General features: G+C 33.7%; 9 protein-coding genes and 3 long non-coding RNA genes across 49 annotated transcripts; 9 read left to right on the top strand and 3 right to left on the bottom strand.

Annotated features, from left to right (window-relative positions):
- The first annotated feature begins 1,925 nt into the window (after nucleotides 1-1,925).
- LOC126865580 (uncharacterized) lies at nucleotides 1,926-5,938 on the top strand. 4 transcript variants are annotated; one of them, XM_050618291.1, is made up of 7 exons: nucleotides 1,926-2,069; nucleotides 3,945-4,369; nucleotides 4,585-4,813; nucleotides 4,985-5,127; nucleotides 5,210-5,339; nucleotides 5,423-5,605; nucleotides 5,708-5,938. In XM_050618291.1, exons 2-7 carry the CDS (start codon nucleotides 3,971-3,973, stop codon nucleotides 5,872-5,874), a joined length of 1,251 nt encoding a protein of 416 aa, XP_050474248.1. In that variant the 5' UTR covers nucleotides 1,926-2,069; nucleotides 3,945-3,970; the 3' UTR covers nucleotides 5,875-5,938. The 4 variants fall into 4 exon arrangements, with proteins under 4 accessions (XP_050474248.1, XP_050474249.1, XP_050474247.1 ...); XM_050618292.1 differs by having other exon boundaries at nucleotides 1,939-2,065; XM_050618290.1 differs by having other exon boundaries at nucleotides 2,045-2,186.
- Nucleotides 5,915-11,493, bottom strand: LOC126865570 (mRNA export factor GLE1). 2 transcript variants are annotated; one of them, XM_050618265.1, is made up of 9 exons: nucleotides 11,302-11,493; nucleotides 11,015-11,136; nucleotides 10,647-10,943; nucleotides 7,894-8,319; nucleotides 7,720-7,810; nucleotides 7,322-7,609; nucleotides 6,940-7,244; nucleotides 6,480-6,858; nucleotides 5,915-6,407 (listed from the first exon to the last, which is right to left on the bottom strand). In XM_050618265.1, exons 2-9 carry the CDS (start codon nucleotides 11,045-11,047, stop codon nucleotides 6,145-6,147), a joined length of 2,082 nt encoding a protein of 693 aa, XP_050474222.1. In that variant the 5' UTR covers nucleotides 11,048-11,136; nucleotides 11,302-11,493; the 3' UTR covers nucleotides 5,915-6,144. The 2 variants fall into 2 exon arrangements, with proteins under 2 accessions (XP_050474222.1, XP_050474223.1); XM_050618266.1 differs by lacking the exons at nucleotides 11,015-11,136; nucleotides 11,302-11,493 and adding an exon at nucleotides 9,016-9,168 and having other exon boundaries at nucleotides 10,647-10,792.
- Nucleotides 11,494-11,693: 200 nt separating this feature from the next.
- Nucleotides 11,694-12,867, top strand: LOC126865584 (uncharacterized). Its single transcript, XR_007689592.1, has 3 exons — nucleotides 11,694-11,873; nucleotides 11,945-12,229; nucleotides 12,408-12,867. It is a non-coding gene; the product is annotated as an uncharacterized LOC126865584 (long non-coding RNA).
- Nucleotides 12,868-14,550: 1,683 nt separating this feature from the next.
- LOC126865577 (ubiquitin carboxyl-terminal hydrolase 30 homolog) lies at nucleotides 14,551-17,709 on the bottom strand. The gene is made up of 6 exons (XM_050618280.1): nucleotides 17,180-17,709; nucleotides 16,941-17,099; nucleotides 16,567-16,730; nucleotides 15,966-16,376; nucleotides 15,543-15,878; nucleotides 14,551-15,467 (listed from the first exon to the last, which is right to left on the bottom strand). The coding sequence occupies exons 1-6, from the start codon at nucleotides 17,277-17,279 to the stop codon at nucleotides 15,219-15,221; spliced, it is 1,419 nt and encodes a 472-aa protein (XP_050474237.1). The 5' UTR covers nucleotides 17,280-17,709; the 3' UTR covers nucleotides 14,551-15,218.
- Nucleotides 17,710-18,079: 370 nt separating this feature from the next.
- LOC126865572 (protein deltex) lies at nucleotides 18,080-21,233 on the top strand. The gene is made up of 6 exons (XM_050618268.1): nucleotides 18,080-18,617; nucleotides 18,975-19,167; nucleotides 19,248-19,517; nucleotides 19,601-19,889; nucleotides 19,982-20,300; nucleotides 20,392-21,233. The coding sequence occupies exons 1-6, from the start codon at nucleotides 18,448-18,450 to the stop codon at nucleotides 20,744-20,746; spliced, it is 1,596 nt and encodes a 531-aa protein (XP_050474225.1). The 5' UTR covers nucleotides 18,080-18,447; the 3' UTR covers nucleotides 20,747-21,233.
- A 130-nt stretch (nucleotides 21,234-21,363) lies between these two features.
- On the top strand, nucleotides 21,364-24,857 carry LOC126865581 (zinc finger protein 549-like). Of its 2 annotated transcripts, none has more exons than XM_050618293.1 (6): nucleotides 21,364-21,780; nucleotides 23,206-23,398; nucleotides 23,484-23,623; nucleotides 23,705-23,867; nucleotides 23,951-24,205; nucleotides 24,289-24,857. In XM_050618293.1, exons 1-6 carry the CDS (start codon nucleotides 21,701-21,703, stop codon nucleotides 24,418-24,420), a joined length of 963 nt encoding a protein of 320 aa, XP_050474250.1. In that variant the 5' UTR covers nucleotides 21,364-21,700; the 3' UTR covers nucleotides 24,421-24,857. The 2 variants fall into 2 exon arrangements, with proteins under 2 accessions (XP_050474250.1, XP_050474251.1); XM_050618294.1 differs by lacking the exon at nucleotides 21,364-21,780 and adding an exon at nucleotides 22,709-22,792.
- A 404-nt stretch (nucleotides 24,858-25,261) lies between these two features.
- Nucleotides 25,262-67,444, top strand: LOC126865578 (BUB3-interacting and GLEBS motif-containing protein ZNF207). Of its 4 annotated transcripts, none has more exons than XM_050618284.1 (8): nucleotides 25,262-25,480; nucleotides 26,767-26,893; nucleotides 26,997-27,361; nucleotides 27,592-27,925; nucleotides 28,000-28,399; nucleotides 29,378-29,456; nucleotides 33,256-33,557; nucleotides 37,190-37,859. In XM_050618284.1, exons 1-6 carry the CDS (start codon nucleotides 25,440-25,442, stop codon nucleotides 29,398-29,400), a joined length of 1,290 nt encoding a protein of 429 aa, XP_050474241.1. In that variant the 5' UTR covers nucleotides 25,262-25,439; the 3' UTR covers nucleotides 29,401-29,456; nucleotides 33,256-33,557; nucleotides 37,190-37,859. The 4 variants fall into 4 exon arrangements, with proteins under 4 accessions (XP_050474241.1, XP_050474240.1, XP_050474239.1 ...); XM_050618283.1 differs by having other exon boundaries at nucleotides 29,761-33,557; XM_050618282.1 differs by lacking the exons at nucleotides 29,378-29,456; nucleotides 37,190-37,859 and adding an exon at nucleotides 67,433-67,444 and having other exon boundaries at nucleotides 25,266-25,480.
- On the top strand, nucleotides 33,553-48,376 carry LOC126865573 (protein yellow). 3 transcript variants are annotated; one of them, XM_050618272.1, is made up of 6 exons: nucleotides 33,553-33,791; nucleotides 45,089-45,377; nucleotides 45,651-46,063; nucleotides 46,350-46,527; nucleotides 46,643-46,854; nucleotides 47,598-48,376. In XM_050618272.1, the coding sequence occupies exons 2-6, from the start codon at nucleotides 45,104-45,106 to the stop codon at nucleotides 47,901-47,903; spliced, it is 1,383 nt and encodes a 460-aa protein (XP_050474229.1). In that variant the 5' UTR covers nucleotides 33,553-33,791; nucleotides 45,089-45,103; the 3' UTR covers nucleotides 47,904-48,376. The 3 variants fall into 3 exon arrangements, with proteins under 3 accessions (XP_050474229.1, XP_050474228.1, XP_050474226.1); XM_050618271.1 differs by lacking the exon at nucleotides 33,553-33,791 and adding an exon at nucleotides 38,796-41,785; XM_050618269.1 differs by lacking the exon at nucleotides 33,553-33,791 and adding an exon at nucleotides 41,818-42,604.
- Nucleotides 51,509-58,334, top strand: LOC126865579 (cytochrome b5-related protein). Of its 3 annotated transcripts, none has more exons than XM_050618287.1 (6): nucleotides 51,509-51,583; nucleotides 53,769-54,025; nucleotides 54,169-54,436; nucleotides 54,572-54,863; nucleotides 56,105-56,320; nucleotides 56,687-58,334. In XM_050618287.1, exons 2-6 carry the CDS (start codon nucleotides 53,795-53,797, stop codon nucleotides 56,961-56,963), a joined length of 1,284 nt encoding a protein of 427 aa, XP_050474244.1. In that variant the 5' UTR covers nucleotides 51,509-51,583; nucleotides 53,769-53,794; the 3' UTR covers nucleotides 56,964-58,334. The 3 variants fall into 3 exon arrangements, with proteins under 3 accessions (XP_050474244.1, XP_050474243.1, XP_050474242.1); XM_050618286.1 differs by having other exon boundaries at nucleotides 51,520-51,789; XM_050618285.1 differs by having other exon boundaries at nucleotides 51,520-51,803.
- Nucleotides 58,000-99,286, bottom strand: LOC126865565 (myosin heavy chain, muscle). 25 transcript variants are annotated; one of them, XM_050618253.1, is made up of 27 exons: nucleotides 99,216-99,284; nucleotides 96,013-96,435; nucleotides 94,109-94,252; nucleotides 92,740-92,896; nucleotides 92,389-92,615; nucleotides 92,087-92,150; nucleotides 91,576-91,674; nucleotides 87,890-87,993; nucleotides 86,024-86,161; nucleotides 85,323-85,592; nucleotides 84,447-84,617; nucleotides 77,827-78,006; nucleotides 77,179-77,597; nucleotides 75,575-75,695; nucleotides 72,723-72,986; nucleotides 70,185-70,394; nucleotides 65,956-66,329; nucleotides 65,575-65,803; nucleotides 65,188-65,471; nucleotides 64,921-64,999; nucleotides 63,125-63,854; nucleotides 62,106-62,467; nucleotides 61,576-61,971; nucleotides 61,105-61,449; nucleotides 60,746-60,994; nucleotides 60,104-60,165; nucleotides 58,000-58,912 (listed from the first exon to the last, which is right to left on the bottom strand). In XM_050618253.1, exons 2-26 carry the CDS (start codon nucleotides 96,217-96,219, stop codon nucleotides 60,124-60,126), a joined length of 5,865 nt encoding a protein of 1,954 aa, XP_050474210.1. In that variant the 5' UTR covers nucleotides 96,220-96,435; nucleotides 99,216-99,284; the 3' UTR covers nucleotides 58,000-58,912; nucleotides 60,104-60,123. The 25 variants fall into 25 exon arrangements, with proteins under 25 accessions (XP_050474210.1, XP_050474206.1, XP_050474192.1 ...); XM_050618249.1 differs by lacking the exons at nucleotides 60,104-60,165; nucleotides 64,921-64,999; nucleotides 75,575-75,695; nucleotides 84,447-84,617; nucleotides 87,890-87,993 and adding exons at nucleotides 64,456-64,534; nucleotides 76,591-76,708; nucleotides 82,462-82,632; nucleotides 90,882-90,985 and having other exon boundaries at nucleotides 99,216-99,286; XM_050618235.1 differs by lacking the exons at nucleotides 60,104-60,165; nucleotides 64,921-64,999; nucleotides 84,447-84,617; nucleotides 87,890-87,993 and adding exons at nucleotides 64,456-64,534; nucleotides 82,462-82,632; nucleotides 90,882-90,985 and having other exon boundaries at nucleotides 99,216-99,286.
- LOC126865587 (uncharacterized) lies at nucleotides 79,356-80,321 on the top strand. Its single transcript, XR_007689596.1, has 2 exons — nucleotides 79,356-79,474; nucleotides 79,575-80,321. It is a non-coding gene; the product is annotated as an uncharacterized LOC126865587 (long non-coding RNA).
- A 1,394-nt stretch (nucleotides 99,287-100,680) lies between the features above and the next one.
- Nucleotides 100,681-104,467, top strand: LOC126865586 (uncharacterized). 2 transcript variants are annotated; one of them, XR_007689595.1, is made up of 3 exons: nucleotides 100,681-102,529; nucleotides 102,616-102,808; nucleotides 102,894-104,467. It is a non-coding gene; the product is annotated as an uncharacterized LOC126865586 (long non-coding RNA). The 2 variants fall into 2 exon arrangements; XR_007689594.1 differs by lacking the exon at nucleotides 102,894-104,467 and having other exon boundaries at nucleotides 102,616-102,892.
- The last annotated feature ends 17,429 nt before the right edge of the window (nucleotides 104,468-121,896 follow it).

The raw sequence follows: 121,896 nt of genomic DNA, 5'->3' as shown, positions 1-121,896 counted from the left end.
CACGTGAAATTGCACATTGTATTCGGTCGGATAGTTACAAAACAGCAAAAATTGCTACTCTGCAAATCGAAATAAGTGCTAGCGAATGGACCATTCGTTGCTCTTTAAAGAGAATTAGTTTACGAGCGAAGGAAAAAGAAAGTAAACCAGCTCTTTCAAACAGAAATATTTATTACGAATAGTGGACACCTACAAAGAATAAACGACCGAAGATTGGAAAAGAGTTATATGGAGTGACGAAACAAAAATTAACAGATTCGAATCTGACAGAAGGTCCTGGTATTGAACTTCATCCGAGAATAATGATCAACCAGGTGGTATAAAACAAACTATGAAGTTTGGAGGTGGCTCAATTATGTGTTGGGGTTGCTTTACTCACAGAGGTGTTGGTCCCTTAGTTCGAATCGAAGGTATAATGCGAAAAGAGCATTATTTGACCATTCTACAAAGTAATTTACCTTCTGTAGTTAATTCTTTGGATACAATGAACGTGAAGTAGTATTTCAACAAGACGGGGATCATAAGCATACTGCAAAAATAGTTAAAACCTGGCTAGAAAATCAAAATTTTTCTGTGATGAAGTGGCCAGCACAAAGTCCGGATATGAATCCGATCGAAAATTTGTGGTCCATTTTGAAAAGAAGGCTGGCAAAATATAATAATCCACCTTCAGGTGTTCATGAATTATGGGGAAGAACACAACAGGAATGGTACAATATTGAACCACAAATAATTAAAAATTTAATTGACAGTATGCCTCGTAGATTAAAAGCATTAAAAAAAGTAAAGGAAAGTGGATGAAGTACTAGGTTGAAACCATAATTCGACGAGTATAATTAAAGTGCAAAATTGTAAACATGCAGTAATTTGCATTTCATGACATTATTAATGTTAATGAAAATGAACTATTACATTTCGTTGATCAGACGCAGCTTGTAGTTACTATTACTTAATCTTTACCGATCACTTGAAAAATTAGTCGTATTATTGCCTTTTACATAAAATCAGTGGACCGTGTTTACACCTTTGCTCGTCACTGTATACTATCTTTCGGTATATGTATTTAAATTCAATAGAGCATTTTCTGATATAAAATGCATTATCTCCTAGATAGTTTATTTGGAAAATATTTGTACGTTGTATTAATGAACAATAAAAATATACAATGATACCAATGATTAGACTACAAATTATACATCTATAATATTGTGATTCCATCTAACATGAATGTGAGAATTCAATTGCTTTTAAGCATTTTTCGTTAAGTGAGCGTTAAATTATTACAGTTCCATTGTTTCATTCTTCATTAGTACGTTTTTGGAGGTAAATTAATCATCTTCTGTTATAAGCAAGGCAAAGCACAACGTGAAAGTGTAAAAAAAAATATTGAACTATCACGATATAATAGTCTTACGAAATGATAATCATGATAATGAGTCTTACGAAAAATTAAGATGAATCTGAGAAAAAGTATTTCAAAACTAATAGCGGATGTTAAAAAATACTTAATCTTTTATGACTAATGGCTAAAATGATTAGCATTTATCCCTGCAAGAAGTTATATTAAAAGAATCGAATTTGTGTGAAAGTGAATAAATTGAAACTTATAATTTTTTATTGAAAAATATTGTTAATTATATAGTTTATGGAAAAATACTGCTTATTTTTTATATTATAATAAATATTACGTACCTTTTATAAATGGAATCAAATTAAATATACATACATGCATATATTTGTTTTAAATAAAAAGATTATAGTTTAAAGAAAGTTAAACATTGACTTAAATTTAAGAAAACATACTGGTTGCTTTTTATCGTGAACTATTCTATCTAATACAACCATAGATCGTTTGTGATACAACATGGACGAAAAGTTTGAAGCAGAAATTCGCAAAGTGCGAAACTGTGCAATATCTTTGTTCTCCCATCGGTATCGCTGGAACCTGCACTAAAATGGCATCATTTCTTTGGAACACGCAGCCATCACGCGGCAATCGACTGAAGATTATCTACGAATACATGACGTCTCTCGACACTCGTCGCATGAACATAAACCATTCCAAGTATGTAAGTAACATTCTCATTATTCTGTCATCACTGTGAACATTTCACAGTTTTCGTCTTGAACTATTCTCTCGATACAGTGTATTCCATTTAACTGATTTAATAGTAGCGCAAACGAGAGTAAGTTTCAATTAGTACATATATATATTTATATACCGTATAAGTAATTTTCTATCGAAATACAAAAAAATTTGATCAGTACCTACTATATTGAATCGAATTATTGAACCTTGTCGAGATTAATACGCGCATGACCATCGATGTGTATTTTTATGATACAATCGGAGGGACAGTAATTCTATATAAAAGAAAATAAAAGATATTAATATAGACTGGAGTTTATTCGTATAACGTTTCATTTTCCACGAAATTATTTTCAATACGATTCTAGAATCAATTTTCGTGCCAATTTTACAGTAATTGAAACCTTAAAAGTAACTAATCTTCTGTAACAACAGACATTATTTATTTCTATCATACAGTTGCTTAACAATAACGAGGTGTAATACATATATATATATATATTTAAACTTTAGACCAAAAATTATATTTTTCAAAAGAATTTGATAAAAATTATGCTTTAGAGATTTACATAGAGTTTTATCTCGTCTGTGCTAATACTTCTGTTTATCACTGTATATGGTTCGCCACTTATAATTTTGAAATGTATGAAAATATCAGATACAATGTTGACAAACACTGTTTCAATATATCATGTGTTGTATTATACGTATAATATAAGCAAGCAGGAGGTGATACTTTATGTAAAAATACATACAAATTTTATTATCCGAGATTTTTTTAAACTTCTTTCGTTGTAAATTATTATATGTATACATATAATTAATTAATTATTATATTATATTAAATTATATGTGTATATATATGTATTTTATAATTGGATTATTTTATTTTTCCTATTTCGTTTTAGTTCTCGTTTAAAATTATAGAAGAAATATTTATGGTAATTCAAAAAAGCTTCATGTGTACACTATTTACAAATCTAATATCATTATAATTATTGCTCATAAGGGAAATATACAAATGTGTTCTTCTGACGAATTATATAAAAACAAGTACCATGGAATTTCACCGCCTTATTTTGTATCATAATTAAGAAAAGAAACTAATACCGATAAGATTCCATGTAATCGAAACATGTTTCAATTCGAAACCGTACAATTTAATTACAGTACAGTAAAACAAAAAATGGACTTCTTAATTGTAAACATTATTTTATATGGCATGTATTAATAATTTGTTGGCAATTTTTCTTCAGGAACCTTATCAAATTTATGTACATATTTTATAAATTTTCCCCTACGTGATCGTTATTAAAGAAGCATTAATACATATTTATTTATCACGATTTATTGTTATATTTATTATATTTATAACATCCACTATGTTTTTCTAACTTTGTTTTATATTTGATTCATATTGCTGACAATATACGTATACTTCTTTTTTAAATTATGCGTTATCATAAAATATACATGAATCGGTCACATTGAAAATCATCTGTTCTTAAGACAGAATAACTTTTTTAAAATTGGGCTACACGATTTGAGTTTTTTTAGAAATTAGGTGAATTAGTTTATTAAATGACATATAAAAACAATTTTTAAAAAATTATAATTGGTTAAAATCGCAAAGAAAATAGTAAAAGTCGCCTTTTACAACTTTTTTATTTGAGCCTGTAATAAAAATATATATATACTGAAAGTTTCATCGAAGTCAACGTTGCTGTGAGTTACGCTAAATTCTCATTATTTTGTCATTTCTGTACTTTATTTCACCTTATTTCTTAATTCATATTATTTTTGTTTATTTTGTATTTTGTAGCTTTAATCATTTTTAAAAATTTCCTGTTGCCAGATTAAAATATAAAATCATACGACAAAATGTTTTCTATGACAAAAACATCGAAGGATAGCTTATTTCAGAGTGAAGTTCATTTGGAATCAAAAGATACTTCGATAAATAGGAAAAAATCAATAAATATCGCAACCTTTTCTCTTGAAAATTGTCAAATTATGAATGACAGTTACGAAATCGAAACAAAACAAAAAAATTTGAAAGAAAGTGAAAAACAAGAAAAAATGCAAATAGAAATTAAAAGATCAGAAGTTTCAAAATCAGAATACCAGCAAATGAAGCCTACAATCGCAGAATTAAAAAATATTGAATTTAAAGTAGAAAAACTTAAAACAGAGGACAAAGAGTCAAAAAGTTTTAGTGATATTACTTTACATCAAACCAATGTTCCAGAATACAAAATGATTCCCATTGCCGATAAATTTGTAAGTTTCATATATAATGCATCATAATAATTACTTATCATTTTACTAATAATTGCGACGTTTTCTTTTGAATGGTAAAAGACAATCTAAATTTAAGCCTTTATATAGATTTGTGTTTATCATATTTGTCAATATTTTCGTAATATTTTTATAATATACAGATCTTATACGTACTAAGTCATTTAAGTAACCAAATACTGTTAACGTATTTTCAGGATTTTCAAAAAGCCTCGAATGTTGCTGTTCCTCGAAAATGTCCTCCGCTTTCTAGTCCGCTATTGAGTGAACGTTCACTTGTTTTAACAACGCATCTTGTACCTTCGCTACCAATTGGCTTATTCGAAGTGCTTGTAGAAGCAATCGAAGTTGCTACCGAAAAACCTGTAGTACTGTTGTATGAATCCAGAAGTGACAGACCAGTTGCAAAAGAAGTTGTGGATATTGGTATGTTATTATTATTATCTCAATCTAATTTTTATATGTAATAGTGTATAACGACTTTTTCGTTAATTCTTTTCTTTCCTATCATTCTACCTACATAAATACGTATGGAATGCATGTAAAAACTGATAAGTTGTAATTAATTAAATAATAGAGTAAATTCATATTTTTCAGCTATCTTATCAGCAAGTGCAGACTGGGAAGATGGTGAACTTCTACCTGTGAGTTTCTGTTTCGAACATCATCTTAATAAAGACAATTCATCGTGCATTTATGCTGATGTTGTTGTAGCTACAGACCACGCGCTACACGTACAAGTAAATATCAAATTCAAATATACAATTGTAGTTACAACTAAATAAAAGTATAAGTATATTGATGTGAGAAAGATTTTTATAGGATATTACAGATCTTCGCGGTCATAGATGTTCTCTCCCAGATCGAAAGAAAAATAGTGGAGTAACAGCCTTGTTATTTAATTACTTATACACGAAAGGTGAAAGCCCAGCTTTTTTCGGCAACACGCTTGGTTCGTACATTACATTAAGAGCATGCTTTTTATTTTCAGTATACTATAAAAATGATTAAACGAATTATAAATTCAATTTTCAGATGCTGATACACAGATTGCTGCTTTACAAATGGTTGCAGGAAAACAAGCAGAAGTTGGAATTTTAGAATCTCCTGTTATTAAGTGCCACAAAAACACATTACCAGGAATCAGTTCACTTTATATTTTAACAAGTTTAGGACCTTTACCACCTTATCGCATCATGATAAAGAAAACACTTTCAGGTATAAAAGTTTTAGGCGTAAAAATGTATAGGACGTATTTCATTCATGCTATAATTCTTTTATGCAATGAATTATGATTTTTACTTTTCATTATATTTGTAGACGTCCTCAAAAGAAAAATTACAACTTACTTACTAAACATAAATCAAGACAGAGAATGGATAGATAGATTCGCTCCTTTTGGGATTACTAGATTTGCCACAAATTCTGAAAAATTATACAACCTCGACGGTGTAAAATCTGTAGTTACAAGTGTACCATACTACTAAGATTATGTTATTCGTATTGTATTATTTATAGGCATATGCATAATTATACATACATCACTTATTATTTTTACATTTTTTTGCATTCTTTCCTCACACATTGAAAGTTTAATAAATATGACATTCAAATAATGATCTTTCATATGTACAAATTACTTTAAAATATTTTTGCACGAGAAAATTCTTGCAATATCCGATAATGTTTTACGAGTATCGATAACAGTCAGAAATTTATAATTAGAAATTAAAGAAATTGATTCAGTGGTATTATCATCACCAAAAATTTGGAGGAAGTTGACCATCAGGAGGAGATATAGAACCTTTTGCTAAGCTATTTCTCAAAAATTCTTCAAGCCGTACCAATGGACCACTGCCGATAGATCCTACATTTTTCATGCGTGGATAATATTCTTCCGACAATAAAATTAACAACTTATGGAATTGTTTTGGATAAGCAATCCATAATGTATTTCCAGCAACTTCAAGCATATCCAATAAGAAAGTTGCACAAAGATCTGATATTTCCTTTCGCGGTTCTGAAACAAAATTACAAAATATTACTGAGACTCCAATACAATTTTCTGTAACTTTCTAGATGTCTATATTACCAAAATTTAAAATAGCAGCCAACCATCGCCATGCATTTTGGAGTCCATGTGGATTAGTTTTAGCAGTTCCTTTCCTTTGAGTCGTGATAGTAATAGAAGCATACAGTCTCATTAAACCGGACATTCTTTTCAAAAATTTATCATGCTTTTCAATTGTGCCATCTTCAGCATATTTATAACCCATTAATTTATAATAATCATCATCCGATTGTCCTACCATCCTTGGCATAAAGATAGGAACCGTAAACGGACAAACATTGTAAAAATGTGATAAAAGCAAATCTCCGAAATCGGAATGATCGCTCCAAAGAGCTACGATTATAGCTGCGATGGGAAATGCCATCTTTGGTTTACTTGAAACAAGCGTCTCACCTTGATTCTATTAAAATGGATTATATATGAAATCTGTTACAATTTAAAATACTTGGTACAAATATAAGATTTATATGAAATTACATACAACTAATTTTTTAGCTAGAATATTTTTACAAAAATCTGCCCCATGTGGATGTTCATTAACATTTGGCCAAGATTTCCCCATAAGCAGAATATGTAATCTTTCATATTTATCCGTCAGATGTTGTTGACTAATGCCAGATATTGCATTTACAGGTATATTTATTGCTTTTTGACATTCAAATCTAAATTTTTTCATACTTGGAGATTGTAAAAACTCATCAAATATTTTTACATAATTTTCTAAAAATTTTTTATTATTCACATATATTTCTAACAATTCTTTATCGACATATTTATACAAATGATCTGTAAATGAAATGGTATGTATTTATCACTAATTTATTAAGAACATAAATTACAATTATGGCACAAACCTATTTTACCTTTATCTGATTCGGTCGTTGATACATTTCGTTCTACATTAACAATTAGAGATGTTTCTTGTGAAATATTTGTAGAAATCATGTTCTCTGTTTGCACATTTCCCCTTTTTTCTTCGTCTTCATATTTTTGTACTTCATTATCAGTACTTGTTTGTTCTGAAATAACTGGCTCGTGAACTGCTTGACTGTTGCTAAACGCCTGTTGTGAATCTGACAATGGTGTTGTATGAGAATGTACTGTATTTTCTGCTCCAGTTGAATTTACCTCACACCGAACATTTATTTTATCTAAGGTATATAAAAAACAATATATAAAACACATAATATAAAACAATAAAGAACTGTGTGTTTGCACAAAATCTAACAAGAAAAGACATGATATATAGTACAAAACTTACCTATTTCTGATTTAAATATACTTAACATTTCATCAATTTGTTGAACCAGTTTTACCATAATATTCAAATCGGCGGGTGTTATTTCACCTATCTATGAATAAAATACATATACATATGTATTTTTGTATTTTTCGTATACTGTATTTAATAAAGTTTTATTGTTTTACTTTTTACCTTAATTTTTTCATCTATAAACTTCAATTGGAGGTGCAACTCTTCTAATTTTGTATCATAAGAAGATAATATTATGGCAAAAGAATTTTTGTCTTTACAATGCTCCATACAATTGCAATGTTCCATTGCATATTTCTTAAAATCATTATTTTTTTGGTTGTATATATTTCTTAAAATCATTATTTCTTTGGTCAATTCTTCTTTCTCTTTCATTTCTTTTCTGTATTCTTCAACTTCTTTCTGTCGTTCATGTCTTTTACGTATTTCTTCCTGTTCTGCCATTCTTTCTTCTGCTAGTATATATGCATAGTTCTCCTTATTTTTGCGTTCACGTTCTTTAGCCATATGTGAACGTGACATTGCCATACGTTTCTGTATAACTTTCCCATTTTCTTTCATATGTTGCCAATGACATGCAATTTTTTTCTAAAAGAAATCACATTTTTTATGGTTTTATACATTTGTTATTTATGGAACAATTTATATTACTACTTTATACATATATATCTTTTCATAGATTAATTTTTAAAAATTTTATTTGACTAGCAAAAATTTTCAATTTTCATCAAACATCATTATTTTGACTATTAACAGATGTGTATATAAAAGTTGTGGACAAACTTTGGAAGCATGTAGTATTCATCAAAACTGGTCTTGATAAACATAAGTTCAAAAACAATTAGTTTCAAAGTTGCAAGATATTTATACACTTATGCAAGTGTATAAAAGTATAGTGTATAGTAAACCAGTTGCTTTGTTAAATGAGTTGATACAACAAATTGAAAACTGTTGCTAAGAGATAAGTTAAATGCCAGAGATCTCTCAATGTGTGATATGCTTCTATGAGAAAACATGCCTGAGTGTATATTAAATTGAACATAAGGCATATTAAACATATGCTGTAAAGATAATGTCTTATTAAAAAAACCACTCAGAAATTGATGATTTTTGGATTCATGTTTATTAAAACCGTTTTGTTTGTTTTGATGAGTACTATATGCCTCTAAAGTTTGTCCTCATCTGTTATATACATTCCATATATTTTTTGTTTCCATAGCACAACTTTTTCATTAAGTATATTTTGTATAACTTTTGCACAGTTGAAAAAGAATAATTACTCACATAATTGTCTATAATATTCATTTACAAAATGTTGCTTTTCAAAAATTCCATAGGTAACAAAGGTAATTATTTAGAAGTTTGCTCTGTTCACTGATTTTGATGATTTTTGAATATGTTGTCGGAGGCATGATTCTGAACAACTTTTTCCTATACCTGTAATCACCGCTCGGACTTAGTTTCCCAGATGTTCGCAAAAAACAAAAAGACAATGAATCCTGCATATACAGGGTGGTTGGTAACTGGTGGTACAAGCGGAAAGGGGGTGATTCTACGCGAAAAAAGAAGTCGAAAATATAGAATAAAAATTATTTTTTTATTTTTTTTAATTTTTCCATCGAGACAACGATCTACAGTGAGATCCGTTATAACGTACCGCACGCGTACCGAGCGAAAATTCAAAGTCGATTTTCTCGAAAACAAAGCCTCAAACGAAAAATTTTTATTCTATATTTTCGACTTCTTTTTTCGCGTAGAATCACCCCCTTTCCGCTTGTACCATCAATTATCAACCACCCTGTATAACGATAAAACGTATCAATTTACCATATGAAAGACAATGAGAATGTAAACATAAGAATACTGCTTCGCGTCTTCCTTTGTCTTTCATATGTTAAATTTGATAAATTGAAGTCAAAATATCTGCTTAACCAATAATTCTTCATTAATAGGTTAATACTTTTTTACAAAAAATGCGGCGATGGATTGATTAATACATTAAAAAATATATAGTCCTATTTACAAAGATGAAAATGCCAAATATAATTTGCATCATATCCCTTCGCGAACTACCACCACATATACGCGTTCTGCGTAAACCATCAATTTGGCCGAGAAACTTATATATGAGTTTGAGGAAACCAATTGATAGAGCCAAAACTCATATATGTGTCCCACGTAAACGCGTCGCTATGGTCGAGAAACTCATATATCTCATATATGCGTACATATAAAAAACTCATATGTGTGTCAATTTATTTATCCTGTGGAGAATCTGTGTACATACATATGTTTAGAATTTGACATCTTGGAATGCTATGAACGAAAATCGCGTCTAAGCAGGAATGTGCGCTGACAATTTTAGATGACTATCCAGTGATAGCTCTGTCCCACGGTACGGTTGACTTAGAACCGCTCCGTCCGCAAAGGGATATGATATCCATTTGAACCAAATAACTTTTGTTACATCTTTAATCTCTCGTGATATATTCTAGCGTTTCCACTTACATAAAACACCCTGTATATTATAAACAAAAGGTAAGAGTTAGCCCTAAGTTAGGTTGTATCCGGCCACTGTCATAAGGCGACCGGCAACCAAACTAACGCATACGCTGTTATGGATACACAGTTGTAGGCAGAATTCATTATAGTGGTACCAACAGTTTTTTTTCAAATATGTAGGTTAGAAACTAGAGCCAAGCGGTGGTTATATACATAGAAAAAAGTTGTTCACAGTCATGCTCCTGACAACATATTCAGAAATGATCGAAATTGATGAGAGAAATAAACTTCTAAATAATTAAATGAAACAAAATAATATCTATTGATTAAGTTACATGTTGCATGCAAATTATATTATATAGAAGTTATATTTCTTTGAAAGTAAAATAAAAATAAAAATGTATCTATATTACCTGAACTTCTTCTTTCCTTTGATATTCACTTTCTAAGAGAATCTTTTTAACTGAGAAGGTAATACCACTTTGCATATAAATTTTATGCTGTGGGCAGACAGATTTTTGTGGAACTGTAATATTACAAGAATTCCGTTCATTTTCTATATTTTCTGATCTTTCACTTTCACTTTCATTCACTATTGAATCGGGACCAATTGTAATTTTATCCACTTCACCTGATATACGAGAAGCTTTTTGCAAAGCAGATATTTTAAGGCAAGCAAAATCAGAAGCGATATCCTCCATATTTTGCACCTGCCAAAAGATCAAAATATAATATTATTAAACTGTAAAAGTTTATAATATTATTATTTAGTTATACTTACAATTTCGTCTTTAGTGCTTACAAAATGAGGCATCTCTGCATTTACGTTACAAAAAGTAAAATATGAAGTAATAAATTTCAAAAGAACGGGTATTTACAAAAGGTTGCAGGTGCAAGTATAACCTATAAATTTATACTCGGTCAAATTTATTCCACATACAAACATGTATACGTACTATTACAAAGTATACTAATATAGCATTATATACTAATACCATAACAAAGTTTATATCAACATTATTTTAGAATATTAACATCTTGCATCTTAGTAAAAACGTAGCAACATACCGTTACACACCATTTACTCTTCAATCATACTAAACACTGTACGCCAAAAGTGATAAACTTAAGCTAGCAAGAGCAAAAGCAAGTGACATGCTGGACATGTTCGTATCTCTCGCATGCACTGATATATATTCTATGAATACGCGAGCGAATCTTCACACGAATTCTCATACGCCGAACATGGTGTCACGTTGATCATGGCTATATTGGACTTTGGTACATAGCGCCACCATAGGTTAACCGGTGTATTTTATTCCCCTTTCCCACTGATATCAATTCTCACTATTAGAGACGAGTAGAGAAACAGAGAGAACTAGAAAAGATTGTCAGAACATTACAAAAGTTTACCAGTGCGCAGCGCTCACTATTTTATTACTTGTCAAGTTGTCACTCACTAACGAACATGCGATATATCAGTGTGAAATAAGTTTTATATAAAATGTATTGTTCTGTATTCTCTAAAGATTGTACGAGTATTTTATACAAGTGAAAGTTTACTGTTTAGTTCTAACTAGGGGTAAATATGTAATTTATAATAATTTGAGCAACAATTAAGCAAATGCAACATTGAACAGGTACACAACCTTTATTCAATTTACGATAGCCTTGATATTTTTTGTTTTAATTTGCATATAATTATGTCTAGATTTCCATGAGATAAAGCATCGTGATTACCATTATAAGTAGTGGGTCAAACTAATAAGTCTCCAGAGACTAATAGGAAGGATAGAAACTGAGCAATAGCAGTTTTATGTGTTCTGCTCATTTCCCTAAAAACAGTTTTGCAATCTACCACAATAATATGAAACGTGATTCTTTTCAGATAATAATGAACATGTTTCTGCGTCATCTTCAACAATAGAAAAAATTCCCTAACCTGAATATTTTGCTATAAAATGCAATGACTCCCCTATAAATATCAAGGAAATACGTAAGTTGAAAGAAGTTTCAAATATACTATTTACTTTTGTGAACACTATTGTGAAAAACAGAGTTTTATGGGAGATATTAATGAGTAATCCAACTGAGCATAACTATGTAATATAAAATGTTAATGTTTAAGGATTAAAATCTTTATATATAATATCGAACATTATTTCTTATTGCAGTTGATAAGTATTGGTTCCCATATAATATACCAAAGAGTACACATCCAAGGAAGAAGTAACAATCCAAAACTACGTATGAGATAATTTTCCATGCCCATAACAATAAGAACACTCCACAACATACAAAAAAGAGTTTAACCAATCTCAAAAGAAAACTACTCTCAACAACAAAAGAAAATAAGACATTAAAACAATGAGTTGGATACTTGAAAGCAAGTAGAGTTTTTAAAGGATATAGTGAAAGACCTAAAACAAGAAAAACTTTTACCCGATTCTGCATGCTATTATCTTTCCATGCATGAATATGCTTCATTACAATTGTTCAACTGCATGTAGAGAAACAGAAACAATAGTAACTACAGCTGACTTAGAACTATGTCGATTCCTAAGAGAAGAGTGCAAATAAAATTGTATCAAAATTAAGGTTAGCTATGTATATATAAATTTTATTATTTCATTACATATATATTATTATTTATTTATATATATTGATATAAATATTACTATTTTCTTAATTTGCCTGCAAACTACATGTAAATTAATTGCTCACATCAGTAATGTATTAATTCTGTTTCATTGTACATAAAATATTCTACATTGCTATATTTAATTCTACATTGTACTTCATATATTATAATAACATTGTATTGATCCTGTTCAATTGTACGTAAAATATATGAATTCTATTCTACATATTTCTATTCTTCATATAGTAATATATTGTGAATTATAAAAAAACTAATAAATCTATTTTAATAATATATGACTGAATTTAATTTAATTTAATGCTTCTCTTGAAATGTAAGAAATACATACCTATATCTTCTTTATCCATAAGAATAAAACAAACGACAAAAATGTTTGCAAATATTTTAAATTCACCTTTCCCTTTTTGTGAACTTCATTAATCATTACTTTATATATTCGTATTTTTTCATATTAAACTTGTATATTTATTTCACTAACACTATTATTTTAGTCTATATACATTCGACTTTTTTAACTTCGCGCTATTTTTTCGTAATACATCAACGGCGCTGGCATATAAAGTCTTTTTCAATTTGCTCAGTGTAAAGTTATACATGCACTAAGGAGAGAGAGAAACAGACAGAGGCAACTAGACCCGGACTATATTTACATAATGGCGTTACACAACAAATTCTAACTTCTCGATTGGAGCGCCTTGCTGCGGACAAATCGATCAACATTACCAGGTCACAAAGAGTCTTACCCTACCACGAAAGTTTGCACACCTGTATCTACGACCGAGAGCGTGCTCATGTTGCACGCCGCTGTGTCAATATGTCATAACGCCATACTTCAGCAATACATAACAGATCGATTCTCTTCATACTTATTTAACTCCATTCAACTCTTTAGCATTTCATCTTTATTCGTATTATAGCGAATCGAAAATTCATGTATATACTTATCGTACAAAGTACTATATAATTATTTATATACATATATGTATAGAATTTTTCTATATGCAAATTTTATTAGGCAAAGTTAAAATATTTTTAAAATAGTAATGGTGCACTACATGGTACAGTAGTTGCTCTGGATCTAAGGGCATTTGAAAAATTTCAGAATTATCTGCAATTTTAAAAATTGAACTACATATTTTTATTTATACATCGATCAATGCGTTTTTAAATCTTTAGAGAAAACGATTAGTTTGAAAGCTATTTGAATTTCAATTTTGCAAGACTATTTTTTCTATTTTCTTATAAAATTGAAATCTGAATATTTAAGATTTAGTATCTTTTATTGCTTTATCTTCAACCATATAATAAAAGTTTATATTTTAAAATAAATTTAAAATAAAATAAATATAATCACTCACTGTGGTGGATATTATTGTAATTTTTTTATTTAATCTTGTGGATTCAGAATGGCTACAAGGTACAGGTATTAATTTAAAATCTCCATGGGCAGTTGTACGCCTGTTCCAGAATGGGTTCTCCAAAACATTTGTGCTTCAGATGGAGAAATAAAGAATATTATTAATAAACAAGCATTAACGTAACATTGTAATTTAATTATTATAAAAACTAGATTAGATGTAGAAAACTACATATTAGAGTTAGGTATATTACAAAGGGTTGAGTTAAATGATACAAGGGTATGAAAATTATGATACAAGTTATTGAAAATCTCAACTTATTACTTTTTCATTGCACGAAAATGTATTTCATTTAAAGTACATATCCAGAATTAAACTTTCAAACTCCAGATGTATAAAATAATAGTTTAAGTTTATATATAAAAACGATTGATTAATTTGGCACAATTTGATTTTGTTTCACTATTACAATGCAATTTACCAAGCAAGTAATGCAATCCTCTACAAACTATAACTATAGTATTCTACATACACAATATTCTATGATGCTTCCCTTAAATGTCGACTATTTTGTTTTGTTGCACATAAATTATTAAGTAGGTATAATTTTTAAAAATTTGTTTCAAATTTTGCACTATTTCATTCAGTTAGAAAATCATAATGTCAAAATTATAAGCAAAAAAAATATTTTTTATTTTTGTTTTTTATGTACCATTGTACGAAAATAAAGTGATACAGAAAATGTGAAATCTATTAAATAAAAAATTCACATAAATATAAATATTTGTTCTCTTTGTTTAACGAATAATTTGAAGTAATTTAAACTGTTTTGCAATAGGAACATAAAAGCTATTATTAGACACATTCAGTCTCTTAAATTCCATTATGATCATTACATCATTTCAATATATTGAGTCATCATTCCTAAACTTCCTGCGGTTACTAAAATTGATTACTAACTATCCTTATATGCTATTAATACGCTCGTAAAAGAGAAGATATGGTGTGGCACATAAAACTTCAATCAAGGATATGCTCTCAACTACATTATCCGAAGTATACAACCACTGATTGGCTTTATTTCCTCGTCTATAACAAACAAAATGCCCAGAATCAACAGGTCCGCGATGTTCTACAATCGCACGCAATTGATACTTATGTTTATCTTGTAGCGTTGTTCGATTAGTAAGTAACATTGTTGCTTCAGGATCGCCCTATCAATTCATATTTCATATTAAATTTGTGACTAGCAAACATATATATTTGATACATTATATTGTATATCATACCCGTGCATTTCGCTTTTTTGTTTCTATAAAAGTATAAGGATCTAAAGTTAGTACTTCAGGAAATTTGACTGGATCATCTCTCTTAATTGGTATTCCTGAAGAGCTCCATGTGGTTCTTGATATATGTAAACATAAACATTTAGGGAGTTTGCCTAGAGTTAAGGTTTTAGTAGCTAAACAACGCATTCCGCATCCGTCACATGAAACGTCTTGAACAATTTCACTGGTTACAAAACGCGTTAATAATTCTTCCAATGTGTGATATGATTTAATATGTGGACCCAAAGGAGGCAAAGGTAAAGAAATTGTTTCAAGTTTGTCATAATGTACTGCAGACTACAAAAGATATTCTTATTTATTTTTTTATAATTAAATATGTTGTATTAAAGTAAAGTAAAATTCTAATTAAAATAAAAGACTAACCTTCCATTTACAGCAACTGCATTGTAATTGACTAGTTAATAAGCCAGAAAATGGATGTACTACTATCGATATTGGTGGAGCAATAGAAAATGACATAGCACATAAGGAGTTCCACGGTTTAAGAGATTCTTTATTTTCCTCAACTCCAACATTTTTTGAAAGTAGTTCTGAAGACCTAGCAAGGATTATACCTGGCTTATTATATGCCATAGGAATACTTGATATGGACGTCGTCGAAGATATTACATGACTGTTGCAATTTCTATCAAAACCATTTGGAATGTTAGGACTTTTGTTAGCTGATACAATATCATTACAAGATACACTTCTAAATGATAAAGGATCACCCAATTTCTTTGTATCTGTTATCATTATTGTACTTTGTGGTAAAGCATCAGACAAACAACCTTTCTGAAATCATTTGTTGTAGATATATTTAACTTGTTATTTAGTCTTTTTACTTTAAAGATTTAAAAATATGTCATATAAATTTGAAAGTTTTCTCAAACTACTTAATATATTATGTAGTATACCAAACAATAATGTATTTTTAACAATTCAATATAACTTTAGTTTGATAACTTTTAGTTTGTAAGCATACCCTATTTCCGTGTTGAATTTCTGCTTGTAATGCACTGAGAACTACATGAAATAGCTCATGTACATCCTGATGACCAGGTGCAAATTTCCATTGACTACCAAGTGAAGAAATTATTTCAATTGGTGTTACATCACCATATAAATCTTCCGTATATCCATTGATTTCTAATCCAAAAAAAAATTTATAATATACATTCCATAATAACATATATATTATTTATAGTATTTGAATGAATAAATCTTTAAGTTTAGTAAATTAAATTTAATGAATTAAAAATTCTTACTATAATTTATTTCTTAATAAAATATCAGTCATTATTTTTATAGTAAAGAATTAATAAAATTAAGGACATTTTGTTAAAATTAACAACATACTTTCAAAAACAGATAATGAAGTCGAAATGAAATTAACTTTCCCATTTGCTTCATATTGTTTCTTTAACCATCCAATAAAAATTGGGCAAGCCGCCAAAGCTTGCAAAAGAGAATTCAAGAAGCAAGTGTATCCTAAATTATTGATTCCAATAACTGTTCCTAAAAGGATACATAAATTATAACATATAATATCTTTCTCCTGGACAATTGTAAGAAATTAAATATATTTCGCACTATACCTTTTTTTCGAGGTTTAGGAGATGGACCCCATATAACAAATGCTGCAATGGCTATTGCGAATCCTACACTGGCAAATACAGCAACTTTTTCTACATCCATATTCTTGGAATGTTCGTTGAAATTAGAAATTTCTTGAAAAACTGCAAAAGCTAACCTACACGTTACTTCAGAGAACAAACATATCCATTAACACATATGCATATCTTTCTCAAGTTATTAATCTTTCGTAATACGAATAATTAATTTCTCAGTATTTTCATAGTTCGTTTAAAGTTTATTACAGCAAGTTGTAAGTTGCATTTACGAAAATAATTTAATCATGCTTTGAACAACCTTTACACAATAATAATACAAAGAAATATGATTTATTTATTATATACAAGTTTATGTGTTACTCTCGATTGTATTGATTTGAAATTAATGTCTTCTTCATAAAAAATCACAGTTTTTATAAATCATAAACGATATAATTGTATACACACGATGCTCTGACCAAACATTCATTTGACATCATGAATACACATAATACATATATATGCAAGTAGATATAGATTTTTATGGAGACTATATAAATGTTAACAATAAAAATTTTTGCTAGATTTATAAAAGTAATATTGTATAATAGTTAATAAAGTATTATTATAAGATATTATTAAAGATAAATGAGACAATAAATAATAAAACAGAAAACAAATAATTATATCATATGTATATATATATATATATGTATAAATGTTTCAAACTATTATGATGACTTTAATTAAAAATAGTGAGATATATGATTCAAAGTATCCTAAACCAAATTTTATAACATTTACGTAAATTTAAGTAACAAGAATTTTTAAATACGATTATTCAAAGTCGATCATCGATATTGCGATTATTCGATGCTTAAAATTGCGCGTACTTCAGGTGAAGTTATTCGTCTTATATTCGTTATTCATTAATCGTTAATTTATTACAAACAAGATAATATGAAGTAAGGAATAGAATTTATTTGATATAATTCATTCAGTAGATAAATCGTTATTCATTATTAAATTCATTATTAAAGTTCATTTGTATATTTTGATATTGTAATTTAGATTACAATATGAATGGTGTGATATACATGAATTTATTTGTATGTACACATACGTTGACGCGTGTGTTTGTGTAGTGAGATAAATTAGGCTGAATGCAAAAAAATTGAAAATGTTTTCACGTTTTGACTGCGCAAATATGTGTTGCGCGTGCATGTGAAATTCTTAAGTAAATTTTTAAGAAAATGAACGCCCAGGCGCAAGAACATGGTCATGCTGTTGTTGTGTGGGAGTGGGAAAATCGTCACGGACGTTGGAGACCTTATAGTCCTGCGGTGTCGCAACATCTTGAGAGAGCACATTGTAAAAAATTAACTCGGGTTTTCCTGAATGATGCAGATCCTAGTTTGGATAGGTTTGTATTTAATATATGTAACCAAAGATTCTGATATATCTAAGTCCGCTTGAAAACTTTCTCATTTTTCTACAAATATAAATAAAACATGTTTACGTCAAAGATTGTTTCAGGAAAAGATTATAAAAAACAAAAAGTATAAAGCATAAAAGAAATATAATTTCATTTAGTTTTATATTTCAGGATACTGATAATTGATAATGGTAACATAAATAATATATAATATTATTATATTATATATAAATATAATTTTAGTATATAATATAATACATATAATAAACTTTTACCTTTATTTATATACAGAAAAAAACATTTATTTATATACAAAAAAAAATATATTTCTATTGCTTTAAATAGGTATTATATAAATTTAAAAACTAAAACACAATGTAGTGAGGATGGGAATGAAACGCATAATATTAGAAGAAAATTTTATCTTCCAAGTTCTCCAGCTGGTAAAGGTGCTAAATGGGAGTGGGCTGGTGACACAGATGATTGGCATACATATGATATGGAAGTGCAATGTTTGATAGAAGAAGCATGGGCAAGAGTAAGTAAGAACATTATGAAGAAAAATAAAAGTTATAAATTAATCATAATTATAAAAATTTTATTAATTTTTTATTTTAGGGTGATAAAACTATTGATGTATCTAAGACTTATTTAGGTTTTCCTTATATCATAAATTTTTGTAATTTGACTCAAGTTCGTTGTTGCACTGGATATGTAAGATCGATACGACGTATTCAGCAAGCACCTTATCCTTTAGTCAAAGTAGCTCTAGAAGAATTACAAGCTATTTCTGAAATAAAAGCAACATCTGCAATTGTTAAAAATTTAACTACAAAAATCACACATAAAAAGTCATCTACTGGAAATACAAAAAAGAATAATAAAAAGGTAAAAAAGAGCACTTGTTACTAATATTATAAATATGATATTATATTATCATTATATGATGATAATTCTACATATGTTATTAGAGCAAAAGTGGAGATACCGGTCCATCAAACATAGCTCGTGTTATTTTGAGTAATTTTAATATATTTAGTAATAAACATGGAATAGAAAATAATAATTCAATTACAAGTATCGAATCTGGACAAAAAAGAAAAACTTGGGATAGTGCATTGGATGTAGATTCTAGTAGTACAAAAAGTGGACGAAGGCCAAGCGTTGATACAGTTTCTACATATTTGAGTCATGAAAATCCAATAGATTTATTGGACAGCAGTGTAGGAAGTGATGATGCTTTCAAAGATGCCATTTTGAGTAATTTATCATACTTCCTTTAATTTACTTTTACCCTTATCATACTTTCTCATAGTTTTATATAACATATTACATGAATTTACTTTGTTCAGGTGTAGACACTGAATCTGATGTTATTTCCCAATATGTGAAAGTAGTAGAAAGTGATAATTGCGACTCTTGTCCTGTCTGTCTGGGTATGCCAGAGCCACTAACAGTAGAGTTAACTCGCTGTAAACATAGATTACATTTAGCATGTTTGAATGCAATGCTTAGTTGTCAACAACCTCCTATGTATATACAGTGCCCTGTTTGTCGTTTAATTTATGGTGAAAAAAGAGGAAATCAACCTCCTGGAACTATGAATTGGACAAGAATACTCCGAGCACTGCCTGGTTTTCCAAATACAAATACAATTCAGATAACCTATGAGTAAGTAGATTAGGGATTTCGTCCAGCAATTACAGATCACCCAATATATTTGAGAAATAAATATTTCATTTAAATAAATGCTCAATTTCAGCATTCCATCAGGAATTCAAGGAAATGAACATCCCAATCCTGGTCAAGCTTATTATGCTGTAGGCTTTCCACGTATATGTTACCTTCCAGATAATAATTTAGGTCGTAGAGTTTTAAGATTGCTACAAATTGCATTTGAACGAAAACTTATATTTACAATCGGACGATCGATAACTACTGGAAGAGAAGATGTAGTAACATGGAATGAAATTCATCATAAGACTGAACTGGGACCATCAACAACTGGTCATGGTTACCCTGATAAAAGTTACCTCGAAAGAACATTAGCTGAACTAGCAGCTCAGGGCGTAACAGATGGGCAATCATCACCTACATTGTACCAGGAATTACAATGAAGTAATAACTTCTATTTAATACATTATATGAGATCAAATTTTACAATTAATATTAAATATTCAGTAGACTTATAATTTAATATAATGCCGTAGATTCCGCACTGTGTGTTCAGTTAATGTCACTTTTTTTTAAAGTAATTAAACGATGCAAAGGTAATAGTATTAAAAATTTATAACTTGTCCAAAGCCAATTTTAGTTTCTTATGTGTAACATAATTGTGATGCACATACACTGCGCAACACGACAGACAATTACGTTATATTCATATTTTTAAGTTTACTTGCTAGTTTATTTCTGTTTCATGTAATGATTCAGAAAAGTAGTAAATATTTATATATAAACATTAGTTTTTCTGTAATGTATTAGAGAAAAGAAATTATACGGATATATGAATATAAATCTCTATAAGAGATAAGTGTATTAAAATACGAATATACGGTTCATATGTATTCTAAAATAAGAAAAATACATATATTTTATATGGAATTGAATTGTGTAAAATTATATTATATTAATAATTATATTAATTATTTATCAAAATTTCGTGACCTTTATAATTATATATTCTTATAATTTACTGCTATTCAATTTTAAATTACTATATGTTAACATTCTTTCAAAGAAACAGATCGTTTTGTATCTTTTTGAGTAGTATACGATAGGTGGCGCGACTTTCAATCCAATAAAATGGCCGAAAATTGATTTTTCTACGCGGACGTGAGTTCTATAAAATTTTTTACATTCAAACACGAATGAACGCCGTATATATTGGGAAACGATAATGTTTTAAAAAAAAAAAAAAAAACGAAGATTACATTGTTACGGATCGTGATCAATTGAATATACCTATTACGATAGAATACTAAAACGTGAAGAACTTATATGTTATACTACCTGGCGCAAAGACGTCCGGTAATTTCTAATGTCTTTTTGAAATAAGAATTCGCGCCTAAATGAGTGCTAAAGGCCAATACAATTGCGTTTTGTGTGACTCAAAATTAGAATCCAAGGAAGCTTTGCAGGAGCATTTTAGGTACTAAAAGAAACTATTCTATTTGATATGTTCATAACCAAGCAAGCAATTTCATAAAAGAAAGATATTTTTATACGTACAACCTATTTTTCCATCCTATTCCAATGCACATTCCGAAATAAAAACATTATAATAAATAAAAATATTTTTAAATACGTTAATGATAATATTCAGCTATATTACCGATAGAGTATTGTTCGCGCTATTTTTCCAATTGCTTGCGTTTTCTTTTTTGCTTTCGGTATAAAGGTGTTTCTATTATGATAATAATTATAATAATAACACAAGTTACAATGATGTAATTACAAATAATTATATACAACATAGAATTAAACAAATTTTTACTAACTGTGATGGATTCTATTAGATTATTCATACATTTACTAAAAAGTAACATTTTTCGGAGAAACATTGTATAAATATATATAATTTGCCCTTTGTGTAAATAAAATTTTAATTGGATTAATAGTAAATATTTGGAAAATGTTTTAAATAATTGTTACATTATTTAAAATTTAGCATAGTTATTACTTAATAACTAATAATGTAAGATGAGTCAACAATATATTTTATATGAAAAATATATTTTATTTTGTTAATTATATTTTATATTCACTTCCGTTTTCATCATCTGAAGATTAAAATAATATTTAAGTTTAGAACAATTTTATTATAATAATATTTAAAATTACATTTACTTTAAAATGATATATTTAACTTTAAATTTTGCATTTTCGTTTTTGCAGATTTTAATAGTTTTAGGCCGATAAAATTCATAAATATTTATTTCATTTAAAGATTATCTTGTATTTTATGATCAAATAAATATATAAGCAAAATGTAATACATGAAATATTACTATATTCTATATTTTATTCCATTAAATAGAAGTTAAATATATTTCACACATTAGTTTATGACACATTTACTCCTTCATATCATTTTGTTAGTTGTATTGCAAAACGAATGTTAGCAAGTTAGAAAATTAACAGAAACAGTATTATCAAAGAATGTGAAGCTCCTTAAATCTTTTTTTATTATAAAAAATGATTTATTAAGTATTTTAAATATTGGCTATATATTGGATTTATATATTTTGTTTAACTATATGTTAGCTATTATGATTTTATTACTAACAATTGAAATTTTATATTCATAAGAGAAAGATTTTTTTTAATAGTGCATTATTATAAGATAAATTTATACATGCATGTAGAAGAGGAAGAGAAATTGTTCAGTTTCCCTAAATTCTAGTATATAATTTTGATATAATATGTCAAACTTTGTTTTGTTCATAGATTTCCTAATAACTCATTGCTAAAAAAAGAAGAAAACAAAATTAAAACAAGTTTTATTGAGTTTGTTATTGAAATGATGTTTTAGAAATAAAAAATTTAATTACATGTGAATATACTGTGTACATAGGAAACATGCCAACAAAGAAATAGATACTCGTGGTAAACCCGTCAAAAGAAGCAAAAACGATGATACCCAATGTGATGTATGTGGTCAAGCATTTGATTCAATTAGTGCAACAATACGACATAGATTTAAAGTCCATCCTAATTCTCCAACAAAATTTTATTGTCATTATTGTGGGATGCAATTTCCTCTAAAAGTATGTTTCTATAGAAATAGAAATAGAAATAGAAACATAATATATGTTTCTTCTTTAATTTTATAAACTACTCATTTTTTATTAGACACACAGGGATAATCATCAAGCATCACATGATTCATCTGAAAGTGAGAGAAAAGAACAACATAAGAAATGTGAAGAATGCGATGTATTGTTTTATAATGAAAAAGCTTTAGATTATCATTATCGTTCTATACATAAAAGGTTGTAAATCTTTTCTATAATATTTTTTATGATTTTTATTTTTAAATAATTTTTAATTGTATCTAATAATTTAATTTATAGGATGGTACATTTATTTCAACCAATAGCAACACCACCTCCTAGCAATAAAATCAAAGTAAATTCAATGAATGATGCTCTCAGCGTATATTACTGTCATTTGTGTGGTGCTGAATATATTATAAAATTCAATTTGCAGCGACATTTGGAAAGAGCTCATACTCAAGTAAAGCAATATAAATAAATATTAAATAAGCAAATTTTGTTACAGGTGCATTATGTTTAACATTTTACCTTTATAATTAATAGGAAGAAAGAGAAGCTGTTCCAGAAGATTTAATAAAATGTACAGTATGCGCTGCTCTATTTTGCAGTAAAAGAGCATATGAAACGCATAACAGTTATCATCAACCAGATGATTTATATGTAACATCAGAAGAACAAAGATTGCAAACTGTAACTAAAGTAGATCAAGATTTTGATATTAGGCGTGTCGAAGGAGTTGCTGACAAATATGTTCCAAAAACTAATACTACAAAAAGGCCTGCTAAAAATTGGCCAAAGGTATCAATTAAATTTAGTTTTTCCTCAATCATATATATTGATTGAATTTACCAACACAATTAATGAAATTTATTATTTTATAGCCTAAGAGAACCCAAGAGAATGTAGAAGTAAAACAAAAGGATTATTCTTCTTCAGATGATGAACCTGGTACTACTAATGAATCCAGTGATTCAGAAAGTGATCTTCCATTGAAACAAAGGATTTGCAGCTAACGGAGGTCTCTTATTGTTTATAAAATACTTCTATATTTATATTTTTAACATATTGAAACTATGTTAAAATGATCGTCATTGTAAAATTATCAGATTTTATTCTTTATTTTGACATAAACATAAAATGTGATTATAGATGATAACATCTATATTAATATTTTTTAGATTGATATATATACTTATTTTTTCATTTGTTTAATTTGTCGTTTTAGGATTATTTTGCTTTTCACGATATTAAATTAATAATTATAAATACATATATTATCCGCATTTATGTAGAATGTGTTCATGTTACTATATGAAACATTGATTTGTATATATGTATGTAGTTTGTATATCTTCATAAATATTTGTATATAATTTTATGCATATACATATATATTATAACATATATAACATACTTGATGGAATAAACAGGACAACAATATCAAAACCTACTTAAAAGAAATTGAAATATTATGAAATGATTATTATAAAATAGTATGGATTAAGTTCTACTTAAATAATTGTTTTGACAAATTACATGTTTAAAAATTGTAAATAAGTAATATTTTAAATGAGGAAAAAATTTATTTTTGAATGCAAATATAGTGTTTTTTCAGATCATAATGTGTTTACATAAAACGGTTTTAAATTGTACAAAGAAAAAGCTTTTGCTTATTAACAATGATTTTTCGTGTCTATTTAATGAGGAACATAAATAGTTTAGTACTATAGTATGCTCGTGATTGTTCTTATTCAAGCCAGAAAGAAAATTTCCTCTCTGTTCAAGTATGTTCACCTAGAATATCGTTAGGGAAAATTTAGTCGTATAAACTAGTTATTTTTAAGTAATACTATTGGTTATAGTTCCTTCCGTCAAATACGGAAAAGATGCAGTCGCCATTTTACATCGTCGATTTTTACGTCGTGTGTGTGCACTGCAGTTACTTTGCGAGTTGAATTCTTACTACGTGGGCGTAAAACATTTAGTGGCATATTTTTATTAATTTTTAATTGGTAAAAGTTGATAAGAGAATATGGGACGCAAAAAGAAGAAGCAATCAAGACCGTGGTGCTGGTATCCTTTTTTAAAATATCCTTTATTAGAGGATATTTTACGTAACTATATTTTTAGATCATAAATCAAAATTACAATTACATTATTCTTATAATCGTGTGAATTTAAGTATTCTAACATTCTACTAATGTTTGTATCATATCTTATTGCTAGATCTTAGTTTGAAATTCGAAAGTATCTAATTTATCGTAGAACATTTTTAACCCGCTCAGTAAAAGCCTGTGACGAGTTAAAGTGGCTGAATACGTGAGAAATCGATATTTCGTTAGTAACTATATTTGACTATATCTTTTTCGTAATTATGAAGGTATTTATATATACGAAATATAATAGATTGTTCAATGTCATATTAGTAAAGTATTTGTTGAGAAAAATCTCACAAATGCTCCTTATGATATCTTATTTTGGACGAGTTGCTATATTATTTAGTAAAGTAAAAGAAAAGATATACATTTTTAATTATTACTATGAAATAATGTTCAAATATTTATTTTTATTTTTTAAGAAAATTTGAGTAATAAAAGATTTAAAATTAAAAAGTTATTTTTATATTATTTCGATTATGTTAATCCCATCAAATACAATAAAAAGAATTAATTTAAAAATCAACATTTATATACATATATTTTATTATATATTCCTGTGTTATGTTTGATACATTTCTGGAAGATTATATGTAATAATTATCTATTTATATATATATAAATATCTTTTTTTAATCATTGAAACAAAATTTGGATTTGAAGCTAACTATAATGAATTAACAGTGTTAATTACATCGTTCATTTTTTATATATCCTATATACAATCCTATGTTATATCTTGTTTAAAGAGAATTAACCTTCTAAGATGTTATTATAAAAGTACAAAAAAAATTATTTCTTGATCTTCATTGAATTATTAAATTAAATTGGAGGATTATATGAGAAATAATAAAATTTATAGCTTCATAAATAACTCATATTTACTACATAATTCCATACAAATTAAATTATTGAAGACTTAAAAATATATCAATCCAAATTTTTTTTCATTTTATTACTATGTAGCATTTAATTAATACTAATGTCAGACATGCGCATATGTTTAAACACATGGCAAATTATATTATTTTTATTGTTATAAATTATTACATTTGTATTAATCTTATAGATGAATTAAAAATGGTTGATATAAAAATACGCAATAGATATGTATTTTGAATACATCTATGTTAATTATCCAGGTTATTGAGTGATATCTTTTTATTTTTATACTTTCATATTGTACTTAACCAATTTATTAAGGTATTGTAATAGAGAATTTGAAGATGAAAAGATTCTTATACAACACCAGAAAGCAAAACATTTCAAATGCCACATATGTCATAAGAAGCTTTATACGGGACCAGGACTTAGTATACATTGTATGCAGGTAATATTATTAGCTATATAATACATGAATATATTGTTATATAATTTAAAAATTTGAAGGTACATAGATACCAAAAGATTACAATATTGTCCCAATTTTTTAGGTACATAAAGAAGCGATAGACAAGGTACCTAATTCTTTGCCGAATCGAAGCAATATTGAAATAGAAATTTATGGTATGGAAGGCATACCACCAAACGATGCAAAAGAACATGAAAGACAGAGGAATGGAGGTAGACCTGGTTCACCAAGTTCTGGTGAAGATGAACCAGTTCGAAAAAAAGCAAAACCAGAAGGTTTATTAGGTTCTGCACCAGGAGCAATGCCTACAGGTTCCAACATGATGCCAGGTGTAATGCCAGGTATGGCAGCTCATCCTGGTATGCCACCAATGGGATCGTTCCCACCACCCATGCATCATATGATGGGACCTATGGGTCCTGTAGGTCCACCTTTCATGGGTCCTGGGTATGTATAACTTATTTTTTTTAAACCAGACAACGCGAAAGAAGAGTTAAATATCTGATATTAATTTAATACAAGTTAGGTAAATACAATCTAAAGTTTTTAAATTCATATATATATATATATATATATATATATATATATATACATATATATTATATAATATATATATATTAATAAAAGAAGTATGGAAATAATAGGATAAAGCAATAAATTTTTTCTTTTTTTTATAGTATGATGCCTGGAATGCCGGGTATGCCTCCAGGTATACAACCACCAGTATCTGGTGCATCCATACCACCAACACGACCATTATTTCCAAGTGCTGCAGCTGTTTCAACAACTGCGTCTACATCTGTGACTTCTCCTTTGGGTACAGATTTTAAACCAATTACGTCAGTGGCTGGTGGATCTATAGGACCTGTGAAGCCAACATTCCCTGCATATAGTAATACAGATAATAGTACCACTACTAACAATAATATTGGTAGTGATCAAAAAGTAAATCTTATAGCCACTACTAGTGCTGCCATTAAAATTATTCATCCGCCAGAAGATCTCAGCCTAGTATGTTGACTATTTTTATTACTCATATGTTAATAGTAAATATAGAAAGCGAAAACAAAAATTATATGTTATAGGAGGAAATTAGAGCAAGACTTCCAAAATACCAGCGGCGACAAACGCAAGAAACTCGAACTGTGCAAACTGCTGATGCCAATCAGCAAGCTGCTGCATTACAACAGCAGCAGCAACAGCAACAACAGCAGCAACAGCAACAACAAGCTGCTGTTGCTAATGCAGCTGCTGCATTTCAGGATCAGCAACAGCGACAACAAGCGGCATTAAATGCACTTCAGCAGCAACAGCAGAGATTTCAGCGACCTCCACAAGCAGTAATGGTTCCTGCATCTGCAGCAATGCCTGTTAGTTCCGTTGCACTGATGGCACCGCTTATGCGGCCCACTATGACCCTAGCTGCACCTGCTCTGATTCATGGAGGTAACATGATGCGACCGCCCCCCATGGGCCTACCACCAGGTAAGTCTCTATAATTTTAAATACTCATCTCTATTTCAACGAGAGCACCTCATCGATATTCATTAATCTACGTAAATATTATCAAATTTGTACCAAATTATTTTTGTGTCCCTTCCAGTATCATATTTAGAATTATTTGAGATGTATTGAGTAATTGTCCAATGCAATTTTATTGCGCTACATTAAGTGAAGTTAAGATAAAAAATTATTTCTTTTTCCATAATAGTTTTTAACATAAATTAATATTTCTTCAACACTTCGATATTTACTTCTTTCAAAAATGGTATGGAACCATATTTAAAGTATTTGAGGTAAAACATATTAATGTGTAAATATCTATGTATAGATGCAATAGGATTAACATATCAAGAGTACCTAATGCATTGCATATACATCTTATGGAATACATATATATATATACAATATATATTCTTAGTCACAAATATATAGCAGATTTTACTAAACAGCTTAAGCCAATAACTTTCTTGTTTGTGCTATAAAATGGTCATATTAGCACTAATATAGGAAACACTAAATGTTTTTTAATTAATGGTATAAGACAATAAATTTTCATTCAGACAATAAATTTGCCCAAAAGCTGGAGGTTGCATTTAGTAAACATATAGATAGATCATTAAGACAAAATGTTTTCCTCTGACATGCAGTATAATATACCTTTGCACATCATCCATTATTATGCAGCCCTTACCCTCTGTTCCCAAGAAAAAATTAAACTTGCCCAACGGTTAAGAATGTGTTATAGATGAATGAGAGTCACAGAAGACAAAAATAGTGTTGGGGAAGGGGGTCAATTTTTATCAGGTATACAAAAAATATATTAAACACAAGAACATTAAAGGAAAAAAGAGGAGAAATTAAATGTGATCGTTCTGATATTAGCATGTTTAGAATTCATCCGTATGCCAAAATCAACGACAGAGTGTCTTGTACGTTTATGTTTTAACGGTGCGTTTGCAGGGCGCCCAGTCACTCCTTGGTGAGTGTTGAACGAACCCAGTCTGGTTACTAAAACCGTGTATTATACAAACGCAACAAGGTTGGTCCTTAGCAATTAGCATGCAGTGAACTGGCATATCTATCTATTTATTTATCTGTGTATACATATATATATGTATACACACACAGATATATATATAATATATATGATATATACTCATATTCACATATATATAATATATATGTATTATCTATTTCTCTTTATATATATCTATATATACATCATTATATTTTTTATTATTCTTATTAATTAATATTATTATTGTTATTATTATTGTCATCATTGTCACATTAATATATCTATATATATATTTCTGTATATTTATATTATTGTCACTGGGCAGGTGGGTCGAGCGGCCAACGATATTGCATCTGTTCTGATTCCTTCAACGCCGGACAGCAACACTTTAATTTTGGACACACGACTATTTGGACGTGAAATGCCTCTTCTTGAAACTAGTGTACTCGGTATCAGAAGCACGATCACACTAGATTTATGGTTAAAAGCAGGCATATGTGTATAATATACATACATATACATATGCCTGCTTTTCAACTACGATAGAGAAATACGCGTTATATATATACATATATATTCATCGATCGGTAAAAGCAATGTGAAATTAATTCGATTTTCGGCCGCTCGGCTGGTTCATCGTACATACAATTTTTTTTTCTTTTCTGTTCCACTAGCTTCATTATTCACTATCTCGACTTAACCATATTCTTCTTAGGACTCACTTGCCATTATCTCGCCAACCGTGTTTTATCATCCTACCTTCTCATGTTTATATATGAAATCCTGGTGTTGTGATATAGTAGTGAAAAAACCGCTTTTTGGGCACGGTACTGACAGTCGTTCGAAGTTGTTATTCTAAGTAAAAGATAAGGAAAACAAGAAAGGGGGAAAAAGCAGAAAAAACAAAAAGCTGATGCATAATTTTGATGATAATAACTATTCCTTCCTTCTTTATATTTCTTCAAGGGCTTCAAATTTTTTTAGTTTCAGATTAAAAGTAAAATATGAATTGCTACTTCGATGGTTCTATATTATTTATTATTATATCAGCATTGTTGATATCAACAAATTTGTTCTTCTATATCGTTTTTCACAAAAACTTCTCTTACCTTTTTAAACAAATTTTTTAGATGAAATATATATGAAGTATATTACAACAAAAAAAGACGAAGGAAGGGATCATTTGTTATTGTCACTGTTTTTCTTGTTGTTGCGTGTATTATAATAGAAAAGAGACACAACAAGAACGAACGTAATGTATCTCCCTCACACCATAGCCTACCTTTTGTGTCACACAGATGATCTTAGATATTCGAAGTCAAGTTACAGTAAGTAAATAATTTCACGTTATCCAATATATACAAAAGTATAACTCGTACATAAACCTAAATGCAGCTGTTTCTTATACGTATATCAAATGATAGACGATGATGAGACAGTCTAATTTAATTGACGAATAAGGGGATTTCAATTTTTTCGGAGTTATATCACGTAAGAGTGAATACTGTTGATTAGAATGAAATTATAAGCAAAACAAATTTCTGAAAAATATAAATTTGAATTTGAATAATACAAAAAGACTTATTATGTACAGGGTGTCTACGAAATATACAAAAAAATGTAAGAACGTTTTTTTATTGTTCCTTTTTCGTAGATTATGATGTATATAATAAATTTTTCGTTTAAAGTTCTCAAGGTTATTTGGAGCTCGTTTTGCATTTTTTAAATGGACCGCCATATGCCATACGATAAAAGAGCAAAAGTCAAATTCAAAACGCTTTCATGTGGTTTTGAATCAATGGAAAGTCACAATGGAGATGATATTGTAGAAACGGACAAGTTTGACTTTTTATTTACTTTGTTTCTGCGCAAGAATAACTATTTGTTGTGACATATTTGCACACGCACCCGTAATTCGACGCTTCATATTTTTCATGTATCCACAATATATTCTCACAAAAAAATCTAAGGTATTAAGCCCGGTCATCTCGCAGGCCAATTATTGTGTTCTATTACATCCAGTCCACAGCTTGGGAACTTGTGTAGCTAGATTCATAATTTTAAAGCGATGCGAATGTAACGAATGTTGTCACAACAGATTGGAAATTATTGTAAAAATTTTTGGACCAGTTTATAGTTACTTCGCTTTCGCTTAAAGTAAATGATTTTCCACGTGTTAGAATAAATGTATCCAACATAAATAGTTGCTTTTCGTTTTCAAACATAATACTGCTGTATTTAATAAGTGATGTGCAAATTTTGAACGTACAATGCAAACAAAGGGAGTGAAAGATGAAAAAAAACTCTATCCTTGTCTGTTCCAACATTTTTTCTATTACGACCTTACATTCATTCAAGATCATTTGAAAGTAGCGTTTTGAATTCATTGTGTTTTACTCTTTTATCATATGAAAACAGAAGTATGACATCCCATTTAAAAAATGCAAAATGTCCTTAAAATAATTTTGGAAATTTTAAACGAAAACTTGTTTATTTAAATCGTCATAACCCATGTGAAAAACAATACAAAAAATTTACATCTTTTCATGTCATCTACCGTTTGGCTGTTATTTCAAATGGCAGAGATTTGTAGTCACCCTATATATATATATAAAATATACAAAGTAAAATATACAACATGCATTCACATTATTACAATTCTTTGAAATTAATAAAAGTTATACTTAAAATTACTGTAGAAAAGAAAAATTATCGTTTAATATCTATTTTATCATCCTGTATTTATTCGTAGATGCTTTTTTATCATATCTAGTGGCTGAAAGTTCGGCTGGCAGCCGAGCGATTCGCTTAAATTATGAAAACTGTAATCGTCAAGTGAAACTTCTCGTTTATGGTGTGAGGTTTTACGTGGTATCACTTTTAGGATTTTGTTGTGACTTGTATTGCATATGCGGCACATTGCATGCTGAGCTCGATTCCTCATATAGTTTGACCATTTGCATTGATAAAATGTTAGATAGACGTAGGTGTGCTGCAAATAATAAACCCTTCTGGGTATATAATGTAGTTCTAGAAAACTTGAGACTATATGATTTGATCATTTTGCAAAAGAGTACGTATCGGACAAATACAAGTTAATTCAAGGACAATACCACTTGGTATTTTAAACTCTCTTTCTGTTTGTTTTACCTTGGGTTCTATTTTGAAAATTTGTCTAACAATTTAACCTAAATTTGAATTTATCGTCGAAATCTTTTGATTTATTAAGAAATTTGTTTGCGAATGTTGTGCGACGAAGTGCTATCGACCGGCTGTCAGACAACTTTCCGTCCAGAAGGATAACAATTCTTCTAGATTAATTCAAAATGCATTGAAAGAAATAAGATTAGAACGTATCTTAATTAATATATATATATATATAATTTTTATTGAAAAAAGATAACGTTAATAAATCGATGGTTAAATTTGAAAGTATCTTTTACAAATTTCGTAACTATCTTGCGAGATATACTTTTCTACCGAATGACGAGGCGCGATCTCTAAAAAGAAATCTCTAGAAATAAATATAAAATTTTAACCGAATTTGAGAAAGAAGATGGAGTATAAAGAGAGGAGAAGAATGTGTGCGTTCGTAACATACGCGCATGCGCGTGCGCTTACGCATAGATACACAGACTCACATGTAATTTCATTTTATTTATATTTGACGAGTATTCTCCCAACGTAAGTATCATAAGAAGATTTTTACAGATTGTTGAAAACCTGTGATATAAGAGATGTAAAAAAAAAAGGAATGGCAGAGAGAAATGATAGAATTATCAGGGATATATGAAATTGACGATGAAATTATCGTTTACAGGAATGATCGGAGCTTTGCCGCCAGGAGCGATGCATCCGGCATTCGCAGCTCCAATGGGGTTTCCTGGTGCACCAATGTTAGCTCCGATGATGCATCCACGCTTCAGATGATCACCTCCTATGGACGGGCCCACTCCGCCATTGCACTTCGTGCTCTGGGCCCGCCCCTAAATTTTATTAGGGTCCGGACCTGACTGAGAAGAAGAGACAAGCACGCGTAAAACACGTTAGCTCACGTGGGCACACTTCGTTGATCGGCCGCGGCTGCACTTGACGCATCCCCTCCTACGAAGTTTACACGAAGTTAGCAAAATCTTTGTTTTTTTTTCTAATATCATTATAAACCACATCACGTCAGTGCCTGAGAGGGTTTACCAGGTGCAGTGGAAACGGTCAGTCGTTCTTTTTCCAGTCTTTCTCTGCCAGTAAAAAGTTATCAAATAACAAACCTTTTTAACTTTTATACATGGTACGTGGTCGTGCGCGTGATATCTGCGCAACGTCGTAATTTCTTCCCGAAGGAGTTTAAAATCTCAGGTGAGCAACGACATCTACTCTTTTTTTCTATAATGAAAATAATTTTGTTGTTTGTCTAGAAGGTATCAAATGTTGATCCTTCGGATTACCCTTTTTATGGATACTTGTTGTTACATTATCTGAGTACCTGGTATTGAAATTGTAGTTATTGAAAAGGATGGGGTGGTATAATGTTGTTAATGGCTGTATGAGCACGAAAGCTTCTGCGTAGAAAACTCGTACGCTACTAATACAGAAACTTTATCGTTGCAAAGTCACGTATAAGGAATTTTACGTTGCTCATCGCGATCGCGATACGCGATACGCGATTGTGAAATCAGTTTTGGAAGGTGTGTAGGCTTTCAGCTGATTCGTCTAAGTAGAACGAACTTATATAAGAATTTCGGCAGTCTTTTTATTTTACGGTAGACCGTTTCCACGCGCTGTTTCTCAGCCTCTGCACCAGTGTTCTCTTGGAGAGACGCGATCGCGAAAAGGTGGCGTTTCACACTGCAGCTGAGAAAACGGGGGAGACAGAGAGAAAGTGAGAAAGAGAGTGCGCGCGTGTGTGTGTATGCGTGTGAGAGGGAGAGAGAGGGGGAGAGAAAGAGAGAGAGAAAGAGGGGAGAGATTGCTTGACTCAAATATTTCAACCCATTTTTTTTTTTTTTTTTAACCAAAATCCAATTTTATCCGTTTTACTAAGTGTGTATTATGTACATATATGTACATATATGTATATGTATGTAAATACACACACACACCGTGTGCAGCTCTTGATTTCTATATGCTTTGTAACACATCAATCGTCTTATTTGATTTCCGTGTTTCAAGAATATTAGAAGATACAAGCCGCAGTGTGAATATTCTGTCGCCTCAGGTTAGTTTATCACAACTTTTATTTTGTTAACGCCCCAGATCGAATCGATTTACTTTTTCGATATAAGTTCACTCATATATTCTTTGTTTACATTTTTTTATGATGTCTTTATTTGTTTCTTTCGTGTTCTTTTACTTATAATAGTGAATTTTCATAAGATATTTTATTTTCACGTGAAGAATATGTAGATTTTCGTAATATTTGGCAACATATGCATATATGTGCGTATGCCACTGTATCATCTAGCTTGCATATTTTAAATATTTCCATTGTTATTAACTACATGAAAAATATTTATATACTAGATTGACCGAGATGAGGGAGCAACTATAACTATAAAATTTTGTTTAAAATCTTTTTCTCGAGATTTCAAAGAATTATTAGTATTTTTTTGAAACACTGCTATATCTTTTTACTTGTATATTTGTAAAAGATACAAGTGAAAGAAAGAAAGATACAAGTGAAATGAAAAGATACAAGTTGATTTAGATACTGAATAATATCGAAAGAATAACATTTTAAAATCAGTTGCATTTCTATCGTAATATTTAAATAAAAATAATAACTTAAAAAAATAATTTATTTCTAATATGAAAAACTGTTTTTTTCTAACGTGAAAAAGTGCACAGAACTAATAGTTGTTTTAAGTATGTGTACCTTGATATCTTAAAATAGCAAAAAGCAAAAATTTATTTAAATATTTATAATTAAATTAATTTTATTTATAAATTAAAATTTATTAAAATATTTATTTGTTTCAAAATAATATGTAATTCAGAAATTAATAGTTGAAATCTTGGTAGATTGGGTTTAAACAAAGGTTGTTGCAATATTTGTTTGTGCAAACCAGAAATCTGAATTGTTTCCTCAGAGAATCAGCAAAGATAGAAGCAAATATTTTAAGAATCTACGCGGTTAACTTTTTATATTTTTATATCTAGATATCTATCTCTACACATTCTTACACATTTTTACACATTTTTACACATTTTTGAACAAAATTCAATCATCTTTTATGGTTTTATTTTTGATTTATTAAATCATTTCTTATACCTAACGAGTTATTTTCTCTTATCTTTTTGTAATAGTTGTTACAGAAGTAGAAATTAAAATTAAAATGAATTCTTGTTTACATACTTCAACGTTAATTAAACAAATAATTTTACCTTGTTGTTTAAATAATGTGTAATTCTATCTGGAAACTTTAGATAAATTCATTTATTGTCATCTTTTACAAAAATAACGTATAATTTAATATTTTATTACTTAAATCTTCTCCCTTTCAAGAAGCGAAAAATATGATGAAATTATATATTTCGAATCCGTGGTAATAAAATCAATTTTTTCTTTCCGGTTTATATTTCATTATTTTATTTGTTAACATACATAGAAACAGTATACTGTTTCCATATTACAGAAAATATTTTTGATTCTTCTTTATAAAGTCCTGACTAAATTTTTTACTGAAATAAAGTTCGACGATTTGATGATATTGCTTTTAAATTGTTCCGTTATAGAAATCCGAAATTGATTATATGAATTGAATTACGAGATATGATCGAAGAAACCGTACTAAGATATTATCACATTGTGACGTTTGCATGTTGAGAAGAAAACGAAATGATAAAAAGTTGATCGTTATTCAGATGTAAAATATTTGCTTCTGTCATTTTGGTTTCATTTAGAATAGAATTATAAGTGACTGGCTAACATATTCATGACGTAACTTGTAGTTAGCAAGTAATATTACGGGATGATTATCTCTCGAAGTTTGTGCAATTTAAATTATGATAATGTTTAAATTATGATTGTAATTTGTTGGTCCTGACAAGAAGTAGAAGTGATCGATTCGATCTGTGAAGCCCTCTTCCTTTGCAAGGAACGTGTTGGCAACACATGAGTGAGTGGTAAGTACAGAGGGTGCTCAGGAAAACCGATATCAGCTCTCTCTACACTCGACTCACACCGGTTTTTCTTTACTTTACCCTAAGTCAAATTACCGATGTTCCGATCGTCGAGTATTTATAGTTGTTTCGACATTGTTATTTATACATATGTGTATAGAAACAGTGATTTCAGTGATTCAGCAGGTATATATATATTAGTAATCAAAAATATTAGCGTTGAGTTTCGTTCTAAACAACAAACTCTCTACGATCGGATAAGACTCGATTCATCGGAAAAATTCCTATTTTCTCTCTTTGTCTCTTCCACATTATTATTACTATTATTATTATTATTATTATTATTACTATTACTATTATTTCTTTATTTTCTCTTTTATCATTTTATTGTTTCTTCAGGGTGTCTATTGATAGGAAAACGAAACCATCTTTATGCAAAACCATTGTAGATATATTTAAGTTAGTATATTACAATCTTAATAACGATTACTTGCGATATGATTATGAGACGAGAAAAAGGAAAAATATGTTATTTGTGGAATTAGATAGTACCGTAGGTTGGCGGTGATTGGATCTTTATTTACGAAGATTTTAATCGCCACAGCTTGAACTTTTTATACGTTTCATGCTTTCAGAGAAACGGAAATCGGGCACGTAAACGTATTACGAAAGTGTGGCGAAGACGGTGCAAGAGGAGGCTGCAAACTAAAGCCATGGGGGAGATATTTTCTCCTTACTGTATGTTGACGATAATAGAGATTATGAATTATTGTACAAAGTTAATTGTAATTCAGTTGGTTTAACTGTGAAAATACGAATTCGTCTAAATCACTTTTTTCACTTCCTAAAGGTTCATCACCTCAGTAGGCACCCTGTTTGTCTATTCTTTCTCTCGACTTCTATCATTACTTCGAGAAAAATTATGAAACAGCATACCGCGCCGTACAACACGTGTACGTACCTAAAACAACTACGCATCGTTATGAATATACTTCATTTTCAGGGGTTGTCTTTCCGAATCGTGTCTTTCCGCTCTGCTGTCGTTTCATCGGAATCAGAGGTGATCTACCGTGTCTACTTTTAACAGGCCGATAGAATTCAGTGCTGCGGAAACACTCCCAGCCTCGAAAATCGTTTCACGTCTCTCGAGGCTGTTCAACTACGGCCAGACATTGTTTCTTTTATTTCGTTTTGATTGTGAGATTCGGCAGGACAATCTGACGACAGAATTGGACATGTAGAAGTTCTGTTATTTATTGAGTGTCACATTATCAACTTGTTCCGAATAAAGACGTTCTGTGGAAAGTTCGAAAGATTGGGTATAGTCTGTCATTCTGGGAACTATTTCCTTTCAACATATTTCTCTTTCCGCTAGAACGAAAATATACTTAATACGTGTATCGCATATCTAACTGATTTTAATACATGCACGCGTATATTATTTCTTATTGTCGTTTTTTTATTACTATCTTATTACGTACATGTACATAGACGAAACGGTTCAATCTACGTATGTATTTCACTTCATTTATATTTTCCTCTCATTGCACAATACAAGTTCTAGGTAAAAAGATAAAAATGATAGAAGAGGTACATTGATAAATTTTGTCCCAGAATGGCGGGCGATAGCCACATATTGTTTCAACCAATCACAGCTCTGACCGCTGTTGGACCTTATGGGTCCCTTGCCTGAAGGCAGGCGATTGTTTGGACCTACCGTCCTAAAGTCGAGGTACTTGTTTTATTCCCAATTATATTAATTAGAATTTTGAAATATTTTTCTGTATGTTATTCAATATTTTGTCGTTGAATCGATAGTTAATCCTATATACGTTACATCGATCATATTTTTTTAAACGACCACTTGTTCGAAAGTAAAGTTTAGTTTGCAAAATGCAATTGGTAAATTAGAGTTAAAATAGATTGGGAACTATCATAACCTTGGCTGCGTGGACGCGTGGCTGGACCGAGAAACAATATCAATTGTAATCGATAATGAGTCGTGGGTAAATCGTGTTAACTGACTCGATCGTTCGAAATGTTGGAACGAGAAAATTCTCCCGAAGTTTTTTGCGAATAAAACAACTTTTTCGTTCCTGACCTTCATTTTGTTTTATTATTATTGTCGCTGTTGTTGTTGTTATTGTTATCATCATCATCATCATCAATCACTATTACTATTATTATTATTATATTATTATTTCAAATTTATTATTTTCGTCAAGTAGCCTTCAGAATTTTGCCAATCGAGGCGACACTTGTAATGTAATAATTTACTTTGGAATGTTTCAAATGCTGCTGAAAGCGGTATAAAAGTCGGTGCCTTTCTTTTTTTTCTCGTTCAACAATTCGATCGTTCGTAGAATGCTTAGCTGGCTCTGTGTGTATATCGATACACCTGTATCTTACGTTGCGCAAGAATCCTTCATCATCCTGTTCCTTTTTACGCTAATAATGTCTTTCCACTTGGTGACAGCGGATGCACGATTCGCTCGTGGGGATCGCTTTGCTCGAAGAACCGGTAACACGGTGGCTCTTTGTCATTCTAATATCTTTATAGAGCGGCTCGAAGCACCGGAAATTAAGTGCTACCTTTAAAACGATATTAGAACTACCGACCTTCCACTTCACCATAATATAATTTCCTTATATTTTCTGTGTGTATCTATCGTTTCTAGATTTTGTCTCTTCATCAAGTAGTTTATTGTATGCGGATTTGATGGTCAAGTGACAATGTATAAGTCTTTTTTACACGGTACAAAATTCAGTTGAACCGCAATTTATAGAAAATTAGGTTAAATCTGCGATTCAGTTGATTATTATTTGAATCTATTTGTATTTGTTTACTTTAAAATTTTGTATCACTATACGATTTGTACGATGCAAATATCGAAATCGAATTTTAGGTTGCACTTTATTCCTGCACGGACCGCTTACAGAAATTAGCAGTAGTTTCTACTCTTCTACAGCCTTGTTGTTTTCAGCTGACTGCGCCTGAGTAGAATGGACAATTGTTGTCAAAGGACTATAGAGAGCAATAGGTGATACGTACACCTGTATCTCATTGAAATAATCAATAAATGATAATTGTTTGATAACACAATGATCGCGCGCTATCACGAATGAGATCATCGTACTTTTCGTTACTCTTCAAAAAGTTTCGACAAATTTGCTAAATTGCTTTTAGGCCGGTTTCACAGAGAGATACGTGTATCGTGATATATCATGTATAGCGATGTTTTGTCTGCCGCCCTCGTACGAAAAGTATCGTTGCCAAGATACACGAAATGAGTATCGCGATATTGCATCTTAGGAGAATCGTCGTGTGAACTTTTCCATCGGAGTACATGTATGTCCATATGTATGTATCGCGATACGCATATCTGGTGTGTGAAACCAGGTTTACAGTTACTATGATTCTTCGTTTCTTTCGTAGTAAGAATTATATGGCACACTGAGCAAACTAAGAAGTCGATGATATTAATCGTGTTAACGCGTTCCTTTTCTTTTATATTTTTCAATCTATTAACGAACACCTTACCTTAAGGGCTTGCAGTCTTAAGAAGTATAAAGAAGTATAAGAAGTATTTGGATTGTGTAAATATAAAAAAAGTACATCGGTATCCATGTTCTGGGATATTCTAATCTAGAAATAAACAGCGATAATATTCGATAGTTGTTGATTATGACTTTCATTTTTTAACTTAAGTAATTTACTTTATATTTTATCCATTGACTTGTACAGAGAACCTATCAAAATTTTCGGTTCCAATGAAATTTGCGAATTTGTATAAATAGAGAAATAATGAAAGTTGTCAGTCGTGTAAAATCTCCAAACTACTTGATTAATCGAGCTACATGGATCTTACATCCTACATGGATAAGCTTTTGCTACATAAAAAAATGTATACTGTACGTGATTTTCTTTTTTTACTGAAAATCACCTGTAGAGTACATGCTACATCTTGTGAACTGAAAACTGTTGAAATGACAAAAGTAGTATAGATAGTGACAACAGATCAATAAAATGGCATTAGAAAATTATCTTCAATGTTTGTGTTAGAAGGGCATAATATCGTTGCATATTCCGTGTTGTCATGTAAAACCATCTGCGGTGTAAGCGATCGTGAAAGTGAAAGCAAGCTGTATAATACGGAGCATTCGATCGACCTCGAAATCGCGCAACTGCTCGCTCAGCACGATGCCTAGTCAAACCTGTTAAGAGGAATCGAGTACCAGCGTTAGAGAGCGAGTGTATTATTTAAAGGCTATAAAAATGCATGTTGTGTGAGTGTGCAGGAGCCATAGTTGTGTCTAATGATATAACGAATATTCTAATTAGCGAAATTGTTTCTATCGTTATAGATTCTTCACCAGTAATCTTATAGAAGTTAAATTTTATAGAAGAGTTAAGAACTAAATGCTTATTTTCATCATTAAAAAGATTTTGTTCTATCTTCGATTTAATTTTTCATATACTTCCTTCCTGGTTGTTTCAATGTAGTATAATTGGTGTTATTATCGCGATCACATTCTTTCATCGAAGGATGCACTTGTAGAATTACAGAGTTTGACCAGCAGCGTAATTAGGAAACACATGAACGTGTGTAAACCATGTTACGTCGTTGGTACATTAATCGATGCTTGATCAAAACATAAATAACAGAGAAGTCTCACGGAGAAGAGCAATTGTCTACGAAAATGCTTTGCATACAATCTTCAGTTCAGCCGTTCTAACAACTTTCACTTGGAATTTACGTCAAAGGGAAGTGAACTAACTTAGCGATAAATCAGTTTACAATTAAGTTTTATTTCACACTTCGTATTTCATTTTATATTACTTTTCTCTCCTTTGTTTTGTTACCTTATGAGAAATCTGCCATGTCGTATTTTCTATTCACTTTCGTAATATTTTCTTATTATTGTTAGCTGACGCGATATAAACTTTTATAGGTTTATCAGTTTCTTCCTTTATTTAAAATTTCTCTGTTTATTCATTTATTTATATAACTCTTTTTAATTGGTAGATATATTTAAAAAAGACACCATCGTTTAGTAAATTATGTTTGAACTACTGCTATAAAGTCGACCTAAAAAAAATTTTGCGTTTATATGTGTTACAACGAAATGTATCGAAAGTATTTCGAAATAAATTTCCTTTAATCTTCTCTAAAAAAAATTGGAAAAAGTGAAACGCGTGGAAAGTGGAACGTCTTAAAAAGGCACAAAAGGTAAGTTGTACAATGTTTCTTGAATTGATAATACTAAATAATCCATTCCAAGTTGCAATTCTGCACCTGAAGTATTGTTGTTTGAGAAAGTAGAAAGCATGCTATTTTTCATTACTTTTTCATTGAAACAATATTTAAATACGATTTTCTAAAGAACAAGCATTATTTATTTGAAATATTTTTTATAATTTGTACGATATAATTAAGATTATTCTCAAATTACACATTTCGAGTTGAAGTATGTATTTAAAATGAGATATAGGAAAATTACATTCTATCGTCAATTATATTCCGATTATTCGTCATCTCGTTATAATTTTCAGTATAAATTTGTTTCGCATTGAAAATGTGGAAAATAATTTATTAGAGGATAAAAGCTTGGTTAGTGATAATAATATTCGTAACCGAGCTAAATTTCTTTTTCTATAAATTATATTTCTTGGTGAAATATATGCTTCTACGACTATAAATGCTTCTCGATTTGCAAACTTACATAAGTATGATCCATATAGCGATACGAATGAACGGCTACCGGACACTTTCCTATAGTTTACTTAAGTTGAGTTATTGTTCTTTTTTACTACATAGCTACGTAATGGATTAGCGGAGAACGACGACGAATCGTGGTATTTTAACAAGTTTGTCCAGCGGATGAATAATCGGCAAGCCTTGAACGGCACCGATACGGTACTGCGGGAGAACGTCTCTTTCATTTCTCGGACGAATCCTTATGTTAGTTTGTCGCGTGTTGTCGACGCGATAGTACTTTGCGTGTTTCAGTCTGTCGCGACATTTCTCAACTGGAACGACAGGGAAACGGTAAATAAATGAACAATGTGAACAATTAACGTGTATAACAAAAGGAAAACAGTGATTGATTAATAATGTTTTGTTGTTGATAATTTTGTACTATTCTATTTTGACTATCTAAGTACGGTTAAAATTTTCCTTGGAAAAACATTTGAACGTTAAACTTTTTGCGAATACCAAGTACTTGCGTAAGAGACTAATTGACAGTTTAAAGTATAACCACATTTTTGATTTCACTCTGCCGAGAGTCTTATTGGAACAATGTTTCTTGTAAAAACTTGACGTTCCTATCAAATTTACATTGACACTTAAAACATCTTTATGATACTTAATGTATTTATATTATCATATTTTTGCTTCCAAACAAAGATATATAGAAATATCACTCAACTTAATATTTAAGTGCTAAAAAAAGTATAGCATTGTGATATAGTAATGATTTTATTAAACGGCACAAGCGATGTTAAATTCATAATTTACACGAACATAACAGTTTTGTTAAAATAGAACGTGCCTTATAGTTCAAAGGCCTTAGGAACTGGATTGTATATGAGTAAACTTTTCTGTTTTTCCAACTATTTAAACCGGGACTGTTCATTGAAAATATGTGGATCACGATTTTGTATACGCAGGATGTTGAAATTAATGATGTACGAAAATTTAAATTTATATGACAGCAATATTGAAAATACAGAAAAATATATTAGATCTGCGTTTCTTACTTAATCGTTAAATATTCTCCAAAAAATAACGTAATCTTTTAAATAAATTAAGCATTCGATACTGTCAAGTAATTTTATCGGTATTAGAAAAATGGAGCAAACGTGTTTGAAAGCAACGATTTACATATTTATCAAGTTAACTAACAAAGAATAATTTTGAAAAGATTATAATATTTAAAGTTTACAACGCGTAAATGTAGCTTCCTTACTTCTTTATATGATTTCTAGCTTTTCATTTACTTTCAATGCTTAATCCATTATTAGGGATTATGATTAGCAGAAAATTTAGTTTTTCAAATTTAGTTTAGTATCAATTACAATAGAGTATATATTTAGGTAAATTGTACTAAAAATGTACAGAATTACATTGTAGAAGTAGCTAAAACTGTGAAAATTTTCTAACTCACGGTAAATGTAGCCAGTTTGTTGACCCACTTTACTACCGTGTGATTATTTGGCTTGTACGATAGAAAGTATGATGGCATTAAAGATGTAAGTCCTGGTGGTGTCATATTGTTAATTTTCCTAATATCCGTAGTATGTGTGTAGTTTTGTATATCAAATTTCCTAAATATTTAAAGAAAGATGAAGTTTACTCATAGAAATAAATCTATTACATATATTTCTTTCTCGTTTATTATAGAATGACTACTTGAGTACTCAATCAAATGCCTATTAATCAAGTATTTAAATATTAATCCAGATAAATAGCAGTGAAAGTAGGAGGGAATCACACCAGACATTTATGCATCTGCTGGAAAGTTTTCGAAGAAACACACTTTTTTTTCATAATTTTGTTTAAAAGTTACTAATATATTAGATCTATTACAGAGATTTTGAAAAAAAATATATTTGATAGCTTCGATATATCGCTCTGGATATTCATTTTGTTGAATATGTTTGATAGCTTTATTCAACTTCTATGTTTATAAATACAATTCTTCGTACTGAAGATCTATTTTTTTTTTTGTCGTAAATATTTATTTTCTATTGCGGCACATTCTGATTATTGTAGCATTCTGATTCTGATATCAGTAGTTATCAGAAATGTAATTAACATTTATGTAATATTTTATCTTAATTAGTACTTAGATAATATAATATTGCTCACAATGGTTTTCGATTTACTCGATTGCATCGTAATATTCTCTTATACCTCTGTCATATTGTTGCATCAATGTATAGTTTATTATCAATAGTATCAATATATATATATATATGTACATCAATAACATGACAAATTAGACCCCGTTCAGAGAATTACAGACAAATTTCTGGACCGTTCAATTTTGAGGAATGTTTTACTTGTGAAAAGCATTACATATATTAGTATACTAATATTGGTATGCTCCAATTAAATATACTTTATGTTCGAAATCTTAGTAAATATGTACACGTGATTTAAGAAACGGAGAAGAAAAGAAAGAAGGATGTCAAATGGTGTAATTTAGTTCCGTAATAGTCCTCGATAATATTAGATAAAACTCGTACTGTATATACAAACATGAAATTTGGCCGAAAAAAGTGAAACATTCTGTATATTAATCAATAAGAAGTTTAGTAGCCGAGATTGAATGTAAATACTTTTGTGAAACGCGTACGGTTCTAGTTGCGATGTTAGATCGGTAATATTTTTCCATCTATGCGATGGTACTTTACATTTAACAAAAATTTGCAATTATAATTCTGATAATTTATATACGGTATTCATTAATTCTATCGTAATGGTAATTTGTAGTGTCAACGAGGTAAAGGTCTATTCTAATTGCAGAATCAGGAAATCAAAATGCGAAGGAAATCGACTCTATCTCTTTTCAACGCACTACTTCAAAGTTATTTTTGGATAATGGTTGTAGCCAGTGATAAACTTCGTGTGGCCTATCAATGGAAACAGCTTGAGTATGAATGGCCAAGTAACGATACCGAGCTTCTATTCCCAGAATACAAGCAGGAAGATAATCTTCCCCTTGGTCTTGAGATTACAAATACTAGGATCTTCGTTACTGTGCCAAGATGGAGACGTGGTGTAGTTGCTAGTTTGAATTACTTTTACATTAATGGTAATTACCATCGATGAATAGACATATATTACACAGATGTTAAGTTTTAGTGAATAGGGCTTAGCCAAATACCTTTAAAACGATAAAAATCGTCTAGTCATTAAATGACCCTAACTCCGAAGTATTCTATTACAGGCAACAGTATAAATAGATTGTTTAAACAAATCATTATTCTTTAAGAAAATATGCTTATTGCTCTATTTATCTTATGTTTTCGATTACGTACTCCGTATTAGTCGTATGATAAATGTGAGTCGAAAATAATGATTTTAGATACACGCGAGTCTCCTAGTTTAATCCCGTATCCTTCTTGGGAGGCGCATCAATATCGAGCTGGAAACGTCCCAGAGATCATTTCAACGTTTCGAATTCGTGCAGATCGCTGCGAAAGACTATGGGTTCTTGATACAGGATTTACTGATATTTTGGATAGTCCAGAACAGCAAGCTCCACCAGCATTACTCATTTACAACTTAACAGACGATCGTTTACTCCGAAAATTCATCATTCCGGAAGATCAAAAAACACCTGACTCTCTTTTTGCAAATATCGCCGTCGAAGATTATTCTTGCGAAGATACTTTTGCTTATCTGGCTGACTTGGGTGGTCCTGGACTCGTAGTTTATTCGTGGAAGTCGGAAAATTCGTGGCTTCTTAAACATCATTTCTTTCAACCAGATTCTCAAGTTAGTATCTTTTATTAACGTTAAGTATCTAATATCATTTTTCCGAATAAGATGAAGTTCTTATCTATCTTTCTTTACCTGTTAACTACTACTAAATATATGTCATAGTTGTTTTTTTTCATATAGACGGAGATGCGTAATTAGAATTATTACTTCGATAACTCCGATTCCTCTCATTAACAAATTCTAAATAATTTTGACATTTCGGAAGATACGAATCATGGCAAAAAATTACATACAATTTGTCATGTACATTCTTCATTTTTTTAACATTGTAACGTTTAAGGCTGAAGAATTCAATGTATCGGGAATTTCGTTCCAATGGACCGATGGTCTCTTCGGTATGGGTCTTGCACCAACTAACGATGGCTACAGTGTAATGTATTTCCATCCACTTTCTAGCACCATGGAATTTTCAGTTAGTACCAAGTTACTAAGAGATCCTGAACGTGCCACTTCTCCAGGTAATTAAAAGTTTGTTCAGTCAGGACACACGTAGTTAAGTACATCTATAGTTGAAACTATACGTGAACGTTATTTCCACGATGTTAATTATAATTCGATTTCTATGGGTTTCAGACAACTTCCACGAATTTCATGCTCTAGGATCTCGCGGACATAATGGTCAAAGTAGCGTGAGCTTTTTAGATCCAGACACCGGAGTTCTGTTTTATGCATTAGCTGTTTTAAATGCTATTGCGTGCTGGAAACCTCAAAATACGTTCACAATCGAGCAACAAGGTCTTATTTATGTAGATAACGTCACAATGGTTTTTCCCAACGATTTAAAGGTAATTACTTTCCAAATCGAGAATGGAAATTTATATATATGTATACATATATGTATGTATGTACAATTAACTTTGAGCTACACACGTGTTAGAAACGTCAACTTCTCAAAAACGTAACTGCGATACTGCAATTTATGACTTATCTACGAATGTTTATTCTCTTGCTTTTTCCTGATTCTTTTACTCGCCGAGTAAATTAAATGTTGATATGAATTATTCTTATAGCGACACAAGTTGAATAGACTGAATATACGAGTAAGCACGCAGCTGAGCTTGAAATTTGTTTAAAAAATTAATAAATAAATTTATATATAATTAGACTTGCGTTTAAAGATCAGCTCTATCTTTGAATAGGTTTAAAACAAAACTTTAGAACAAAGTGATTTAGCCCATTATATTTTTGTTATCCTTTTCATCTTTTTTAAATTATACTATATTTTTTATTAATAATATTATGCAAAATTATTACGTATAATTTTATGTAATCTTAACCTGCGTTCTGAGAAAAAAGAAAAATGTATTGAGACTGATATTTATTTTTATTTAGTATTAAAAAAATATTTATAAATAGCTTAAGATAGAGAGTGTTCCACTATCCAGAAACTTTCTTATTCAAGTAACCGCGTGTCCCTATCATTTCAAATACATCAAATTCTACTATATTCGCTTTATCTTTTTCGGTACTGAATCATAAGCTAACCCATTTAAATACCGATTTTTAATTTACTTCCTGTTAATTTTAGATTGATCGAAACGGGAATATTTGGATACTCTCGGATCGTTTGCCTACTTTTATGTACTCTCGCCTGGACCCTGAAGACTATAATTTTAGAATCGTTATGGGTTCGGTTAAAGAGGCTATAAAAGGAACTGTTTGCTCGATGAATCCATCTTCAACTACAAACAATCCGCACGATTCTACGACAAAAGTGCATACCGTTTATCCTAAACATCCAAAAATGGCCGAGAATTCCGGTTACGTTCACAATTCTGAATTGATTTCTATACTGATTATCGCTATAACAATTTTTGTGAGAATATTTATCTGAGAATATAATTGCATCATTTTTAATAACTGTAACAATTTATGAATCATTTCTCGAAATATCGAGAATTCGAATTTCGAAGAATATCGATGCTTATATACGAACAGGAAGAGATTGAAACGAGATGCTTAGGTAACGGGTTAAGTAATAAATAAATGAATGTTATGCTTGGTTTTCTGTGTATTATGATATAATCGATTTCAGCAAATGTCGTATATGATTGAGTTTCTTGTATAATATATGTACCTTAATGTAACGTTTCGTATGCGTTCTTGCGGAAAGAACTATTTTATTTATAATTTACGCATCATCTTGAATATGAAAATATTGATATTTCCTATTATTACTTAAATAACTTATCTACAACATACAAGTTTTTCCTTATTATATTTGAATTGCATATAAATATTTTTGGAGGTCTTGATTGTAGTACTTAAAAAAAGAAGTTTATAAAATACACGACTGATCATATAGTATTATTAGTTATATTATCTATGTTCTCAGAAATAATAAGAAAACTCATGGATGGAGCATTACTATACCATATTTTACAACTACCGGAAACAAAAAAATGTAATGTGAACAGCTGCTGTTTTATGGAGTTACTAAACTATATCGTCAAAAGTTCATGTAGAAATTTGTTATAAATAGAGCTAACAAACGTTCGAAAAGCGTTTATGTGCTTCGTTCTATACAATCTGTTATGCGCAGTTGAAAAGATTCGGATATATATTTTGTAAAATTCGATATTTAACAATGTTTATGCTCATAAAAATAGAAAATTTTAAGAAAGTCTGAATTATTATAGAATTAAGAAAATCTAATTGGTAATTGGCATCTAAAACGTAAATAATTAGAATTCGAAGACTTATTTGATATTAATGAAATGGTACAGGCATTAATAATGGCTGCAATTTGTGACTTAATTTTGTAAGAGAGGAAAGAGTTACAATTGCCAGTAATTTAAATATATCGCTATATTTAATGTAAAAAGAAAGAATTATTATAAATGTAATAAATAAATATATATATAGTTATTATAAATATAAACATAAATGCAAATACAAATATAAATACAATGAATTTACTGTTATTGCTAGTGTAAATAAAATGTAGTTCATGTGAATTAAACTACGATTTACAATTATACCCTACATCTTCAATAATGAAGTTCATCGTATAATCTTCTCGTTATTTATCAAACTATGCACGATATGATATATTTAATTTACAGTAGAACTCAATTTATATCAAGTCCACTTATCTGAACGAAATTTTAATTAATGTCCGATTAACTGAACTTTTGCTGATTGAATTCATTTATCTGAACGTGAACTCCTATTATATGAACAGAAAATAATACATAACTGGTGAGCTCTTATTATATGAACTCCAATTATATAACTTGTTTATCGCTCGACAAGTTCAAGTAAACGAAGTTCTGTTATAAACACTCCGTTCTTCTTAGGAATATCATATGAGAAGGGAGATAAAAATGAGAAAACATGCCTAAATCTAATGTACACCGAGTACCACTCGCAAGTAAGTGGTAAATAAGTAAAAAGAAGTAAAAAATGAAACGTAAATATTTCTTTTATTTTTTCTTATTATTTATATAATAGAAACACGAAAGCAACACGTTTAAACATTTTAGATAATTTCTTCCTTTTTATATTTGTTGTTCATCCCTCACATTCTAATATAAAGCGAAAAATTATATAATAGTAATTATATTTTATCATTGTAAATACAATGGGGTGATATACAGTGACAAAATTGTTACGGTACGTATTTCCGTCGCTTATAAATCCGTTATAAATCGTTTATGTATTCTATTAAATACATTCCATGTGAATTTTAAATTGCTACAATGTTGACATCAATAAATTTTTCTTACTAATAAGTTCCACAGGACAGGATTACTATCACCATTTCAATACCGATTAATTGAATGGAAAAATCTGGTTGTGGCGGAACACAATGAGAGTTTTGGATAAGCTTACGATTATCAGTTCAGTGTAGATAATATTGTTTTTTGTGTTCGTAAACTATCACATATCAAGTAAACATATGTATAATTTACTACTTCATTAGTTGATTATAGAAAAATTCCGACTGGTTAAAAACCAATGCTAGTTCAACAAATCTGTGTGGTATACTAGTAACTTTGACTTTAAGCTTTTATTTAATCTCGTTTTTATTGGAAGATATCGCTCATTTTGTAACATGCAACTCCAAAGTATATAATCATTTATTTTTAATAGCGTATACTTCATGTTATTTAATTATAAAATTACGGTATAAACGAAAGGTTCTTATATCTTCATCTTCTAGTTTCGATGAGTCAGATAAGGAAGATTTTCTTAAACTGATAGGAAAATTTTCGATATTAAACGACTTTCCAACGGTAATGATAATTGATTATTTAAGATTACAATCGGTTGATTGCGCGAGAAGACTAATTACTAATAACAAATTATTAATTTGTCATTACTTTATACTATAGTTTGATAAAATTAATATTCCGTTACTCCGAAAGCGGTGAAAATGTCTAAATACATAATATGTACATATGTATATATCACCAGCAATATTTTTACATAGAAATAGATACAGGGTGTCCTAGTTCTTCACAAGACTATATAAGCAAACATAAGAAACAATGTTATATAGATGTAAGCTGTTATATACTCTGTTAAAAAGTTATAACAAAAATACGAAATAACAACGAATTAATTTTTTGTTCGATATCACGTAGGAATAAAACGTATAATATCCATTGACGTTATAATTCCGTTTCACAATGTAGTGCGAATACGAAGACTACGGAAAATAGAATCTATTGCATTATTAATTTCCTATTCATTCTCTTAACTGCTGCAAATACGATATGAATCATCTGCATTAACTGCCGACACGTATTAATTTGTGTTTGGCAAACTTTTTCTTTTACGTAAATAAAAATCTGTTCAAGTGATATCTGGTGAACTTGGGAACCAGGGAATTGATCCTTCTCGACCTATCCATCTTTGAGGGTAACGGATTGCCGGACTGTTTTGATCAAATCAACGACCTCGGCAAATAAACACCAAAGCCTGTGTAAGCATATCAAATAGATATGGGCAACATACTGGGTCGACGAAACAGCAGTCCTTTATTTTGTGTCGTTTTAACAAACTTTTTAATATATGAATAAATTTAATCTACAATAAAGCAGTTTAAAGCCTATATTTATATAACATTTTTTTTCTTAATTTTACTTCTGGTATATGATGGGAATGTTTTGTGAAAAAATCTGGTACATCCTGTATATAACTGGCAAAACACATTTTTGTCGCTTGTAATTCGTCGCTTATAAAAAAACAAAATTTTCTCATAACCTGAAGAAACACTTGACTTCATGTTAAAAGAGTTAATAGTTATAAAAATTGTAACAATACCGGTCAAATTTTTAAATAAAAAGTAATATACACATATTTATTTTGATGTGTATAGTGTCAGATATTCTGCAATGAGTAGCAACGCGTCATAGAGTTATCGTCTGTTGGATTGACTATCGTTGCAGGGTCAAAGTACTAGGTCGTTCAGGTTCTACTCAATATATGTTGGTTTGACATATATAAGAAAGAAGAGTACTTTCCATATTGTTCCATTAAAAGCAGTCCGTTGAACAACGTAATCAGGTTCAGTTTTAATTAGTGTTACAGTAAAAACAAAGTATCTTTTCGTGTAATGAGTTACGTCTTCGTAATGTGATGAAATAAATATCGTTGTTTGTCAATAACTATTAAACAGCATCAAGTTATTTGGAAATAAATTAGAAGATTCAATCACAATCTACCATATTAGAAAGTTCTACAAGAAATCTCTATACACGATTAACATTTTGGTATATAACGATTGGTATGAAAAAATTATTAGAAAATATGATAAACATTTTTTTTCGTATAGTAATGTGTAACTAGAAATATTTATAATAATTAGTAGACATAGTAAAGTTAACTTATTAGAAACTTAAAGTTGCGGAATAGAATGTGTACAATACACACGTGCATAATACATAATATACTCACGTTATCGCAAAATAATACTATTTTTAATCAAATATGAAAAACGGGGAATCCATTTCAGTTTATATTCTAAATTTAACTTTCATCCATTCAATTTATCTTGCTTGATAATGATTTAGCAATTAATTTATTCATGAACAATAATATAAAAATAATTTCTGTTTGTAAAAATATAAAATCAATATAAAATCATGTAAAATATAATATCATATACGTGGTATATTATTGCACTTCCTTATTCAGTATTTTAATTCATTGCGACAATAGTAATCGAATGTGTTGACATTTGATAAGTCACATAGAAATCAAGCAAATGTGATTTTAAAAATTAGTCATTAGACGTCATTACAATTGAGATATTTTAATAAATGATTCAAATAATCAAGTGAATAGTAAAGTAACGATCAGTGGCGGATTTAACCCTTTGGAAGCCTGAAGTTAATAATCATTTTGAGGACCCTGAGCTAAACTGAATTTATAAAAGTTCAACCTGGCTAAATCGTTAAAGCTAAATCGTTAAACCAATAGGAAATTATGACACATTTAGAGATTCTTTGATTAATCTGTCAGAGTCAATATTAGTTAATATATAGCTATAAGTTAATATTCCCTTAGACGGTGAATATTAACATCATGTGCAGTAATTAAAATCCGCACGATATCATGGCCAGTCTAAAACTGCATTCAAAATTCCCATGGTCAACGAGTCTTGTCGGAGGATTTAATTACTTTTCACGCATCCTAGAAAACGTAAGAATGTTCTAAAACACTGTACGTATTGATTCAGCAAACATCGTTTTAGCCAAGCTAACACTTTTATCCCAGTCTTCCCATACCAATAAATGTATTTTATGTAATTCTGATATTTGTTTATTATTCTTTTTGATAGGCATATTGTTTCGGGGCCCAACGCTTTTAGTCTCATTAGCGTAATGGTAAATCCGTCCCTGGTAACGATACACTATTTTACAGATTTACCCGCACACCTCTATTTTCCCTTTTTTAAACTTTAATGATATATTTATTTTGCTAGTATTAGAAACGAACATAAGATAGTCAATTTTTTAATTTAAGACAAGTGTCGCCTATATGAATGGTAATATTAATTGCGAAACACATATCTGAAATAGAATGTTATATAACGAATGATACATTACTATTTATTAAATACTTCACCCAGCTTTAATCAATTATGTGTAAAATTTAACTAACTGTAAGGTATGTTAACATTTAGTTTAAGAAGGCATAAGTACTTCGATAATTATTGTCCTCTAACCCTATCCTATTATTCTCTAATTTTAACCCATTTTTTAACATATCACTAAATCCGCAAAAACAACTACGTACATACAGTATTTACAAAAACATGCAGTTTCATTTATGCAATCTGTCTTGGAAATTATTTCATTCACTTATCAATATCTTGAAACACTAAAAAATTTGTTTTGCAATTACTATATCACTTTGTATCATAATCTTAACACTTGAATAATGTATTTTTAAATAAAACTCGTAATTTAATGTTACTAACTTCTTTTAGATATTTTCAGAATGCAGAGTTTAAGATATGATTGTAAATGGGAATTTTAAACAATAACTCGATAAATTTAACGGGAGCAGGATAAATTAAAATGTTTATAACGAAATGAATAACACGTTTTAATAAGATTCCTTATATTCTTTATTTAGATTTATATCCTGAACCACGATTAAGCAATTGTTATAGTTATTACTTGATGTTAAGTAATGTTACCTACTTACTCACAATTTTTATTTAATTATTTTATGTACCGTACAGATCAATAAAAAAAGAAGAAGAAAGCAATGCGGAAATTAGAAAGTTCGATACCGGGCTTCGAAAATTTTCCTGGAAGGGATGCTAAATTTCAAACAGCATACTCTTTTCTCGAAGCAAGAAGACAAATAGACGCTGCGGAAGGTTTATGGAGGATTCAAAATAATTTATATGATTTAGAAGGTTTTGCAAAATTTCACCCAGGAGGAGCAGAATGGATTCGCCTAACCAAGGGTACTGATATTACCGAACTTTTCGAGGTAATTCGTTTTCGTGCAGTACAATAATTGGTACAATAGTTTCTTCTTCTGGTTATATATTCTTGTTATAAGTCACATAATTTAGTTCACTGTACAGGTTATTTTAAACGATATTTTAAATAAATGTAATTTGTATTTTTCAGTCGCATCATCTAACTGATAAAGCTGCGAAACTGCTTCCAAAATACTTGGTAAGAGAGGCAGTTTCACCACGAAAGCTGCCATTAACGTTTGAACCGAATGGTTTCTTTTCTATTTTCAAAAAGCGTGCATTAGAAGCCCTAAAAGACGTGGATTTTCATCGGTCGTCGACAAAAACAAATTTATTCGCTGATTTTTTTGTCAGTACTACCGTTTTACTTAGCCTCGCAGTAGCTTATACGCAATCTTATTTAATCATCATGCTTGCTGGTTGGTCAAATATTTTAATTACATTTTTAGTCTTTAACTACTACTATATGATAAATATAATTTGCACGATATTTTCTTTTTTTTCTTATTTTGGATGCAAAATGCTATAATTGAAATACATACTTATGATTTCAGGAATTTCTCTCGGGTGGACCACGGTTATTGGTCATAATTATTTTCATATGAGGAATAGTTTTCGAATGTACTACTTTGATTTAAGCACAATGTCGTCGAAGGATTGGCGAATAACACATGCAATGAGTCACCACATGTACCCTAATACCCTTTGGGACTTTGAAATATACTCGATTGAGCCTTATCTGTTTTGGTTACCAGATCCTAAAAAATCATTACTGAAAGGTATCATTAGTCAACTGATAAGTCCTATCATTTGGGCTTTAGCTCTTTACACACAAGCAATCAAAAGGTTCGTTATTATTTTTTTATATCAGGGTTAAAGATTTATCAAAATCCAACGATGCATATTACGCACAAATAATATTTCTTAATATTAAATTGTTTATTCCGTGGCTAAATATTTCATAAATAGATGCAATATATCATATAGTATTTATTATTCGAAACTCTTTTGCTAGTAGCTGCTAGCTGTTTGAAGATGACCTTCCGTTACTTCTACAATCAGTACCCAATTTAATTATTATCAACAGCAAAAATCTCTTCTTTGGTTATCTTTCTCACTCCTTTTTTTATTCCTTCCTTTCCTTCTTATTATCCTCCTCCATGAACTTTCTTATTACCTTCAGCTCGTTCCCACATCTAAATTTTGCAATTAGATATCTCCATCAACACACCAATGCTCTCTCCTTCTGCTGTATGATTTTCTGCACCTTTCTTTCCAACTCGGACATACTCCCTCTTTGGTACACCGTCCATATGTTCCAACTCACTTCATTTATTTTTAACTGTCTTCTCACTACTTCTCTTTCCCATTTCTCTGTTACTCCAGTTGTTATTTCTGTTATAAGTCTTTCCTTCTCCCATTTCCTTTTCGTAAAATGATAATACCATATAAAGCCTTTAGGTAGTCCGTATGTGATCTTCTCCCATTTATTATCATTATTTATCATCTATCCACGTTCCTATTAAATCTACGTCGTTTTGCCTTTCTATATACTCGCAGAAATCCTTTTCTTTCCTGATATATTCCAAAACACTATACTTCCCTCTTCTTTCTTCTCCTGTCTCTCTTTGCATTTACTTTAGGTAGTCCGTGTGTGATCTTCTCCCATTTATTATCATTATTTATCATCTATCCACGTTCCTATTAAATCTACGTCGTTTTGCCTTTCTATATACTCGCAGAAATCCTTTTCTTTCCTGATATATTCCAAAACACTATACTTCCCTCTTCTTTCTTCTCCCGTCTCTCTTTGCATTGCTTGTTGTTCAGCGAGATCTTTTTAAAAATGTCCTTTCTCGCTTCTTCCTTCCCCCCTCTCTTGTCATCTTACTACACTCTCCATCAACTCTTAACTTCTGGTAAACCCTTCACCACCTTCCCATTACATCTTCCGTCTTTGCCATCTGCACCAATTCACCTTGTATTTTTGTTTTCTTTTTTCAAGTGGTCGGATTATGGTGTTATAAATGAAATATTGTTACGTTAAATGCGAAAAGTCAAAATTAATAAATACGTATTCGTTTCAGATATTACTCTGTGTTCTTCGAATATAGAAAATTCGAATTTCGAGATGCTGTACCTCTCTTTTTGCCCATATCGATGTCCTTTCTCGCGCCAAGTATTTTTGTGGCTGTGAAACTTTGGTTATTAATTATATTAACAGGCAGTTTTATATTTTTTATGATCGGTTTCAATGCAGCTCATCATCATCCCGATATCTTTCATGATGGCGACATATACAGGTTCGTTTGTATACGTATCGGTAATACGTGCTATATACATTCTTATATTCATATATTCTTATATATTTTATATTTTAATCGTACTACATATAAGTTGCGCAAGTTGTATTTGAAATTACTCGTCAAGATTAAATTCTTAGAGATTTTTAAAGAAAGATAGGAGGTATATATCAATTCAATGCAACTTATAGATCTTGAAAATTTATCAACACAATAATTCTATTTATATATGTATGTATATGTGTGCATATTTATCGTTAATAGGTTCATTCAAAATTATAGTTTCTAATCGAAAGAAATGTGAACGTATAAAAAAAATATTCTCAATTGAAACAGTTAATAATAGAGACGAATAATATTTTCTAGAAACGATTTCGACTGGGGTTTGCTAGAATTGGATGCCGTAAGAGAGCGAACAGTGATCGATGACTCTGACTTTCTGGTGTTGACTAACTTCGGATTACACGGTCTTCATCATCTTCTGCCAACAGTGGATCACTGTTACTTGCCACTTTGTGAAGAAGCTTTTCAACAAACTTGCAAGGAATTTGGAGTTAGTACTAAGAAGTTTACCCAATGGGAGCTTGTAAAGGGACAATTTAAACAAATCCTACGTAAAGAACGGAAAAAGAATATTAGATAGAATAACGGATAGGCTATGATTAAAGCGACGATTAAAAATAATTTGTTTCTTGAGAGGGTCAGCGTCCACTTAACTTAGGAAATAAGCACTAATCACGTATATTATTAGCAATCAGTGAATTCGTATAACAAATACGTGATTTTGGAAATACATTTTTGATAGAACACAAGCAATGCATAAAGAAGTTGAGTTTGATTCGAGTCGTCTTGCGCTATGTTGTTCTCGTAATTTTAAATAATTTTAACGTTGAAACTGTTTTGTAACTCCTACCTTTTCATCCTCTCAAATATAACATGACGAAGCTTTCTACATTTTAAATCGTACATATACGGTTAGTCGCGAAGGTCTACAAACACCTGGCTAACCAAAGAAATTGAAAATGCACTTTGTCACAATATCATTTATACCTACATAGCGATACAATTGTCATTAATGTTTTCCTAAAAGGAATTAAAAACTCAAAACATCTGACTAACAAAAATCTTGGGATAGAGTTGCATCAGAAATGACAGAACCTTACATTTTTTCGACGTCAAGGAATTATTGATGTTCACGTAGGTGCCCCAGAAAATATTATTATACTTATTAAGCACGTTATTTTTATGATTTCATATAGGTATAACAGGTGCATGCAATTTTTGTAACACATTGTATTTTATACACTTTTACTTCTTTCCTCCTACTAAGGGTGAAAGTGAATAAGTTGTGTTACATTCTGACAACGTGTGTCTTAATGTGCCAAAAGGATTCGTAGAGCTAATGTTTTTACTATGATATTTTATACGCATATAAGGAGTGTATGTGGACTTTTATGACGAATATAAAGGAAATGAATGAAAAATTACAGTTAGGTACATATGTATCTGAAAGCGAATGAAAATCAACGGTATAAAATAAAAGAAAGTTGTTAGTATTTGCTGCAACGGAGACGATATGGCAAGAAACGAATTATGAGGCGATGATTAAAAGATTCTAAAAATTCTAAAAATTATAAACGATTAGAAGGCTGGAGTATATGAAATGACAAATATTGCGATTGGTTCTTAATTTTATTTATTGCTTATTTATTTTAATAAATACATACTTCGGCTCTCTTTATAAATTACAATTAACTTTATAGGATAGGGTTATCATTTCGATGACGTATATAATAATGCGCGCTGACGTTCAAATCCGTGACTAGCGTTATATTTTTATTCATTGTTTATTTTTTTATAACATGTAATCTTGTTCTTTTTTTTATCGTTCCGTTTCTGTAATGTGTATATCGTATCTATTTATCGATTCGTCCGCTTGATACGCGCGTATGCCAGTATTGCACATACTTTTCTTTTCTGCCACGTGTTCATAATACAACGTTTAAAATTTCGAGCTGGCTCTCGTTTTTCATTTCAACCGCTCGCTCGCACCTTTCCTTTCTCTCGTTTTCTCTCTTACTCTTCCACTTTCACTCTTTCACTCTCTCTTTCCTCGACCGTCAGCGCGAGTGGTGAAGGTTAATCTCTCCTCCACGTCTATTGTATTGCCGATTTCTTCTGCCAATTAACAATCAAATATACTAGAATTAGAACTAGAATGTCGAAAGAAAAATTTCCAATCTTTTGTAATCTTCCCTTTTCTATTTTTATCTCGAAGCTGGCAAGATGAGACCAAGCACGGACATTCTCGTGTCAACACGAAAGTAGTAAAGATCTGAGGATACTTTCTTTACTTTTTGTATGAAGGTGTATGTGCGTAGGTATGAAGACGATGGGATGAGTTATTTGAGTGAGATGACACGATGAAAGTTCGCCGGTTGCGATCAATTCATACGTTAAGCTGTTACGATCGTGTTTGTAACAAGTATATCGTTGTCGTATAGATTTTTACAGTTCACCATCGGGCTGCAGGTCGAAGCGTGGCGGGAATGCGGAACCATCCAATTGGGGTTTGAACGCAGGTCGGTGTGGCTGAAAAATTCCAAAAGAAGTATTATTATTTTCATTCGGTACTTCCGTGATCGCTGTTAATCATAGATCAGCGAATTTGTTCGAAAGCATGTTTATTTCTGTTCTCGCGAATAACAACAAAATTCTCACGCGATACGTTTCTGGTCGAGATGCTTTCGAACAACACAAGTTGTTTCCGGGAAAGTGTTTTCCGGCTTTTAGCGATGGGATCAAGTTCGAAGTTTTTATTTTTATTTGGCGTATCTTTGGTATAGCAGTAACAAAACCGAATACGTTTTAAACGATATGAAATTTTCCGAATTGCAGACTCACGATTTCTGTCTTTTATTCAAAGGTAGAGAATAATTTGTTTCTTGTTAATTTGATATTATATCGTTTCTAACGCTACGATATCGCAATGCCAGTTTATAAATGTATACCATATGTCTTTAATTCCATCCCTAATCCCATCCTTCACCAGGATCTAGTATCGCTGTATGCATTCAAAAAAAGAAAACATTTTTTGGAGATAGATATTTAGACACGTTCTTTGTGTCCTTCTCATTCATTCTGCGTGTTTATCGCACATCATTGGTATTGGCAATTGAAAGACAACAATGGGATATGAATCGAGGGTCGTAATACCTCTCTTAGACAGTTGGAATGATTTTGTCTGCTTAGTTTCGTGAAAAGAATCATAAAGTGGATGATACATCGACTAATTGCAAGAACTAATCTAAGTATCTAACAATAATTATATCGAAAATCGGAATTAACAACGAAAAACGATCGATGGAGTTATGTCTTTACATCGCGTCGCGTCTTTCATCCGTCTAATGTCTAACGAAAAATATACGTAAACAAATCTATTCACATGTAATTAACCAGTCACTAACCAAGCAACGATTCGTCTATATTCTATATTATAACAGAGGGATCGGTACAGTGATCCGTTCGTGAACTATCATGAATTTGTTTGGGATAGGTAATACACAACGTTAATCAGTGACTAGGAGCAAGCTTCATACTCGTAAGGTATGCCCCCGTCAAGTGTTATCAGCTTTTCACACAGGTTCAAGAAAATAAGACATTGACGATCGGCGGATTGGGGATTCGGAACAGTTCTGTCTATGTATAATTGCTTTCTTGCGATTATTGTGCTTTTCCATGTGTCGACACACACACGTGCTTATGACACGTGCACAAACTTACATGGACCGGCGCGGTACTCTTTACTCCATTGCGGAGGGCGCCTTACGGGCCTTCTGTTGGGGCTATACAGGGACATACAGATTTACAATTAGAGATAATTGCCGCAATCTCTACTTTTCTTTGTACGCAATAGTTATTCTCTTTTCTTTCTACGACTTTTTCTTCTCGTTTTATAGGAAATTTCGTTCTCGATCGCCAACTTGGAAATCCTGTGCCATTTACTATGCCGTATTGATTTTTATAAAATCGAGATTTTCACATATCCTGCGGAATATACACGTAGCTCGATACATTTTAATAAGAGATTGCTACACGAGCTACGGAAGAGAGATCCTACTGCTATTCTACGAAAATTTCTCTTTTCTTCATCTACGTCGCTGATAACGTAAATCTCCATTTTTCATAGCACACGTATCATGGAATTTCTCGGAAAATTTTTAGTCGAATATTTCTTCCAATATTATATAATCAAGTTATATTAAACCTTATATTATTACAAAAGAAATTAATCGTCAAATCAAAAAATGTAAAAAGAAAAAAAAAAGGAAGAAAAGTATCATTTTTAAATACGATACGAAAAGAAAATGTAGGAAATTGAACGAAGAGAATAAAAGAAACGGTAGTAATTGAATATTTGCTTACCGCTGGGCTCAGTCCGCGCGCAGCACTTCCTCCGCGTCCTTTAGTACGGAACTTGGTAATTGCCTGTTCAGCCAGGTCCGCCCTTTCCTCTGCCTCCTCGAGCTCTTGTTGCGCTTTGCGGAATTTCGCGAGATTCAAAGCAGCGATTTCTTCAGCTTCCTCGATCTGCCTCTTGTAGGTCTTGATCTTCTGTTGAAGCTTATCGACAAGGTCTTGCATGCGCTCATGGTTCTTGCGGTCCTCATCAGCCTAAACATTTATAGATTTAGAATAAGCTATCGCTGAAAATCTCGATAACGCAATTATTATTATTATACATTATATTTTATACGATATGTATATATCGTACGAACTCGTACCTGGAAGCTGAGTTCCTTGATGCGACGTTCGGACTTGCGAAGATTCTTCTGAGCGTCAGCGTGTCTCCTCTGTTCTCCATCGAGTTCGTTCTCCAATTCACGAACACGTTGTTCGAGTTTTTGAATTGCCTTCTTACCACCTTTCAGGGCATTCGCTTCAGCTTCGTCGAGACGCACCTGGAGTTCCTTGATCTGAGTTTCGAGTGCTTTGCGAAGCTTCTCTTGCGTTTGAGCATGATCTTGTTCGGCTCGAAGTTCGTCGGCTAATCTAGCGGCATCAACCATGGCTTTCTTTGCTTTCTCCTCAGAGTTCTTTGCTTCGTTCAACAATTCGTCCAAGTCAGACTGAAAACAAAATAAATACGAGTCTCATTCGGATTTGTCGTTTTTTTCGAATGTTTCGTCGGAGCTTTTATAAAATAAATGTAAATGTGAAAAATTAGAATCGAATAGAAGGATAAGAATGCTCACGTGAAGGGTTTGCAGCTCAGCCTCGAGTTTTCTCTTGGCAGCAGAGATGGAAGCGTTCTGAGCACCTAGTTCGTTGAGTTGCTCGTGGCAGTCGGCCAATTCTTGTTCAGCCTGGCGACGTCCGCGGTCCGCTTGTTCGAGAAGAGTACGGCTTTCTTCGAGTTCGTTCTGAAGCGCGTTCGCCCGGCGTTCCGAAATTCCAAGAAGTTCTCTCGCTTCGTCGCGAGCTCGTTGTTCTTCCTCGAGCGCGGTCTGGACATCCTTCAGCTGCTGTTGGTATCTCTTGATGTTCTTTTGAGCTTCGGCATTCGCTTTGTTCGCATGATCCAGGGCGATCTCCAATTCGTTTATATCTGCTTCCAGTTTTTTCTTCATGCGCAAAGCCTCGGCCTTGCCCTGAAAAGTTTCGTCAAATATGTATCATGTTTGCCTCGAGGAATCTTCACGACATATTATGAGATTTTACTCCTACCGTTTTTATAAATGATCTAATAACCGTTTCAAAGAGATTTATCCGACTTTTTACGAACCTTAGCTTCAGCTTCGAGCGATGCCTGCATAGAATCGAGAGCACGTTGGTGATTCTTTCTGGTATTTTCGAATTCCTCTTCCTTCTCCTGGATACGTCGGTCGATTTCTTGTCTGACTTGACTCAGTTCAAGTTGACTGCGCAATACTTTGTTCTCTTCTTGTTCCAAAGCGGCCTCTGCTTCTTCCAGAGCAGCTTGAAGTTCATCCTTTTCAGCCTCCAGGCGCTTCCTGGCTTTTTCGATCTCGTGAATATTGCGTCCACCTTCGCCAATTTGATCCAAGAGGTCTTTTACTTCGTCGGCTAGATTCTTGTTCTCGCGACGCACTGCTTCCAACTGTTCCTGACCTTCTTCGTACGCACCTATACGGATATATTGATATTATAGAAAAGATGTGTAAGCAAGTAAGCATGAGTCAAAGGACGACACGAATCGAGAGCGACTTATGTTGTTAAAACATAACGACAAATAAACTCCGGGCAAAACAATGTCGCCACTACATGCAACCGTCAAATTGCATTGAAAATTGAGGTTGAATTTTCCGACTCTCCTCTGACCAGTATAAATAAACAGACGTGATCGCGTGCCAGTCAGTGTCGACGAGTTATCGACGCGAGTTATCGACGCGAGTTATCGACGCGAGTTATCGACGCGAGTTATCGACGCGAGTTATCGACGCGAGTTATCGACGCGAGTTATCGACGCGAGTTATCGACGCGAGTTATCGACGCGAGTTATCGACGCGAGTTATCAACGCGAGTTATCGACGCGAGTTATCGACGCGTATCTAGCAAGCACCTATCAAATATCAATCAACAATCTTCTTTCGTGATTTATAAACTGTACGAGCGACTTAGCGAATATAGCCTGTTAACTTATTTATCATTTTAAATATATTCGACGGTTTCAACAACGAGCAATCTCGTCCATTAAACCTCACCGACCGACCGCTCTCTACACATAAACCTCTACACAAGAATCCTTAAGCAATTTGAAAATGGAAAAAAGTAGATGAATACCTCTGAGCCTGAACAATTCCGTGCTGTAATTACGGCATTCCTTCTGACTGGCATCGAGTTCGGCGGCGAGATCGTCCACTTTGAGTTTCCATTCGCCGATAATCTTATCGAAGGCCTTCTGTTTCTTTTCGGCGGCGTTGGCGATCGCGGTCGCGCGATCCACTTCGATCTGTAAGTCCTCTACCTCCGTCGACAATCTCTGTTTCGTCTTCTCGAGAGCGATAACCTTTTGGTTGAGGGATTCGATGGTTTCCTCCGCTTCGGCCAACCGTGCCTGCAGCTTCCTCTTAGCTTCCTCGAGTTCTTCCGCTCTCGCAACGCCCTCAGATTCGTATTTCGTGCGCCATAATTGTGCCTCCGCGTTTGCCTTGCTAAGTTGCCTCTGAAGATCCGCTTTACCTTCGGCTTCCTCTTCCACTTGTTCACGAATGTTATCCAAATCGTGTTCCAAGTTACGGAATTTGCCAAGGAGAGTAGCGCGTTCTCTCGATTCTTCGTCAGCCAATCGTTTCGTGTCTTCGAGCTGCGTTGTCAGCGAAATCTTGATCTTCGAAAGCTGACTTACTTGCGATTCGGCTTCCTCTAATTGTCGTAGCAGATCACTGTTTTCGATCGACAGTTTCTTCTTCGCAGCATCGAAGTCATTCAGAGTACGGTTCACTTCCTCCAGTTTTCCTTGGGTTTCGTTTAATTGGTGTTGCAATTGTTTCACGATCTTTTCTTGGGCAGCCTGTCACCGATTTCGATAGATGTATCAGACAAATTGTTTTATTATTTTCAAGTGAATTCACTTTTGGAACAATTTACGCTAATTCGACTAGCCGATCGATGCGAATATCGCAAGAGTCACAGAGTTATTCGCACGATCGAGAATCTATCGAAAAATTTTTAGTTTTATTTTATATTAGCAAAAAAAAAATACGGTCTAACAGTTATCAATTATGTCGTTTTCTGATTCCGTGTCACAAAATTATCCATATACTTTTCATCGAGTCGACCGTTTGGCGTGTGAATAATTTTCTAATACGCGGTACATGTATACATATACAAGAGAACAATGTGTAATATGTAGCGATAAATTAAACAATTGTCCAAAAGTGAAGAAAAGAAGCTTGGAAGAGGGAGGTACACACGAGGAACAAGCTTTGCAAGCTGGACATACTTTCGACCACGACGACGTAAGGTACAGATAAACACGTTCATCATGGTAATCGCAAACGTCGCACGTTCGCCGTTTCCGTTTCTCGAACTGTTTCGAGCTGCCTAACAAAGCTGTTAGTTGCGTTAGTTTGCTGCTGGATCCCAGACATTTCTCGACGAACGATTCTTACCTTCTCGTTGCTTAGTTGATCTACCGACGCGCGCATGTCGTTTAATTCGCTGAAGTATTGAACCTTGTCCTTTTCAACTCTAATTTTCATGAAAACAGACACGCGAAATTGGTAATTAGTATTTAGGACACGACCAGGAAAAATTGGAGTCAGTACGACGAACGGTGTAATCGTAACATTACAAAACGTATACGGTTCGAAAGATACTCCATTAGCGACAACATTCTAAAAATCAAATATAGGGTTAAAGGAGAACGCAACCACCGGAGCAATAAACAAATAGTGAAACATTTTTCTTCAAACTCATTCGGGGACGACTAGACGATAATTTCGATATCGTGTGGTAAGTTTGAACATGGATTAAAAATATCCAATAACGTGACAGTGGTAACGGTGAGAAATGTAATTCTGAAAACAAACGTGGACAAATCATATGGACATTCTCTTTGTTTCTTAAACGTGTACCTTTTCCCTTGAAACCTGATCCGTCGCGGCACGGGAATTGTTCAGCTCGGCATGGATATCATGACGACCCTTTTCAGCTCTATCGAAAACATTTCATTATATCCCCGATTCTCCATATGAATCATTTTACCTTTTCAAATTTCTTTATCTTTAATCGAAAGTTAACTTTTTCGATAAAAGTGCAAGTTTTATCGGTGAAAATTTTCAGAATCGCTAAGATTTCTTTTCGAAACGATTCTATCGATTAAATTGATATTACTATCTTACCTGGCCTTGAGTTTGTTAAGCGTATCAATTTGTTCTCCCATTTCGGCAACGGCATCGTTGTGCTTTTTGCGTAAACTCGCAAGAGTGGCTTCGTGTTGAATGTTGGCTTCCTCGAGGTCTCTGCGCAGCTTGCTAAGTTCGGCTTCTCTCTTCTTGTTGAGTTCAATTTGAGCAGAGGTGGCACCGCCAGCTTCCTCGAGACGTTCACCAAGTTCCTCGAGTTCTCGTGCCAAGTCACTGCGCTGTTTCTCAGCTTTCACGCGAGAACCACGCTCAGCTTCGATCTGTACGGGAGGTGCAGACAAATTTATCGCATCGACAATTTATAAGCAAGTAAAGTAATTTTATCGGCAAGATTGGCAACATATATGTTTTTTTCAGGCTAACCTCTTCTTCCAGTTCTTCGATACGGGCTTGTAATTCCTTAATTTGTTTCTGTAATTTGCCTACTAACGACTGCTCGTCTTCAAGTTTAGCGGTCAAAGACGATAATTCCTTGTCCTTACGTTGAATGGTTTGTTCGAGTTCCTTCTTATTTCTCTCGAGGTCAGCAACAGCTTCCTGTGTAAGTTTCAAGTCGCCTTCCACCTTTCGTTTAGCTTTCTCTACGTCGGCTCTGCAATGTTAAACATTTATAAATATATATATATATATGTATTTAGATAGCATACGAGGCTGCATGAGTTGCAAATATTATGATTACTATATACATACATATATGTATACATATAGTATACATATTAGTACAGTTTAGTACATTGTACTAACCGTGATTTCTTTTCACGTTCGAGGGAATCTTCGAGTTCGTCAAGAGTGTGCTCGAGTTTGACTTTGACTTTGTTCAAGTGATTGACTTTATCTTCGGCAGCTTGAAGCTCTTCGGCAGTTTTCTGATTAACTTCACCTTGATTCTTTTTCTCTTTGTTCAATTTATTGATCAGTTCGTCTTGATGAGCGATCTCGTCGTTCAAATTACGGATCTGGTGGTCCTTCGTCGCCTTATCTTGCTCTGATTTCTGTAGGTTAAGCTCGAGGTCCTCAATGTCTTTCTTTAGACCTGCCACTTCTTGTTCGAGTTTCTTCTTATTTTGGAAGAGATTGTTCCTGGCATCTTCTTCTTCTTTGAATCTGTCATTCAGATCCTGTAATATAAGAATACTTTTATTTTTACCAATGCCATATGCGCTTTATATGCACCTGTATTTCGCTTTATATCGTTCAATTAATTTTTTTTTATTCCAAGCTGCGTATGTGTTTGCTCCTTTCAATTGCTCTTTCTAGAGTAACTCTGTCCGAGTTACGAGATATCTTTTCATAAATCTTTCTAATTATTTTATCGAAGTAGTTGTAAATTAACAATATTTATTTTAAATCAATCTCTGCTCTAAATCTCTGCTTCTTTGTTTACGTAGAGTAAATCAAGATTAACATATTATAAATATAGTTTCATAATACAATATGATTTGATTTAATTTCAATTGCATTTTGCAATTTATATTTAATAGCAGGCTATGAGATTAAAAATTAGGGTGCATATCGCTTAATAGTTAATCGTAATATCGCGTTTAACTAATTTCATGTGCTTAGGACTAATTATTGTATCGTATTTGTTTCTAATATTAATGTTATAATAAAAAAATATCGGTAAATCAAATTCGAAATAGATAAGAAAGTCATGTGGGAATTCGACAGACTGTTGCAGACTGGCCGATTAAAAATGAACAAGTAGAAAGTAATTCGATGTAATATTTCAATTTCAGAAGTAGGAAATGTGAATGACGACTACGAAGAAATATCACGGTACCACGAAGCCAAACATTTTTTCCAAATAATTTTATTTAATATTTATGAAAACGAATGAAAGTCAACGTTTTATCCAAGTTAATTATTAATTTATCGAGCCTCGATCCTTTTTTCCATTTCTGATATCGTTTCTTTCTTACCTCCGAGTAGTTAATAATTATCGCCATTCGGAGAAATATTTATAATCAGCATGCAATAATCTTTTACGTCTACATTTATACATTTTCATAAATACATAGATAAATGACATTTATCATTGCCATTGGTATTTATGTCGTTTTCGATATTTATTCTCATTTGATAATATTTAAAATACGAGTATCGGTAGTTTCTTGATTAAAACACAAGTGTCAAAGTGTAGGTAGGACTGCTTAAGAGCCTACGATACCAACGACAGAAGAGCGAAGCAAATACAATGAAAGATATACGATATATTTTAAAGAGAAACGGAAATTGAAAAAACATCGCGATGATTTTACAATGTAGAAGTATTTGAAAGTCAGAAAATTTCTGAAACGACGATGGACGGTGAAGTAGTTGCGCGATGACGTGCATAAGCGCACCAACGTATAAATACACTATACACCTGTTACCTCCTTCGTTTTGTCAGTTATTCCAGCACATAACCACGCCTACTTTTAATAACCTGGAATCTGGGATCGACGGCAACTAAATTTGGCCGTGTCGAAGGTAGGGGCAAAGTAGTCAACGTCCCTCTCCACAGCAGATACCCTAAACTGATTTAAACACATTTTCTTTCTCTCACTTTCTTCCTTTCTTCTTTGTTTGCTGTCCATATATGGCATCGCATAATTTCATACACGTTATAATCGCGAATATTTAATAGAATAAATTTGATAGAATAGATAGAATAAATTTGGAAAATTCCCGCTCCGCAATACGAATGGAAAACGATCAATTATCGTCTAAATTAAAAATTCGCATTTTAGCTGATACACGAGATAATTTTAAATTTAATCTAAAAAGAAAAAGACGATATTGTACGACTGGCGTTGACATTAAGTACCAGTTAGCCAGTCGTTTAAAAGGTGCCCGTTAAAAATAGTCCAGTACTCTGAAACGAATCATATCCTCCACGGAATTCTTGGAGTTCTTTTTATATTACGCGATGAGATTCTTCGCTGTCCGATTTCTTTCGCCAAATGTTGCTTTTACAAGGCATTCCGTGAAGAGATCTGCGTTACGGAAAGAGTCGCGTAAAGACTCACCCGAGAAACGGCGAAAGGAACAAAGGCATGATTCCCATAACGTAGGAGTTAACGTAATTCAAATTATTTCACAGCTATAATAACGTTTGTTTTTCGGTTTTACGTTCAAACATAAGACATTTCTATCAAAGATACGTCTGTTTCAGTTTATCTAGTATCGGAATACGTTATTTATTCGCATATCACGATTATACGGATTATAAGTTTTAGAGTTAAAGTTATGCTCGTCGGTTTCTAAGTTCTGCATTTCGAAAAAAGAAATATCGATATAAAAATCCGAACATGGGATAAGAGCAAATAAAATCGAATAATGGAATGAAATGATAAAAACGATTCGAAGGAAAAAGGTAAATTATAGCGAGGGAATAGAATTAGGAGTTGATATTCGTTATGGAAGATTTGTTAGAAGGTTGGACAATTTTAGAACGAATGTGGAAACGAGGGATGATTCGTCGCGCAAGAAAAATAGCACGGAATGGAAGAGAGATGGAAGAGAACGCACGAAGCGAATACAACGCGGCATGGCGCGGTGGTCGAACGAGTCTGACTAATGACGCGCCTTTGCTACTTAATGCCCGCGCTTACGAAACGACGCGACCACGATGTATCAACTCCTGCCAGGTGCATCATTTTCTGTAATCCGAGCCAGATTCGTTTAAATTATGACGAGCTTGTAAATTTTAAACTCGAGCTTCAGACGTGTCGAAATCTGTTTACTTTCGAAATCTTTTCAAAGTCGTTAGTTCGCGTTACCAGAGTTTTAAATTGCATTCCTTGTTGATATTGTAATTTATACAATATTTTCATTCGACGAAAAGATTACGCGCATTGCAAGAAACGAGTTCAGTCGCTTATAAAGCCTTATTAAGTACGTTCGAACGAAAAATAAAAAGGGTCATCAGGTTATTATCTTACTCGGTTACTCGTGTGAAATTAACAGAATTTTCACTAAATTTTTTACGGACGACACTATACTTTCGTATCACGGGAAGATAATCGTAAACATATTTCTATTTCGCTAATCCTTTAAATATTTAATGTCTGATTACGATATTCCAGGCTGCTGGAATACCTATAACCTACGAACGAAAAGCTTTGACCGTTCGATTCGGTCTAACACGTTCTAACAAATTGCCGAAATTTATTTTAAGGGCGGTATGCGAAAGATAAACAGATCGAAACTAGCAGTTCTGCATTGTAAATAAATTTTCGTATTTTTTCGCCGCGCTACATTCCCATGGATATCTATTTAAAGCTTCACTCTGCCGCTTAACTACGATTATTTTCATTTCCAATACTTTTCCTACGACTGCGGCCGTAATACCTCGAATGTACGACCTCGGATGATTTTAGGAATGTTAAGGAGACATTAATAACCCCATTCCTCTTTATTTCGACATCTAATCGGTCGTCTAGGAGGTATAATTACCGTTTGTCTGATTCATAATTCGATTCGTGGAGGGCGTATATTCATCATCGCGTAATGAGTTTCGTTATCGATGAATCGTGCCAATTGAGCTACTTTCTGATATATAAACTGTGCAAGACGAAACCACCGTTCGGCCTTTCCTACGCGATTACAAAAACGGTAGCACAATTTTTTGCAAATTGTAATTTTTGTAAAAATTACTTTGCTTCGGTTACTTGAGCGAATAACTGGCATTTCATAGCAGAGCCTGCATCTATATTAGATAATTGACAGCAAATTTTTGATATCTCCATATCAATCGATAATCTATCGATAAATTTATTTAGTTCTCGATACGCTACCTAACAGCCTCTAATTTCATAAAAATTACTTAATCAAATCTAACATCGTTAAATCAAAGAACTCTAGCGTATACATTTTATACATTTATACTCTACCGAATAATCTTATGTAAATTGCATTCTTGTTTTTCCTTCTATCGGGAAACATCCGTCATATATAATATATAATATAATTATCGATGAATGAAAGCTTACCTGAAGTTGTGACTCGATATCGGCTTTCTGAGCGGCCAATTTCAGAGATTTCTCCATATATTCCGAGAGGGAACCTTTTTCACCATCCAGTTGTCGCTGCAAGGCATTCCTTTCGGAGACAAGTTTCGTGTTCTGCTCTTCGAGTTCCTTGCGCAGTTTCTCTTCCTTTTCGAAGGCTTCCTGAGCTTTTCTCGCTTTCTCCTCGAGCGCCTGCAATTGCGATTCCGCATCACCGTTGGATTTCTTTCCGTTTACTACGGGATTCGAATCCTCGACCAACGTATCACCCATTCTCTCTTTCTCTTTCTTGTTCGAATTCACAGATCTCGGTCCGTCGATAAGCGCACTAATCGATCGCAACTAAACGGCCGCCCCGCGGTTATAACGTGAAAATTAATAAACGATCGATCGATCGATCGAAGAATCTAAAAAGAGATGCCTCGCTATCGGAGGAGATTCCACGATCTTGTTCGAAACTATATTGTTAATACCGAATGAGAAAACACGGCTCGAGCGTGGGACGGCTAATCTTCGTGTTCGATGTCGATATCGATAATAAAAATGAAAAGAAGAAATCTTTCGATCGTGTTCGTGATAGTATATTCGTCGTAAAAAAAAGGCGAGGAAGGGGCCCAGGTCGAAATAGAAAATTTTTCGAAGATGCCGGCGCGAGATCGAGTATCTGACTGGTCTTCGGTTTACCAGGGGCTCAACTTTTCTACCCAAAATCCCCCTTCGTAGTCCTCGCGGAGAATCATCGTCGCCGTCCCCACTCCAGCGATACTCATCGTAGAAAAATATTTATAACCGATCTCGATGACGAAGGAGGGACTTATACGTGTGCAACCAGAAGGAGCTACCATGACAAACCGAGCAAGTGGAGGGGGATCGACCAAATTAGAATCTCGTTCCAGTAAGCTTCGATCGACCAAACTCCAGTCTCCTTTTACGCTCCAGGGAGTGTAATACCGATACCGACCTCGTTATTCTCGCGGGATCAACCTATGCCGTTGTCTTTCTCCCGTAATTAGGAACGACCCAACAGCGATCCGTGAACGGTGCTAAGATCGTTTTACCCGCGTCGCGTGGTTAGATTTATGCCGTGGTAATATCATTTATAGCGGGTGATACTATTTCCGATTGAATGCAATTTCGACTAATTTATTTTCGTTGACTCGGTGGAAAACTCGAATAATCGCTAGATTACCGTCGAGTACCGACCTTACTCAGACAGACCAGACTGGTCTAGTTACAAAAGATCGTTTCTATTTCTGTACCTTCGGTTTGGAATCGATCGGTAAATCAATGTCCATTGTGAAATATGTACGAGTTATCGTCAATTATCGAATAGTTTCCTACGCTAAGTAGTCGATATTAATATATGTATTATACCGTGACTTAATGTCACGATCGGAATCTCCAATTCGAGGATCGAATAATAATTAGAATTTCATAATTCCACGCTTTTTTTTTTTACTATTATTCTATAAATAGTTTATACGATCCTAACTATCGATATCGGTATTTCGAGTAATTAACTTTTTATTTCCTCAAATGTTGCATCGTGTATTCAAGTATCGGACGCACTCTTTTATCTTTAGTATCTTGTTTCCAAAGATAGCTTTCCAAAATAAAATTGTACTAAATATACCGAAAGGCGATTTCATCTCTAAGATGAAATTAGATAGCATGAATAATCGGTGACACGACGTCCGTGATGAAATCGGGAGTTTGGAATTTTTTAGGCCCTAAGTTTGCGAGGGAAATAATATTCCTGTTCTATTTACATTATCACGGGTAAATAAGTACGCGCACGTTAAAAAATACGAGAAAGAGAGGGGAAAAGTGAAATATTTGAATCGTGGTGGAAAAGCACGTGCCAAATCATGTTGGAAACCTATTTATAGTATACTAAAAAAAGATGGAACGAGCTAACTTTGATTCTTTTATAACGAAGTTTTCATAGTCCACGTATTGCAAGAATGTTTGATCCTTTATGCAAATTACATCAGACTCTGCGTTTAAATTTGATAAAAATATTTCAATGTTAGGCATTCCGATTAACGGTGGAGTTTCCGACCTTTGACATCCAGCTAAATATATTACATATATCATTTACTTATTTATTGGAACAATGATATAACTCAAAAATCATGATTTTAGGGAAAACGAGTTTGAATGTTTTGCGCTGTTATAGTTTCATGGAGAATTTTTGAAATTCACTTATAGAACTCTATCAGTAGAAAGTACAAGGGACAACTTTTTTCTTCCTCTATCAGTAACTCAAAGACTACAAATTTTGAGTTATATCACCGTTTCAGCAAATAAGCGATGTGTATGTAAGTGATTCTCATAAAAGAGACTGTACTATGTATATTTGAAATTCTAGAAGAAAAATGTTTGATTTTATTAACAATTTTAAGAGAGAGAGAGAGAGAACAGGTTCGTAGGAAACTGTATGGAAATTCTTCCAAAAGATGTTCGATTAAAAGTGAAAAAAAATAAGAGCAGAGTGAAATATTTAGTTGAAACACTTACGGCAAGCTCGTCCTCGATACGAGTAACGTTGAGAAGGGGCTTAACTTTCTGCCACAATTTCCACCATGGCCAAGTACGAATTTGCAAGTATTTCCTCAAGTTCCTTTGTACGACGACCAATGCCAAACGTTGATCTTGCAGTTTCTTGTAGTCTTTTCTGGACAAGTAACCTCTGATGTAGGCTTGCATCCAAGATACGATTTTGCTAAGTCGCTCGTCACGAAGTTCTTCCATCTGACCCAGGACTCCGGCACGGAAGAACACCTGTTGTTTTTTTTGTAAGTAGTCGAATAAAGAAATATTCCAATTAATAATAATTCCTTGGACATTCTTCCGTAATTATTATACTTTGGTCACTTTCATTACTTTCAGTATCAAACTTTTTCTATAAAATTGACAAAGCGAAAATGTTCGCATGGTGTAATTTCCTCACAATCACGATACGATAGAGACGTTTCGCTGTATAGAATTTGAAATTTACAAAGCACCGAAATACGTATATCTTTTATTCATAATCTTTCAGTCGTGTTTCTCGTATACAGGCATATTACGTTTGTGCCATGCAAGTTATAAACCGTGGAGAAATCAAGACAACGACGATGAAATTAATAGCAATAAAGACGAGCGAGTCTTTGATCTACATAACGTAAGTAGACGCGAATAGTACTTTCAATGAAGATTCTTATTCTAAATATAACTCTGATACTAGTAACGTTATGATACGACTACTGATCTAAAACTAAGCGAAAAAAATTGTCGACCGTTAAAGGTTCAATGATTCGATGTTCAGCGTTACAGAGAAATAGATACCAAAATCCTGGATAAAATCATCATCGTTAAATAATTCCGAATCGAAGTAATCAAAGTAACCAAAGGTAAAAGTTATCGGTTAGTTAAATGCAGAATTTAAAGAAGCGGAACACTTATCTGACGATAAACACAGGCATATTGCGGATTAAGCAAAGAGTTACTTAATCGATCTGGAATATTAATAGGCGAAAGAAAAGTTACCTCGCAGCTGTCAAAAGAAAGAAGGTGTAATCGCATCTTTGGTGCAATAATATCGTATCTCAGTTATAACGAGCATTAAGAAGTATCGTTTACCGATGCTGTATGATTGAACTTTGCATCCTTACACTTTTCTTGCACTTCGTAAATTCATTTGCGATACTACTATCTCACGATATCGTTGGTCGATAGACCGCGTTTACACGTTTGTGCGAAACTATGTTATAATTAATTATACAGGGTAGTCCGGTAACCGTAGCAGAATCGGGAAGGAAGCGATTCTACGTGTAAAATAAGAAAAAAATTTATTGCAACATTTTCATCGAGGCTTTGTTTTCGAGAAAATCGACTCTGAGAATTCGACAAGTATACTTAAATTTTGCTACTTCCGGACTGAACAAGAGTATAAATAGTCGATAGAGATATAAATTACATTTGTAGAATAAAATTGTTTCACGTGTATAATAACCTCTTGTGAGCTGTTTACTTATACGGTGTATGATACGTGTCGGTATTTCACCAAGTTAAAGTATCCTTGACAAATTTTTGATCTCGACCTTCTCAAAAACGTCCTAATATATTTTAATATATTTTTGACTTATATTTTCACATAGGATCACTCCTTGCTCGTTTGTAGTATGATTATCGTCCCATCCTGTATAACGTTCGAAGGATGAAACAAATCGCTATATAGGTTCAATTTCTCTAGTCATGTTCGTAAAAAGCGCATGAATTTACATAAATATGCTATATATATATGCGTGTGTTCCCAAGAATGTCGAAAAGCATAAGAATTAAAAGTTGGCTGTCGTGAAGGAAAAGCGTTCCATGTTGCAGATATGATAATCGAAGTAACAGACCAAAGGCGTCTAATACCTTGGTGAGACCCATGCGATATAGCTCGGGCTCCAGATTGATCGCGTCCAAAATCAGCTGGGTCGCCTTTTGAGGGTCGCATGGTTCTTTGATGGCATTGGCGCACAGAATTTTGTATCTGCGGTGGTTCGTTTTATGGTTGCGGTATGGTTGGGGTACGGCACAACAAATAAAAATGATCACACATGGTTAAACGTTTGTAGATAATCTAATTGTTAGAGTACTAATAACGGGATTGTCTAGGATAACGTGAGATCTGTCTTGCAGTTGATCTCATATAAGGTATTATACGTATCTCCAAATATTTCTAAACTGGAACTCGGAAGATGTACGGGATATGTCCTGTAATCTGTACTCTAATTACAGTATAATCGATCGTATATGTACATGGTTCTACGGATTTGCCACGTACGCTTTTAAAATAGAAGTTGAAAGAATCACACGTTCGTTCCGTTTCTCTCTGTTTCATCGAATATCTATGATTCACCATCGAAATCCAACCAAAACCAATACAAATTTTCCAACTTCTGTTTTAAAAATCCGTAACGTTGCAAAGGAATTACGATTTTTTAGGCAACCTTCGCATATATTTTAAAGTCCTCTTCGGTTAAACACGTTTGCATTTGCGTTTACGCTAGGCAACATCGATTATTATTAATGCTAGAGCTGTAATTCCTGCGAAATAATTCTTTCGTTCGATCGATCGATACAGATAGCGCGGTGAAGCGTTAAGTTGAAAAGTATCGCTTCACCGTCCTCTATATACGTACACAGAATAACTCTACAAATTTCAAAAATTTGAATTTCTGCGTTGATGTTTTCAACGACGAAAAAGACCCGGTCGAGTTCGAGGAATTACACGTTAAAAAGAAGAAGAGGAAGAAGACAAAAAAGCTCGTTATGCGTAATGAATATAATTGACATTAGCGTGCTTAACGAGCAGACCGTGACCGCGAAAGGAAACATGCCTTGGTGTGTCCAAGACGATATTGATCGGGGTCGAGGCCGGATGCCTCCAAAATCGCCTCTGCAGCCTTCTTCGGGTCAGCACCCAACTTCGTGACTGCTTGTGGTGCCAGAATCTTGTACCTAATGGTAATGGGGTCGCAAGCCAAGAAAAAAAAGGTGATGGGTCGTTATTAGTATACAGGATCTCTAAAACGTTCACGATTAAACGATCTGTGTCCGTACGTATTGCGTCGGATCATATTCGAATCGGTAAACGTAACGGAGATTTGCTCCGCGTTTGTTCCACTTCTTTCCACGTTTTACATTTTCTAGGGGTCACGTAAGACCTACTAAGGGTAAGACCGTATTTGTAACCAGCCAATGATATTTAAGTTTTTAACTACTTAGGGGGTAGGGCAGTTTACATAATGGGCATGGTCGCTAATAGACGTATAGGGTACCTTCAACTATATGTGGTTCGTGCAGAGATTTAATACCAAGGGGACGGGGCTCTCTAAGATACACGTGTTTAATACGGACCACGCATTTTTATCACGACACCAGGGTTCATTCAACGAAGAGTCGGATACTCCTAAAAACGCTCGGTCAACTTCGATTATCCATACAAACGTAAATAAAAGTTGAACGAATAAAAAGAATAAATGCCAAGCAATTGACCAACCACCTAACCCCAGATAAAAAATAAAATTAAGTTCGAATTAAAGTGAACCGATGGAAAATAATAACGTACGCAGCTACGGGAAAATTACGCAAAGAAACGCGAAGAATCGCGAAATGCTACGATATGCGTATAACTTAACGTTTATCGCATCGAACAATCCAATCGAAAATGTTAAATATTGTCGTTATGGAGAAAAATCCGAGAGGTTTCGAGACAGTATCCTTCTCTCACTACGGGGACAAGTTTTAAAATTTTAAAATTTTGTTCGGACAATACGACGATATTCTACGATGGATAACAAAAGGGAATCAAACCCAAGAAAAAGATCAATTTATTCGGGGATTTGCAACTAGCCTTAGTATGACCAATCCTGTAGTTTTCCGGATCAAGGCCAATTTCATCGAAACATTTCTGAGCGGCTTTCTTTGGATCCGACTCAGAGGCCATCGCGGCCGGCGCTAAGATCATGTAACTGTACGATCACAACATAAAAAAATCATTTTATAATGATATCATTCATATTCGAACGTTTCTAATTCTCGATTTACATTGGTTTCGGTCAATGTCATTCGTCTTATCTTTGTCAAAAAGATTACTCGATAAATTTCATAATAAATTCCAGCTCCAACTCAAAATACGTAATATAAAACAAAAGCTTCAAGGTGTAATCAATGTTTAGCGACGTTATCACGACCGATGCTTTTACGCATTGGTATAACTCGCGTTACTATCTCTACCTGATTGTATTTACATATTTCGAAAGTATGGACACTCTTTTGCAAAAAAATATATTTCCTCCTTCCGATTCGAGATGTTTCGACGTATTTGTTATCCCGTATGTAATAAAAGAAGCGACGTTTTTATGACTATCGTCGATCTTGAAGTGAGAGAATATTAAGAGAAAAAATTGTTCGTGTGTAATAAAAGAATGCACATTCTTACCGTAGCTTGAAGTCAGGATAGACCATTCTGTTGGGGAATCCTTTACGACAAATACGGATGCCTTCAAGTACACCGTTACAAGTCAACTGATGCATGACGAGATGAGAATCTATGACACCCGGCTGCTTCATTTCGTTGGGGATGATACAACGGACGAAGTGTGGTTGGGTAGCTCTCAGAGTAGTCATCAGGTTGTTCAATTGTTCCCTATAGGACGATGATACCGTCGAGAAGCCACCGCCCTTCTTACCACGTCCACCTTTCGCACCGCCGCCGCCACCGGCATCACCAGACTGTCCAGGATGGTCAGCGAAGATCTCGACCAGCAGTTTATTACTGGATTTCTTGAACTGATCCACAACAGTGTCGTTCAACGGGTCCTTGTTCTTTTCCAGCCAACCCGTGATGTTGTATGGTACCTGTTGTTCAAATGCTTCTATAGCGTTCGATCCTATTACTTAATAACTAAATACATATTCCTCTCTGGTAGTTTAATCGTAAAACGTTTTAACAACAATTTTCTAGATGAGAAAGAGAGAGAGAGAGTGAGAGAGAGAGAGAAGAATAGAGAGATTTTCAATGTGCGTTAGTTTGAAAAGAAAAGAAAAATAAATAAAGCTTTTCGATACAAATGGAGAAGTAACGTACATTTCCGGCATAATGGCCGATAGCAAAGTGAGCTGCTTGCTGGCCTGGTTTCGGCGGTTTAGGCTTCAAGAAGTTAGGACTCTTGCCAAGGTGATTGTTGTTCAATTTCTCCTCGAAGGTCTTGTCAGTGGCTTTCGGGAACATAGATTCTTCTTCAAGAATGGAGAGGATACCCATAGGCTATATTCAAATGCGATCATTCGAGTTAGCTTGTACACTATCTCACGAGAATTTTCGAGAGTAACGCTTTCATCTTCGTTCAAACGAGCCGAAACTTTAAAGTTGCTCTCATCGATGAGACAATTAACAAATTACAAATGACAATTAATAGTAATATTTTATATAGCTACGTATTTTTAATTCTATTACTTTAATCCTTAACTTTACTACGCACAGGTACACGTAGAAACTTCCGATCTGATATTTTTGACGATAATTAAAAATTAACTTTGTTCCGTTGTAAAAACTATAGTTTCACTACAAACCAATCAATTGCTTTATTTAGCGATAAGTAAACGTTACTCCCGATTATTATTTCAGTAATAAAATTATTCGACAGTGGGCGATGTTCGCAAGTACATCGTTTTTCTTTCCTCTTTGAATCTAAAATCGCCCTTACAGATACTTGGCAAACAAGTTTCTGTAACGAGTAACGTAGATTAAAGTTCGAATAGAATAATACGATGGAAATTAACGGACATGCAGGAATTTTCCCATCGAATCATTCGTCGTCGATGAGTTGATTTCACATCGTTGCTGCACAACGATCTTCTTTTTACTCATCGATAAAAGTACACAAACGCAAATAAACGCATGCTCATGCTGGTACCACAAAAAACAAGAAACAAGGAAAGCGTAGAAGCATCAAACAAGACGGTTATCGTTTGGCTGTTTGTCCTAGTTCTCCTACCTTTATATTCGGTTGATTCTCGCAAGACCGTACTAAACTCAAAATAAAATTTCATTCGAATTTCTTAAGTTGTTCTTATACAAGAGACAGCGTGTAATAGCTATTAAAGTATTCTACGGAATCTTTACAAGAAGAATTTAATACTTTGTACGTCCTTCGCGATATTTTTACGATAAGCATGCAAACGAAACGATGAAACGAGGAAACTAGGAGAAATTTTCAAACCGAAATGAGTTTGCCCTGATTTCGTTGTCGTCGTGAATTCGAGCAGCTTGACTATCAACACCTGACGCACATGTATGCAAAAGATATACGACATCACGAATCTATGAAAAAAGTTAGTGTAATGGGAAAATGCAGAATGTAATAGCGTATGATCGCACTCGCATGCTGATGATATTTCTGTTTTGTTGTAAGCTATTCTCTTCGCAATTATCTTTTCTTTTGCAGCGACTCGCTATCGAATGTTTGAAGCTGTCGCCTCTCGTTCCCGCCCGTTCCATGCGACGATGCAACAATACCTTCTCGATCAGATCGATCGTTTGTTGTAGATCCATGCCAAAGTCAATGAAAGTCCACTCAATTCCTTCGCGTTTGTATTCTTCTTGTTCCAGAATGAACATATGGTGATTGAAGAATTGTTGAAGCTTTTCGTTGGTGAAGTTGATACAGAGTTGCTCAAAGCTGTTGTACTGCTCGAGACCAAGGAGGGGAAAAGCAACGGAACAGAAAACAGAGGTAAAAGACAGCTGTCATTAATGCTGCTTACGCAATAAATACTTTGCGACTTGTCAATGGGGAGAGATTCCTTATCGAATCTTTCTTTATCTTTTTATAGGAACAGGACGCATAACGGGGATATCGCTTAAGCACGACATAAGTTACACGTTATGTTTTTTCATAAGGAAAAAATTCTCCCGTTTCCCGTTGGTCTACTTCGAAACAATTAATATTTGGTTTTATCTTGATTTTATCCGTTATTGCTTGTTCTCCGCTCTTTTAATCGGATGGATCAAACGAGTCGTTAGATTCGAAGCAGACCTACGAAGAGTCAGGGAGGTGCTAAATGTTCGAAAATATGACGTAACATTAATTCACGTATATGAATGACACAAGGACATAAAAGTTTATCAATCGTATATCGATAAACCGTAGTTCTAAAGATTAAAGGCTATGTTTAAATCGATCGATTAAAGTATGATAAAACATCGAACGCGATAATTATAACGGTCGATGACAAGGTTTTCATTCGAGAGAGGCGTATGACGTATTATTGTAATTACGTATATCGGAGCCCGGTTCGAATTTCACTTTTTAAATAATAAATGTACCATGTACGAGATTCTTCGCCAATAAACAAAGATTGTCTACATTTTTTTAAGTACTTTCTCTTTCTTCTTTCCTTTTCTTTATTTTCTCATTGGCATCTATGTCAAACTTTTTTCGCAAATTGCATTTGCCGAAACTGTATATGCGCTTTAATTTGGAAAAATAACGATCATGAACCGTACTGTGTTAATTTTGTTGTTCACAGCAGATGGTTTTAATGAGCATCGAGAGGAACGAATTGAAAACGGACAGTGTTGCAACTGCCGTTGCCATTGCAGGGATGAACAAACACAGATAAAAGAGACAAGGGAAAGCAAGGTATAGAGAAACGAAGAAGAACAAGGTAGATGTATCGAATACCTTTGTTTTCGGTGTCAGCGAAAAAAAAAATGGCAACAAAAGAAATACCCAATACTGTGATAAGAATAGATAAGCGTGAACAAAATGCGAGCTGATCTACCATCAGAATATCGACGACCAATCAAACGGGTTCTAATCATATTTTTGGTCAAAAGCTCTCGACAAACATCGATGATCGTTTCTATCGATCAGGCCGTTGGCCGTTTCTTCAATTTCTCGTGTTCTCCGTCTGTTTGTCAGTTTGTTTTGCTTTGCTTTGCTGCTGTACTTTTATCTTTCTGAGAAAAGTGCGGGAATACCTTCTCTATCAGTTCGATACAAGCGGCCAAATCCATGCCGAAGTCAATAAACACCCATTCGATGCCTTCTTTCTTGTACTCCTCTTGTTCAAGTACGAACATATGATGATTGAAGAATTGTTGCAGTTTCTCGTTGGTGAAGTTGATGCAGAGCTGCTCAAAGCCGTTGAACTGTCGTGTCGTTGTTATAACGCAACGAGCGTAGTGCGTGACACAGCGTGGCGAATCAGGAAGGATCAAAGGTGATATAAGGAAGGGGAGAGAAAGAGGCAGAAAGAGACCGAGAGAGAGAGAGAGAGAGAGAGAGAGAGAGAGCAGAAAACAAAGAGGAACAAAAGAACACAGTCAGTAGAGTAAGACCAATCGTTTACGATTAATTTCGGGTGATTTATTTTTGATCTTTGCAGCTTCTGGTTATTTCCATACTGTAAAAATTCTTCTATGTTTTATGAATGTACAATAAAGAAAGATGATGATTCGAAAATTACGCTTTCGACCGTTGAAATTACGAAAAGGTCACGGTAATTAAGAGGAAGTAAGTATCGTAAAATAGTTGCAAACCAAATAGTCAGTCTTTTGAACCTTCGATGAATTTCCTCTTATTCGTATTCCTATGCATTATTGTATCAATATTAAATCAAGAAGCTGCAAAGACCGACAATAATGTATTTGTCGACGTATATTTAGCATACGTGTTGTATTTCAAGCAGGAGCTACAATAAAAGGTAAGAAATCAATTCGCTTGATATTTTAGAAAACCATTGCTAAAATTACACATGTTCTAAAGTTCTAAACTGTGGTGTTCACACAAATAAATAGACAAATTTGAAACTCCTTGCATGAAAAGAGTATTCTTATTCGTACTAAGACGTGTGCGCTTAATTACACGATTGCTTTACTTTGTGAAAGTATAAAAATGTATAGAATAAAGATATGAAGTAATGAAATATCGAAGTAAAGTGCTTGGGAGAATATCTGAACTGACAATAAGTAGAGGGTGATGAAAATGTGAGCAACTAAGACATCTGGGAACCATGTGAAATGTGTATAATATATATATTATAAAATATATAAAGCTGTATCACAATGTGTCGGAAATAATTGTAATATCCTATAGAAATGGAAAATATGGAATCTTGTAAATCCATGTATGATAATGAAAATGATCTAAATGTCATATGCAATAGGCTCGAATATGGTAGATTTCAAAAGAAACTGTTGAGAAATTTCGAAACGGATATAAAAATGAAATGAAACGATCGTGGTAATAATTATTCTTCGATGCCTTGTAAATATACGTATAATATATAGCGTAATAAAAGTATACGATGGAGACTATTCTAGCTTAAAAAGAGGTCAAATTTGATTAATGATTCGTGACAAAGTTATAGGAGTCGGGTAAATGATAATAAACAGTGGTATAAGATGCCTAAGCGAGACGAAAAATTGCTTGCATTTCACTGGAACGCGAAACCACACGATTCAAAAAAGGACAATACAAAATGGAAAAAAGATCATAAATAACATTTGCGATCAACTCATGAAAACAGTGGACGATCACTATTGCAGTTTGCCGGTAATAAGCGTTAAGTTGTGCGTTTATTAAAGATCCAACTGGTCTTTATGCGTGGATCCTTAGGCTGCATTCTTTTTTTCTGTTTATATTTTATTGTTCTCTATGGCTGGATCCGTCGTTTGGTCCGTTGCCATTCGATCGATTCATTTGTCTTTTTGTACCTTCTCGATCAATTCAATACACGCGAGGAGATCCATGCCAAAGTCTATGAATTCCCACTGAATGCCCTCCTTCGTATATTCTTCTTGTTCGAGGACGAACATGTGGTGATTGAAGAACTGTTGAAGCTTCTCATTGGTGAAGTTGATGCAGAGCTGCTCGAAGCTGTTGAACTGTTCGAGCAACAATCAGGCATGCTTTTTCGTCAATATGTACTACACCTGTATCACTTGTTCTTTGTTTTTCTTTCTTTTCGAGTATATTTCATACACTAGAGGACATACACGTACATACTTTATCCTCATTTTTGGTAAATCTTGTCAATGACACGAGGACCGGTTATCAATCAACGTTTTTATAAGTCAATCGACAAATTTTTCAACGTTGCTTGCAAAAATTTCCGATATCGTTATACTTTTAATCTTGATCATTGTCTTTTCGTGTTGTTACATATGCATTAAATATCATAGTTTATTCCGTGAAATTCTCCCCGATGATCGACAAGATACTTGTCGCAATATACCGTGAAAAATGTTAATTGTCGATTGTCTCATATGCGACCTATTATCGTATATCGATATAACAGGTATCGTAAACACTTTCTCTGAAGGATAAATTCTCCAGTTTATAGAAAATTATTCACAAATCGTGAATGTTGTTATTTACAAGAAAGATAGAAGTTTGTCTGATAAATTCAAATATGTGTATCTGTATTCGAAAAAGCTCGTTGTTCAATCCATGATTAAATAAAAATCTCGTTAAATCTAATAGCTTTAACGATAGAAAACCGATTCGCTTAGACGATGAAACTTGGTCACGTTTCGTGGAATTTGTTATGTTGCAAATATTTGAATTTATACAGAGAGGCTTTGTAAAACACTACTATACATGTATATTAGAGAAAAGCGTAATACTTGTTGTACTATCGTCTGGTACGTAGATATGTGTTTCAATACACATTCTTTGTAAACGTCTCCATCTACTTTTACACTTTCACCGAACTAATCGTCCAACATATTAGTCTACTTCCTATATGCAACAATTGACAACAAACCACCACTTTCAGTCGCTTTTTTCAGACGAATGCACCGTCCTGTTCCTCGATGGACAGTTGAACACGTATCGTATGTATTTTCAATAATAAGGTTAATACTAACTACAGTAACGTTAACGTTAATCGTCAATTACATTCTACGTAGTCCACTGTTGTGAAGTCCACTGTTTTTACCGTTTCAGAAGAAAAGAAAATGATGCCAATTATAAGATAACCCATGTATCGACGATGATGTAGCACGTATGTATATAAGTAAATAGGAACCAAAGGGACAACCACGTTCTATGCATAAACACTCGTTTCAACGAAAAGTTTAGAAACTTTCTTTGAACGTGTGCTTCTTTGAAAAACGATAAGAGGAGATAAAAGTAAAGATTTCAATTATTCGACAAACGTAATAGAGGAAGAGATTTCAATGCAATACCAGAAAACCGTCTTTTCAAGATGCCATACGTATAGAAGAACGGGAATACATATACGAAAATAAGGTCTACTCAAAATAAGAAAGACAAAAGGGATCGGATATAAATTCACAAATTCATTCGAGGGAACATTATCAAATACTTCACAGGTATAAAACAGGTTCCATGTCAAGGGCTATCAAAAAATAAGTTGGAGGAAACAAGTATTGAAATACGATCATAAACAAAATATCTTTGTAAACATTCAACGATTCATCTAGACAAAAATATGCATACTCGATGCAAACTCCAATCGGGGATATAATATTCGAGTTTCGTAAACTGGACGACAAGTCCGAGTTAGGAATCTCTAACTAAGGTGAAGGGCAAATCTCCTAATGAGACAAACCATCGCATTGTGGAATATTTTGTCTAAACTAAATCAGGTGGAACGGCATAACACAAAGGAAATAATCTACAAAAGACGTCGTAACAAAAATGGAAATTTATGAGTTTCACGCTCGGAGGCTACCTTCTCGATCAGCTCGATACAGGCAGCCAAGTCCATTCCGAAGTCAATGAATTGCCAGACGATACCCTCTTTCTTATACTCCTCTTGCTCAAGGACAAACATGTGATGATTGAAGAATTGTTGCAGTTTCTCATTGGTGAAGTTGATACACAGTTGCTCGAAACCATTATACTAAGAAATGAAATCAAACGTACGATTTTTGGGAATCAACAGAGACTCGAAAGCTAACGCAAACTAATATTCGAATGATCCTGAAAAAGCATCTTGAGTTCGCCTTCCCTTTAAAAAGTAATATCTTTTGTTTGGTAAGTGTGTAGAAATTCGTGTAGTACGATACTTTATCATTAAATATTTGTAGTTATACTACCTATCGTAACTCTGATTTTTCAAATAATAATCGTGTTTTTCTAGCACGTTGTACAACGGGTAACCTGACCGATTAAATTTGTAAGTTACTCGTTGTCAACGTGTATTCACGATACGTTGCTAAAAATATAATATATAGAAATAATCGGTTTGTGTTTCATGTTTCTAGCATTATTTGTAAGTTACATTGGCGATTTTTAAATGTAAGTAGAAAATTGCCTTTCTCTACGATACAATCGTATCTATAGGTATGAAAGGCTTTTCGATATTTTTGGTACGAGTATATGTCTATACATAAGCGTATTATTATACATACGTATACGTACGTACATGTATTTCTATTTCAATTTGGAGTTCCTCAACCGTCTTATTATAAATGGAATATCGTAGCTGAGAAACATGATCTAGCAACCATGGAATGATCTTGTTTGATAAAAAATCGCCAACGTGAAATATTTGTTCTCGATAGTGTATACATGTATTATGCGTGTGGTATTTAAGAAAACTTACGTCGAAGATTTCAAAACCGGCGATATCCAGTACACCGATGAAATGTTGCCTCTTTTGTTGCGTGTCCAGGGTTTCGTTACATTTTTTGACCAACCATTTAAACAGCCTGTCGAACATGGCCTTCGACATGGCACCCACCGAATATGCTACTTGATCCTTGTTACGACCTTGTGTTACGAACTCGTTACCGACCTTGATCCTTGGTTTCAACAAGTTCTTGTAAAGATCGGCACAGTCGCAACCAAGCAGTTTGGCGACACGTTCACCTTCCTGTCGGATGAAACAACATTTAGTTTGTGATTACGAGCAAAAAAAAAAAAAAACAGTACAGAATATAATAGTACGTTATTAATCGCGTTAAACTTATCGAAATTACGTCTGCATGGTATCGTGCAGTCTACTATATTTAACATTCGTGATTAGCGTTATTGACTTTTTCTTTACGGCGAACTTTGATATTTCTATTTCTATTTCTATTTCTGATCCTATAAATGTAAATGAAATTGATACAAAGTTCGATGTTTTCGTTTGTAATCCTAAAAATGGAAAGATCGACGAAAAATTCCATAGGCGAAACCTCGGTGAGGAGGTGGTACTACATCAAAGAGACAATTATCTAGACATTAATAAGTAGCCGATGCACTTTTGTGTCGAAATTGGTAGTAGGATAAATTAATTAGGATATTAAGAAGGATAAATACCTCGGTTCCGTCGGCTTCGGCTTGTTCTTCGCGACCTCTTTGCTTGAACTTCATACCACCCATGTGCATGACAGCAGCGGTGATCTTGTAAATGTCGTTCTTTTCTTCTTGAGTGAAGCCCAATACATCGAAAGCTTGCTATTATTGGAAAATAATAATTAAATACCATCGCACACAATGTCGTACCAGAAGTTACGAAATACGACAGAAGCTTTTATGATACTTTTCATTATGCATGTGTTTTGTATATGCAAATTTCCCGCAAAGATAGTACATGTATAATTAATAAAGCTAATAATTAATAAAAGCTCTTTACGGGTAACAAATATATCTAACAAGATACTTCTGATACGATGACAAAATATTCACATTGGAAAAAATACAAGGTTATCGTTAATGGGACCACACAAGGATAATGGCAGATATAATAGCAGATATTTCTTTCAAAGAGACTACCGAAATCAAATTCCGTGACAGAAATTCTTGAAAAATCCTTCGATAGTCCCTTAGTACAATAATATTTTCGTGCCTTAAGCCAGATTTTTGCTGCAAAGCCGATGAAAATTTAGCCATAAAAACTAAGCTGATTTACGTCGAAAAAATGAAAAAGCGAAAGCAGAGCTTGTATTATATAGTCAATTTTTTTTTTTTTTATCGAAGCTTGCTCTTTTGTTAAAAAAGCCCGAATAGAAAAAAATATATATATATCGAAGAAAAATCATATCGAATAAAAATTCGAGAAAATCGATGTAAAAAGAGAAAATCTAAATGACAGACGAGAGAGAAAACGATGGAAGAAATTGGCGAAGGAAAATCGATGCGTATTCCTTTCAGTTTCCATCGCTTAGTTTACAAAGTCGCGAATCGACTCTCTCGTCGAAAGAAAAAGGATGAATCGACGCTCGATTCTCTGGTAAACATTTTTTGGAGAAAATTTCTGAAGAGATTCGATTCATTCGGATTCGCTATATTCGTTACCCATTCCGACTTCGGGTTTATTCCGTGACTGAAACTGCAAACGAACGCTGCTCTGAGGCACTCCGTGTCACCGACATTTCTCCAACCGTCGAGAATTTCCATCTCGAGGCCGTCTCAGTTGTTAGGAAAAACCAAGAACAAGGCAAATGGTGGATTTGTTAAATCTATCAGGGTTACAACCGAATAAACTACTAAAGAAATTCTCTTTTATCGACGTAACGATATTTGGAAGAACAGTTTAAATACAACTGATACGCAGTAGGTATTCGCGTTTCCGCAAAACCTAGACGATATTTTGTCGAAATAGTTTAAAATATCGTCTCGAAAGGGTTAAGGGAGGGGGGGGGGGGGCAGACGATCGATTTCGATAGTAACATTTCGCACGTATGTACAATATACATACATACGTAGGTACGTCCGGGTTCAAAATTAGATTCGTAAACTCTTAGAGAATAGGTAGAAGGCAATTGGATAGTCCGGGATCAATTCTTATATACATGGAATCTCAGTTGCGAATAGTAACGAAAAGTTCTAGCTTATCTTTCCTTTTTTCTCCGTGTTTTAAAATTATAACTTAAAAATTGAAATTTTGCCGATTTTTCGCTCGAAATATCGAAATGTTGAACATCTATGAAACATCTATGAAAAGATAAAAAGCGCGTTAACGCGAATATTATGTTTGACAAGATTCGAAATTTCGTAGATTTCCTTCGAATCAAATGAATCATTTATTCGTTACTATTTATCCATTTTATAGATATGACAAAGAGAAAGATTTAAAAAGAAGGTATATACTACACTTGGAAATGTAAAAGACTGTACACGGAAGTACACAGAGAGAAGGTAGAGAAAAGTATGGATTCACGAATCCATTTCTTCGGGACTTACGTCCGTCAAAGTACATTCTTCACCGTCGTCGACGTTGGGGATTGTGATTTTTCCTTGAGACACGTTGACATAGTCGTATATGTTGTCGGATAAAAGACACATGTCTGCGAAGCAGTTTGAAAACAAATAAATCATGATATAATCGGTCTTTGGTTTGAAATTATTCGACGTTCGTAAATCCTAAATGATTCGAAAAATCTTTCAATTTGATCTCTTTTAACGATTAGAAAGATCAGAGTTTTGCATTGGGCGCTATTCTCGTTCGATGATTGAATAATTTCTTAGATAATTTCTTCTCGATAGATTAAGGAAGAATTGGCTGATCAACGAAGACCACGGTTGCTATCTCTGGTAGTTGTTTCGGGTTTTGTTGCGGATGTGCGAAAAATGTGTTGGCGCAATAAGAAAGAAAGATGCTGATCGGGGAGCGGGTGGACCCTGGGGGCTGGTTTTCGCTTTACCTCGAGTGGAAATGTTTCGAATGAAAGTATTCCTCCCCCAATCTCCCCGCACCCCGATTGCGGCGGCAGGAAGCTTTCGCAGGCGGGGCGCGAGGGGGTGATAAAAACCTCGGCCCAACTTTTCCATCACCTTGCCTCGTTTATTACTACGACTTTCAATTCGAAAAAAGCATTCCTCTTTCGCGATTGGAAAAATTCAAACAATAACATTTTGGCAAAGCGATTCGAAAAGTTCGCCAAGATCTTTTAGACACCGTGGGGTTGGACTTACGTCCGTCTCTTCCATGTCCGCGGCGTCGTTGACTCCCGGAATTCTGGTCTTACCCTGGCTAATGTACCAATAGTCCCCGATCCGGTTGCTCAGCAGGGTTAATTCTGCATTATTTTGTACAATGTTCAAGCTGCCTGCTTTACGAGCGTTGTATCGTCGACACTACTGCTTGCAATCGCTCTCGATTGTGCAATTTCTCTTTTTAATCTTTCAAAGTTATACATTTTTTTCTACCTTTTAATCGTTACTGTACGATTTGACTGACAAAATATCATGAGCAATTGCAAGATGCGCATGAGAGAGAGAGAGAGAGGATAGAAAATGAATGAAAACATGTGCCAAATGATTTGCAATAGGCTGAAACAAGAAGAGCAATAGAGAGAAGAAAGAAGAAACAAAAATATAGGAACAACGATAAAGAGAGAGAGAGAGAGAGAGAGAGAGAAAGAAAGAGAAAGACAGAACAGAACATAGAAATAAGAAAAATTAAAAGCAAAAACAATGTTCTTCTGTTGTTGCCGTTCTTGCCGGTAATATTATTATGTGTGCTGTTAAAAAGAATATGAATTAGTTACATTTTAATAAGAAATGATGTGCTGAAAGAAACAGACAGAGAAAGAGATAGAGACAGAAAGAGAGAAAGAATATACGACAAACAGTGATAAATCTCATCACATATACTAAATTATTACGGAAACCAAAGACGATAACACGAAGCTTGATGAGTTGTTTCGCTTCTGTAGAAAGAATAGATTGCTAGTAAGGTAGTATATAAAGTAGTACATATAGGGAGGAATTTAGTGGCAATTTTCAAGATGAAACTATTCACGTTTTAGCTATATAATACCTACTAATGAAATTTTTTAAGCATCAGTTCTCTTCTTTAGATTATTCTTTGAATTTAGAAAAAGAGAGAGAGAAAAAAAAGGACACAAAATATCATAAAACCTGTACCTGTATGCTTTGGATAATTATCAAAGCAAAAGCCTATTTTGTCCCTTAAAAAAATTAAAAGTTAATTTTAAGATCAATCGATAGTTGCAAATGTCCAATGTGTATGTCTGTTTCATAGCTTTATGTAACGTGAACTTTTCGATCTCGAAAATCGCGGAGAAGAGTGCTTGACCGGTCAAAGGGAAGCACTTACATCGGTGATTAATAGTTCCTCGCCATCATCGAGGCCAGGAATAGTCGTCTTCCCTTGTGAGACAAAGTAGTAGTCATGGATGTTGTTGGACAGCAGCAACATTTCTATAGGTGACCAAAAAAGAACAGAAACAAACATGCAGGTATTAACTACAAGTGAGGGTGCCATGTTTCCTGGTGGCTTTCCTTCGAAATGCATCTACAAGGGCTGGTTTATACATAAACTTGTATCGAAAGAGAACGATTTTGTCAAAAAAATAATCGCCCAGTAAGTCGTCTGGAATTGTTAACTCGAACAACTTGCCCTATAGCAGTTGTTTCGGGGAGCTTATTTCCTAAATTGTCTCTCCGTATATACAGACGTTCACGTAGTACGTATATCTTATTTATATACATACATGTACAGTATATTTCACGCGTAACAAGTACTTATGAGGATAAATCTACTAAAACCGAACGATTTTCAATGATACATAGCTTTCGTTCTATTTCCGTATTCATTCTATTTACGGTCAATTAGGACAATTTAGGAGATCTCGATTCTAATATTAATTTTCATTAATAAGTAATCACAAGAGTAAGAGTAGCGTGCGGCATATTTCTTTGAAATACCGCATAATGTTTTCGTTTAGCACGACTCCTTTTCAACATTTCTCCGTTGACATTGCAACTACAGATTTCGGCGAGTCCTGTACTTTAAAAGGACGTTATCGAAAATAACTCAAGGATTACTAACTGAGAGAAATACAAAGGTTGCGATCGACGATAATTTCATACGTGATCGAATGGACGAGTACAATTGAAAAATTGGAGTGAAATGAGTACAGATCGAATAAGAGAGATATACGCCACCTTAGTATTTCTCTTTTCCAGAAGATATATAGGAGACGTTACAATAAGTCGCATTATCCATCCTAGTACTACAAACAGCGAACAGTCAAAGAAACTCAAGAGAAAGGGCTGTTTGGGAAAAGAAAATCGAAACAGAAATAACAACAACAGAAGCCTTAAAGAGTATTGGCATCTAGTGTAGCAAATAGGTAGGACAAAAGGTAGCAAGGGAGACAGAAAGTGAAAGATGCCTATAGCCCTGGCATAATTGTCAGGTTCTTACGTCGGTCAAAGTACACTCCTCGCCGTCGTCGACATTTGGAATCGTAGTCTTGCCTTGAGAGACGAAGTAGTACTCGTGGATGTCATTCGAGAGGCAGCACATTTCTATATAGAACGAGGATCAAAGAAGTAAGAAAATCTGACAGAATGAAAAAAGTAGATCCAGGATAGTTGGTATACCGTTGGTTCAACCGACTATATATCAAATACTTTCGATTCCGAGACAGTTCTGCTACAACCTGACGCTTTCTCTAGCTTCGAGTTTCTAGTTTAAAAACTAGAGTTTTTCTTTCTATTGGGAAATAAGGGCAGGAGAGAATAGGACAGTTTCTGAAACGATTTTTATCTGTGAACGATATTAAAGATATATCGCTAACATAAAATTCCGTAAATCGTTTCGCTTGGTCTTCGTTGGAAGTTTTCAAATTTTCCTATCTCGTATTTGTCCAATTTTATCTATCGGACTATCACCCTAATATGCATATGCTCACAGGCACAAAATACATAATCTGAATAAAAGTTTCCGAAATAGGATCGACGATGACCGTCTTTCGTCCTAAAAACGATCTTCGATGCACCAAGTGAGTTGCTGTATTAAAAAGTCTCATCTGTTACTAAATGTAGCAATAGAATAACGTACAATAATATGTTTCTGCATATTTATACTCTCTCAATTATGGACTGAATAATCTTACCCTTCAAACCGGGGACCGAGCCTGACATCATTTGGTAGAAGATGTGATAAGAACGTTCAAGAGCCTGTTGAGAGATGACACGAGCTTTCTCCAATAGATCTGTACACAGAAAAATAGATTTATTTTTAATCATAGAAGATAAAGAATTGCTTTTACGGAAATTTAAACGCGTTGATAATTGCGTTTGTAATTGCGTTTGTAATTGCGTTTGTAATTGCGTTTGTCATTCGGAAATATCGTTCGTGGTGCAATCGTCTCTATATGGTATGCATGATGCAAATTGCGATAAGATAAAACCAAACGTACGTGCAACGATTATATTACTTAAAAAAAGCGATAATGGATCGAAGCCAACTACGTTTCTATCGAAATTAAACTATTTATACATACTTATATGTATAGATTTATTACAAAAAAGATCGATCCAACTCTCTATCCTATTTATCGTGAGAAGAACCCCGATAGCAATTGACGTATGTACATATATGGAAAATTTCAAGTAAAAACTTACAGGTCTCGATATCGGCACCAGCCAATTTTCCAGTGGGGCCAAAGTGAATACGGATGAATTTACCCTATTCGATAATAGGAAAGCCTTTTTTAAATTTGTCTTTAATCGAAGATAATAGATATAACGTTATTCGACTTATTAGTCGAGCCTTATGCATCGTTATATTTCTTTTTTATACGATTAATTGCGATTAAACGCAAACGTAAAAATTGAAAATTTATATATAGCTTCTAATAATTTGTTAATAATTTGTATATTATTGTTGTGTCTGATATCGAAAGGAAAAATAAAGGGAGACTTACGAAACGCGAGGAGTTGTCATTACGGACGGTTTTAGCATTACCGAACGCTTCCAAGACAGGATTGGTTTGCACCACCTGATCTTCCAGGGAACCTTTCTTCTGGGAAGTGTCGTCGGCTTTCTTAGTCGAGGCACCGACAGTGGCGAAATACGCGATTACTTTCTTCGTGTTCTCAGTTTTTCCGGCACCAGATTCGCCGGTAATCAACATGGATTGATTTTCACTGTCTGTGAAAGGAAACGAATTACAGTTACACGGATGAAATTTGCTAACACCATTTTTTAGCGCTTATTTCGGCATACTTCGAGACCCCACCAGTAGTGATAGCGCAACAGTTCGAGTAATACTTACTGGTAAGCATATTGACATAGGCTCCATCAGAAATGGCAAAAATGTGCGGTGGCACTTCGTTACGTCTTTTGCCTCGATAAAGTTTGGCGCATCTATGAGTATATACGGGAAATCTTTTGTAGGGATTGATAGCTACACAGAAGAGGCCAGAGTACGTCTGAAAATAACAATCGAACATTGTACGAAAATAGGTTTCATCCGTTCGAATTTGATAAATCGTCAAAAAAACAACGTTTTTCATATAATAAAATATAATAAAGAAATCGACCATGTTTATCGACCATTTCCTTTAGTCAAAATTTCTTTCACAATTTTAAATCACACAGGGCTTTGTAAGAAACAGCATTTAAGTTGAATAAACTCGGTCTATTCGTAAACCGAGCAAAAGTCGTATTTTACATAATTTAGAAATCGGTGTTTGATTCTTTACGCATACATACACATATGCGTCCATCGATATATGTATTCGTATATGCATGTAAAACTATACTACATTTTTTAATAAATATCGCGCTTTAACCAATTTTATACTTTAATTTTGTCAGTTTCAAAATTCACAACTACATTCGGAACAACTTTATATGTACATTTAAAAAAATATTTAACAACACTGATTTTAACACTATCATCGATATAATTGTTAATAAAAGAGTTTTGTTTTAGAATAAAAACTCGAATGAGATTTTTATTCCATCTATAAGTAACTCGTGTTTAGAGACGAGAACTGTGTCGTATATATATATATAGGTACACGTTTGTTTTATTATCTCTGGATATAAAGGAAACAATTTGCATAAAGAACGATCATAAAGAAGAATCGATAAATTCGATTGGCCTCTTTTTAGCATTTTTTTTTGAAAACAAAGAAGGATGCAGCAATGTGTCGCTACACGTATAAGTGTTTTATCAGACGACGTTTGTCAAACGATGCTGCGTATGACGAAGGTGATCATGCATTTGGAAGAAAGTACAATACTCGGAAATTCGAAGGTTCGTGCGTATTGCCAGCATGATGGATAACCAAACGAATTGAAAAACGTCAATGTGTTTTTAGCGTGACATTTTAGTCCGTCGAAATACCTGTAACCAATGTCTTCAGCTTCTAACATGCAGTTTCATCCGAATCATAGTTCGGGGTAAAGTTCTTCAAGAAGAAGATAAAGAAGAGGAAGAACTCGGAGGAAAAACGTGGTGGCACGTCCAGGTGCTTTATCCAACGTTTTCGAAGTTCGAGCAACAAATGTTTCCATTTACGGAAAGCGAAGGAAGGCAAAAATGAAGAAACCAAAAAAAAAAAAAAAAGGAAATGTAGATACGATGCCACGAAAAACAGCAAAGGGGAATCTCTCCGAGGATGAAATAATCTTACGTAGATGAGTTTGGCGTAATAACGTTGTTTCAAATTGTGGAGGACCGAAGCATCGTTGAGGTAAGTTAAATTCGACATATCCTCGGCTTTTTCATATTTCGGTGGATTTACTTGCTGCAGCTGGTCCTTTTTGAAGTCCTTGCTCTAATTTAATGAGAAAAAAGATATTTCGATTAGCGAAAGTAGAAGAAATTGAACTTACGTAAATTAAGTTGCTGTAGTAACGTTGTTTCAAATTGTGTAACACGGACGCCTCGTTCAGAAATGTCAAATCAGCCATATCCTCGGATTTCTCGTATTTCGGCGGATTCACTTGTGCCAATTGGTCCTTGCGGAATTGTTTCGTCTGTACGGGCATTCCTTTTTTGTGTAAATATTTCATTCTAATCTGCTTTATCGTACGATTCGACCGTTTCAAACTTATCACGGATATTCGACGATATCGTCACGTTATTTGGAAAATGTTTCAATTAATTAATCGCACAAAACGGTAATGCTTGTCATTTCATTATTTTAATTACGAAACTCTATTCTAATGAATCATTATAACTATGTAATTAAACGATAAACCCATATTTCTTCGCTAAAATTGTTTTTAAATTTTAGTACCTTGTATCCTTTCTACAAGAAAATAAAAGAAGAGCAGTATTTTTATCACGAATAACTATCATTAAGAATTAAGAGAATATTATTACGAAATAACTGGTATTTTGCTCGCATTAATGATCGATATGCCGAATACTTTTGTAAAAGCAAACAGTTGGTAATTAGTTTCCATGAAATTCTTCTCGGATCAACTCGTGTTTAATCGAATAAATCATTTTAAACGAACGTTAGATTAAAATATTTCACATCGGTTTCAAGATATATAAATGTATTTTTAGTTACTGTTTTAATATATCGAGAATCCAATTTGAGTAAAGGTTTCATATATCCCCTGATTCTATCTCTTCCGATAAATATATTAATACCTCTTTCTCTTTCTCTCTCTCTCTCTCTCTCTTTCGTTTTCGATGCTCTAAAAATATGTCGACCCGCGTTTCGTGAAGTGACGTTTCAATTTATTATTACCAATGGTAGCGAGGATGCTAACAATAGCATTTCAGCATTGGTTGACGAAGAGAAGGTAGGGTTTGCTGAACCATTATGTAATCCAACATGTAGAAGCGAGGCATTTTGTACATCACTGTGTCCCGAGCCGAACAAAAATAACCGCTACCGCCGAAATCACGGAGAACACAACTAAAAAATCTAAGAGAGAGAGAGAGAGAGAGAGAGAGAGAGACCATATGTATATATACATATATAGGTACATACATGATATGAATATTGCACACTTCTCCCTATTTATATCGAGCTTGAAAACTTCCGGTAGTAATCTCGATTCGTGATAAATTGTTAAAATTTTACACGTACACGTACTATGTACACGTTTTCCGATACGTCTGTCTTGATTTATAAAGGTTTTGATTTTAATAAATTTGGATGTCGGAACGTTAAATGATAGCAAACGCTTAACAGCTACCGAGCGGTTTTTACCTCTGCCAAAAATAGCGTTTCGACGGAGTCTGATACGATGAACCTCTACTATTTTGGTTTCTTTTTACACGTAGGAAGCATTGGCTTCTACCCTGCCATACATACTACAATTCTATCCAATTTAGGCGTTAGAGGAAAAGACACGAAACAAGAAAATATTTACTTTGTTCTTCCTTTCCTACTTGATAATCCGCGAATCGTTGTTTCACAAAATTAAAAATGTTTCAACAAGTTCGTAATAAAAAATGTATCGACTACTGTATCGAACTTGCAGAGGAATTGGATATTTTCTGTCGGATCAATTTAAAGCGAGGAAAGGTGAGAAATACGAGAGATGTAAAACTAAAAGGTGAAAGGTAAATTACCTCGCCGCCAGGTAACGTGACGGAAACAATATCACCCTTGGTTGCTTTGATTTCACCAAGAACATAGCCTTCCTTCTCATCCGGCACCCAGCACGCCTTTTTCGCATCGTATGGTTTCGTCTGGTCGATTCTCTTCTGCTCGAGGGAGACAAAGAGGTACGGGGTTGGATCAGGATCCTCTCCTTCTTGTGGCTTCGGCTTCGGCATCTTCGATTATTTCCTTTCTATTTGAATAATTTACTTCTCTACTTCTATCCTCCTCTCGCTCCCAGGAAGGTCTACGTGCCTTTTACGTCGTTGTTTTCCCACGTATCGCACGGTGGGAAGAAACTTCCTTGTTACTTCGTTTCTTCGCTCTTATTCTCGATCCTCGGAGAATTCGGCGGCGGACGGACTACTTCTGGCGGCACGATCTGGGCGGCCCTATTTTACAAACAATCAGTCCCGTCAGTTATTATTAATTTACTTCCACGAGGACTTCTTCGTCTTCCTTGTGAATTGTTATCTACAGAAGCAAAATATGATATACGATACACGATACACGGTACACAGTACACAATACACAATACACGATACACGATATACGATATACGATACACCATACATCATACACGACACATCGATATTATCAGTAATTGCTCTATTACAGTAAATGTTAATAGCTTTTTATTCTTTATTCTCTCTGTTTTCTATTCTTTTCAGTTTGATTTTTCACGCGAAATTATGTTTGCAATAAAAACAAACTACCAAGTGGAAATTTTCCGAAAATTTTTATATAGAGATATAGAAATATAGAAGATTTAGTTATCAGAATGCAGATAACAATTTTGAAATATGTAAATATTTTTTCTCGTCTGGCAGTCATATGAAAATTTCATTTTGCTAGTATTATTCTTTCGAATGATAGATAAATCGATTCTTTACACTTTATACGATATTATCTGCAGGTCTGAAAGTTCTTTCTTTTTTTGAAATTATTACAATAAGACTGAAATATAATATAATAACGAAGAAATGTAAAGATACTGCCAGTTAACATAAATAACCCGTGCAATTCGATACAGAGAACATTTGACAATATGGTTAGTCGATGCTCGTATGAACTATATTCGAAGCCACACACATACACACATTCCCCTCTTATATATGATCAATTAGTATTATTAGTATTATTAGATTAATTGAGATATATATATGATTAATAAAACGTAAATTACTGTACGTTTTGTTTAAATCGAAAGTAGGTGCTATCATTGTATTATTATTATTATTGTTATTGTCGTTGTTGTTGTTATTGTCATTATTATTTATTAATATTGCTAATTATTATTCGTATGAAAAACTTTTAACGGCTAGAAGACGTTGCAATTATAAGCGGGTTGCGTAACGATACTGTTCTTCGGTGGTCGAAGGAAAGTCACGCAATAACGTAACGTTAAAAGGAAAGAAAAAGGGAGACTCCTGTACATACACATATATATTTCAATTTTCCACTTTTCCACTTTTTCATAATCATCTTGCTGCATAAGTTTTTACTTGAAAAGTAGGTAAGCGAAATAAAGAGGTAGATGAAGAAAACCCAGAAATTTGGACATGACCGATCGTACGAAATATATCCGCATGTAGAAAAGAAGGACGGCAGAATCACGAAAATCAAATTAAAAGAGAAATAATTACATAACAAAATGCATTGGGCATTGGAAATAACTCGAACGAAAGAAGAAAATTTGAAATAAATTCCGTTGGAAACAATTGTTTCCAGTTTCGAAATCAAAGAAATTTTGAGAAAGTCATAATTTGCATTATGTAGAAAATATTGAAATCGAATAAACGGATGAAAGAATGTTGTTGGTTAAAAATTGAGAATCAGTCGAGCCGTTGAAACAAGACACCGGGTTTCGAACCCGTCCAAAAAAAGTAACATGCTTCTAGAGCTGCATAACGGAAATAAGATGGCAGGCGCGCTACATCTTGTTCTCGGTTACGGATCATGTGTTTTCAATTTCGCGCACGTTCGATAACTATGGATTTCTCTCTCTGATTCGATACGGCGTCAAAAAACTAAATATCGTGAGAAAAGAATTTTACCCTGAAGTACAGTAAAGAAAGCATAAAATGCGATATCAGAGATAGAGAATGAGAAATTTGTGAAAATGCGGAAGAAGAAGGAAACCAAGTCTTGAGATGCAAACTTATTCCTTGAAATTTCTTGTAACTTGAAATTTGTACACATTGCGTCGCACTATTCAGCCTATAAAAGGCGCGCTGGCTGGTCAAAGAAGAGGAAAATCAAAGAACGCTTCGTACTGTATGGGATGGTACGTATCTCTGGATGAGAAAATTGCATCGCATTGCCTTCAGGATCCTTTCGTTAGAATACACCGTAATGTCGCACTGTTCTCCGGATATTCATCACCAATGACGTCACCGATGACCGTTCAAACTCGCGAAACTCGAAAAGTACCACTGTGTTCTGCGCTCACGGATACGTATATTATAAACGAGGAAAAATCGCGAAGAGAAAGCGAAAAATTTGAAGAAGACGGGAAAAAATCACTGTCCTTTTGTGTTTCATTTGTCACCAAAAGAAGGACCACGCACAAAATTGTCCCTCTCTCGAAACGATATCAGTTCCTCGGTAATAAAATAAGGACTACACCTCAAGATTAACGTCAATCACACGTTCGAGACTTAAGCTCGAATATCACTAGCGAGATCTAAACTGTATCCACAGTTATTTCCCCCTTTCCACTACTAAGAGAAAAAGTAATTACTAAACGATGAATCACACTTTCCTTTTTTACCTAAAAAATCCTTCGTGAAAAAGGGTGGTTTGCAAGACTGTGGACTATAAGATCACTAGACACTGCGGGTCAGACTAGGTTGCATATTAACGAGTCCTGGCGAAATCCCCTAGGCTTCTCTCACAATCACGAGTTCGTTATACTTTTTGTTTCCTTCTTTTCTTTCCTTTTCTTTTCTTTTCTTTTCTTTTCTTTTCTTTTCTTTTCTTTTTCTTCAGATCGGAATTGATCTCGTTTCTTTAAAGCTCTTCTATTCGTCTTTACGATTTCTATACGTCTCCCTTTTCGCTTTTCTTTTCCATTTGCCGTTCCAAGTATCGAGCGTTAATGTTGTGTGTCGTGTAATCAAAAAGAGAAAAAAATCTAACAATCGGACGAACACCGACGTTTTGCACTTACGTTAGAGAGCCGTTCTGTCGGGGAAACGAGCGGGGGCTCCCAATATAAGCGCGTGCAACGTGATCCTAGAATATAACGAGCTCGACGATTGGTCGGTCTTCTTGACCAATAAGAAACCGCGTTAGTTCCGGGGCCAATCTACCTTTTTAGGCGGAGATGATACCAAAAGTGTGACAAGGGGTGGCCACGGAAAGCTACAACCGCCTCGATCGGCCGAGTGAGATGAAAATAGATGTCGAAACGAGACAGGGAATTACCTTCAGCGGGCTGATTTTCTGGCATGTCCATTTTTTTCCTCTCTCCTGTGCTTCAACCCTATCTTACTCTGTTTCCTCTCGACCCTGATTTTCTATCCTATACTTTGCTCAAACATCCGCCCGATATCGAATCGTTTCAACATCGAGCATCCTTCATCTTCCAATCGAGTAATCCGTAGCAGTAGATACCCAGTTTTTCATATACCGCATCAAGATCACTGGTACACGTGGAAGACGCACGTGCTCGATAATAGCTGCAGCAAACACATATAAATTACGCCGACTTCTTCTTAGTGTCCTTTTGCGCCATTATGGCTGGTTCTTTTAACAAATTTTCCTTTCTCTCACGGACCATTTCTTCCACGATTTTTTATATTTTACTATGACATACTTGCAGCGCTTTACACTTTTACTTATTATGTAAGAATTGATATACAAAACACTAGAAATTTGTTCTTTAGAACGATCAGATACTTTGGAACGTTAAATTGTTCGTTTGTACGTCAAAACATTGTTGCATGTACATTTTCCATCTCGTTTTTCTTGATAAGCGTTTCCTCATTTTTCAACAAAACTGTATTTCCATTTATCAAATATTTACCAATGGAAAGTACCTAATAATCTTTTTAGAAAAGCAATGCTATTTTTTATTAAGAAATTATCGTTTTACAAAAGTATAAAGTTACAAAATCTATGCTAGTAATTCGATCATTTTTTACTACAGGTATAAAAATATAATCCCTTGAAGATGAAAAGGAAACCGTTCGATCGTTTTATATATACATTTGCTATATTACGCAAATTTAATGCATAGAATATACACGTACATTCAGGAATTTAAGTTGATTAATCATCGTTCTAACCACTCCATGCATATAACATAGTTTCCATCGTAATATTAGTTATTAATGCGAATTTCTGTTTTTAATAATATCACTTCCTATTTAAAAAGTTTTACAATACCTAATTAACACAATTAAATAGTATCTCGTTTATTATAGGTATAATACAACGTTAGTTCAACGTTGAGAAATATCTCAACGATCTTATCAGACGCACAAAGAAAGCTTTGTATCTATGTACATAGGATGCAAATGTACATAGTGCAAATGGAAGCTGCAATGGAATCGTCCGTTGTTTTATTCGTTCATTATTTTTCTGCGAAATAACATTGCGATTCATTCGATCGAAAGGCCGAATATCTGTTATCGAACATTGGCCAGAATATTTAGTGGCTTTCTACCAGAAATATTTGGCAATCTTCAGTAATTGACCTCATTAGCGTTTACTTTTGCATTAGAGCTCTACAAATTATGTGCCTATCTTTATTCCTCGAGAGGACAGCTTTTTTCCTAATTCCTGTTGTGCCAGGCAAAAATTACAATTTTCATTCGTTTCTTTATTTTTATTTTAGAAATGAAAGATTTCTCCTTCTCTTTCTTTTCACGGTTATATCTATTTTATTTACATGCTGTTGTTATTTTTATTATTAGTTAACAGATATTAAATAGTTAGGCGTGATGTTAACCATATATACGTATGAAAGTGATTGAAATTTTTATAGAACATCGTAATATCATAATTCCTTATCTTTTTTACGTGAATTAATTCTATAAAAAAAGCTTAATGTCCTATTAGACATTTTTGTATGCACAATGTATCAGTTTGAAATAGCATGTGATATTCCGATGATATTATGGATAACTTGACTAAATTTTTAATAGCAAGCTGACATTAATATTTACACTCGTAAATTAGTAAAATGTGGAACTGCAACTATGCCTAAAGCTTCGCAAGCCATAAACGCCATGAACAATATGTTAATGTTAACGTGGAATGTTGAAGGTAGAAACGTTTACAGATTAAACGATACAGAACAAAAGTTTGCTATATTTAACGATCCAGAACATCATTTTCACTATTATTTTCATGACGCATTTGATTCGCCAATTGAACCTAATTACATACAGTTTCGTTGAAAGGTATAAGCATATTTGCTCGATTACAATAAGTATGTATTTAGGACAAGTTATGAGATACTATAACGAATTTCACATAAATTTTATGTATTTTTTTTATACAATGTTGAAGTACAATGTTAAACTAATTTGTCAAATTCATTTTACTTAAAACATGAAATAATAATTATAGTCTTTGTGATACAGGTGAGAAAAGGACAATCGATATCGTTTGGTAAAAGGTTTTAAATTTTCATATATAGGAAATCTTTTTTAATATGAATGTTCTATTTCAATTAAATTTTATAGCTTATAAATAGAGAAATAAATATTATTCTTAATACATTTTCCAAACATTCTTTGAAATTATAATCGCATCTATAACAGATGACTGCTTGACGTAAGTACACATTGTGTGTGCACGCAGTAGTTGAGAACATTCTATAGTCAGACACAAGAAACATTATGAAACAGGTAAGTCCTTTACGCTTCGTCATACATGCTTCACTCAGAATGAATTATGGTACGATAAACATTTTTATTCGGGAACGTCGGAAAAAGAAAATATTTTAGCTAGACCTCTGTTTGTATCAATTTCTATTCTACTTTGAAAATAACAAATTGTAACAAACAATCGCTTAACAAAGACGTTTGAAAGCATCAAACTCGAATACACGTAATCGGATGTATGATATTGTACGTGCTTGTTTATCGCAGTAGTACGTAAACAACAGTGTTCTCCGTTACATGTTTCAACTATTCTACAAAAAAGCAGTGATACTACGTTAATTTGTATTTGTCGCGTGTAACTAATATTGCTTTATACCACGTAGGAAATACTATGAAGACGTAGACAGTAACGGAATTCGGAATGTATGGAAATAGACTGGTTGCGCAACATGCTTGGTAAATTAAGATTCTGACGCGCATAAATGCCATACCGATGTTTATTGCGAGACTTTTAAAACAACGCCTGCTCATAATGTAAAACTAATATACATATAAGCATAAATATAAAAGACTTTGAAATTTTGTGGATTACATCGCCGATCACATTGCCGATGGCTTCGCGTGAGAAAGACGTATATTCTATGAAAGGGTAGAGTGATTGAAAGTTTAATTATGATTCGAAAATAAAAATGACGCAGTGTATCGATCGTTATAAATAAATCGATTATCATTCAGACCCAAGATGGAACTTTCTATCGCAGTAACTTTGCTAAGAAAAAAACGAGGAAAGAAGGAAAAAAATTAAAAAATAAATAAAGTAAAAATAAAAAAAATGATCAGTTGAAATTTCTCGTTGTTAGATCAAAAGGGCGGACACCGGTTAGCTTTTGCTGTATCCTCGGTAACATTTTGCTATATCTAATTTAAGGTTGGAGCTCGATATTATTTTCTGCGTGTATCGCATCAAAATTATTTTTTATGCCAAAAGAACAGTAAAATATTTATTATTTCAGATTTTATTCATTCCCTTCAATGTAGAGAGAAGCTTTTACCACAAAATCTTTTTATACTAGCAGCATATAGTGTATAGATGTATATTAGGGATTTTTGTTTAAAGACAATATCGAGTCTGTATATAATCGGTTTTGCTAGAAGAACGATACATCTGAAAAATGTATCCATTACTACAATTCTTTCGTTTACTTAATCACCTTCGTGAGTTTACCAGTTGTTTGAACTCGAAGGTCATTCGAAGATCAGCATATTACACATGACTCAACTTATCGTTTTTATAAATCACCTAATATGCTGACAAAATTATATCGTACGATTGAAAATGTAACGATGATCGACCGAAAGTGTTGAAAGATACGACCTTGAAAAAGAAGGAAAGTATTTTTTTTTCTAGTTTCCTTTCCTTGTTTCATTTCTCTTTCTGGAGAGAACGCCATCTTACCTTTACATCTCTTTATATCGTCTAATAAAACAACAGAGTGGAAAAATGAATTGGAAGTTGTTAATTGTATATGAAAAGAAAATTTGTATAATTCATTCCAGTATCGAAATTCCAGGATGTGTTTGCTATTACGTTAAAGTCGGTCGCACGAATGCGGACAAACAACGTCGAAAAGGACGAGATAGAGGCAGCGCGGTCTTAGTTAGAAGACAGATAGCGAAGTAAGAGCAGAAGAGGCCGAATCTAAGATTATTTCGGGATTGGCCGGAGATAAACCGGGCCAACGTCGACCGAACCAAGTGAAACGAAGTGAACGGAGCCTTGAGGTTTGAGTCATCTTTCTGAACTCGAATTTGGCTCGTTCGCAAAATTACGCACAACACCGTAATAATCAAGCATTTCTATATTTCCGTGCATTATTTCTTTTTCCTTTTGGATTTCATTTTCTTTTCCTATCTACTCCCCCTCCTCCTCACCCAATCCCATCCTATCCTATCCTATTCTATTCTATTGTATGTTATTCTATTCTATTCTATTCTCTTCTCTTCTCTTCTATTCTATTCTACTCTATTCTATTCTATTCTATTCTGTTCTATTTTATTCTACTCTGTTCTATTCTATTCTATTCGGCAATCCTTCCTGATCCTATTATTATAACTCATGCACTTCCTTTATCAACGTTTTCTTTCTTACTATATTCGGAAATTATTATACTATGTGATAAATAGAGGATCGGTTAAACGTTTCATAAATCTTCCATAAAAATTCCTTCTATTATACATACGTTCATTGATATTTTAATTTTTCACAGTTGCCTTGAAAAAATTTAATTTTATGTAATAGACACTTTCATACATGTCCCTTCGAGTCAGATTAATTACTGTCATAAAATGGAAACAATTAAAACCGCACAATTTGCTAGTATAAAATCAATCCTAACATAATACAAACGTAATACAACCACGAATGCGAATAAATAATATATAATAATCGTATCAATAAATATTTGATGAAAATAAAAACGATACATGAATCGTAGAAAGATTGAAATATACGTAAATCGAAGTAAGAATATTGAGTTTTATACCTTTGATGTTTTTATATATTAACTTATAAATACTCATATACTATCTTACATTTTTTATTATCGGCAGAGCTTTTTTTATGAAAATACATTTAAACGCGCAATAATTCGATTATTTGATACAACGTATCCGTTGGCCGAGATATTAACCGAGAAATTGCCTTTGAATTTATCTCTTACAATATGTAATGCAATTACAATATGTATGCAAGATTATGGTTGACATGTGATATAATGGAAAGAAATATGGAAACAAATGGAAAGAAATGGAAACAAATAAGGGAAATGTTAGTTTCATACAAGGTCATGGAGGAACGAAGAAGCAAAAGAATGCACGTTTATAATCGTACAGTCGAATTTCTGTGAGCGCTAAACGAAAAACAATTTGGCTGTGAGACAAGAGGAACACTGGTGTTGCATTACGTCTGGTCGAAAAGGATGAGCGCCAATCAGTACCGACCCACTTGTTTCAATATCTTGCAGCCAATGCTCCGTGAACTACTATTTCGAAATATTTTTTTATAGATAAAAGAACATCCACCCCGCTTCCTTCGAGGGAAATAATGATACAGATCGTTTAACTTCCTTAAATAAAGGTATTCTAGTTTTTACGGGTATAATTTACGACAAAGTTATTTTTATATAGATAATTCACGATAAATTTTGTTTCGAAAAACATTTGCTTAACGGAACTCGTTCGTAAACTATACCGCATCACTTCCGAATCACTTAAACATTTATGTTTATCAAGGCATATTTCTAAAAATATCCATGCAAATGCGCTATAACTCAACAGTTCGTTTTATATCAACCAGAAAAGAAATCGATGGTTAGCCAATAAATTTTAAATGCAAGAATCTATCTTATAAAGCAGACTCTTTAGAATCGAGGATGTATCTTAAGTTTGTGTATAAAAATTATTTGAGAATGTAAGGATTGGTTCTATAATCTAGTTATTATAAGGGTTATATCTACACTAAGATAGAATCCATAGCATACTGCAATTGGGAAAATACATTTTTCAACCACCTTCTTCATATGATAATTGGCGTAGGATAATGAAGAGAAAAAATTAGCCATTGCAAAATAATACTTTAACAACAAAAATTAAATTCTATAAAGAAAATTATATTTTTTCTTCTATTATATAAAAGATGCAGTGTAAATGTACTAGCCGTTTAAAAAAAGGTCATACATATTATTATTAAATACATATTAGCGAAACTTGATTAGCGAACCTTTATTTCCCCTATGCATACACCTATGCACATAATAGTATAATAAAATTTAGTAGATACGTAAATGCAAATAGAAACTTAGCTTGTAGATGTCTGTCTGATCGATACTTACACTAATAAGTTGTTTAAAATTCTGTAATTTATGAATTACTTATATAGAAGCAAGATAAAAACGAACAAAGATTAAAAAATTATTGAAAAATGTCTGTTTAAACGCGGCAATTTACTGATAGAAATTTACGTTCATTGGAAAAGTAATTATATCGATATTCACCTTAATTCATATTAACGATCAAGATAATATCATACATTTGGCGCCAAATATGTGGATAGAGTCCCACGTCAGGCGCCAAATGTGACAATACCTAACACTTGGCGCCAAATATGTGACAATATCTAACGTCGTCCGCCAAATATGAAGCGATGTACGTGAAGAAAGCAAAGAGCAATGAATTCACTCCGAATCGAATAAATATTCCACATACCGAAAGTTCTAACCGCATAGTTACAATTCTTATAAGCCTATGAAATCTGCTAAATCTTTTCGTTTGATTTATCAAATTTTGCTAAATAATTTTATTAACTTAATATTTCTTTTTATCCAGATCATTCATAGAACTCGATAAGGTTTTTTTTTTAAAAACGTCTATTAACTTTGACGAAGCAAGCCTTTTATACATACATAGGTATATAAAATAAATATTACTACGTAAATGTATAGACATTATACCAACTTGAATTTACCAATGAATAAAATGATTAAAAAATTTCAAATAAAAAGGTTTCATATTAAATCATTTTCTTACGTGTTTCTAGTATAGAAAACAATGAGTGTTTTGAAACGCATCTAAAGAGAATTACATAATACCTATTGCAAGTGCCCAATTTCATTCCAGGTTCCGGCAGAGCACCCACCTTCATTCGTTTCATTTCGGCTTTTCTTGTCCCACCTTCATCGCCTTATACTTTAATTCTTGTTTAGCCACCTCCTTCCCTGGGCCTTGCGTTCTGGGGCTAACACTATTTTCGTTTCTTAGCGATAATATGTATAGCAGCTACTGCTTAACTATAGTCTTTTCAAAGCTTCCTTCCTTTCTATTACTGTCACTTTATTCTGTTTTATTAATCTCTTTATTTCATTTTCCTTTTTTGTTTATATTCCAATGGTATACCAGATTTATTTCTATGCGTGTGACATCAAACCCGTTGCAAATAACATATATAGAATGCTGATAATAATGAGAAAAATAAGCAAATATGTAAAAGGGAGTAAACCGAATAATTTAGAAAGATCATAATCAAATACAAATTCAAGGAGAATTCAAATATAAACATACAAAAAGAAGAAACAAAAATATGTATAGCAGAAAGTCACATGTATACACACATACAGAACGTTCGGCTATAGATATCAGTAAATTTAAGAGGTGATTCTTGAAACTGAAATAAGACAAAAATGAAGAATAAAAAAATTGCGTTTTCGGCTTCACTTTTTAGTTGTGAAAGAAACACCCAACAGATCTCACAAAGGACATAAACTAACAAACAAACACTCACCACACTAAAGAAATAAATCAATCAAATTCGAAGATGGTGTCCCACTGAGGGTAGCCATCCACATATTATATTATTATACCATTAAGCTATAATATTTTACCAAATGTCCTACTGGACAAATTGTAAAATGTAGATAAATAAATAAAAAAAAAACTTTTTAGTTGTTGACAATTAAAAATCGGCCAAAATACCTCTGCAACGCAAGCACACCTTTTCGAACGAAAAGAGGTTAGCCTAAGCAGAATAAGCCTAAGGGCGCACAATGACTCTCAATCCGAACGACATGGGCGGCGACCTGCCTCGTACAAGTCATAGAGAAGAAGATTATAGTATTCAGAGACGTAAACTGCGATTGTCCCGTCCGCGAGTGTCGACAGCAAAATCACACAAACATCACGATTGTCCCGGCCGCGAATGTTCACAAAACAAATTACAACAAATACAAACAAATACAAACAAAACAAACAAACAAAATACAAACAAATTACAACAGATATTCGATGTGTCCTCTGTTTTCTTGTAAACAGAGCCTGACTTTTCTTTTAAAATTTTGACGTATTGTATCTTCGTGTATTCCCAGTAGCAACAGTCGAGGGGATTTAAATCTGGGGACCGAGCAGGTCAAAGCACAGGTCTTCTTCGACCAATCCACCTGTTTCCAAAACAGATGGGCAACTACTCTTGCACTGCCTTGGTAGAATAAGATAATGCACCATCCTGCACTATTTTCTCCTTCCGACACAGGCGATATGGTGCTGTTGCTGACACCTTCTTCAGTGGCGATAATCATCGTACTTAACCTGAGATTTTTTGAATATAGTGCAATATTCTATCTCCCAGATCCGGATCGTCGTACTGAATTCGTCCGCAAGATTTCGCAGGTTTTAACGTACCTGTTCCCGCAATCGTTGACCTATTTTGGAATTTATCTTTGCGCTGGGTATAGTCTTATTAGGATATTTTTCGCCGTATAAATGTTGCGCTTCTGCGTTATTGCTGTCCTCCACACCGTAACAAGACTGCATATCAGAAATTTCTCTAAATGTATACGAAATTTTGTATTAAATATGGCAATATAAATGATAAACAACGTATAGTACTGTTACACTGCATACAATACTCACTGCGCGCACACAACACCACTACGCGCACTGCACACACAATAGACGCAAGTAGTACTCTAATTTAATATTTTCAGTTCCCTGAAAGTTTCTCAGCAACTGTCAGAATAATTCTGTCCTTCCAAAACTGTTCTAGCCTTTTGCCTCAAAATGGCGAAAACACGGAAATGCAGTGAGGAACAGTTCATCCAGAAAGAAATAGTTACGATATTTTTTTTACGATACGTATTGGAATATTGTCATTGGAAAAGTGAAATTTCTGTTTACTAAATGGGTTTCGGAAATATCTCTATCTTTTTTGTACATTCCTTCAAGCCTTAAATAATATCCAACAAAACAATAAAAACTGAAGACAATATCCTTATTGACAATATCAATATACCAAATGGCTACAAGTTTGGCTGTTGTAGTACATAGTAGCAATAGTAAAGGAACCGTCATCGCCCAACCAGTCATCCGAAACATTGTTGCGCATATCAGCGATTCGCGCGCAAACTTATTTTTGCCTGAACTTACACATGGTAAAGATCAGGAAGGAACTTTGACCTATTTAATAGTAAATCAATTATTAATTTGTAATGTTTAAACTGTTACTTTATAACATTTAAGCCATTAATTTATAATAATTGAACTAATAATTTATAATAATTACCCTATCCATTTATAACAATTTATTATTAATCTAAACAATTCCTCTCAAATCTGAAACAATTACTCCATTAATTTTTAACAATTATACTATTAATTTGTAACAGTATGTTTCTAGTAATTAAAAATAATTTTACTCTTAATTTATAATAATTATACCATTAATCGGAAGGAATTCTATTATTCATGTAAATCAGTACCATCAATTAGTAGTAATTAAATTAATAATCTATTTTGTTTTATTTAATATTAACGAAATCTCTGGAGTCTTTGAAATCATATTTTATTTCTATTTAGTTTTATTTTTTAATTTTAAATACAGTATTTAGTTTTTCATTTAACTATTTCATATAAAATCAGTGCCAATGTAAAGTGTAACTATTGAGCGTCTATGGATGGAATGTAAATCTTCATCTCTGCTCAAAACCAGGAAATCCAAGCGTATTCATAGAATTGGGCAAGCAAATGCAATTTCATCAAAGGTAGCGAGATCTCATTATCCATCCATGCGTATTACAATTGGTAAGTCACATGATCAAGTTTCTTCGATGATAAGTTCAATGTTCAAATACGATTATATGGAGGATCCACATACTATATCTATTCTAATTACTAAATTTCAATACACACTACTTCTTTGCCATAAAATAATTTTACATTTTCTGCTTCCGGTGCTTAAAAACTCTACATAAATGGGACCCGGGCGTAGTTACCTCCCCGTGGTAGATCCCAGTGATTGATATAGTTTTCCAATTAATGATACATGAATTACTATTCTGAATATTAGAAAATTAATGTAATATTAATTTTAATATTTTTATTTGATTGATATTGGAAAATATATTAATATTTCCGAATATCACTATTTGGAAAACGATATCAAGATAAAAATTACTTTAATATAGTCTAGTCTAGTCTAGTGTAGATCATCCAAAATTGTTTTGGTATTTCCTACAACGACTCGTATGCCCCTTTTGCACGACACGAAATTATATACAGGGTGGTTGGTAGCTGGTGGTACAAGCGGAAAGGGGGTGGATTCTACGTGAAAAAAGAAGTTGAAAATATAGAATAAACATTTTTCGTTTGAGGCTTTGTTTTCGAGAAAATCAACTTTGAATTTTCGCTCGGTACGCGCGCGGTACGTTATAACGGATCTCACTGTAGATCGTTGTCTCGATGGAAAAATTAAAAAAAAAGAAAAAAAAATTTTTTTTTTAATTTTTATTCTATATTTTCGACTTCTTTTTTCGTGGAGTCACCCCCTTTCCGCTTGTACCATCAGTTACCAACCACCCTGTATACAGTGTCGGTAGCTTCATTTTCTTTCTTTCGTTGTAAGTTAGACAAATGTGGCTTTGATACCGAATGATGCTAGTAGCGCTACAAAGTATTGTACGATGTTTATAAAGGTCGATGTAATCATTGTGTGAGATATAGATATTGCGTGATGTATGCTTTGTTTGAAATTTGGAAAGATTCGTGTAAGCGTAGCGTCAGAGATGAATGTTTTTGCAGATATATACGTTTTTTTCTATAACTTTCCGTACCTGCTTGTACCATCGGTCCGTACGACTCGCCGCCACTTTGGAAGTTGGGCAACGAAACTAAGGTGCGGAGGAGTCATGTAGTTGTCTCATTTCGTGCCGATAGCGTGGATCGCGTTGCATCAGGTTTGTAACGTATTCTAACCTATTGGTGGAGTGCTTTCAACGGCGTCGTTTCATTATTTTTTACTATCGCTTATATTTTGTTACTATTATTCTTTAATTAATACACTTTTATTTAACGATTCATTGAACATTAAGATAATGAAATTAAGTGGTTTTCTGAAATTTTTTGTTTTAATTTTTCTTCAGTCGTCTATTTACTAAATGATACTGTTACCGGCAGCTTCTATCGTAAGCTTTTGTAATAAAATTAGAGTTTAATTGTGTTTTCATTTAATTATTTTATATATCTATTTTAACCTCCAGTTATTTTATGTGCAGGTTATTGATCAATAGCTTTGAGTATGAGGAGCTGGTAGGTTGAATCGGATGGAAAGTTCTGTCAAGTTCTCGGTTGCAACTGATCCATTAATTAAGCAGAAAGACGTTTGATTTGCATCATCGTTATAAAACTTGATTCTTACCTTATCAAACACGTACTACAATTAGACTAAATGAAATAGATGAATCAATAGATGAAACGAACATTTGAAAGAAACACTCATTTATTATTCATCGGTAAATGCAAAAATATAATTGGACTTTTATCGCCATTAGAAAACTTCAATTTTCACTTTATCAAACACATATTACAATTAGTATACATGAATGAACATTTGGAAGAAAATGTTGAAAGAAATCCACGTACATTGGCAACACACCTGAAACCCAATTTCGTAATTAACAATCAAGTTGTCCACAAATCTCGCCAAGCATGGAGTACTTAAAAGTATTTCGATCTACTATCGCGCAAGTTAATCTTTTAAGCTTCGTTAGCAAGTGAAAAATTGTGGAAGATGTCCAAACTAGATTCATCCGAGGAGTCTGCTAGACTTTCGAATCGAATGGTTGATCGACGTCACTGCCGTGGAACGATATAACAAGATCGTGATTGTGAAAACTTTCTCGAGGAGCAGGTTCAAACCTAAAAAGTTATTTCTTCGGTGGCTGGTTGCCGCGAGGAACGAAGTAATCTAAATAATGACGAGAATTCGATGCTTGGCGTAGAAAAGAATCGAACAGAGTGTTAAGTCGAACGACTCGCGATAAGAAGCGTCAATATAGCATTAATAATATAGAAGTAACCGAAATCTTAATATAATAGGACGATTAATGATCGATCTGATAAATTTTCATGGAATTTTGGTGATATTTATTTTATTTTAACTAAAGCAGCTGTATATGAACAATTCTGTTATCTTTTTATTCGGGCATGGGTAACATTTGATATACAATTTGTATTTATTTTAAAATATATTTAATGCATATTTCATACTTCACTCCGAAAAGCTACATAAAAATACCATATCATACCATATATGATACCAAACACCCCTCAGGAAAAGCACACGGAAGGACCGCAGTGATAATAAGAAACGATATCAAACATCACTTAGACAGCCAAGTAAGAATGGAATATACCGAAGCAACCATCGTTACAGTACAAACTAGCAGCAACCACTTCCAGTTGTCAGCAGTATATGTACCACCGCGACACAAAATGACAACACAAATGTGGGAAGAGTACTTTCAACACTTAGGTGACAAGTATATCGCAGCGGAAGACTACAATGCAAAGCACACGCTATGGGGATCAAGAATTGCCACACCTCGAGGTAGAACCCTGGAAAAATATATTAGAAACAACAACCTCAATATATTATCCACAGGAAGACCGACATACTGGCCGACAGACCTGAGCACAATTCCTGACCTACTCGACTTTGCAGTTACAAAGGGACTAAACGCAAATAAACTAAAAATAGCACCCAGCCTCGAGCTTAGCTCCGATCATACACCCATAATAACTACATACAGAAACAAACCAATATTTTATAGCAATCCAGAGACACTATGCAACAAAACCAATAAATGGCAAACTTTTAAAGAAATAATCGAGAACAAAACCAACTGCAACATCCCAATGAAAACACCCGAATACATCGAACAGGTAGTAACAGCACTGACAGAAACTACCCAAGAAGCAGCATGGACAACCACTATACCTGAACCAACCAACAGACAAACAAAGATAATTCCACCAGACATACTTGAAAAAATTAGAGAAAAAAGAAAAGCGAAAGCAAAATGGCAAAAACATAGAACACGAGAAAACAAAAAATACCTAAACAAACTTGCAAAGGAAATAAAAAACAAAATAAAAGAGCACAACAGTAACGAATTCACAAAATTCATAGAGTCACTCTCTGCACACGAGAACTCCAACTACTCCCTATGGAAAGCCACGGAAAAAATAAAGAAACCAGTAAAACTAGTCCCAGCAATCAGAAAAACAGACAACACATGGGCAAGAAGCAACGAAGAGCAAGCTGAAGTATTTTCCAACCACCTTTACAAAACATTTACACCACATAATATCAACAACAGCAATCCCATATGCCATACGGACGAGGACGCGCAAACCACTAGTACCTCAACTGACAAACACTACACCATACCTAAAACAACAGCACAAAAAATTAGAAACATAATCGAGAAAACAAAAAATAATAAAGCACCAGGAATCATCTTGAAAAACCTTCCGCCAAAAGCGATAAGACTAACTACAATAACATTCAATGCAATACTAAGAATTCAATACTTTCCTAAACTATGGAAACTGGCACAGATCATAATGTTACCTAAACCAGGCAAAGACCCACACCAAATTACATCTTACAAACCAATGTCACTACTTCCTATGTTTTCCAAAATACTGGAGAAAATAATATACGACCGCATAAAACCAATAATAGAGAAGGAAAAATTAATACCAGATCACCAATTTGGATTCAGAAACAGACACTCCACTATAGAGCAAATGCACAGGCTCATTTATGGACATAGAGAAAGCATTTGACAAAATAAACCACGAAAGCCTACTACAAACAATCAGGAAACAATTCCCGGAGCAAATATATCAATTAATAAAATCTTACTTAAGCAGCAGAACCTTCATAATAAAAATCAAGGACACATACTCCGAAGTCAAAGACATCAAGGCAGGGGTTCCGCAAGGAAGCGTCTTAGGACCAATACTGTACACACTATACACGGCCAACATACCAACAACTACCAATAGCAAAATACTGACATTCGCGGACGGCACAGCTGTACTAGTGTGCCTACACTAACCCAGAAAGTCACATTACTAAGAACATATCACAAAAATAGAAAAGTGGCTTCAAGTTAAACAAATTAAAGCAAACCCCGATAAATGCAACCACATTACATTCACACTGCGAAAACAGATACCACCAAACATTATACTGAACGGCACGCACATAATATTATACAAACAAGGCAAGTCAAATACCTAGGACTCCACTTAGATACACAATTCACATGGAAACAGCATATTAAATCAATAATAGACAAAATACAGATAGCAAGGAGACAAATGCATTGGTTAACAAGTCGAAAATCCAAACTAAGCATAGAAAACAAACTAAAAATATACAAAACCAATCTGGTTTGGATCATAAAACCAATCTGGACGTACGGAATACCACTTTAGGGAACAGCAGCAATGAGCCATATAAGCAAAATAGAAATCCAAGCTAAAATTCTTAGAACAATAGTAAACGCCCCATGGTACGTTAGAAACGAGGACATACGCAGGAAAATACAAAGAAAGAATAGGAACATACCCAAACCGGCTAGCTGTGGAAACGATCAACACCTCAAACATGGATAGAAGACTGAAAAGGAAACACCCAGCAGACCTCACAAAGGACACGACCTAACAAACACGAAGATGTTTCCCGCTGGGGGTAGCCACTCACATGTTGAGCAAACAGCTAGAAAATTCTACCTAATGTCCAAACTGGACAAATTGTGAATGTAAACAACTAAATAAAAAAAAATATTTCATAATAGATAATTTCTTAATTATTTGGAATACTAAGATGAAAGTGAAGGCGATTAAATAAATCATTGTTCTATTTCGAATATCATTCTCTTATTTCAAACGAATTTTTACCGAATTATCTTGTTGTTTTAATGTAATCGGCAATATAGAAGTCTTGATAATTGAATGATAGCTTCGTGTAGACAGAGTTTGAAACATAGAAGTCTTAATAACAATAGCTTTAATTTATTTCAATAGGTATTGCAACATTCACTTATCGAATTCAAATTGTTTTGCTACATTATGTGAATTCCTACAATTAACGTCATATGCTAGCAACTTTGTAACTTATATTTTTTTCATAGAGGTGGTGCCCAGTTAGACTCAAATATTTCAAAGCAAGGTCTCTCTCTCTCTCTCATATAGTATTGTTTAAGTATATTTAATTTTGAACTTTTGAATTCTTGCAAATATTCTCGAATATTTATAACACGCGACTATAGTGTATTAGTGAAGTGTATATTTCATATTTTAATAACGCACATTCACAGTATAATTCTTGCAAATGATTGCATTGCATTCGCGCTATTCATAAGCATTTATTCAATATCGAGAAATATCTTATAATTTTCAACTAATATCTTTCATATTTATTCCAATCCCTTAATAATAATTAGGTGTAAGAAAAGATAGCAGTATCTTCTAAATAAACGTTCGATAGAGAAAAGAAGAAAAATATGGAAACAATATTTCGCTTCCTTTCCACTCTCCTTCCGCCATTAAACAATTTTATTTTCAGATAATATTTGTAATCGCGCACAATGCGGCTTGTAGAATCAGTGTTTGCTTCGCAACCGGTTTTTTCAATATTTTCAAGTCGCGATAGTTCTGGTTAAATTCAATCAAATAATCACACGCGAAAGTAATAAAATTTCATCAAGCAAATTTGTACGCGATATGAGAGTTCTTGTTCGCCGATTATAATTCAAACGGTCGCGGTAATGTAGCCTTTTTTCTTCCTTTTTTTATATATACATATTTTTTAACATTCGCTTTCGGTATAGAGTCAGTGCATCTCTCAAGAGGATAAAGTCTCTTCAGAAGCTCAAGAATATAAGTAGCTTTATATATTGTATTTCAATTTGTTCAATTTTTTGTATTTTGTTTGAATTCTTGTTAATTACAAAATAAAGATGAATGATAATTTAAAAAGCTATAAATGTTTTTTAATTAAAATAAAGTGTTAAAGTGTTAACATTCAATTATTATAAAACTCTCTGACACGCATCAAAAATCACTGAATTCTCAATTTTTTTGATTTCGAACTTTTATATTAGTTTCAATTTACATTTATTAGAATGTATTAGAATTTCAGCTTTATTATTATTAAAGTTCCAAGTTTGTTATTATGTATTAACGATATTAACGATATTTTATGTTTTGTTATAGACATATCGCAGTTTCAACTTCTTCGTCTTCTTCGAGAATGATCTAACGATGACTTGAAAGCCAAGAACATAAGTAACTTTACATATCGTACTTCAATTATGCCCATTGTGTATACTTTGCTTTGAATATTATCGATTAAGAAGCACAACTCGATTGAAAATTTGGAAAGTGGAGGTCCTCTAAGGATATCCTTCTATTAAAATAACAAAAGTGTTAAAGTCTTAATATTGAAATATAAAACGAATGTCTAACATATTTCAGAAATCGTTAAATTCTTAATTCCTAGATTTTTTAATTATTATATTAGAGTTTTAGTTTTTATACTTATTAAAATTTATTAGAATTTCAACCTTTATTATTACTAAAGTTACAAATTTAATAAATTTCCATTTTTCATTATCTGCAATTTTTCAAATAATCAACAATCACTCATCGTGTTTTGTTTCGTAACAGATTTTTCATAACCTCTATTTTCACCATTGGATTTTCAACGGTTCCTGTCTGATGTTAGCCTTCCTGATGATATTCGACTGAGATAATACAGCATTGATGGTAACGTTCTCTGTTTCCATTAGGTTCCATGTGACCATTAGGTCAGTCGCGTGCATTTCTGTTCCTTCGGTCATTCAATCATGTCGTAGGATGAAAGGTCCGAATCGGCACGGGTGACTGGTTATATTATGTACAACTTTTTACGAGCATAATGACCACGAGTACTTTTTATGCCTGTGAGTAGTAACATTTCTTTTTCAAATCTTTATTTATCAGTTCAGGATAGGCCTTCTTGCGCATTGCGATTATAATTATTAGTTTTTTAATTGTTAGTTTAAACATATATATTTGAGAATATATTTACGGTACTTATAAATATGTATATTAGTATTCAGTATAAATATTTGTAAAGGCAAATAATTCCGTCCCGTGGTTTGCTACACAAAGCGGACTCTATCCATCGAGCAAGATGGTTGCCAGATGTCTAAACATCTTCATTGCATACCTTCTACAAGCTTAAGAACCCTTCATAAATCTTAGCATTTCTCTAGTTAAGGTCCTCCAAATCGAACGAATATCTTTTAGTTGTAACATTCCTTAAATTTATTATCCAGCAACTTTCTCTTGGAGGCGGCTAGCATCCTTCCTCACCCACTAACCTGGTAGATCAACCAATTAACAGCGGCGTCCATTCCCCTCACTTTCCTAACGAAAACTTGCCCTTAACGAACCGGTTATCTCGTGCCCTTAGACCTACCCATCACCAGTTTTTCTCCGCACCATCATCGTCACAGAAATTTCAGTTGCTCTACGTTTTTTGACTAGTCACCATCTTAACTTATATTGAGTACTCTGCTCATTCGCTATCTTAACTTATTTTCTATCAGTCGATATCCTAATTATTATCTATAGACTTATATTCTACGAGAAGAGATTGTTGGAATATGTTATTACATAGGTTTGGGTTTTGATATTTAATTTAGTCGCACAGATTAGTTTTGTATGCTCTGCATTTCACCACCTTGTACACCACCTTGTGGCGGACGGGGAAAAACAGAAGAGAATCGCAAGCAGTTACACCAACTCTGGATGTAGAAACTAGTGATCATACCAACATAACATTTATCTCAACAGAATAAAGTATATATTGTAACCTGTTAATCCAGTGGTATAATCTATTTAACCACCTCTATTATCCTAAACGAAATAGGGGATCGATCACTTCGTGGCGCCGATTATATAATCGTAACGGGAATTTATGACTTTCGTTGGCGCGCTTACTCGAGATCGCGTCTCTCCGTGAACGGTCGAAGGTTTTGGTCCTTCGAACCGGATTACGTGTCAAATGAAAAGTGTATACACCAGTGATATCATACAGTGCCACGTGAATCCATCATAACCAACAACTTTACTACTACAGCGAAGTCCATCAGGGACCGTCACTTTCGAAGAGGTATAACCCGTTGGTAGAGGAACGCAACCACGCAGCTTCCCGCCGCAGCTGGATAACTATCAGCGTAGCAAGTTCTGGCAACGACAAAATCTCGCAACAACAAGGTAAACTCTTTAAGTGTTTCGTCAATTCCTATTCTTTCCACAAGACCAACCACCGTCAACTGAATGCCGACTGCGTCAAAAATCAACTCTCTGCGACGAAATCACGATAAACATCTCGAAAACATCCAGATCATAAAAGAAGACATCAACGATTATCAACAGTCCAATAATCATGACGTTGGTCTTTTGAAGTCATATCAAGCTCGATTTGAGGAAGGGTAGAAACTGTCCCTACTCGTCCAATAAGAATTAGATGACCTCGTCGAAGAGAGCAACACTCAGGAACGCGAAGCGTTAGTAAATTACATTTCCCTGGAAGGTCGACTAAGGAATCTCATGGAGATCTCACCCCCCCCCCCCCCCCCGCCACCGCGCCGCCGCCGCATCCCACCCCACGAAGATCCCGGGCCGACGGTCATAACGTCGGGTTCCTCCGACCCTCTCCGAGACCCCCCAGTTCGCGTGTCCCCTTCGCCGTGAGCGTTTCTGGGAGCCTGGCGGCCCACCCCCGGACGACCACGGTTACTCGATGGCGACGCAGCGGGGCCCGCTTTACAACCCGCGGCTGCGCTGGTACTGGAGTATCGCTCCCCTACGTATCGCACCGTAAACGATTTTTTGGTTCGTTTTTCTATCCATAATACTTCGTAAGGAATCGCCTAGGTCGTCAACAAGGGTTTCCATCCTGGTGTCACTCACTCTTTCGCACCCTACCCCGGTCCAAGTCTGGTGCAGCCCACGGGGAACCCCACAAGAAGGTGAGGTGAGTGGTCTTAGCAGATACGGACCCACCAACTTCTCCGAGGTTCTCCGTACCGGATCGGCAAACTGGCGGAGGCCAGTGGCGTCGACCAGCCACTACCCGGCTATAGGAGAATATCAGATTCATCGGGGTTGCCCAGGGCGTGGTCCTACGGCCTGAGAACCCGTCGCCGCCTCGTGCTCCCCATCCAAAAAAAAAATAACTAAAAAATCTCCAACTGCCTTGAGGCACTTAATCAATACGGTTAAACAAAATCTCCATTCATTGAATAATTTAAGAGAGTCCTATACCAATACAAACGCCATGTTTATCAGCCTTATCCTTTCGAAATTACCACCAAATATCATTAAACAGTGGGATCTCACATTACCTAACAAGGAAGTGCCTCAGTACACTCAACTACTGGATTTCCTTGAGAGACTGGCACTCAGCTCCATATTGGCCTCCATGGTCACGGCGACAAGAGGACAGGCTCTGTCAACATGTCCGACCTGCCGAGAACCATACACCATTTGGAAATGTGACAGTTTCAAGGCCAAACCTTTTGTCGAGCGCCTTAAGGACGTTGAAAGGACATCCCTATGCATCAATTGCCTGAGGAAAGGGCACTCAGTGCGAGATTGTCACGCCAGATCATGTCGTACGTGCTGAGAATGGCATCACACGATGCTGCATAAGACCAAACACCACTAGAAGTCTCATTCTGTCACATCTCCTCTCCGTCAAGCAGTCGATCCGCGACACCCTCTTCGCAACCCTATTCATCACCTACTCGTCATCGCAAATCTACAACAAACCACGGATCGGGGACACCACGAACGAATTCGTCTCCAAGCCCATCCTCTAGCCATCGACAAACACACAGTGACGCCGACAATCGACGATTCCAATGACGATCGAATATATTAATCCATTAGCATCCGTCTCATTACACAACGATCTGGTAGTCACGGCTGAGATCAGCATTTTGTACGATAAACAACAACCAATCCGTTGTCGAGGGCTGCTCAACATCGGATCTAGCATGAACTTCATAACCAAAAAACTGGCAAAATCACTCGGGATAAGGTAAAGGAAATTTCGGTCCCAATTGGAGCCCCGACACCTTAACGACGATTTCTAAGCGCTACATTACGGCCACGCTCACTTCCATTGACAGTACTTACGAACGCACATTGACGTTCTCCATTATCCCGACCATATCGACCTCAATCCCAACTCAACTCATCGATCGCTCGACACATGACATATCCAGGAATCTTCGATTAGCCGATCCACGATTCCGCTTACCAGCCCCGATCGATGTCTTATTGAGCTCGGGATCAACACTTGCGTCGAGGTGTGCCGGACAAATCAATTTAACGCAGCCAGACAAGCCCGAACTGCGTCTGCAAAAAGCGCGATTCGGATGGCTCATCGGAAGGAGCCCAATTTCCCAAACCGCGACAAACACGTTTCACGCATCCAGGACGGCTCTACAAGCGGACCTCGCGCGATTTGGGGAAATCGACGAAGGACCGCCGATTAAACATATTTCAGACGCAGGTCGACGATGCGATGAACTCTTCCGAGCCCACGTCCGACGCACCAGAGAAGGACGATACACCATCGCTCTCCCATTCAACGACCAGCTTCAGTCGCTTGTTTCTCCAAAACGCTTGCCTTTGAAACGACACGCCTTTCTCAACCACCGATTCCAACGCGACAAGCGCTTCGAATCAGAATATCGAGCGGTATTACAAGAATACCTAGAGTTGGGACATATGACGAGGGTCATCACCAACCACTCCAACGATAACAGATACTATCTACCACATCACGGCGTAATGAAGGCATCGAGATAAACCACCAAACTCTGTGTCGTGTCCGACAGGTCGGCAACAAGCACCACCGGAGTTTCTCTAAATGATACGCTTTATACAGGGCTCAAGTTACTGGAAGACTTGTTTTACATACTCCTTAGATTCCGCTCTCATCAACACTTCACATTGAAAAGATGTATCGGCAATTCCTTGTGCGACCAGAAGACCGAAAATATTAAAAAATCTTATGGTGCAGCACGAGTGGGGAAACCGAAACGTACCAACTCAACACCGTAACGTTCGGTTTATCCGTAGCCCCGTGTCTAGCCATTCGGTGCCTCGAGCAACTGGCAGGGGACAAGGGACATCGGTTTCCGCGCGCAGCGCAGGTCCTGCAGCGGTCCTGCATTTCTACGTCGACGATGCCCCCATCGGAGCTGAGACGAAGAACGAAGCCCTTACACTGAGAACAGAACGGCGAGAGTTAATTCGCCGAGTTACTTAAACTAGCTGGTTTAAACATACGGAAATGGGCATCAAACGACAAGGAACTGTTACAAAGTCTCTCCGAAGAGGAGACAAACCACCAACATCTGGTCGATTCGCAAACTTTAAAAACGCTTGGTGTATTTTGGAATTCCTCTGTCGATTCCATCCGTTACTCAGTCGAGATCAAACCCACCAATTCTAGGACCCGCTCGGATTACTCGCGCCGGTGATCGTTCGGGCCAAAATACTGCTCCAACGAGTTTGGTCATTGAAAGTCGATTGGGATGAGTCACTTCCGGTAGATTTACATTCAGAATGGGGCAGGTACTATGCCCAGTTACTACTACTAAACAACATCAAGTTCCAACGCAAAGTAATAATCGAGTCCGCAACGGAGATCGAAATACACGGCTTCTGCGACGCCAGCGAAAAGGCTTACGGAGCCTGCGTTTATCTCCGAACCATTAACCCTGACGGGCTCGTCTGGACACAGTTTCTAACAGCGAAATCAAAGGTAGCCCTGCTCAAATCCCAGACCATTCCTCGGAGCTGAGCGGAACACTGCTTCTCACGTCCCTGATCTTGGGAATACAGCAAGCCCTATTGAACAATCTTACTCAAACCGTTTATTGGGCGGATTCTACCATCGTGCTCCATTGGATAAACACCTCGCCTCAGACGCTCAAAACATTTGTCGCCAACCGAGTATCCGAGATTAAAACGAAGACCAGTATCCGCGATTGGCACCATGTTCCCACTAACGACAACCCCGCGGATCTAATATCACGAGGTCAAACGCCC

Source organism: Bombus huntii, chromosome 5, assembly GCF_024542735.1.
Source record: "Bombus huntii isolate Logan2020A chromosome 5, iyBomHunt1.1, whole genome shotgun sequence".
Taxonomy (NCBI): Eukaryota; Metazoa; Arthropoda; class Insecta; order Hymenoptera; family Apidae; genus Bombus; species Bombus huntii.
The sequence above is the reverse complement of the archived record's forward strand: the minus strand, read 5'-3'. Positions and strand labels throughout refer to the sequence as shown.

What these genes read in the sequence shown, in the direction of transcription:
- LOC126865577 (XM_050618280.1), bottom strand. Translation starts at nt 17,279, where the DNA reads ATGGATGTAGAAAAAGTTGCTGTATTTGCCAGTGTAGGATTCGCAATA. An exon ending in GCAGTTGCTGTAAATGGAAG is followed by an intron (nt 15,879 to 15,965) that starts GTTAGTCTTTTA and finishes TATCTTTTGTAG; the next exon opens with TCTGCAGTACATTATGACAA. An exon ending in CAAAAAAGCGAAATGCACGG is followed by an intron (nt 15,468 to 15,542) that starts GTATGATATACA and finishes ATGAATTGATAG; the next exon opens with GGCGATCCTGAAGCAACAAT.
- LOC126865581 (XM_050618293.1), top strand. Translation starts at nt 21,701, where the DNA reads ATGAGTGCTAAAGGCCAATACAATTGCGTTTTGTGTGACTCAAAATTA. An exon ending in GGATGCAATTTCCTCTAAAA is followed by an intron (nt 23,399 to 23,483) that starts GTATGTTTCTAT and finishes ATTTTTTATTAG; the next exon opens with ACACACAGGGATAATCATCA. An exon ending in TGGAAAGAGCTCATACTCAA is followed by an intron (nt 23,868 to 23,950) that starts GTAAAGCAATAT and finishes TATAATTAATAG; the next exon opens with GAAGAAAGAGAAGCTGTTCC.
- LOC126865565 (XM_050618235.1), bottom strand. Translation starts at nt 96,219, where the DNA reads ATGCCGAAGCCGAAGCCACAAGAAGGAGAGGATCCTGATCCAACCCCG. An exon ending in CCGAAGCCGACGGAACCGAG is followed by an intron (nt 85,593 to 86,023) that starts GTATTTATCCTT and finishes TTCATCCGACAG; the next exon opens with GAAGGTGAACGTGTCGCCAA. An exon ending in CGCGCGGACTGAGCCCAGCG is followed by an intron (nt 58,913 to 60,745) that starts GTAAGCAAATAT and finishes GGAATTTTTCAG; the next exon opens with CCACACCGACCTGCGTTCAA.
- LOC126865573 (XM_050618269.1), top strand. Translation starts at nt 42,437, where the DNA reads ATGAATAATCGGCAAGCCTTGAACGGCACCGATACGGTACTGCGGGAG. An exon ending in GAATTACTTTTACATTAATG is followed by an intron (nt 45,378 to 45,650) that starts GTAATTACCATC and finishes TAATGATTTTAG; the next exon opens with ATACACGCGAGTCTCCTAGT. An exon ending in TCTTTCAACCAGATTCTCAA is followed by an intron (nt 46,064 to 46,349) that starts GTTAGTATCTTT and finishes GTAACGTTTAAG; the next exon opens with GCTGAAGAATTCAATGTATC.
- LOC126865578 (XM_050618282.1), top strand. Translation starts at nt 25,440, where the DNA reads ATGGGACGCAAAAAGAAGAAGCAATCAAGACCGTGGTGCTG. An exon ending in CGCCAGAAGATCTCAGCCTA is followed by an intron (nt 27,926 to 27,999) that starts GTATGTTGACTA and finishes TATATGTTATAG; the next exon opens with GAGGAAATTAGAGCAAGACT. An exon ending in CCCCATGGGCCTACCACCAG is followed by an intron (nt 28,400 to 33,255) that starts GTAAGTCTCTAT and finishes TATCGTTTACAG; the next exon opens with GAATGATCGGAGCTTTGCCG.
- LOC126865579 (XM_050618287.1), top strand. Translation starts at nt 53,795, where the DNA reads ATGCGGAAATTAGAAAGTTCGATACCGGGCTTCGAAAATTTTCCTGGA. An exon ending in TTTAATCATCATGCTTGCTG is followed by an intron (nt 54,437 to 54,571) that starts GTTGGTCAAATA and finishes TTATGATTTCAG; the next exon opens with GAATTTCTCTCGGGTGGACC. An exon ending in CATGATGGCGACATATACAG is followed by an intron (nt 56,321 to 56,686) that starts GTTCGTTTGTAT and finishes AATATTTTCTAG; the next exon opens with AAACGATTTCGACTGGGGTT.
- LOC126865572 (XM_050618268.1), top strand. Translation starts at nt 18,448, where the DNA reads ATGAACGCCCAGGCGCAAGAACATGGTCATGCTGTTGTTGTGTGGGAG. An exon ending in CAAAAAAGAATAATAAAAAG is followed by an intron (nt 19,518 to 19,600) that starts GTAAAAAAGAGC and finishes ATATGTTATTAG; the next exon opens with AGCAAAAGTGGAGATACCGG. An exon ending in TTTCAAAGATGCCATTTTGA is followed by an intron (nt 19,890 to 19,981) that starts GTAATTTATCAT and finishes TACTTTGTTCAG; the next exon opens with GTGTAGACACTGAATCTGAT.
- LOC126865570 (XM_050618265.1), bottom strand. Translation starts at nt 11,047, where the DNA reads ATGCCTCATTTTGTAAGCACTAAAGACGAAATT. An exon ending in TATATTTAAATCAGAAATAG is followed by an intron (nt 7,610 to 7,719) that starts GTAAGTTTTGTA and finishes TATATACCTTAG; the next exon opens with ATAAAATAAATGTTCGGTGT. An exon ending in GGCTGCTATTTTAAATTTTG is followed by an intron (nt 6,408 to 6,479) that starts GTAATATAGACA and finishes ATTTTGTTTCAG; the next exon opens with AACCGCGAAAGGAAATATCA.
- LOC126865580 (XM_050618291.1), top strand. Translation starts at nt 3,971, where the DNA reads ATGTTTTCTATGACAAAAACATCGAAGGATAGCTTATTTCAGAGTGAA. An exon ending in TTTTTTCGGCAACACGCTTG is followed by an intron (nt 5,340 to 5,422) that starts GTTCGTACATTA and finishes TTCAATTTTCAG; the next exon opens with ATGCTGATACACAGATTGCT. An exon ending in GATAAAGAAAACACTTTCAG is followed by an intron (nt 5,606 to 5,707) that starts GTATAAAAGTTT and finishes TTATATTTGTAG; the next exon opens with ACGTCCTCAAAAGAAAAATT.